Genomic DNA, 129878 nt, shown 5'->3' on the forward strand with positions numbered 1-129878 from the left:
GAACACATAGACCGGACAAGTAGTGTAAAGCGTTTTGCACACTTTTTTTCGGGAGTTATCTCCCAGACACTTCGTATTTGCTCGGCTCCTCACTTTTTGGGTTCGGGCTACGAAAAAATACGAAAGCACAATCATTTCGCTTCATGCGCTCGACCGAGATGGTCGACTGTTGAACAAAAGATCCCTCTGCGCTGAATGTTTCCCTTGCTCTCTCTCTCTCACGATGCTCTCTGCTCTCTCAAATATGTATATGTATGTATGCATGTGAGCACAAGCAGCGCTCACAAATTGAAATTTCTTCGCAGCGAGAGCCCATGCCTACCCTTATGTGTGAAGAGTATACCGAACTTTTCAAACCGTTTGCCATGCGTTTTCGTTATTATTTGTGGGAAGGGTATGAAAGCGTTGGTGCGCATAATGAAAATGTTTTCACGACGAGCATGCACACACACACTTACAGTATGCTACATGTACTATGAGCATTTGTATGCCTGTGTGCGAAGCTCTTGCTGCCTGTAGCATTTTAACTCCCAGCATTTGCATTTGGTCGATCTTATGAAGTGCTCACATACATATGTATGTATGTATGTATGTATGTATATACATTTGATTGTGTGTACGCATGGGAGGCGCTGCTCACAATTTTGGGATATAACTTGTAGAAGCATTTGTATGCCTGTGTGTGCCTTTACATGTGCGTGTGTATGCCTGGGAGATGAACATTGGCGTGTGCCTCCCTCAACTTAGAATGGTGTGAACGATTTTGGGTTTTATTTGAAGAGGCGCGCTTATGTTTAAGTACCTGATTTCACTGCCCACTGGGATTAATCAGGTACCACATTTTTAAAAAACATTCATTCTGATAGGCAAACCCACGATCATTGAGTGAAATCAGGTACTTAAACATAAGCGCGCCTCTTCAAATAAAACCCAAAATCGTTCACACCATTCTAAGTTGAGGGAGGCACACGCCAATGTTCATCTCCCAGGCATACACACGCACATGTAAAGGCACACACAGGCATACAAATGCTTCTACAAGTTATATCCCAAAATTGTGAGCAGCGCCTCCCATGCGTACACACAATCAAATGTATATACATACATACATACATACATACATATGTATGTGAGCACTTCATAAGATCGACCAAATGCAAATGCTGGGAGTTAAAATGCTACAGGCAGCAAGAGCTTCGCACACAGGCATACAAATGCTCATAGTACATGTAGCATACTGTAAGTGTGTGTGTGCATGCTCGTCGTGAAAACATTTTCATTATGCGCACCAACGCTTTCATACCCTTCCCACAAATAATAACGAAAACGCATGGCAAACGGTTTGAAAAGTTCGGTATACTCTTCACACATAAGGGTAGGCATGGGCTCTCGCTGCGAAGAAATTTCAATTTGTGAGCGCTGCTTGTGCTCACATGCATACATACATATACATATTTGAGAGAGCAGAGAGCATCGTGAGAGAGAGAGAGCAAGGGAAACATTCAGCGCAGAGGGATCTTTTGTTCAACAGTCGACCATCTCGGTCGAGCGCATGAAGCGAAATGATTGTGCTTTCGTATTTTTTCGTAGCCCGAACCCAAAAAGTGAGGAGCCGAGCAAATACGAAGTGTCTGGGAGATAACTCCCGAAAAAAAGTGTGCAAAACGCTTTACACTACTTGTCCGGTCTATGTGTTCTCTGGTTAGTGATACTACACCTCCCTTTTTTAAAAAAAAATAACATAATATAATGTAGTTATTTAAAATAAAAATTATTTTTAATTTTTTTTTTTTTATATATCTGCTATGTTGTATTCTTAAAACAAAATATTGTTTATTTTTTTTTTTAATTTTAATTTTTTTTTAATATATTTTTTTTTTTAATTTTCTTTTAACATAAATTTTTTTTTATTTTTTTTTTAGTAATTAAAAAGAATTTGTGTTTTTAATTCTTTTTGTTTCTTTTTTTTTTTTATAAAAAAAATACAATATATAAACATTTTTTTTTTTCTTATTGTTTTTTCTATATAACGTATAACCACATATAAAAAAAAATTCAATGCATTTAAAAAATAATTAACTCCATTGTTCAAGAAATGATGGCATTAGTAAAATGATAATTATTATGAATTTTGTTTTTTTTTCATTTTGATTACCTTAAATTGGTTGATCAGACCAATTTTATGTCTTAATTTATTTTTCGAAACTGTCTGGTGGTTTTGTGCAGTAGACGTCATATCGTCTATCTTTAAGTGCTCGCACAAGTCATATGTTGTTTTATACTCTGTTTCTGTGTCCATAATGAACGTCTTCATTGGACCATGTTTCAGAACAAAAGTTTTGAATATTGCTTGGCAACAGTTGTTGCACTTTTATTTGCAATTTTCGATAGTAGAATTATCATGTATTGTAAACAGTATCGCTTCTCGATCGTTATTAATTATTATTTGGGTCACCGGCTTGAGTAGCGCTACTCTGAAATATATTATTGCCCATATTATTAAAAGAATCTGTTGAAACTAGTTCAAAGATCTTTTGCACGGTGCCTCTTGTGTTGCTGATTATATATACACCGGCTTGTCATGCAAGCCTTTGGAAAATCTGACCTAAGTCGAGAATTCCATTGGAGTACAAAATCGCTAACATCAATTCTTGCTATAATTCCTTCATGTTTCTAAAAACATGTCGATTTGTTATATGCAAGGCCACTACTATTCATATTTCGTCATTAAAAATGACGTTGGGCTTAGAAGCGTTTGTTAAGAGATTGCACAAGCAAATCTTCTTGAACATGTCCTGCAGGATTTTTCTGTTTACTTGCCTGGTAGTGACTTCAGGACTTTTATAAAATTTTTTGTCTTTGCCAGTTGAGAATCTTAGTCGCCTTTTACGACAAGCGTCTCTCACTGTGGTTGTATTCTAAAGTCCCGCGACCACACGGGTGTGTCTAAGCAGGTTTTAGTTACATTTTAAATTATTAAAGATTTGTATGTTGGATGTTATATATCCATTATATGTTGCCAACACAAAACAGGTAATAAGTTCAAGGCTGAAATCGACAACAGGTAATAAATTCAAGGCTGAAATCGACAATATCGAGTCAGCAAGAACATAAAATTTCAAATGAAAAAGGGTCATAATGAAGTTGTGTAAATATAAATCAGATCAAATTTATAGTTTTTTTTTTTTTTGTAATTAAAAAAAATTAGTGTATACCCTTTCATTTCTTGAACAAATATAAAAAATTTATTTATATTTATATATTTATATATATATATATATATATATATATATATATATATATATATATATATATATATATATATATATATATATATATATATTTTTTTTTTTAAAGTTATTTTCTTGTTCCTACTCGACCAACGCAGTGGTCTTCCTGTCTAAAATTTGCATGGCTTTACGGGCCATGCGCTATACCGAGCAACGCAATCGTCGCTCAGTAGTACAATTTTACAATGTATAATTAAAATTAAATTTTATATCTTAATATATATTATTATAGCCTATAACGTTGCGCGCTCTAAGTAGCGCTGTCGGCTCACATCTTAATGTTGATTGGCCCAGCTTGACGCGCTGGGCGTGGCCGGTGCTGGTCTGCACAGGCTTCTATATACTCATTTTCAAACTGGTATATAGATATGTATTCTTTATGCAAGTGTAAAATTCTAATTGCGTTAATTCGAAAATTAGGATAGTTCTCGTAAATATAATCTATTCGATTGACATTCAAATGGTTTGCTCTACTTATATATCTCTTCTTTATGATCTTATTGTGTTTTATATATAGAGTCAATAAGAATTGACCAACTGAAGCAATTGTTAAGATCAGAAGTAGAATCCACATCGATGGGATGCACCTCTAACGCTTCTTGGAGTGTCGGTGCGTCCCTTTGCTCGATAGGAGCAGCTTCCTCCAGCGACGTAGATTCGGTGTTTGTCATTTATTGCTGCTGCTGAGTTTTTGGTTGGTAGCGGGTTTGCAGGGTGCGTTGTGTTACGTTTTCGGTTGAAGAATTAGTTTAAAACACACGTCCTGTCACGGTCGCCATGTAATAATCTCCTCTATTGACAGTCGCCATGTAATAAAATGAACCTCTATTATCTTTGAGTTCTGGACAGCGAATGCTCTCCGTATTTTATTCAAATAAAGTCTTAGCCTAAAGTACATAACGTTTACATAAAGAATTCTGTCGCTTATAGCAGCGGCAGAATGGGAGTATAGAACATGCTGTATGTGTGTGTATATATGTTTGTATGCATATGCAGAAGGCATATACATTTAGCGTTTAAGCTGCGGCGTGGACAAGAGCGTAACAATGCTTACGTTGCAGATCCCACGCTGCAGGCCAGTCTATACATAAGTGACCGATCATATTACGGCGCTTATGTATAGCTGTTATAATATAAGTAAAGCAACAAAGTGTTGCTATGTTGTGAGCATGATACTCTTACTTATATTTTGGGCATATGGCAACTTCATATATTGTATACACTACAATACTGTGAGCATATGCTTATATGACATACAACATACTACAGCACAATTTTTTTTGGTTATGATGCGAGAAAGAGAATAAACGAAAAAACGCTCTCATTTGCAAGCTCTGATATAAACACATTTATAAACATGATTAGCAATAATAATATATAAATGTACTTATGTACATACATATGTATGTTCATACATAGTACATCTGTGTAATGTGGTTATGACAGTCCGTAAGACCGACCAAATGCAAATGCTGGGCTTTAAAATGGCTACAAGCAGCAAGAGTAACGAACGCAGGTCACAAATGCTCATACATGTGGCAAGGGACTACAAGTGTGTGTGTGCATGCCCGTCGCGAAATCATATTCTTTATGCGTATCAACGCTTTCATACCCTTCCCACGAATAACCATCGAAACGCTTACATGTTGCTTGCATGAGCGTGACAAACGCTTTTATGATTTCGGTATACCCTTCACTCAAAAGGAAAGAGCTGGGATCGTCGCGAACAATTTTCAATTTCTGTGCGCTGCTGCTATTTGAGAGGCCATAGAGAGAGAGAGAGATAGAGTGAGAGAGAGAGTAGGACAAATAGCGCATAGCCGTGCTTCATATAAGAATGACACCATTTCGTTTGAGCGCTTGCAGCACACTGATTTTGTCGTGCAATATTTTCACTGCTTGAGCCTCAAGAGACTGAGCCGAGCAAATACGAAGTTGTGTAGTCTCCTCAGCGCATTTTTTCGTCGGTGAAAAAATTTGTTCTAGATGTCTAGTCTATGTGTTTTCTGGTTAGTGATAAAACGAAAACAAAAACCAATATTTGAAGCAAGTTAAAAATAGATTCATTCATAATTTTCACAGCAGTAATAGGTAAATATGTAATGGAATGTAATATTGTAAGAAATAAAAACAATATTCAAACTTAAAAGTATTTAAACAACTAAAACCGAAAATCTTCAACAAATATAATATTAATATTATTATTGCATTGATACTAAGTACTTCTGAGGGAAAAATCCAAAATGAAATAACTAAAATTAAAATTTATACAATTTACTTACGCGTTTGAGCTTTGAATTAGACTTGGCTAGCTCATGAGTGAGTGAGTTCACTGAACTGAGCCACTGAACTTGTTCTTTCAATATTACTCATTTTGGCACACTAGCTCGTATGGCTCATTTTGCGTTCTTCGGAAATGGCGTTCGCCAAATTAACGTTCACTTTTTTAATGTCAGACTATCGATAGACGAAAATAATATCGAGGTATCGCCGTTTTAGAAAACCATCGATAGTACCATCGATTGTTTTGCATCCCTCATCGTCTATACTATGCGTACAGACAGAAGCGCGCCTTTTCTCACATTCTCGAATAATTTTAAAAGTTTAAATTTTTTTTTCTTAAATAGACCTCAAATACATATACGCAAATACATATGTATATATGTAAGTATGTACGCATAGCATCAGGCATTCCAGCCTTATACACGCGCTCATTTGTATATGTGCATGTATGTACACATAAATGCGTACTCTAGCATATTGTAAGAATTTCGCTGCGATTGATTTGTCTTTGCATTGTTTTTGAATTTCCAGCCGCTACACTGACTTTTCTTTGCTATGTGGCGTCATAACAATAATGTGATTTTGTTTTAACTGCTGTTACTTGAAACGACGCGGTGGTGCTATAGGCAGAAGCGACGGCGACCTTTATTATAGATATTTTGACATGAACATGCTATTCGGCTTGGGTGCGAGGCTCGCACTGCGACCTCAATCCCGCGGAAAACTCGTTTTTGTAAATTGCAAATATTTTTGTTATTTTAGCTTTTTAAAGAGGCGTAGACATATAATTTTGTCATTAATCTTTATAGAATCATAACATTACCTTACGTGCATTCTATATTTCAGTATTCTAGCTGTAAAACTCTTGGAGATAGTTTTATCCGATTTGCCACTCCCCCAATGGGCGTAGTACATTCTAAATTTCAGCGTTCTAGCTCTTCAACTAATATGATTTCTGCCCTATCGGAAAATTTATTTACCGATTTGCACGGTCCTAGTGGGCGGATCGAGAAAATTTTAACGTTTTATAAATCAGAAATATACCCGAGTATGTGTTCCTAATTTCAAGTCTCTAGCTTCAATAGCGTCGAAAAAATTGCGTTCATACGGACAAGACGGACATTGCACAAAACCAATATACTAATTCACTTTCGTGAATTAAGAAAGCTCTAGTCGAGACTGCTCCACTACGAAATCCCTTAAACCCTTCGAAAAACTAATACTTCAATAATTGTTAGCTTCTTTTCTGCACATGTACACTCACACCCACGCATAAACACGCATTCGCTGCAGCGTGGGCTTACTAAGGGAACTTAATTGTTTGAAAACTGGATAGACTATCTTTATGAAACTTTTATATCGTGATTATAACATTGAAATGTATGCACTGCCAAAGCTCAAGTCTCTATTTGACATACTCCTTTAAAAAATTTATGGGAGAGGGGGTCGACATAAGGGTGAGGGAGGGTTTGTTGGTGTTCTGAATTATAGCAAAAATCTAAATTCTGTTAAGAACATATGAATTTACATTTAAAATGTTTCGACTCTATATCTTTATTAATGATTTTCTATGTTTTTATTCGATCAGAAAATAACGAGACAAGTTATCTATTTTGGAGAAAAGCTTGATATGCGCGTGATATACACGGACCTAGGAAAAAAAATACTTCGTATATCTTTCGAGATCGACACATTCAAACATACGGAAAGACGGACGGACGGACAGAGCTAAATAGACTCAGCTGATTAAGAATATATATACTTTATGATGTCTGCCACGCCCCCTTACATACATTTAACATAACCATTATACCTTGATTTTCCATTTTCAATGGATAAATTAAAAAAGATAAATATTGAAAAAGTCCGATTTGCTTTGATTTGTATATTCGATTTTTTACAATATATGTATTACAATAGTGTATTAAAAGAAATATAGATAAACCAATCAATAGTTAGATTAAAGATTAAAGATTTAAACAAATTGTCGGTTTTTCAAGAACTCCAGCATACCCTGAACATTTGCATTCACCTGTGTTTGAGATGTGGACTGCCCATTGATAATATTGCTGGTCATGCTCATACCAGGAATCACTTGTTGGGATTGATTGCTGAACACTCCTATACAACAAATAATTATAATAAAAGCTAAAAGATAATTACGCATCCTTATTTTACCTTGTCCATTTTGCTGTTGATTCTGAGCCAAATGTTGCAGAAATAGATCATGCTGAGGATGGTGAGGCATTTGAGCTTGATGGGGAAAGGATGAGTACTGTCTAAATGACAAAATAGCAGGGTCCATGGCAGTCCAGTCACTGCTACTATATCCTAGAAGGAAAAGATTTTAGGATTTCATTAATATTATTTATTTGAGTTCTTTTCATATTTTAATATCTTGTATCTGTATAAGGGAAAAACGTTAATTTTCAGTAAATTGTTAAAATGGGTCTTATGTTGTTAAAAACAAAATTTTCAAATAGCTTTCTATTTATTTAATAAATTTTTGTTTATTTACCCTTATTTTGGATGCTAGCTTGGGCAATTTGGTGCTGTAAATGGGAGTCATTTATCGGCGCTGCTTGGGGTTGTTGTAATGTTGCCAAATGCGAGCTCCAGTTTGTTGCCAGTGGATGTTGTTCGACTTGCGCAGTGCTATTTCCAACCGAGCTGCTTGACATATTAATAAAGGGAAAAATTTTACTCGAGTGTACTTTGTTTGCACCGTCAAATCCTAATGAATTCATATGATTAAATCCAGGTGGTGGCATTCGGGTGCGTTGCATGTTATCAAGAATTTGATGAGGAAGTTGTGTTTGCTGTTGTAACTTTGGTCCAATTCCATTAACATTCTGTTGAACTACTTCATTTTCCATAAGTTCAGCAAATCCCTTTTGTGTTTCAATAAACGGATCGAAACCTATAATATTAACACAAAAAATTATAAAAAATAAAAAAACTTCAGAGATATTTGTCGACGACATCGAAATCATACTTAGTCATATTTTTATATTTATACACGTATAGGAAAACTATTGACGCAATAATGTTTTGTTTAGCTTATTTGTGACTTAATTATTTGAATTAGATATTCTACTAATACTCTCTAATTTGTTAGTTTATCAACTCAGTACCAACTCAATTCCAAACAGACCTTTAATAAAAATATTTCGGTAAAATTTAGAACCAATATTCAAAAAATATTAAAGTAAAACATCTATTAAACACAAACAAAACTAAATGCACAATTCGGCGACTGTACTGCTAAGGATATTTTTATACAAAAGTTTTAATAAGCTTACACACTTACCCTACTATGGGAATATTTCTAAAGCAAACTCGCAAGGTATACAGGATGTACCAAAAAGAATCTATAGATCTTGTAGGTTCTGAGATCGACTCACACATACGGACAAAAGGACGAGCAGAGACCCGGACTGAGACTGAGCTCAGCGCCCCGAACCAAAATATGTATATTTGATGCCTTCAACTTATTACTTATACCATTACTTATATTAAGAAAAAATCAAGAGTTAAAGTCATAAAGAAGTGAAGAAAGTTAAATTTTTAGTAAACAATGATCACATTGTTTGTCTAATCACATTTAATATATACACTGCGGATCATCAGGTTAGCGCCGTTTACGTTTTTCTCTTCACCTATTGTACGCCCCGCTGCGGCTGGGGGGTGGTGTGGCATTGGTGTAGGTAGCAATATCTTACTACAGCACTTGCAAGTTTTCAATTTTTGACATCGCGCATGAGCGCATGGAACGCGCATGAACGTATAGGACTATAACACAGTGTTTAAAACTACTGTCCCGCATTTCTATAACCTGTCTGAAAACCGGCATTAGATTTTCCAGCATTATGATGCTCATCATCCAATTCAGACCGCCCGATCCGTAAATTCCTGGATTCAGGGACAAAAAATGTATCTCATGGAGTGGCCACCATACTCACTCGACCTTAATATCATTGAAAACATTTGGGGATGGTTGGTCAGGAAAGTATATGAGCCCAGAAAGCATTATAGTACAAAGACAGAGTTAATTCAAGGTATTGAACACGCTTGGTCAACCATATCCTTGAATTATATTGAACAACTTTATAATTCCATTCCTAATCGAATTTTTGAAGAAATTAAATAATAAAAAAACGGCACTACTAATATTAATTAAAAAAAAAAAAAAAAAAAAAAAAAACTATAATAACATAATATACAGGTTCTTTTATGGTATTTAATTTAAATAAGCGTTAACACCCCAGACAACTTTGTATTCGCTCGGCTCCTCACTTTTAAGTTTGGGTTACTAAAATATAAGAAAGCACAATCATTTCGTTTCATGCGCTCGACCGAGATAGTCAAATGTTGAACAAAAGATCCCTCTATGCTCAATGTTTTCCTTGCTCTCTCTCTCTCGATGCTCTCTGCTCTCTAAAATGTGTATACGTATGCGAGGCTCACATTGTGAGCACAAGCAGCAGGTCACGAAAATTGAAATTTGTTCGCAGCAAGAGCCCATGCCTTCCCTTCTGTGTAAAGGGTATTCCGAACTCTTTAAGCCGTTTGCCATGCGTTTTCGTTATTATTTGTCGGAAGAGTATGAAAGCGTTGGTGCGCATAATGAAAATGTTTTCGCGACGAGCATGCACACACACACTTACAGTATGCTACATGTATTATGAGCATTTGTATGCCTGTGTGCAGAGCCCTTGCTGGCTGTAGCAATTTGAAATCCTAGTATTTGAATTTGGTCGATCTTGTGAAGTGCTCACACTTACAGAAATATGTTTTGTGAGCTGCTGCTTATGCTCACAATGTGAGCCTCGCATGCATACATACATATACACATTTGAGAAAGCAGAGAGCATCGAGAGAGAGAGAGCAAGGAAAACATTGAGAATAGAGGGATCTTTTGTTCAACATTTGACCATCTCGGTCGAGCGCATGAAGCGAAATGATTGTGCTTTCGTATATTTTAGTAACCCGAACCTAAAAGTGAGGAGCCGAGCGAATACGAAGTTGTCTGGGGTGTTAACGCTCGAAAAAAAAGTGTGCAAAACGCTTTACACTACGTGTCCGGTCTATGTATTCTCTGGTTAGTGGTTGAGTGTAGAGGGGGTGCTAACCTGATAACGCGCAGTATCTATCTACATCTAATATCGAATATATATATAATTTTGTTTATATATATACTATCTAAATTCCGATAATTCTATAAACTGAAAATTATTTTTCGACAAATTATTGTCTGTATGTACGAAGTATTTTTGTAATAGTAAAGTATTGAATATATCTCTGAGTTTGTTTGTCAGATTTCGCAAATATATTAAAAACTATTCCTTTAAATTTCATATATATTATATTGGAAGTATTTACATATGGTAAAGACAAATGAGTATTCCATTCTCACTTAACATTTTATTGACAAATAATAAAAAATCGTTTAATAAGTATCGCTACCTTATTATATTTTCATGCATGTACAATATCGTTTTATGTGCATGAAATGTAAAGGAAATATAGTTAAAATGTTACCTAGGTCATCATCCACTAATGAGTTTTGTGAGAAACGATTTTGGGGTGAGTGCACGTTTTGAGGTTGGTTTGTCGAAGACTGGAAATAAAATATTATACTATAATTATTATTATATTTTAATATATTTTAGAATAATTAATATCAAAACAAACCAAAAATTTAGAAAGGCTTAGTCGAGACTTCTCGACTACGAGATTTCCCGAACCCTTCGAGACACTTATATTTCTTCGCTTCTTTTCTGGACCCATGAAACAGCATATGCATTTATGGGGGTGCATTTTAATTGTAGCCAGTAAGAGTGATATGGTCGAGACTGCTCCACTCGGAGATCCCTTAAACCCTTCATAGAACCCTTCATGATATCATACGTTTGTATCCGCGCAGTTAGCACCGACTGCGCTCGGGCTACAGCCCACTGCAATATGCTATTTTATGAGAATTTACTTAATGGTCTTACAAGCTCAGCGATAAAATAACAATATGCAGTAGACCAATGCTGAGACTTACAAACTCAGCAATAGACACACTAAATATAAGGTTTAAAATTATGCACGATTTTGGGTATCACAAGTAAGAAAGCTCTAGTCGAGACTGCTCGACTACGAGATCCCCTGAACCCTTGGAGTGTTAGCTATTTCAATCATTTTTCGCGTCTTTCAGCTTACACAAGAAACACGCACACACACACACACACGCACACACAGGCATACATACACACACACGCATACAGGCACAAACGCATACACACACTCACATACACACACATACACACACATACACAAACACATACGCACACAAGCACCCACGCATAAACACGCATGGGCTGCAGAGTGTAATTGCCAAAGCACAAGTCTCTAGTATTTGAAATACGCTTTTTACAAAAGTGAGAGTGAGGGGGTGAATTTAAAGGTGGGGGTAAATTTTAACAAAAACCGAAATTGCATATAAGCATATATAAAAAATTTGGAGACTCTAGCAACAAAGGTGTAGAAGATATAATTTTATAACTGGTTTTCGATAAGGTTTTTTATCGATAAAAAAAAATCGGGATGAAAAAAATTGAAGTCTCTAGCTCTTATATCTTTGGAAATCGACGCGTTCAAACATACGGACAGACGGACAGACAGACAGACGGACAGGGCCAAATCAACTCAGCTCGTCACCCTGATCAAGAATATATATACTTTGTGGGGTCTGCCACGCCTCCTTCTGCCTGTTACATACATTTCAACAAAACCATTATACCCTGATTTCCCATTTTCAATGGGTTCAGGGTATAAAAACGTGGGCTAAGAAGAATAAAGAAACTAAACACCATCATAGTAAAGTTTATTCGTTCAATTATTGTTTGAGTTTAAGAATTCTTTCAAAACGGAGCTGACACTGCACATGTTCATCATTTTATATGGCCACCGTGACAGGATCTTCCTTGATTAAAGACTTTACGTCAATCTTATTACCATCAGTTTGTGGAACCAATATGTTAAAAGCGAAAAAAGTGAAAGCTAAACCTGAACAGGCAGCAACCATTGTTGATACTAGAAAGGTGTGCGTGTGTCTCGTGTAAGCAGAAAGACTTGAAAAATGATTGAAATAGCTATTGCTCGAAGGGTTCAGGGGATCTCGTAATCGAGCAGTCTCGACTAGAGCTTCCTTATTTGTATTTATATGTAATATTATATATGTAGGAAATATATGCGAAAGCCTGTCTGCATTTTTAAATTAACGTTCGAGACCCAACTTGACACAGGAGCTAACAGTCCAGGCGTTCGTCGCTACAGCACTTATAGCTTCTGAGGTAAGACGGTCATGACCATATCAACTAATTTCAATGCATTTAGGGTATAAAAATCGAAATTCTGTAAAATATATATAATTGTATATTTCAAACTTTGAAACTTCAAGCCTCTAACTCTTGTAATTTCTGAAATCAACTCAAATCAGCTCAAATACCGTCAGATTAATCGACTCAGCTCGGCGCCCTGAACAAGAATATATACTGCCCCGCCCGTACATTCATAGATACAATTAATAAATCTATTATTCTTTAGGATTCCTCTCATTGGAAGGGTTCAGGGTATTTAAAAAAAAAAAAATACCCTGAACCAAAATAATAAAAATGCACATTTATGGTACGGCTAAGGTCTCAATTTCGTTGTATTTAAAGATATAAATGAAATAGAAAGACCATTTAATTAAATATGTAAATAATTTGAAACAATTAAACAAAACTAACATCAGTTGCGCGCGCGCGGGGTTCGAGCCCGAGACCTCCCGATCGAGCGTCACGCCGCTACACACTACGCCACCTCACTTTTCGAAGGTCCTTTAGCAAAACTGAAATAGGTTCACTGCTGCAGAGCCATCTAACAGATTCTCAGAATTTTCTAGAAGAGGTTTGAACGTATGTGTGCACACGTATACGACGACTGTTGTAGCTGCTGCACGTGCGTTTGTTAATCGGCCAAACATTTTATTATTTAACGTCGATTGACTTAACGGAATTTAATTAAACTTTCAGCCAATGATCTACATATTCTATTGAATATTTGACAAATTAAAAAAATGAAAAATCATTCAAAATTAGCTATACTGGCATCTGACTTGAACTTGAATGTTTTTAATCGATAAAAACATAACGCGATGATTTATCGAATTTTAAAAGCAGACTCGACATCCGCGCTATATATATGGTGTTAAAAAAAAAAATCAAGTCTCTACTCTAGGTCTTATATCTTCTGAAATTGACGCGTTCAAAAATACGGACAGACGGACAGACCGACAGCGCCAAATCAACTCAGCTCGTCACCCTGATAAGTACATTTCAATAAAACAATTATATCCTGATTTTCCATTTTCACTACCACAAAGTATGTATATTTTTGATCAGGGTGACTAGCTGAGTTAATTTAGCTCTGTGCGTCTGTCCGTCCCTCAGTATGTTCGAACGCGTCGATTTCAGAAGATATGAGAGCTAGAGACTTGAAATTCATTTTCCTAGGTCCGTGTATACCACGCGGATATCGAGTTTTGCTTCAAAAATCGAGAACTTGCAACGTTATTTTGTTATCGATTAAAAACACTAAAAGTGACAAGTGCACTTCCCAATACTCTGTGGCACTGTGGCCGGCGAGTAACTCATATACATACACGTATGTATGTGTGTGGTATAGTGACTGGCGGGTAACTCGCGCTTATCCTAAAGCACCTGATTTCAGAAAAATTCCTGCAGGATATGTTCAAGAAGATTTGCCTATGCAATCTCTTAACAAACGCTTCTAACCCAACATCATTTGTAAAGACGAAATATGAAAAGTAGTGGCTTTGCATATAACAAATCGACATGTTTTTAGAAACATGAAGAAATTTTAGCAAGAATTGATGTTAGCGATTTTGTACTCCAATGGAATTCTCGACTTAGGTCAGATTTTCCAAAGGCTTGCATGACAAGCCGGTGAGGCACCGTGAAAAAGACTAGTTTTAACAGACTTTTTTAATAATAAGGGCAATAACATATTTTAGAGTAGCGCTACTCAAGCCGGTGACCCTAATAATAGTTAATAACGATCGAGAAGCGATACTGTTTACATACAATGACAATTTTACTGTCTGAAATTGCAAATAAAAGTGCAACAACTGTTGCCAAAGCAATATTCAATTTTTTTTTCTGAAGTAAGGTCCAATGAAGACGTTCATTACGGATATGGAAACAGATGAAGACATAAAATTGGTCTGATTAACCAATTTAAAGATAATCAAAATGTATATATAATAAAAAAAAAATAATAATAATTTCATTTTACTAATACCATCATCTCTTGAACAATGGAATCAATTTATTAAAAAATATAATAAAATGAATAAATAAAAAAATTTAATACATTGTATTTTTTATTCAAAAAAGTGAGAAAACTCTAGTCGAGAGTGCTCGACTAGATACTACCCTGAACCCAATGCCCATTTAGTATGGCTAAAATTTCAATTTCGATATATTTAAATATATAAATGAAATACAAAACTCATTCAATAAAATAAAAAAATATTTTTAAACAATTAACAAAAATTAACATCAGCTGCATCGCTCGGGATTCGAACCGCGACTTCTCCAACGAGCGTCATGCCGCTAATCACTACGCCACCTCATTTTTGGAAGCTACGCTGGCAAAACTCAAATAGATTCACTGCTGCAGCGCCATCTACCAAAACTAAACGAAACTAACAGCTGATGTGATTCAACGAATGTTTCTAGAAGAAGTTTGAATGTATGTGTGCACGCGCATACGATGCTGTTGTAGCTGCTGCACGTGCGTTTGTTAATTAACCAAATATTTGATTATTTTTTATTAATTTTTGACTGAACGGAATTTAATGAAACTTTCAGCATATGATCTACATATTATACTGCATATTTGAGAAATTTAAGAAAATGAAAAATCATTCACAATTAGCTATGGTGGCATTTGACTTGAACTTGAATGTGTTTATTCGATAAAAACATAACGGGATGATTTATCGAATTTTAAAAGCAAACGCGACATCCGCGCTGTATATACGGTCATCATAAAAAAATTCAAGTTTCTAGCTCTTACGTCTTCGGAAATCGACGCGTTCAAACTTACGGACAGACGGGCAGAGCCAAATCGACTCAGCTCGTCGACTTATCAAGAATATATATATTTTATGGGGTCTGCCACGCCTCCTTCTGCCTGTTACATACATTTCAACAAAACCATTATACCCTGATTTCTCATTGAAAATGGGTTCAGGGTATAAAAAACTAAAAACAAAAACAATTTTTTAAATTCATTAAAAATTTAATACAAACAAAATATGTTTAAAAAACTATATAATATGTTGTTTTAAGAATACAACATAGCATATAAAGATATAAAAAAAAAAATTATTTTTATTTTAAATATTTAAAAATATAAACAAATAAAAAAAAAAAATTAAAAATATTTACATTACATTCGTATAAGCATATGGTCACATTATTGTAGTGTATACAATATATGAAGTAGACATATGCCCAACATAAGTAAGAGTATCATACTCACAACATAGCAACACTTTGTTGATTCGTTTATATTATAACAGCTATACTTAAGTGCCGTAATATGATCCGCCTGTAGCGTGGGATCTGCAACGTAAGCATTGTTACCTTCTTGTCTACGCCGTAGCTTAAACACTTAATTGTATGTATATGCTTTCTGTATGTACATACAAACATATATACACATACATACGGCATGCTATATACTCCCGTTCTACCGCTGCTTTTACCGACAGAACTCTTTATGTAAACGTTATATATTTAGGATAAGACGAAACCTTTTCGAATTCAATAAAGCATTCGTAATTTACGACTTGACTTGATCAGTCATATTATTTCTTTCACAATGACTTTAGAAACATTTTTAAATGTAAAATACTTATCGTCATTTTGAATGCTTTGTAGTTATACCCTGAACCCATAGAGAATGGGAAATCAGGGTGTAATGGTTTTGTTAAATGTATGTAACAAGCAGAAGGAATCATCGAAGACCCCATAAAGTATATATACTCTTGATCAGGGCGACGAGCTGAGTCGATATATCCTTGTCCGTCTGTCCATCTGTCCGTATGAGCAAGCCGATCTTTAGATGAAATTTGGCATGCTTACTCGTGTATACCATAGGCAGTACAAGTTTATCTTATTTTTTCGATAACTTATCCGATAACTTTTTTTTATCGAGAATACTCTAAAAATTGACTTTGTTTTTTTCAGCCAAATTTAGTCCTGGAGACTTGTAGAGACAAATATGCGTTGTATATTAAGTTAATGGATAAGAAGATTTTGTAATTTACAGATTTTGGATACAACGACCCCTTCGACCCAATTTGTAAAAAACGTATTTCAAGTACTAAAGACTTGTGCTTTAGAAATTGTATTGGAAATCTTATATTAACCATATGGTCATCCTCTGAATTTTCATAAAGATAGTCTATCTACAAAAGAAACTGCCCACACTGCAGCGCAGCCCAAGCGCTGTCGCTGCTAACTGCGTAATCCACAGAGCGCGTGAAAAATAAGTGCAGAATAAGTAAAGTACCAGCTTGGAGGGTTCATGGTATCTTCTTTTCTCGACTGTCTCGACTGGAGCCTTCTTACTTGTTTATTATAATATATGATAAAGGCTAGCCATATTAATTATCGTAAAGTATCAATAAGTAGAAACCAATATCATATGGGCGGTTAGGAAAGGTGTGGTCATATAGATCAGAAACTTAGATATATTTTTTTTTAATTTTAATTTTCGTCGAAAAATCGGCTCGCTGGCCCAATGTGCACTGTGCGACGGTTATCGGGAAAGAACGTCAAATCGCCCTTGCCCCAAGAAAGTTAATTGTATCTCGTGTGGAGTAAAAAAGCGTTCACTAATTGTACAAAAGAGCGCCCGAGGGAATCTTGTCGTTGTATGAATATTTTTGGTACAAATATTTTACTATATATGTATATCTACATGATAATATTGAAATTTAAACTTTGAACTGATTTTAATATAGTTCAGTGTTGACTATTTTTTTTTTTTCTCTCCTCTTTATTCTATGAAATGAAGTTTCAATTATTATGAAACAATTGGTGTGCCATGGATGCTATGGAAAAGGAAATCTGTGCAGTATTGGAAATCTTATGCGATTATGCAATTTATTTAACGGTAATTGAAAGGAGAAAAATTGTGGAAAAAAAAAATTGAACCGTTTTTGCGGATTTTGTCATCGCACGCAGCACAATTAAATTGTACGATCTCTTTTTTAGGAAACAAACCAAATACATTGATATACAATTGGATAAATTATATTTTAAAGATAAAATTCAGTGTAATAAGTGCATTGCAGCAAATGCTAAAGCCAACTGAACACAAAATATAAAATGTGTTTCCTGGTGTACGAAGATTTTTTCTGGCAAGTGTTGTTCTTCAATTTATGTAATTAAATATTTTCTGATTTCATACGCATGATATTTAGTACTCACTGTTTTTTCAAAATTTGCCATGAACCTCTGTTTCTGTAATTGCGCTTGTTGACTTAAAATACCTATAATTAAAAACGTAATTATTATATTTTCATACGTATATACAAAATAATATTTACCATTGTCAAAAACTGAAGGGTTTGGTCGGTTGTTTTCCAAAAATATAGCTAATCGATGAGAATCCATATTACTTATCTGAGATTGTCCATTAATGTATTGTTGGTGAATCTGTTGCTGACTTTTGTGAAAGTCGAAAAACTTTGACATATTTCCACCAAAAATGTTATTTACATTCAAGGAATTTTCATCGGGCTGCTGAGTGATATGCTGTGGATGTATGGATGCAAGTGTTTGCGTTCTATTTGCTTCAACATCATTAGCATAGTATTGTCTTGGGAAATCTGAGAAATAGAATACAATTATATTTTGTGATGTTATGAAATGTGAGTCATATTTCCATTCAATTTATAATTCTTTACTTATGTATGTACGTGATTCAATTCATATCCAGTAACATAAAAAATATTTTGGGTATAAAATAAAAGTGAGCGATAAACTCTCAACATAATACTGCCCTGAGTTAAAAGAGCTGATATTACAATAATTCTACCCTTATTGTATGCATTATTTTATACATACATCTACACGCACACATATACACTTGATCTGCTAATTCTGCACTTAGCAGCGACTGTCTTTGGGCTGCAGTTTGGGCTACATATATTACTAGAACTTATTTTTGGAATAAATTCTCTTGTGGGAAGACTATCATCATCTTCATAACAAGAACGATGTAATAACGTTGAAGGGTGTCCATTTGTTAGAGCATGAGTCTACCGTACTTTAAATTAATTTTTTATACATTTACGATTAGTCGAGACTAATCAACTGAGATGCCCTAAACCTTTCGAGAAACAGATATTTCAATAATTCTTCGCGTCTTTCTGCTTACATAAAAAATAGCAAATATATGCGCATATACACTTATGGACTAAGGCCACAGTGACTTATTAATTGTTTAATCTTCTCTTAAGGATTAACTTGCAGATCTTGATAATATTTGATTAAGGGCTTTGGCACAAGTCTCTAGTAATCGAAATATGCCTTTTATAAACTTATTTGTGAGAAGTTTGTAAGTTATAACAAAAACCGGAATTTTATAAAATAAATATGAATCTTCAATTAAAATTTAGATAGTTTAACTTTAAAGATGGGTTTTAGCCTATAAAGTGGCTATCGATTTTCAAGCCTCTGATATAATATATCTTCTGAGATAGACGCGTTTATAGATTGACAGACCTACCAGTTTGTGTAGTTTGTGGAATTCCATTATTTAATAAATTACTTCGCTTTTGTAACTCGTGAATACGTAGAAATTCTTCTTGCTGTTTTAGTACTTGTTGGTGATGATGTTGCTGTTGCATTTGAAGTTGTTGTTGCTGTAGGACTTGTTCTTCTACTTGTCGGTTGTTGCGCAGCATTAAGTTTTTAAAGGCTTCTTCCCATTCTGAAAACAGATAATTTATCCATAAACATTATATTTTTCAGAATCTTGAATCAACTCTAAAACGTAAGCGACGTTAAAACTTCATAAATAATCCTTCGACACTTTTTAGCCTTTATGTAGAGAGAAAATTCAAAAAACGAAAAATTTGAAAATCGGCAGACATTAAAGCATAATAATTGTTTCTACCTACACTCCATAAGATGTTTAAAAATACTTAATTCAATATATTGTTCGTCTGCTTATACTTCGCCAAATAAACTGGCCAAGCAGAACAAAGCGAAACGTACAAATGGGAAGTCCAAAAGTTAAGTTGTTCGATTTTGTAAGGCATTTTTGCAGTTGTAAATAGTACTTCCTGCTCATAGTCTGAAACTTTTAGATTATGATTATAACATGGAAATGCATGCATTTGCAAAGGCGCAAGTCTCTAGTATTTGAAATACGCTTTTTTCAAATATGTGGGTGAGGGGATGGAAATGGGAGTGGGGGCAGATTTTAATAAAAACCGAAATTGTACAAAATGCATATAAGTACACAGTAAAAGTTGGAGACTCCAGCTTTAAAGACGTAGAAGATATAATTTTATACTGATTCGATAAGATTTTTATCGATAAAAATATCGGCAGAAGTTATCGATTTTTGGTGATAAACTCGATATCCGCGCTGTATATACGGACATTTAAAACAATTTTTTTTTTTAAGTCTCTAGCTATTGTATCTTCTGAAATTGATGCGTTCAAACATACTGACAGACGGACGGATAGACAGACAGACGGACGGGGCCAAATCGACTCAGCTCGTCGCCCTGATCAAGAATATATACTTTGTGGGGTCTGCCACGCCTCCTTCTCCCTGTTACATACATTTCAACAAAAACATTATACCCTGATTTCCCATTGAAAATGGGTTCCGGGTATAAAAATTTGGTGGTCGGTATCCGAAATACAACAAAATACAAATTCAATAAAATGCTCAGGATCAATATTTAAAATTTTGAGATTCTAACTTTAGAGATGTCGGAATATAAATTTATAACTGAATTTCTAAAGCGTTTTGCACCCTTTTTTTCGAGAGTTATCTCCCAGACCACTTCATATGTGTTCAGCTCTTCATATTTAGGTTCGGGTTACGAAAATATACGAAAGCACAATCATTTCGCTTCATTCGCTCGACCGAGACGGTCAAATGTTGAACACTCTATGCTCAATTTTTTCTTGCTCTCTCTCTGCTCTCTACATATACGCATATATATACATATGTATATATGTAAGTATGTATATATAAGTCTGCACGCATATCATCAAGCATTCGAGCCTTATACACGCGCTCATTTGTGTGTGTGTATGTGTTCAGGCACGAACATAAGGATTGCAAGCATGATCATTTCGTCAAGAATACTAACAATTATTAAATTTCTATTTGTCCTGAATGTTATTTAGAAATCCACAGATAGCAGTTCTGGACATTACCCACTTTGGCCCCCCGCAGAATGTTCATGCACATGCATGAACATAAAAATATGATAAGTAGCTGAACGTACGCGCTATGCACTCGACAACTAGCATAAAATAAACGACACATGTTTCAAGTGTGAACTGTCAAACTGGGCACAAATTATGACCCTGACCCTTAGCGATTGGAATACGTAGGAGGCGAGCGCTGAGCATTACAAACTCAGCGATAGCATAATAATAGCTAATAAACCAATGCGGAGTCTTACAAACTACGCGATAAGTTAAGAATATGTAATAGACCAATGCTGAGCCTTACACACTCAGCAATAGAAGCACTAGATTTAATGGTTAAAATTATACATGAGTCTGGGTATAAAAACCCGGGCCCAACAGAATAAAGAATCAATACAAAACTAAACACCAACATAGTAAAGTGTATTCGTTCAGTATGTATGTAAATATAAATGCGTACTCCAGTATATTCCAAGAATGTCAGTTGCGATTGATTTGTCTTTGAAGCGCCTGCGATCTTTATATTAGTTATTTTGACAAAAATGCTATTCGGCTTGGGTGCGAGTTTAAATCCCGCGGAAAACTCATTTTTGTAAATTGCAAATTTTTGTTATTTTAGCTTCTTCATTTCAATCTTCAGGTCCGATTTGCCACGCCCCTAATAGGCGTAGATATATAATTTGCACCCATAATTATTGAATCGAAACATCAGCTCAAGTGCGAAATTTAGGACTTAAGGAGATACATGGCGGGTGGTCGACGCGGACCTACATACCAAATTTCAGCTTTCTTGCTCTTTAACTAACATGATTTCTGGTATATCGGAAAATGCCTTTTCCGATTTGCCACGCCCTAGTGGGCGGATCGGGAAAATTTTAGCACTGTATAAATCGGAGATATACACGAGTATGTGTTCCAAATCTAAGGTCTCCAACTTCAATAGCGCCGAAATAGACTGCGTTCATACGGACAGACGGAGAGCAAGACTGACATTGCACAAAACCAATATACTCATTTCACTTTCGACTCATTCAGAGTACTCACACACACAGGCTTTCGCTAAAGCACGCATGAAATGAAAATTCGAAATTCTATAAAGTACATATAAATCTACATATAAAATTTGGCTAGCTCTAAAGATGTAGCAGATATAATTAAATTACTTACTTTCGATAATGTTATTGTCGATATAAAAATAAAGGGATGATTAACCGACTTTTAGAGACAAACTCGATATCCGCGCTATATATACGGACGGTCAGACGAACAGGGCTAAATTGACTGATCAAGAATATATATACTTTATGTAACAGTCAGAAGGAGGCGTGGCAGATAAGGAGGCGTGGCAAAGCTCCCTTCTGACTGTTACATACATTTTAAGAAAACCATTATATCCTGATTTCCCATTTTCAATGAGTTCAAGGTATAAAAATTATAATTACCATTTGTGTTGACAGCATTTTGGTAACCATCAATACCTTATTGATTTAATATGCCAGGGAATTGATCGTAAAGTCCCAAGTGGAATATAGAAGAAATTGAAATCATAACATAAACATTTTTTTTTAAATATATAAATATACTATTATTTTACCATTGAGTAAGTCTGGCAAATGGGAATTTGTTACGCTGTTTTGCGACTGTCTTACATCCCCATCCTCTTTCTTCCTCAACAGCACCGATTGTTGCAATGTAGGAGAAGACGAGAAAAAGCTGTTGCTATCTTCAAACGTGTTAAGCTTAAACATGGCATCTGAAATAAAAAATAAAATTATGGAGTTAGACAGTTACAGCCCATTATTCAATTGAAAAATTATTGTCAACAGTGGCGTTTCAAACTCTTATTGATTTGTCCGTCTGTCCGTATGTTCGAACGCGTCGATCTCAGAAGATAAAAGAGCTAGAGACTTCAAATTTTCTTTCCTAGGTCCGTGTATAGCACGCGCATATCGAGTTTTGCTTTAAATATAGAAAACTTGTCCCGTTATTTTGTTATCGATTAAAAAACTTTTTGGAAAACCAGTAATAAATTATATCTCCTATATCTGTAAAGCTTGAGTCTCCAAATTTTAGATGTATACGTATATTGTAGTATGTTGTATGTCATATAAGCATATGCTCACAGTATTGCAGTGTATACAATATATGAAGTTGACATATGCCCAAAATATAAGTAAGAGTATCATGCTCACAACATAGCAACACTTTGTTGCTTTACTTATATTATAACAGCTATACATAAGCGCCGTAATATGATCGGTCACTTATGTATAGACTGGCCTGCAGCGTGGGATCTGCAACGTAAGCATTGTTACGCTCTTGTCCACGCCGCAGCTTAAACGCTAAATGTATATGCCTTCTGCATATGCATACAAACATATATACACACACATACAGCATGTTATATACTCCCATTCTGCCGCTGCTATAAGCGACAGAATTCTTTATGTAAACTTTATGTACTTTAGGCTAAGACTTTATTTGAATAAAATACGGAGAGATTCGCTGTCCAGAACTCAAAGATAATAGAGGTTCATTTTATTACAATATGCATTTTATACAATTTCGCTTTTTGTCAAAATTTACCCCCCTAATTCATCCTCTCACCATCACTTTTGTAAAAAGCGTATTTCAAATACTAGAGACATATGCATATCTATGTTATATTCATAATCTGAAAGTTTCATGACGAAAGTACATCCACAAGAACAATTAAGTTCCCATTGTAAGCAACCACTGCAGCCAATGCGTGTTTATTCGTGGGTACGTATGTCTGTGTGTGAGCGTGTATGAGTGCATATGTGAATAATTATTGAAATATCAGTTGCTCGAAGGGTTCAGGGGACCTCGCAGTCGGGCAGTCTCGACTAGAGCTTTCTTACTTTTTATACCCTGAACCCATTTTCAATGGGAAATCAGGGTATAATGGTTTTGTTAAAAGTATGTAACAGGCAGAAGGAGCCGTGGCAGACCCCACAAAGTATATATACTCTTGATCAGGGCGACGAGCTGAGCCCATTTGGCCCTGCCCGTCTGTCTGTCCGTCCTTCCGTCTATCCGTATGTATAGAACGCGTCGATCTCAGAAGATATGAGAGTTAGAGTCTCTAACTTAGAGACTTGAGACTAGGTCCGTGTATATCACGCGCATATCAAGTTTTTCTCTACATATCGATAACTACTCCCAATATTTTATTATCGATCAAAAACATTATCGAAAGCTAGTTATTTAATTATATCTCCTACATTTTTGGAGCTCGTCTCCAAATTTTAAATGTATAGTTATATGCATTTTATACAATTTCGGGTTTTGTAAAAATTTACCCCCACTCCTATATCCACCCCCTCACCATCACCTGTGTAAAAGGCGTATTTCAAGTACTAGAGACGTGTGCTTTGGAGTGTACATACATTTTCACCATACGATTACGCTCTGAAAGTTTCATAAAGATTATACGTCTAGAAATTAAATTATTCAACAAATAAATTCTTATAATATTGCCCACACTACAGCGCAGCCCAAGCGCAGTCGCTGCTTACTGCGCAGTTAGCAGAGCGTGTTCTAATACGTGCGTGTGTATGTATGTGTGTCGAAAAGAAGTGCAGACTGATTAGAATATCAGATTAGAGGGTTCAGGGTATATCCTAGTCGAGCAGTCTTCTTACTTGTTAATGTAGATTTATATGCAATTTATACAATTTCGTAAATTTATCCCCCCACCTCTATATCCACCCCCTCACCCTCACATTTGTAAAAAGCGTATTTCAAATACTAGAGACTTGTGCTTTGGCAAATGTTATAATCATAATCTAAAAGTTTCATGAAGATCGTATGTCCAAAAAAAATGTTATTAAACATTTAAGTTCTCATAGTAAGCGCACACTGCAGCCCATGCGTGTTTAGGCGTGGTAGGTGTGTATGTGTGTATGCGCGTGTGTGTGTGTGCATGTGGGTGTAAACCTGTGATAATTCAAATGTATTTACCAAAGCACAAGTCCCAAGTATGTGCAAATATTACATATAGTTATAATTCTTAAGAACGACAAGTAAAGAGAAGAACGGGAAAACCAACAGACAGATAGGGCTATATATATATATACCGTCCTGATTAACAATATATACACTGCGCGTCATCAGGTTAGCGCCCCCCTTTACACTCAACCTCAAAGCTAAATAAAATCTAAACTATCAGAGCTCCATCTTTGAAATTTTTTTACATTATACTCCATTTATTTATCTTTAAAATACAAAAAGAATGGCTACTGTAACAATAAGGATTATTTTTAAATAATTTTTTTTGTAAAATGTACAAAAAAACATGTAACAAAAATTTGGTCATCAGATTAGCGCCCCCTGCTCTAAATTCAATTTATTTAAGTTAATGACCAAAAATAACACCGTATTTTAAGCTATTATTATTTTTAAGTAATATTAGTAGTGCGTAGTGCCGCTTTTTGTTTGAAATTACTTCAAAAATTCGATTAGGAGTGGAATTATAAAGTTGTTCAATATTATTCAAGTATATGGTTGGCCAAGCGTGTTCAGTACCTTCGATTAACTCTGTCTTTGCACTATAATGCTTTCCGGACTCATATACTTCCTGACCAACCATCCCCAGACGTTTCCAATGATATTAAGGTCGAGTGAGTATGGTGGCCACTCCATGAGATCAATTTTTTGGCCCTGAATCCAGGACTTCAGGGATTTGGATTTGCATTTGGAGCATTATCATGCTGGGAAATCTAATGCCGGTTTTCAGACAGGTTATAGAAATGCGGAACAGCAGTTTTAAACACGGTGTTATAGTCCTATGCGTTCATGCGCGATGTCAAAAATTGAAGCTTACAAGCGCTGTAGTAAGATATTGCACCCTACATCAATGCCACACCACCCCCCCGCCGCAACGGCTTGGAAACCGTTCCAAATTATGTTCTTTTATGAGTAAGTCATGGATATAATAAATTTAGCCATCAGTTCCTTCCAAATTCAATTTTTCTCATCAGAAAAGCCAACATGCTGCCATTGGATAGACCACGTCATGTTCGCCCGGCCAAAATTAATGCGTATTTCTTTTCTCAGCATATCGACTGGTGTCTTTTTTTTTACATTCTGTTTCTTTAAGTAATTAACTTTCTTAATTGCTCTTTGGACCGTTGATAAGCTCGTCTTAACACCGATTTTATCCCTAATCTTGGTGGTCGATTCATGGGAATTCGAAGCTTCCCGAACTAATGCTCTTCTATTTCCTTCTGAAATCGCTTGATTATTGCCGCTTATATAGTTTTTTCCATAGTTTTCCCTATTTGTAAGAAAATTGCCACTTAGTTTTGTTTTTTCCTGTTTTTTCAGCAATTTTATGGTTGCATAGTCTAGATTCAAAGTATGCCTCAATCTTTGATTTTCAACCAAAGATAAAACTGTTTCTTTACCCATACTATAAATATATTGAATGCTTTGAGCTTCACAAAAAATTTGGTGAGTATAATTGCCAAAATAAGCAAGATAATTACAGTTGAATTTGGGGGCGCTAATCTGATGACGCAAAATAAGTGCACACATTTTTTGCGAAAATAGAAAAGAATAGAAAATAAAACATAACGGGTTTTCACTCGCGCTTTTTTTTTGGTATGAGAGACATCTCATATGATGATAATGAAATAAAAAAAAAACCAAGAAGTTGCGTGCAATAGGCAAAGAGAAAAACGTAAAAGAAAATGAGTGTAAGGGGGGGCGCTAACCTGATGACGCGAAGTGTATAATTTATGGGGTTTGCCATCGGTTTCTGCACGTTACATACATTTAACAAAACCGTTATACATCACTAAGGCTATAAACTCAAGCCATATGGCCTGTGTCGAGTCTACAGACACATAGACTGCATGACAGTCTGGCTGGTTTGTTTTATCAAATTTTAAAGCTTAAATCAAAAAGTGCGTAACGGTTCATCTCCTCATTCCATGGTCTCTTATCCATAATTAAGAAAAAAATGTCACGAATCTTTTGATTGCATTGTGGCTAAAAGGGAAAATAAAAAGCTAAAATAATGATTTATATTTACATTTCTGATTTAAACAAGTTGTGTTTATATTGATATTGCATTATCCATCACATAATCAAAGACAATAACAAGTAAGAAGTCGAGACTGCTCGACTAGCAGATACCCTAAACCTTCCAAGCTAATTTCGAAACATTCTGCACTTCTTTTATACACACATACATACACTTGCATCCATACGCACGTATAATCACGCGCTTTGCTGACTGCGCAGTTAGCAGCGACTGCGCCTAGGCTGCGCTACAATGTGGGCACTATTATGAGAATTTATTATTTGAATAATTTCTCTCGTAGTAGAATTATCTTTATGAAGAAGGGGCAAAGGGGGTGTGGTATCCAAAATATGTAAATTACAAAATCTTTGTATTCATAAAATGTATATACACAGTAAATCTGAAGTATCCAATGTAAAAGTGTTCAAATTAGTTTGAAAAAACAAAATCAATTTTTTTGATTATTCTCGATAAAAAAGTTATCGGCAGAGTTATGGAAAAAATATGATAAATTGGACTGTGTATGGTATACACGAGTATGCATACAAAATTTCAGCTCGTATAACTTCCGATATCTAGGCGTTCATACGGACGGACGTACGGGGCTATATCGATTCAGGTCGTCGCCCAGATCAAGAATTTATATACTTTATGGAGTTCTGGAGTTTCTTCTGTCTGTTACATACTTTTCACAAAAACATTATATCCTGAATTCCCAATTTCAATCGGTTCAGGGTATAAAAAAACATTCCACCCTACAAAAGTATAAACAATTTAGTTAATAAAAATAACATACCCGAATCTTCCTTTGTGAAGTCAATTCCTCCTATATTTAATGTTCCTATATCATCTTGGATTTCTGATTGAGTTATTTCATCTCTTTTTTTAGTATTTGGTTCGCACGTTTTATGTACGTTTGCTGTTTTCGTTGTTGCCAAAATATCAGAATTTTCCAATTCTATATTACTATTAATCATATCTGTATGGGTTGCGTTACTATTACATCGCACATTCTTTACATTGCCAGGTGAACTTTGTTCACTTGTACTGCTTTCAGACAAGTGATCATCACTATTTCCACTGCTAGAACTAAGCGACCGATGTACATTAGACGCTGGCCGACTTGAGAGTGAGAATATATTGCTTTCATTGCGATTAGTTACTTCTTTGCTGGAATCCGGCCCTTCGTCATAATGATCCAACTGTTGATTTACTTCAGCCGAAGTCTTTTGGATTTCTTCTTTCATTTCTTTATGCTCTTTTGAAAGTGAGGCACGATTAATTGATCCTTTTTCCTTGTTACGTTCAGATTTTTGTCGATTCCTAACAGAATCTAATTCTATTTTTGTAGAAGTACTGACTAATTCCTCAGCTGGAGCTGTTATAGTTATAGAGCTGGAATCACCCCTGGTATCAGGTATAAAGTTCTCTTTGTTAGATGTATTAGCATTAGGGAACACATGACTTTTGTTTTTAGTTTTATTTTTATCATGACGGCCTTTGTCGTTCCGTGACTTTTCCTTTCTACTTTTTCCGTTCATATTAGAGGTTGTTCCTAAGGTTTCTTTGTTATTAATTGGAGAAACTGATAAACTTGGCCAAGCTTCTTTCTGCTGTGCATTTCCTAAAGTTGAACTATTTGCAACAGACGATGTCGAAGATGATAATGATGACATCGTACCCGAAGCTGTATAGAAACATTGTTACTCTATTTTTGATGTACTTTATATATTTATAAAAAAAAGTTTTACCGTTTACTTTTGAGGTACCGCTACCAACTACACTTGAACCATTACCGGTCCCTCCAATTCCAGATATATTATTCACCCCAGAAGTGGCAATTAAAACATCATGCAGTCGTTTTTCATACTCTTGATGTTTTCCTTGATGCATTTCCTTAAAATTTGAATAATGATGTAATATATAATACATTTTATATACGATATTTTACCTCCTTAGTAAAACTAGCTTCTGAGTCACCCAACTCATGTAAATACATACAATCGCATTTGGGACATTGTTGGTTCTTCATAAAATGGCTGCAATATTTTGTTGTTCCAAGACTGGTTTTTATTAGACGCCCATCTATCATAATATTGTTTACACTTTGTATAGCTCGCAATGCATCTGCATTGTGTACATATGTGACATAAGCCGACGCTGACGGACCCTTTAAATTTTACGATTAGCTAAATATTTTTAAAATAGCGAATATTTACCTGTACTCCAGCGTAAGTTGTACTTGGGTTTATAACAACTTTATGAATTTTTCCATATTTTCCAAAATATTCGTGCTTTTTCAAAATCTGTTACATAAAATCATACATTGAAAGAAAATGTATATAAATCGCTTACTTATACACTTACGTCAGCGTCAGCTAGTCGAGGCGGCAACCCAACAACAAATACCAAATTTTTTTGAACCACACGAACATTAGCTAGGTGTTTCCGGTTTTCAGTTATTTTTTGTTTTCGTTGTTGATCTCTTTGACGCTTTTGAGATTTGAATGCAATCATCTAACATTATTAAGGAAAATTGTATTAATATATATTAAAAGAAGTTATTTCATTTCCTTTGAATGTACGAAATAAACCAACTGAATTCATCAGCAGCACATTGGTATCTTACAGCATGCAATACAGTAGTATCCATATAAATACTAATTAATAAATGACACTGAGTATTAAAACTTATTCAACCTAATAAAATCAGCAAATACACTATTATTTATGGTGTTAGCTATAGACTTTATTTTTAACAAATATACTCGTATAAACTATTAATTATTAAATATATCTATGCTTATCGAACATGAGGTTCTGTCAAGTATACGAAAAAAATCGGTATATTCTTTTCTAAAAATTATGTACTAGTGACTCAAATTGGATATATGTATATTTTCATGAAGATACGTATAGAAAAATTAATGAAGTATATTTATGACCGTAAAAATCGGAAAAAAGTACGAAAAAAAAGAAAATGATGTTACTCTTCTTGTAATAACTTCTATAACCGTGTTGAGGCCGTAAAGTAAAAAATATACAGTCAATAGTAATATCGGTTTTGTTATAATATACTTACTTCCTCTTGAGTAAGCGGTTTAAAATCCGCAGGATTTTCTGGGTATTCTTTTCGACATGCTGGACACAGTTTGTTTTCGTCTGTACGAATTCTGTGCCAACAGAATCTACAAATCTGTAAATTATATAAGACATATACTTGCAATAAAATTTCTATCTCCGTTAAACTTACTTGGTATCCACACGTGCATGGGAAAAAAGTCAAATCATCAACCTCTAGCGGTTCCATACACAATGGGCACTCAATAGTGTCGTCATTACTGTTTGCTAAGCCGTTCATCATTTTATCAAATATGTTCTATAAGTTGTACTGGTGTCGCAACAAAATGATATCCTATTCCTGTATGGAAATATTAATGTTTCGTTAAGTATACAAATTTGATTCAGTCAAGGAAGAAATTCAACATACACCACCAATTTTTGGATATTTCGGGTTTTGCAGCATGAAAACAAGTAAGAACGTTGCAGTCGGGCGTTACCGACTGTGGAGTACTCAATTTAGTAGCTAAGTTTCGCAATTTTGGTTAGTTCTTAGAACTAACTGCAAAATTTCAGCATTCTAGCTCTTCAACTAATATGATTTCTGGCATATCGCAAAATGCATTTTTCGATTTGCCAGGCCCCTAGTGGGCGGATCGGAATAATTTGAACACTATAAATCAGAGATATACACGAGTATGTGTTACAAATTTCAAGTCTCAATCTTCAATAGCGCCGAAATAAATTCCGTTCATACGAACAGACAGACGGACGAAAAAGCTTCAGAAGCACGCAATAAAATTTACAAAAAAAGGCAGATTGTCACATTCACGAAAAAATAGTCGGATCAATACTATGGCTGGTATATTATACAGAGCTATGGATTCATCGGATCCACTATTATAAAGTGTTTGCTTAAAGGAAGGAGAAAGAAAAAATACAAAAAAAAAAAAAAACATTTTCACAAGAGGTGCTAAATCTTTTAGAGCTTCCGTGTACAGCTGACAACGAACTGGAGGGTGATTCTGATGATAATGAGGATAATAATTATTATAATATTGAATTAGATGAAGAAAATGAAATATAAATAAGTAACTAAATAGATCAACAACAACAACAAGTAAGAAAGCTCTTTGAGTAATAGCTATTTCAATAATTTTTCGCGTCTTTCAGCTTACACAAGAAACACGCACACACACACACATGCACGTACGCACACACAGGCATACATACACACACATGCATACAGGCACAAACGCATACACACACTCACATACACACACATACACAAACACTTACATACACATACGCAAACACATACACACACATACAAAAACACATACACACACAAGCACCCACGCATAAACACGCATGGGCTGCAGTGTGCGCTTACTATGGGAACTTAATTTTTTAATAACTTTCTTTTTGGGTCAGATCTTCAGATTATGATTATAACATGAATATGCATGTAATTGCCAAAGCACAAGTCTCTAGTATTTGAAATACGCTTTTTACAAAAGTGAGGGTGAGGGGGTGAATTTAGAGGTGGGGGTACATTTTAACAAAAACGCCATCCGTTTGGAAATGTGTTTTATATTAATATATGGTACTTTTCTTGAACGGAAAGTGTTCAAATCGAGATGTCTTAAATATTTCCGTACTGTTTGGTCCATTGTTGACATGTTTAGGTCCTTTTTCAGTTGAGTAGCCGACCTAAAAGGACCCTTTTACTCTCGTAAATGAGTCGAGTGACATGATTTTGGGTCAGAACTCAACGCAATCCGCGCTTTTCATCAATTTCTTTAATGTATTAAAGCATTGTGGATCATTTTATTTGAACAACCCATCAAATGACCAACTTTCCTGTGAGAATTTCGAGCCAAAATCAACTTTTTGAAGAGACTGGGTTGTTCGGTGGTGTAATGCTTTTCACGACCCATTTTTTGCAAATTTTTACAAATTCTCAAAATTTGTTAATCAAAATAGATATATAAACAACAAATCTCATCAATTAGTGCTTTTGAAGATATTCAAATCTGCGAAAAATACAGATTTTCACTCGAAAAGGGTTAGTGGTGCTATTATTTTTTTCGGCATTTTTTCGACTTTTTTGAGACTTTTTTTAATTATATAAAAACGATTAATATTTTTGGGATAATTCTTGCTTATTGCGATTATTAATTAATAGATCAATACATTGATAAATGCACCTAGGAGAACTTCTTAAACTTTGAACTTTATTTTTCGTAGCTGTATATCGAATATATATCGAATATAACGAATATAACGAGATTTTATAAAAATTGGAATATATACATATTTTATATTTGAAGACTCTAGCTTTAATTTTATAGCTGATTTTCGATTAGGTTTTTAATCGATAAACAAGTAAGAAGGCTCCAGTCAAGACTGCTCGACTAAGAGATACCGTGAAGCCTCTAAGCTGATATTCTATTCATTCTGCACTTATTTTATGCACAAATGCATACACACGTATTCACACGCCCGTATAATCACGCGCTTTGCTGACTGCGCAGTTAGCAGCGACTACGTTTTGGCTGCGCTGCAGTGTGGGCAATATAATGAGAATTTATTATACCCTGAACCCATTTTCAATGGGAAATCAGGGTATAATGGTTTTGTTCAAATGTATGTAACAGGCAGAAGGAGGCATGGCAGACCACAAAGTATTCTTGATCAGGGCGACGAGCTGAGTCGATTTGGCCCTGTCCGTCTGTCTGTCTGTCCGTCTGTCCGTATGTTTGAACGCGTCGATTTCAGAAGATATAAGATCTAGAGACTTGAATTTTTTTTTTTAAATGACCGTATATACAGCGCGGACGTCGAGTTTGCTTTTAAAATTCGATAAATCATCCCGTTATGTTTTTATCGAGTAAAAACATTCAAGTTCAAATCAGATGCCACTATATCTAATTGTGAATGATTTTTCTTTTTTTTAATTTCTCAAATATTCAATATAATATGTAGATCATATGCTGAAAGTTTCATTAAATTCCGTTCAGTCAAAAATTAATAAAAAATAATCAAATATTTGGTTAATTAACAAACGCACGTGCAGCAGCTACAACAGCATCGTATGCGCGTGCACACATACATTCAAACTTCTTCTAGAAACATTCGTTGAATCACATCAGCTGTTAGTTTCGTTTAGTTTCGGTAGATGGCGCTGCAGCAGTGAATCTATTTGAGTTTTGCCAGCGCCACTAGCAGGAGTGAGGTGGCCTAGTGTGTTAGCTGCATGACGCTCGATCGAGAAGTTTTGGTTCGAACCCCGATCGGTGCAACTGATGTTAACTTTTTTAATTGTTTCAAAATATTTTTATATTTTATTAAATGAGTTTGGTATTTTATTTATATTTTTAAATACATCGAAATAGAAATTTCAGCCATACTAAATGGGCATTTTTATTTGTTGGGTACAGGGTAGTATCTAGTAGCCGAGCACTCTCGATTAGAGTTTTCTTACTTGTTTTTTGAATAATTTTTTTTGTAGGTGGACTTTATGAAACTTTCAGGGCGTGATCATATGGTAAAAGGTAGTGTACATTCCATTCCTCTTTTAAAACATCTATAAGCTTGGGTTTTGGCGAAATAGGACGCATACTCATATTGTTTTCCAACATATGCCAACAACTCTCTATTGGATTTAGATCAGGATTTTGAGAAGGTGTTGGAAATAAGAAGACCTCGAGAACCCACATAACCCCATAAAGTATATATATTCTTGATCAGGGCGACGAGCTAAGTCGATTACGCTCTGTCCGTCTGTCCGTATGCTTGATCTCAGAAGACATAAGAGCTAGAGACTTGAAATTTTTTTTCCTAGGTCCGTTTATATCACGCGAATATCGAGTTTTGCTTTAAATATCGATAAATTGCCCCGTTATTTTGTTATCGATTAAAAATTATCGAAAACCAGTAATAAATTTATATCTCCTACATCTTTAAAGCTAAAGTCTTCAAATTTTTGAATTATACTTATATGCATTTTATACAATTTCGGTTTGTCAAAGTTTACCCCCACTTCTAATTCCCCCCTCACCTACACATTTGTAAACGGTGTATTTCAAATACTAGGGACTTGTACTTTGGCAAATACATGCATATCCATGTCAGAATCACAATCTAAAAGTTTCATGAAGATCGTATGTCCACAAAAAAAGTTATTAAACAATTAATTAGTAAGCGCGCACTGCGCCCATGCGTGTTTATGCGTGCGTGCTTGTGTGTGTATGTGTTTGTGTATGTGTGTGTAAATGTCTGTGTATGTGTGTGTGTGTGTATGTGTGTGTGTGTATGTGTGTGTGTGTGTGTGTGTATGTGTGTGTATGTATGCCTATGTGTGCGTGCGTGTGTGCGTGTTTCTTGTGTAAGCTGAAAAATGATTGAAATAGCTAATGCTCCAAGGGTTCAGGGGATCTCGTAGTCGAGCAGTCTAGACTATAGCTCTCTTACTTGTTGATGTTTTTAATCGATAACAAAATAACGAGGAGTTACCGATTTTAAAGCAAAACTTGATATCCGCGTGGTATACACGGACCTAGGAAGTCCGTCTTATATCTTCTGAAATAGACGCGTTCAAACATACTGACAGGCGAACAGACGGACAAGGCTAAATCAACTCAGCTCGTCGCCCTGATCAAGAATATATATACTTTGTGGGGTTTGACACGCCTCCTTCTGCCTATTACATACATTTCAACAAAACCATTATACCTTGATTTCCCATTGAAAACGGGTTCAAGGTATAAAAAAAGAAACGAGATAAAACCCGTTGTTTTATTTTTTATTCTTTATTTTCGCAAAAAATGCGTGCACCTATATTGCAGATTAGCGCCCCCAAAGGAAATTGTAATTATCTTGCTTATTTTGGCATTTACACTCACCACATTTCTTGTGAAGGTCAAAGTACTCAATATATTTAAAAATTGAAAAGGCAGTAAAAAACAGAAAACCAATAGGCAATAGGGATAAAATCGGTGTTAAGACGACCTTATCAACAGTCCAAAGAGTAATTAATAAAGTTAATTACTTAAAGAGACAGAATTAAAGAAAAGACACCAGTCAATATGCTAAGAAAAGAAATACGCATTAATTTTGCCCGGGCGAACATGATGTAGTCTACCCAATGGCAGCACGTTGTCTTTTCGGATAGAGCAAGGCCTTATTGATTAGCTGTCCGTTGACGCGCTCTTCCCGCTTGTACTTGGGCTTAAGGTCGCGTCGCGTACGCTTGGGGAACATTTGTCACATGAGCGAGAAGTCGGAGACTGCGATAAAAGCGAATGGTGTCATCCGGTGTCCATGTGGGCGTCCGCTTGTACCGCTTGTAGAATCCATTGTCCATGAGAACCTTGCGCGCTTCCACCTCTGCGGTAATCTCAATCTCCAGAGTTTTCTCGTCGATTATCATTTCCCCATTGGCGTCGTTTCAATTGCGGCACAGGCATGGCTGCTGTTGTGGCAGCCGGTTCCGTCTTGGCCTCCACCAGCTCATTCGAGGTAGGTTTCGACTCGTCCACACTGCCGATGCTGCTGCCATTCGCCTCCGCCTTAATGGTAGTCACCAGAGGGTTTTGCTCCATGGGATTGCTCTCGAGATTGTAAATTATCATGTCAAACTTTTTAAACGTGACATATCCGGGATGTCTTTGTTGGATCGCGTCTCAAAATCTCGCTTTACATTGATGCGCTGCTGTGCCTGGGTCAGCGCCTTGTCGCTCTTTCCGTTTCGCTGCTTGCTATCCGAGTAAGCCGAGCAACTGGATTCTGTGGAATTGGTGGAGGTAGCAATATCTTAATACGGCACATGCAAGCTTCAATTTTTGACATCGCGCATGAACGCATAGAATTATAACACCGTGCTTAAAACTACTGTTCCGCATTTCTAAAACCTGTCTAAAAACAGGCATGAGCTTTTCTATCAAGGTAATGCTCCAATTCAGACCGCTCCGTGAAGTCTTGGATTCAGGGCCAAAAAGTTGATCTCATGGAGTGGTCACCATACTCACTCGACCTTAATATCATTGAAAACGTCTGCGGATGGTTGGTCAGGAAAGTGTATTAGTCCGGAAAGCAGTATAGTACAAAGAGAGTTAATCGAAGGTATTGAACACGCATGGTCAACCATATCCTTAATTTTATATTGAACAACTTTATAATTCCATTTCTAATCGAATTTTTGAAGTGATTTTAAAGAAAGGCGGCAGTACGCACTAACAATATTATTTAAAAATAATAATAACTTAATATACAGGTTTTATTTTTAGTCATCAACATAAATAAATTGAATTTATCGCAGGTAGCGATAATATGACCTGATTTTTTTTTTTTTTTTTTTTTTTTTTTTTTTTTTTTTTTTTTTAGAGAAATATATGTAGTACAATATAAAATATATATATATAAAGATAGAGCTCTGATGGTTTAGATTTTATTTAGCATTGAGATTGAGTGTAAAGGGAGTGCTAATCTGATGTGCAGTGAATTTAGATTTAATAAATATATTTATGTAACAGGCAGAAGGGGGCGTGACAGACCCCACAAAGTATATATATTCTTGATCAGGGCGACGAGCTATTTCGATTTGGCCCTGTCCGTCTGCCTGTCCGTCCGTCCGTATGTATGAACGCGTCGATCTCAGAAGATATAAGAGCTAGAGACTTGAAATTTGTTTTTCCTAGGTCCGTGTATATCACGCGCATATCAAGTTTTTCTTTATATATCGATTTTATTATCGATCAAGAACCTTATCGAAAGCTAGTTATTTAATTATATCTCCTACACCTTTAGAGCTAGAGCTTGCAAGTTTTAAATGTAGACTTTTATATATTTTATAAAATTTCGGTTTTTGTTTTAATTTACCCCTCACCCCTATATCCACCTCCTCACCATCACCTGTGTAAAAGGCGTATTTCAAGTACTAGAGACGTGATGACTAGAGTACGCGAAAATTTGTTCAAAAATAATTACATACATGCATAGGAATGTATGTACGTACTCCTACTACTGCTTCTATCTCTTACATTTATGTTAACAAAACCATTATATACTGATCACCCATTTTTATACCCTGAACCCATTGAAAATAGGAAATCAGGGTATAATGGTTTTGTTAAAAGTATGTAACAGGCAGAAGAAGGCGTGGCAGACCCCATAAAGTATATATAGTCTTGATCAGGGCGACGAGCTATTTCGATTTGGCCCTGTCCGTCTGCCTGTCCGTCCGTCCGTATGTATGAACGCGTCGATCTCAGAAGATATAAGAGCTAGAGACTTGAAATTTGTTTTTCCTAGGTCCGTGTATATCACGCGCATATCAAGTTTTTCTTTATATATCGATTTTATTATCGATCAAGAACCTTATCGAAAGCTAGTTATTTAATTATATCTCCTACACCTTTAGAGCTAGAGCTTGCAAGTTTTAAATGTAGACTTTTATATATTTTATAAAATTTCGGTTTTTGTTGTAATTTACCCCTCACCCCTATATCCACCTCCTCACCATCACCTGTGTAAAAGGCGTATTTCAAGTACTAGAGACGTGTGCTTTGGAATGTACATACATTCATTCATTTCACCATATAATTAAGATTGTACGTCTAGAAATTAAAGTATTCAACAAATAAATTCTTATAATGGTGCCAACCTACAGCGCAGCCCAAGCGCAGTCGCTGCTTACTGCGCAGTTAGCAGAGCACGTTCTAATACGTGCGTGTGAACGTATGTATGTGTGCCGAAAAGAAGTGCAGAGTGAATATCAGATTAGAGGGTTCAGGGTATCTCCTAGTCGAGCAGTCTCGACTAGAGTCTTCTTACTTGTTTTAAATTGTGATTAATACTAATAATTATATAATTTAATATTAATATTTAATAAACCAATTTTGCTCCAAGACTAAACAGTATTTTGCTTACTGCTTACTTTATTTATATAGAAATAACTAATACATTTTTAGTGACCTACTACTAAGCAATTGATTGGCCCTGAAGTGTTGCCACCTTTTCAATATTTCAGTAAATTTTGCAAATGTATTATAAACATCATTTAAAAGGGAAACTTTCGCAATTGCATTATTTTGTATTATATTAAAATAATCGCGACTTATATATACATTTATAAGTATATATATATATTACAAAAATTTCAAGGCACAATTTTTTTTAAGTCACCCAAATACATATACATCCACACATACTCTTTAACTTGAATTTGATTTACATACATACATATGTATGTACATATGTAGTTATGCACAGTAAGTACGTATGCGATTGTAGTACTCGAATTTTTGACAGTACAAAATTAAAAACGTTTATACATGTAAGGTGGCACAATTTAATGGCATATGTACATAAAGGCGTACACAGAAAATAATAAAATATATATATATATTTATAAGATATGTTTTATACATACACAAATATTATAGTACTTTGAACACGTATATATGTACAAAGGTATGTGTAGGTCGCAGTCGTAATGTGTTCAGCTAGATAAAACCATATTGTACTTATGATACCGTTTTTACTTTAATGAATACTAGTCTGAGTACTAGCCGAAAGAAACGAATAGACAAAAGCAGACTGATAATGAATAAAAGGAAATGGTAAATATATAACAAAAATATCGAGTACATCTATCGATAGCTTTTCAGCTAAAGCGATGTATCCACAGTCGAATTTGTAACATGTTCGCGTTGGCCGAGTTCAGTGTTACAAAATCAGCTTTTACCCGGTCAAATGTGTTTTTTTTTTTTTTAATTCAATTGCAGCGAAAATTCCAAAACAGTGGGCAGCTGTAATTGGATTTTTTTTTTAAATAATTTGCTTTATTATTTACAGAGTAAATTTTCTGCTGCTATTTGAGAGACCATACAGAAAGAGCATAAACAGATAAACAGAGCGCATAACCGTACTTCATCTGCGAACGAATGCATTTCGTGGCAGCGGTCGCGGTGCACTGATTTTATCGTGCCTTATTTTCACTGCTTGAGTTGTCTGGTCTCTTTAGGGCATTTTTTCGTCGTTGAAAAAAATTGCACTACATGTCTAGTTTATGTGCTCTCTGGTTAGAGCAAGTACAAAGAAGATATTGCACACATGTTTGAAGAATTTCCAATATATTTCAGAAGAACTTTGGCGCCAGATTTTCTTAAGCGCAAATACGGAAATATATTTAGTTTTTTAGTTATAATATTAGACTAAAATAAAATATTGCTCCTTTTTAAATATTATTACGTTTTTACAACATAATTTGATCACCCTTCATTAAAATCTTTATGTTTTATTGAAATTTGACGAAGTTACAGCGTGTTTCTTGATAGTTTATCAGGGGTAGGGTAACTTTAGTTGCACAGTGTGTGCACAATGTAAATGTATGTACATTGTATCACTAACCAGAGAACACATAGACTAGACATCTAGAACAAATTTTTTTCACCGACGAAAAAATGCGCTGAGGAGACTACACAACTTCGTATTTGCTCGGCTCAGTCTCTTGAGGCTCAAGCAGTGAAAATATTGCACGACAAAATCAGTGTGCTGCAAGCGCTCAAACGAAATGGTGCCATTCTTATCACGGCTATGCGCTATTTGTCCTACTATCTCTCTCTCTCTATGGCCTCTCAAATAGCAGCAGCGCACAGAAATTGAAAAATTGTTGTTGTCGGTCTTGGGAAGTGCTCACATACATACATATGTACATACATATATACATTTGATTGTGTGTATGTGCATGTGTGTATGCATGGGACATGAGCATTGGCGTGGGCCTACCTAAACTTAGAATTGTGTAAACGATTTTAGATTCGAATTGCAGAGGTGCGCTTATACAATATTTAAGTACCTTAGTTTGTAGCAATAATCGTGTGCTTGCCTACCGAAGTCATCAATTCATAGAAACAATTGGTTTAGATAACAATCTGTTTAATAAAATTTCATAAATTTAATAAATAGAAAACATAAAATTCAATATATGTATTAAAAACAAAACAATAAAAACAAAGATATTTCAATAATAACAGTATAAATGTAATTTTATAAAAGTGAATTTATATGTTTGTACCAGAGCTTGCAAATGAGAGTTGAGCGTTTTTTCGATTATTCTCTTCCTCGCATCGTAACCAAAAAAAATTGTGCAGACACGTCTCACTCTGAGCGTCACTCTCTGTTTTCTTTAGCATCTGTTTCGCTCAGACGCAATGCGATGACTCATTCATGTGACGCTCTCACATGAGTGTCGCGTAAAACTAACATGAGTTTCCCTCACACAAAGCCTCTCAGCAAAAAGCACTTTGACTAAAAAACTCAGCAGAAAATGTTTTTGCCTTCGTGTGCATGTAAATACACGCATACATACATACAAAAAGAACGCAGCAATCGCGCATGATTACCCATACAAACGCAACTTACCGTTTGCTTCATTTAACTCAAGCAAACGATCAGTGTTTGACTTAAGGAAACGAAAACAGAAACAACTATCTCCCTCAGAGCGCGGGAGAGCTAAGCCAGACGCGACAAAAACAGTTTCTGTCTGAGTTTTTTTGACTGTGTCAGTGAAAGACACTTTTTTGCAGACAATGAAAAAGTGTTAACAGTTATTTGCGAGCTATGGTTTATACATATGTTTGCACTCTCAAACCAGTTGCGTACAAAAATTGAAGTTGGAGACTAACCCATTTTCCTTCATTGCCCTTCTCATTGAAGAATATGCCAGATGTTGAAAGAGCTCAGAATGATAATGTATAATTTTTAGATTATTGTTATTATCTGCATAAAGGGTATAAATAAGTATGTTTTTACTTACATGTAAATATATCCAATTACATATGTATGTATGTTTATAATACTTGAACAAGGCTTGTGCCTGCCAAGTGCTTTTAATTGTGCGAACGAGGGAGTGTTAACGACCTTTCATTTTCACTTCACTGTTTTCTACTGCTAAGAATTGTGCCAAAATAAATATCAAATCAAGCTACCTATTGATTCATTATTTTTAATTTCCTTTTATTTAAAATATTGGTTTTACCAATAATCTTCTCACTTTGCCATTTACAATTTTTTCTAATTAGAATTAAAACAAACTGATTAATAATAAATTTTCGATGCTGGCAGCAAGGATGGGTGGGGGAAAACCATTCCTTATCTAAAGATGATTTTGCTGTAGCGTGCATGCAGTACAGAACAATTTTCTCTTTAATGCGAGCGATGTATGGTTTCTTCTCGAAAATTGTCCTAAATGTTTCGAAATGCAGCTTTATCAAATTGTAAAAATGGTCAGAAGGGGGCTTCAATTTAAGATATCTATTTATATAATGAACATTTTTATTGAGTATCAAATACTCAGAAGAACACTGCATTTCATCCGATGACTTTAAAAGATTTGAACAAATTTCGCAATCAGTTTTTTGTAGTAATTTGTAGACAAGATACCCAGCAAAATATCGTAATGCATTTTCATTAAAAACATTTTCAATATTTGCAATGGTTGCATCTAATGATAATTCAACCTCAATATTTGGATCTAAAGGTTCTTGATCTACTGATGAATTCGTGGCACACTGCTCATGAAATACGGATAGGTTAGATCCGCTATCCTTTATTATATTAGCTAACATGAGATCCTCATCTGGAAATTGTATTTCCAGATATAGAAGCAGATGTCAAAATTTTCATTGAAAGCATTTTAGATATTATAGAATTAAATTCAAAAACTGTTGGGTTAGTATTGGTTGCTCCTCGACTTCTAATTAAATAAAATAAATTTTCTAAAGGGTCTTGGTTTAGTTTGGATGTGGCAACAAAGAAAGTATCACTGCTGTCATTCCAAATATTGTCCGCTAAAGCAATTATAGATGAGATTGTAATAATCATCCCATCAATACAATATACATTTTGTGGATATTTCAGGTCATGAAAATAATCTCTCATTTCCTGAAGATACTCATGGACATTATTGTTTTTCCTAAGTGCGCATCTATACGGATTACTATCAAACAGTACATGACTGTTTAAACAATGGAAAAGATTATTAATTTTGTCAATAAATAAAGCTGTTGCAAGAGCACTATCTTTACAATCAGTAAACCCGCCTGAATCCACAACTGTGCGTATCGCAGCAGCTACACTGTGGCTAAAAACTTGTGTGGCAAATTTGACTTTCATTTTCTCAAAACAATTTGGACTGACATGTTTTGGAGTCAATTTCGGACATAAGCGCATCAAATTTTTAGTTTCAATTTCATATAATTTTCTTATTATACTCCATGAAACTGTGCCCTGAGGTGTGGAAATATTATGCTTTAAGAGAATATTTCTTAGCGATTTAACAAGATGTGGTACATCGAATATCGCAAATATTTCTTTATCGTTAACAGAAAAACTAGGATTGTTGATGCCTATGCCCCATCTATCAAAAACAGCCCTATTATTGGAACCCTGATCGCAAACAATGGCTTTGACAAGCCCCAATGCTTGCGATAGTCCAATATTCTCTTCCACTTTATTTTTAAGGTCAGTATGTTTTATGCCACGAGCTGAAACCGTATAGCTTAAAACGTACTTCCAATTCTCAAAGAGACCCCTAACAAGAAAAACACAGACTTTCTGTCCTAAAAACTTAGTCCTTTTTATACCATCGTTTTCAAATCCCTGTATCTCGTCAAGAGATGAATTATACTGAAGACCTCTTTTTTTTACTTTTAGCTCATCGCAAACTAATACGGCATATTTTCCCTTGGCGCTCATTTTTTCAACAATTCCCTGTAGATTTTCTAATAATTCTGGATTAAATCCAGGAACTAAATTTTTTAAAATGCCCATCGATTTAATGATTTCTTACATGGGAGTCTTAAATTAAGAACATCCCTAAGATAATCATATGTCCTAGCTGAATAAAAATTAATATTTTGGGAAATTGCCCTTTCAGCACTATTATAAACATGATTATTTTTTAAAAGCTTTTTACAAAGCACTTTTGACTGTTCAGAAACATAAGGTAAATTGTTTATTGTTTTGAAGACATTAACATGCTTTTTATCTTTCTAATTCTATAAGAAAATTTTCTATATCTAGAAGATTTTTTTTAAAGCTAAATATCTTTTCTTTAAATTAAGCAATTCTTTCTGTGCTTTTTTAAGGTCTACTCCCATATCATAATATTTTTTCCTATAATATACCTCATTTTGCTCTCTTTTTAAGCAATTTGAACAGAAAGAAGGCCCACCAAGGCTTAAATCTTGCCACAATTGATTTTTATATTGCTATCAAAGCTCAAAAGATTTTCCAAATCTACTTCCTCGTCACTTTCATTCTGAGCGATTTTATTCTGCTGTTCAGTGGCACATGAGTTAACGAAATCATCTAAATTATTATTATTATTCTTTTCTTTCTCTAAATTATTCTTTTGGTAACTATAAAGAGTAATTTCCTCTTCCTGAAAGTCTAATGAATAAATATCATCATTGAAGTCACTAACACTGTTTGAAAGAAAAGTTGGGTCGCACAAATGTAAGGTTGGGACTGCATTGAGTCTTAAATTACGTTTACCAATATATTTACGTTCGAAGTGCTTACTACATATTTTACCCTTTTTTCGGTCGAAATTATTCGGTAAATTGCATGCTTCGATCCACTTATTTGCATAAACTTCATTTGACGGAAACGAAAATAATCTAACCGGGAAGTTAATTGAACTTTTTCTATAACTCGCACCACACGTTTCAATTATATATTTCGCGCCATTTCCTTGTGAATATTTTTTACTTCTATTTTTCACACCAACAGTTGATTTCTTAACACTTGTTTGATCCATAGTTTTAAAAAAAACTTACATAAATTTTGGTACAATTTTTAACAATACAGTAGTGATGTGATAATAAAAGGTCGTTAACACTCCCTCTGCAAATTTAATCCAAAATCGATCGCACAATTAAGAGCTCGTGGCAAGCACAAGCCAATGTTCACGTATTATGCACATACATGCGCACATACAAGAATCCACAGGCAGCAAGAGCTTCGCATACAGGCACATACATACATACATACATGTGCACGGGACTTTAACGGACGATTAACGAAATGATAGAAACGATACAATAGAGGCACACAAACGCACAAATATGTATGTATGTATGTGTGTGTGCATGCTCGTCGCCAAATTATATTCTCAATGGGCATCAATACTTTCAAACCCTGCCGCAGGTAGCAAGAATAGAGTTGCGTACACAAGCACACAAATGATAGCGAGGGACTGACAATGTGTGTGTGCATGGTCGTCGCCTAAGCATTTTTTATGTGTGCATGCCCGTCGCAAAATCATATTTTTATGCGTCTCACGCTTTCATACCCTTCCTAGAAATAATCATGAAAACGCGAACATTTTGTATGAACGTGGCGAACGGTTTACAAATTTCGGTATACCCTTCACTCAAAAGGAACGAGCTCAGATCGTCGCGGACAATTTTCAATTTTTGTGCGCTGCTGCCATTCGAGAGACCATAGAGAGAGAGCATAAAGAGAGGGAGAGAGTGAGCAAGGGAAAAAGAGCGCATAGCCGTGCTTCATTTGGTAATGCGTGCATTTCGTCGCAGCGCTCGCAGCACACTGATTTTGTCGTGCCTTATTTTCAATGCTTGAGCCTCAAGAGACTGAGCCGAGCAAATACGAAGTTGTGTAGTCTCCTCAGCGCATTTTTTCGTCGGTGAAAAAATTTGTTCTAGATGTCTAGTCTATGTGTTCTCTGGTTAGTGGTAATAGTCAATCTGCATCTGTTCTAAACAAGGGTTAATTGCATACTAATTTCAATGTACTCGAGCCGGCTGACTAAGCTGAGCCGCTGCGTGGGAGAAAGAGACAACGCAAAAGGGAGCGCGTGATCTCATTTACAAATTCTCTTAAATGCTAACATATTCTATGAACTGCCGCTCTTAATTACAATGAAACGATGATTGCTGAGCCCAACATCTACATTAAAATTTTGTTGACTTTAGCTTTAAAGATGTAGGAGATATAAATTGACTACTGGTTTTCGATAATGTGTTTAATCGATAACAAAATAACGGTACAAGTTATCGATATTTAAAGCGTTAAAGTGGCGTACTCCGACCAGATTTGACTTGGCCTTCCTCTAGTGCATATAAAACGTTGAAGTGCATGCAAAAATGCCGTGGTAGTTAAATCCTTGACTAACTCCAACGAGATAGCCTTCGTAGCAAAACAAATAAACACACAAACGTAACATTTCATACGCGCCTCAGGTTTATAAAAGGGTCCGCAAAAGTCGCCTCCAGTCACTCCAAAGACCCGATAGATGTCGACTCGATCCTTGAATAGATCTGCCATTATGTGCTCAACGAGTCGAGGCCTTGCGCGAAAGCAAATTACTCATCTTTGAATTACACTGGCTACAGTTTTTCTACCTCCAATTGGCCAATATTGGCAACGAACCAACGCTAGCACTGCTCGGGGACCACCGTGAAAGTTTCGCTGATAAAAATGCATTATGATAACTCTAGTTACTGAATGAACTTTGGGCAAAATAATTGGATGGCGACTATCGAAGTTTAAAGTTGAGTTTTTGAAACGACCATCGACACGTAGCAGCCCAATTTCATCAAAGAAAGGGGACAGCGAGGCTAGACTGCTGGATGACGGAACCATTCCTTTATTTCGAAACGCCGTTATGTCGTCCGAGAGATATGTTCGTTGAATCATTCTCAACAGTATATGCATGCCGTTCCGAATGTCTGCTAACGTTACTCCTGGACCATGACTTTTTATACCCTGAACCCATTAGATCCATAGCACGCGCATATCGATTTTTGCTTTAAATATCTGCAAATTTTATATGTATACTTATATGCATTTTATACAATTTCGGTTTTTGTCAAAATTTACCCCCACCCCTAGCTCACCCCCTCACCCTCCCATTTTTAAAAGGCGTATTTCAAATACTAGAGACTTGTACTTTGGCAAATACATACATATCCATGATATATTCATAATCTGAATGTCTCATGAAGAAACTACATCCACAAGAAAAATTATTGAACAATTAAGTTCCCTTAGTAAGCCTCCACTGCAGCCAATGCGTGTGTGTGTGTGTGCGTGTGTATATCTTGTGTAAGCAGAAAGACACGAAAAATGATTGAAACGGCTATATTATAATAATTATTCGCATATGCATACATACACGCACACACACAGACATACGTACGTAGGTATATAGTGCCATTCCATTGCTGATGTGAGATCTTGTATCGTGACGATTTGATCCAAGAAAGCTCTACAGTAGAATCAGAGTCTGATTATCAGACCAACAATGAAACTCGCCTGCGAAAATGCCTAAGCGAGTCACTCCATCCATTAGACGCGCAAGGAACTCTGCCCTGCATAGTTCCAGGCTGGAACTTCCATCTTGGGAACCGTGAGTGTGTTCAGAGGCGCAACTCGAGACTTGGAACAATGTAACCAACATCATCCGTTGCTGTTCTCTGGATACACTATAAATGAGGGGATCGTAAAACCGAGCAATAGACGAGAGAGCGGAGCGCCTAGAGTGCTTAGAGACTGAATTCAGAGCTAGATATGAGAAAAGAAGTTGATCAGATGCTGGATCCTATGCAAGCCCAAGTGTCTTTGTAATGTCGATCGATTCCTTGTCGCAGTCTGTTACGCCGTCCAGTACCATGGAATGGGTTGAACACCACTTTCTCAATTTAAACTTCCCACATACCAAGATTCCAGCTGTCTCTTGCATAACAATTCTTGCTTCTTCGACTGAATTTCCTCCACTAATCAAATCGACAACATAGAAATCGCGAAGCAGTACGTCGGACCCGACTGGGAATGCGTTCCTTTCATCTACGGCAAGCTGATGCAATGCGTGCACAGACAAGAATGACGCTGGTTTTGTTCCATATGTGACCGTATCACGCCTGAACACTCTAACTCATCATCTGCCGAATTCCTCCATAAAATGCATTGCAGATTGCTGTCCGGCTCAGGTACCTTCACGCAATGATACATTTTGCAAATATCGCTGGTGAGTGCAACTGGATAAGATCAGAAGCGCAGTAATATGTCGACCAATTTCGGCTGAATGACAGGACCTGACATTAGAATGTCATTCAACGAATGCCCAGTTGTGGTAGATGCAGATCCATCAATGACGACGTGAAGCTTGGTGGTTGTGCTATCTTTCTTCAGAACGCATTGATGAGGAAGAAAATATCTGCATAGATGAAATGAATTTGGAGGATCGCATGACATTTGACCAAGTCCAAGATACTCTTTCAGAAATGCTGAGTATTGAGACTATATGCGGCAAACGAATCAATTTCCTCTCCAAATTGAGAAACCGATGACGCGCTAGCTCATAAGAATCTCCAAGAAGCTCGCAACTAAGCTTAACTGGCAGGCGTACTGTATGTTGGCCACTAGCCAATCGATTGTAATGCCTCGCAAAATGCGCTTCGCAGTCTGAGTCTTCCATGCTGATCTTTACAATGGAATCGCTGCAGCGCTCAACTTCCCAAAAGCGACGAACGAGACTGTCCAATTTGATATCAGCACAGGAGTCTGTAATCGGATCCGAAGGCGAGAAGGCGCATCTTTGCGAGCCTCGCCACCTGATAGAACCCAACCAAGACGAGTCTTCTATAACAATGAAACAAGTCCAGGCGTCAACGTGATTTGTCCCACACAGAGCAAATCATAAAACAGGCTAGCTCCGATAAGTTGTAGGAGATTCGCAAATCTGGCTGTAATGATATGTAGCTGAGAGCGTGAACAAGTTCGTAGAACCGATTCCTGGTCAGAACCACTGCGGTAGCCAGGAGCACAACATCGCTGTGCCGATCCTTGGATAAGAGAGTAGTGGCTGGTGCTGAGGGGCTGAGGGATGATCTGTACTCTTGATGTTGCTGGAGTGGCCGAGATGAAGAAGCGTATGATGCTTGACTCCACAGACCCGACAACTGCGCGAGCCACATTGTCGCGACTGATGACCTCCCTTGAGACAATTCAAACATAAGCCAGCCTTTCGGACCTCATTCAGGCGAAGACTAGGAGACAAGTTTGCGAATCTTGGGCATTTTTAGATTGTGTGCTCAAGATCATTACAAAAACTGCAACTGTGCGTACTGTGGCCGGTTACGAGAAATGCTGATCTGCTGGTAGCAACCTTACTGCAAGAATTCATCGGCTTACTTGACGAATAGTTTGTTAGAGCAAATTTCATTGATTCCAAAGTACGGCAACGTACTTGATTCCAAAGCTCAAGAAACGAGGAGACTTCTTCATATCTGGGTATCTGAAGAGCCATCTCTGCGTTGTCCAATTTCATTTCCCATTTAGCTTGTGAGGCCTCATCAAGCTTCTGTAGCAGTATCTGAGCAATCATGGCACTGGCTATCGGCTCTGTTGTCCCCAGACTACTAAGCGCACGCATATGGACATTGAAGCTATCGGACAGCTCACGCAGCTTGGTTATGAATCCATTTTCTACCCTTTTGAGACTTAACATCTTCACGATGTGAGCCTGGAAGATGAAACGTCGGTTATCATATCTCTGCTTCAATAAATTTATGGCAATTGTATAATTATCATTAGAAATTTCCAAAGAGCAAACCGTATCCAACGCTGCGCTATCGAGGCAGTACCGGACGTGCTGAAGTCTTTCCATATTGCTGATTTCTGGCCGGCTTTCAATGATTGTAGAATACATTGAGTAGAAATCAGCCCAATTAGCATATCCACCGCTAAACGTAATGGCGGCAACGCAGGTGCGGACTGCATTCTGGGAGCGGTAGAACTATGATGTACTGGAGCAGTAGGACTTTGAACTTCGGACATTATTGTTGACTGCATCATTATTAAATAATCACAGTCAGTGCGCAAATTGCTGGACATCTCAGTAAAGTCGAGCTCCTCTAGATTTTCATGGGCCTTGCTAAAGGAGTGGCTTAGCTTGTCGATATGCTCCAGTAGAACATTTAAAGTGCTGTCACTGTGATTTGTAAGAGCATCTGAATCAACCTTGGCTTGAAGTTTTTTTACGCGCTCAAACACGGAATGTACCTTGAGTTTATAAAACCGCACGCGATCTTCGGAAGCAAGTGCACTAGCATCTAAATTCGCCATGAGGAGTACAGCACAAGAGTAACACGATAGAGTTCAAAGTTGTTGGTGCGAGCGCGATTGCAAGAGTAAAGTGAATGTATGCTCTAGCGCAGACACAAAACCTGGAATAAGTCTTATTTGTTGAGCAGAGCACTTGCAACTTTAATAAACTGTCACAGAATTATATTATGGTAGTCAAATAATGCACGCGTATGAATTGTTGCACGCCGGTACGATTATTATGGACGCGCTCGTATCGCAGCCGAGGCGAAAGAGTGCAATGGCAACGAAGAATAACGGCAAGCATGTAATTACACTGTGCATACGCAAACTTAATCACTTATAGATTGAAGCCATAGAACGCACAGTCACTAACCATAGACACAGTTCAGAAATTAGCTGATTATTAGATTGTCACTTGCAGAAGTTTTCACGCAGGCACTACTTGTGTGTATTGCAGACCGTAACAAAAGTGTGTCTGGCGAATTTGCAAAGTAACGGCACGCAAATAATTACTGCTTATGTTAACGGGTGTATGTATGCATGTATTTGATGCTGTCAATATATACATATATACAAATATGTAGAAAGAAAACGAAAGAGATCACGTCTGGGACACCAAATGTTAAGCTACCGAGATTTTTCGAATAGCTTTAAAGTATTAAACGATTGAATTTACTTAACGATTAGTTTATTAGTGATGATTAGAGTTTACGTCGTGCTGTCCGCTACTATGTATGTAATAGTCAATATAACTGTGTGGCAGAAAGAGACAACGCAAAAGGGAGAGCGTGATTTCCTTTGCAAATTCTCTTAAATGCTAACATATTGTATGAACTGCCGCTCTTAATTACAATTTGATAAATTTTGTACTATATCGTACCATTAACCACAGAACACATAGACCCGACAAGTAGTGTACAACGTTTTGCACGTTTTTAGGTTCGGGCTACGAAAATATAGGAACGCAAAATCATCTCTCTTAATGCGCTCGGCCGAGATATTTCCCATGTTATCTCTCTCCAGTGCTGCCAACTTTTTACCAGAAAAAAAAAGCTGTTTTTAGATGGAAGAAACGGAAAAAAGCTGAAAATTTTTACAAAAAAGCCTTTAAAAAAGCGGTTTTTATGGTTTGATTATTTTCATGTTTTTTTTAATATTTTTAATTTAAGTTACAAGATTTTCAACATGCTATCTAATTCGTCGCGACTAGCATCGCTTTCAGAATCGTACGACCTATTAGTATCTATCATGCGAAGATAATTTGGAGGAACTTTGTATTCATAGCAGCATTTGTCCAGTCATAAAAAAGTAATATAAGTTAAGACTTTCGACAATCTAAGGAGGCTGGAGAATCCAGTCAGACATTCAAGGGGAGAACCTAACCAGTTGAACAGATTTAGTTCAGTTTATATTCGGACCAGACACAGTTCAGACCTATTGTTCCAAATTATATCAAATATATTATTTCATCGAACACCAAGTTGTTATATATTCACAAGAACCCAACACAGCGTCCCCAATCACTAGTACTCTAGTGTGGGTGCGCTTAACTTATATAAATCGGTATCATCTTTTCACTCTTAATAAAATATTACCTTGTGCTAAGAATACTGTTTATTGTATTTAGGCTCATTGAGTTCCTTAACTTGGACTTTACCAAGTTAAGCTGGCTAAATACGCGTTCCACCTCCGCGTTGGACCATGGTAATGAAAACATTTGCAGGGCAACAGCTGCCAAGTCAAGGAATCTGAGGTTGCCGCCAGAATCCTTGTAATTAGAGACTTCATTCCAAAATTTGGAGCTGTCATTGACGTTCTACCACTTAACTAGATTAATATCATAGTACTGCCGCTCAATGTCGGCTATTCTGTCTACTTGGAGGTGTTCTAACAATTCTGTGATTCCTTTTTTTTTAGTTGACAGAATTTTGTCAACGGAAAAAGCGTCAATGTTTTTTAAAATTTTTAAATTGTCGGGGAGCCTGCAGATAAAATCAAAATTATTTAATGGTCGGTAGAAGAATCAGACAAATTGGTTACCTCTGCTTTAGCTGCTTGATAAGTTCAATCACAAAATAAGAGCAGCGAGCACGAATTTCTTGTTCGAGGCTTGCATCGATATTCAAAGATTTGATTTTCTTTTCAAAATCATACCCTTTGTACATATCGGATTCTACATGCCGAAAAAATCCCACTTATTGTTAGTGATGTGAAAAAACATCGATGCATCGACAATCGATGTTTTTTGGCGATGTTTACCGATGTTTTCCGATGTTTTTATTGATACCGATGTTAAGCAATGCACCGATGTTTTTAAGCGATGCATCGATGTTTTCCAAAACGTCGCTGGTTTGATTTTATACATATTTTGCGTATATTGTCGTCTGTTGCCTGAAAGTGCAGTTATACAAACTTAAGCAGCAAATATTGCAATGCCGAAGTAAGTAAATATAGTAACATTACTTATATGTATTTATTTATGTATGTACATATGTACATATATTTATACGACAAAATCAATTGTTTTAGAATAACAACAAAGACGAGTTTTTGCTGGAAGCATTTCGCCAAAATTAATGGCAATAGTGCGAAATGTAATATTTGCGGCAAAACCATCAAAACTGCAGGGAACACTACGAATATGAAAGATCATCTACGCAATGTGCATAAAATAAGGGAAGAAGACCAGACACCTGTGTCTAACAGTGGGACGCCACGACAAGCTTCAATAGCTGCAAGCTTCCAAAATATCACGGATTTTGGAGGAGAAGGACAAAAAACAAAAAAAAATAAATGATGCAATTGTTTACATGATCGCAAAGGACATTCAGCCGTTTTCAATTGTTGAAAATGCTGGATTCATTTATTTGATGAATACTGTCGCACCTCGTTATGAAATTCCTTCGCGTTATAAAGTAACCAAATGGCTCGATGAGAAGTACAGTCAAATGAAAGATCTGTGGAGAACAAGGCTGACTGGAAAGAGCATATCCTTAACAATGGACATATGGAGTGACCAAATGTCAATGCGCAGCTATTTAGGGATCACTGCTCATTTTCTCTTGGAGCAGGAAATGTCTTCATTGACAATTGGAGCTATGCAGTTAAGCGAGCGTCACACAGGACCATATCTGAGCGAAATGCTGGAAATCTGTTGCTCAGATTGGAACATTGACAAAAAGCAAGTAACAGCTATTGTCACAGACAATGGTACAAATATTAAAAAAGCTGCTGAGATAACGTTTGGGTCCAAAATTCACCTGCCCTGCTTTGCGCACACGATTAATCTTATTGCTCGCTCGGCCATCCAAAGGGAATCCGTAAATGGATGTATTGCCAAAACTAAATCAATCGTTGCTTTTTTTAACCATAGTGGTGTGGCCAGCGACCATTTAAGGAAAGCAACAGATAAAGTACTTATTCAGGATGTTCCAACGAGATGGAACAGTACATATTATATGATAGAGCGCTTTTTGGAGGGCAAAACGCAAGTGAACGACATTTTACTGAGTATTCCAAATGACCAAATGTTGCTTACCGGAAAGGAATTTGAGCTGTTAAACAATGTGCTTACAATGCTACGCCCCCTTGAGGAAGCAACGAAAATTGTCAGCGGAGACAAATATTGTACGGCCAGTACGGTCATACCCATTGTCAGCATCATCAAAGACAAATTAGAAAAAATAAGTGACAACACACAAGAAGCGAAGGATATGAAGGAGTTCCTGCTTCTCGAAATAGAAAGGCGAATGGGATCGATTGAGCAGGTATATTTCAAATACTCTTAATTGGTAGTTTCGTTAAATATATATTTGTAATGTACTGTTTTAGGTATCGATTCTAGCAATGGCCACGTTGCTTGATACTAGATTTAAAAAATTACATTTTAAAGATCCAGTTGCATGTGCCAATGCACTGATGAAAATTAAATCTATGTTTAAAGAAAATGAAAGCAAAGAGGTCATACCACCGACAACAGGGAACTCGGATTCTTTTTGGAACCACCATCACGAGCTCGCGCAGTGTCACAACCCGAATGTGGATATGGACGTAGAAATAAGCTCTTATCTACGAATACCGCTTACTTCCTTCGAAAGTAATCAAATAACTGTTTGGGAAAGCATGAAATGTACATATCCGAATTTGTACAAAATTGCTATGCAATTTTTGCCGGTGATGGGATCATCCGTTCCCTCTGAACGGGTTTTCTCAGCGGCTTCAAATATTTTGTGCCGTAAAAGAAACAGAATGACACCTGAGCGACTAAGTCGTATTTTGTTTCTGCAAAGCATTGACAAAAAATATTTTTTTTAATTGTTTCTTTTTAATATGTAGTTTATAAGTAACATTGAAAGATAAAAAACTGCTATGAAAGCATACGTTTTTTTTTTTTTTTTTTGTTTGTTTAATAATTTTTATTTAACTGCTATGAAAGCATACGTATTTTTTTTTTTGTTTTTTTTTTTTTGTTTGTTGTTTAATAATTTTTAAGATAAGATAAGTCTCATGAATATGAAAAGATTGCTATAAGTTTTTCATTTTTAAGTTAAAAATAATTTAAGTGAAATAATAACGCTATGAAAGCACCTATGAAGAAGCTTTAAAACCCGAAAAAAAACGTTTCTTAATAGAATGGGAAAATACATCGATGCATCGAAGTTTTGACCCGATGTATAAACCAAACATCGATGCTTGACAACGAAAACATCGATGGGCATCGACATCGATGTTTTTACTCAAATTTACATCACTACTTATTGTGATCACAGTTTGTATAAAGTAGTGGTGGTGATATTGACGAATATCGATATAAACGTATGATAAGGCTGCAACTCTTTGACACATTTGGTATATTTTTACCAAACTTCTTCACAGGTTTATCGAAAATGGAAGATTTTAATACCAAACTTTTTTTTTACAAGTGGCAACCGCGCTGCTACATTTTTTTATTGGTAGCAGTATTAAAAAAAAACGAAAATAAGCCTAATTCATTTTTTAAAAAAGCCAGAATCGGGAAATTTCCAAATATTTCCCGCAATTGGTCTTCGGAAACAGCCAGATTTGACGGGAAAAAAGCTAAATTGGCAGCAGTGCATCCCATGCGTACACACAATCAAATGTATATACATACATACATACATATGTATGTATGTGAGCACTTCATAAGATTGACCAAATGCAAATGCTGGGCTTCAAAATTGCTACAGGCAGCCGGAGCACACACAGGCATACAAATATTCATAGTACATGTAGCAAGGGACAGTGTGTATGTGCATGCTCGTTGCGAAACAATTTTCATTATGCGCACCAACGCTTTCATACCCTTCCGACAAATAATAACGAAAGGGAAAACATTTCGCATGGGCATGGCAAACGATTTGTAAAGTTAGGTATACTCTTCAATGAGTAGGGAAGAAACGGGAGTCTAACGCGACGAAATTTCAATTTTCGTGAACTGCTGTTTGTGCTCATATGCATACATACATATACATATTTGAGAGAACAGAGAGAGAGAGAGAGAGAGCAAGAAAAAATTGAGCATAGTGGCTCCTTTTGTTCAATATTTGACCATCTCGGTCGAGCGCATGAAGCGAAATGATTGTGCTTTCGTATATTTTCCTAGCTCGAACCTAAGAGTGAAGAGCCGAGCAATTACGAAGTGGTGCGGGAGATAACTCCTGAAAAAAAGTGTGCAAAACGCTTTAAAAAAGCAAATTATAAAAGCGACAATGGTGGAAATGACGAGTTGGTGGTCATGGATGAGATATTATCAGAATTAAATTAATAAAGTTGACTTTTTATGAAAAAAAAAAAACAGCGCTGTTTTATTTTTTGCTACTTTTTCAGCTATTTTAGAAGAAAGTTTGCTACTTCCAGCTTTCGGCTTTGCTACTTTTACTGAAGAAGTTTCGGCAACACTGATGCTAGACATTTAATACAATCACTAACCAGAGAACACATAGACTAGACATCTAGAACAAATTTTTTCACCGACAAAAAAATGCGCTGAGGAGACTACACAACTTCGTATTTGCTCGGCTCAGTCTCTTGAGGCTCAAGCAGTGAAAATATTGCACGACAGAATCAGTGTGCTGCAAGCGGTCAAACGAAATGGTGCCATTCTTATATGAAGCACGGCTATGCGCTATTTGTCCTACTCTCTCTCTCACTCCATCTCTCTCTCTATGACCTCTCAAATAGCAGCAGCGCACAAAAATTGAAATTTGTTGGCGACGATCCCAGCTCTTTCCTTTTGAACGAAGGGTATACCTAAATCATAAAAGCGTTTGTCAGGCTCATGCAGACAAAATGTAGCGTTTCGATGGATATTCGTGGGAAGGGTATGAAAACGTTGATACGCATAAAGAATATGAATTCGCGACGGGCAATCACACACGCACTTGCAGTCTCTGGAAACATGTGTGAGCATTTGTGGCCTGCGTGCGTAACACTTGCTGCCTGAGCAAATTGTAATGCCCAAAATTTTTGTGCGCTGCTGAGTTCGGTGATTTGAGCGAACATAGAGAGAGATAGAGAGAGAGAGAGAGAGAGAGAGTAGGACAAAAGCGCATAGCTGTGCTTCATATAAGAATGGGACCATGGCTTTCTTAGTATTGATATATCGAAAAAATGGTTATTCTTGGCGTTGGTTTTAGCTGTGTAAGAAGCGCATTTATTTAATTTTGATAAATTGTATACAAATTGATTGATTTAATTTAATTGCAATAGAAAGAAAAAAAAAATGGATCAGTTTTTGGGAAGAAAACGTAAGTACAATTGATATATCCTATTGGAAAAGCTTGGAATCATAGCTTGTGTATTTTAGGCGCGGCGAGGGTGGACTCCGATGAAGAAAATAAGACCGTGGGAGCCCCAAAAAAATGCGAAGTGTGGAAATATTTTGAAAAAGGAAAAGATGGTTGTGCGGTGTGCAGAAATTGCTTTAAGGTCTGCAAAACAAGTGGAAATACCACAAGCCTTAACACGTAAGAAAGCTCCAGTCGAGACTGCTCGACTAGGAGATACCCTGAACCCTCCAAGCTGATATTTTAATCATTCTGCACTTATTTTATGCACACATACATACACATGCATCCACACGCACGCATAAGCCTGCGCTAACTGCGCAGTAAGCAGCGACTGCGCTTGGGCTGCGTTGCAATGTGGGCAATATTATGAGAATTTATTTGTTGAATAATTTTTTGTAGACCTACAATCTTAATGAAACTTTCAGAACGTAATCATAATGTTCAAATGTATGTACATTCCAAAGCACAAGTCTCTAGTACTTGAAATGCGTTTTTTACAAATTGGGGAGAAGGGGGCGTGGTATCCAAAATCTGTAAATTACAGAATCTTTGTATCGATTAACTTTATATACAACGCAAATTTGAAGACTCCAGGTCTACAAATGTTCAAATTAGGCTAAAAAAACAAAATCAATTTTTCGATTATTCTCGATAAAAAAGCTATCGAACGATTTATCGAACAAATAAAGCAAACTCGTACTGCGTATGGTACTCACGAGTATGCAAATTTCAGCTCTCTAGCTCTTATAACTTCTGAGATCGACGCACTCATACGGACGGACGGACGGACAGACGGACAGGGCTATATCGACTCAGCTCGTCGCGCTGATCAAGAATATATATACTTTGTGGGGTCTGCCACGCCTCCTTCTGTCCGTTACATACTTTTTCACAAAACCATTATACCCTGATTTCCCATTTTCAATGGGTTCAGGGTATAAAAATCACTTAACACGCATGCATCCATCGCTGCAAGAGAGTGAATTGGCACGCAAGTCCGGTAGCATTTTGCACTTCGTAAATAAAAAATATGAGGCAACGTCCTCTGAGAGCGAAAGGATGTTTAGCAAAGCTGGAATGATTGCTAATTCCAGAAGGGCGTCATTAAAACCGGAAACAGTAAACAAACTATTTTTTTAAAATAAAAACCAATGGGTTTTGTCTTAATTTCTTTTTTTTTTCAAACTGCCATGGAGGCAATTGTTTTTGTTATTATTATAATATAATTTTAAGGAGCATAGTGAATTTGAGCTTTAATGAATTGCTGTTTTAGGTTTAAGCACTGACCAGAGAACACATAGATTAGACATGTAGTACGAAGTTTTTCAACACCGAAAAATCTGACTCCTAGGGCCTATCAATTTCGTATTTGCTCGGCTCTTCACTTTTTAGGTTCGGGCTACGAAAATATGCGAAGGTACAATCATTCCGCTTCATGCGCTCGACCGAGATGGTCAAATGTTGAATAAAAGATGCCTCTATGCTCAATTTTTGTTCTTGCTCTCTCGCTGTCTCTGCTCTCTGCTCTCTCAATATGTATATGTATGTATGCATGTGAGCACAAGCAGCAGCTCACGAAAATTGAAATTTCTTCGCGTTAGACTGCCGTTTCTTCCCTTACGTGAAGTGTATTCCGAACTCTTCAAGCCGTTTGCCATGCGTTTTCGTTATTATTTGTGGGAAGGGTATGAAAGCGTTGGTGCGCATAATGAAAATGTTTTCGCGATTAGCATGCATACACACTCTCGCTTGCTACATGTACTATGAGCATTTGTATGCCTGTGTGCGAAGCTCTGGCTGCCTGTAGCAATTTTGAAGCCCAGCATTTGCATTTGTCGATCTTGTGAAGTGCTCACATACATATGTATGTATGTATGTATATAAATTTGACTGTGTGTACGCATGGGACATGAACATTGGCGCGTGCCTACCTCAACTTTTAATGGTGTGAACGATTTTGGGTTTTAATTGAAGAGGCGCGCTTATATTTAAATAGCGGACTAACTAAAGTGACAGGTGCACTTCCCATTACATTTGATACGTTTTTTTACTTGCATGCACCTGTATATGTATGTACATATATGAACGGGTGCAGGGGATCGAAAATTTATTGAATTATAAATTTATTGAATTATCTTGTTAATTTTATTAAATTATCCTTGTTTTTATTGATTTCTTTATATTAAACTAGCTGGCCCGGCAAGCGTTGCATTGCCCTCTATATTATTTCTAGGTAAAAAATTGTTGAAAGCTATGTTGTTCAGGCTGGGATACACTGATAAATTTATTAATCGGATTTTCATTCAAGCACCTTGTTGTAAACGACATTCTTCGTTTTTTGGTCGGGTGCAAGAACAAATAATGCGGATCGTTTGCCAACACGTGAGCATGCCACGTACAATTGACCATGAGAAAAACACGCATTTTCTAGATTGAGGCCACAAATAGTCAAAGATTGGCCCTGTGACTTGTTGATCGTCATGGCGAAGGCAAGACGAAGCGGGAATTGAATTCGTTTAAATTCAAAGGGCATATCTGTTGAGCTCATCGGAATCCTAGGAATAAGAACTTCCTCATCTTTAAATTTTCCTTTGAGTATCAACGCGTGAATCACATTGCTCATCAGTTTTCTTATCACCAAACGCGTTCCATTGCACAGTTTTGGTTGGTTTAAATTTCTAAGCATGCAAATCATGGAGAATTGCTCTTTTCATAGCTGTGTTCATTTCTTGACGCCGGTCAAGTTGTTCTTCCATATTGCCCATGAAGTATATTTGCAAGAATTTTTGCTGTGCATCTTCAATAGGTTGCAATGATCCAATGCGATGGCAAATCTGGCCTTGAATCTTTAAATTCAAAGCCATAGTTATTATAGTTATATTTACAAACACTATTTACAGAAATCTAACAAACTACATTATTCAAAATTTTTTTTTGGCAGTCATAGAAAATAAAATTTTTAACGTAAATTACCTTAAATATCCGTCTCCAATATTTTCCGCCCCAAATTATGTCATTTGGAAACAGGCATTGTATTTTTGAGTGTTCGCTAGAAAATGTCGTGATTCTAGTGTTTCGCCATAAAGCAGGGAACGCAATGGCTATGGTGACCGCTAATGGCAATGTCACTTTACCACTAAGGCAGCACAAACCGGGCGTTTCACCAGCAAACTTCAATGCGCCACAATGCTAGCAAACAACGTCCATTGGACCAATGCAAACTAAACGATTCAAGCTGTAATCAATGGTGCAATCATATCGAAACGCTGCTCGATTCAAATCAATCCTTGAACCATTTCTTATTACCGTTTCACGGGCTGCCTTTCTTTGAGAGGCACGAATTAAGGCCCTTCTTTGCTGGGTACGCAATGCCCTCGCACAAAACCACATAAAACAATCGAGAAATATAAATATAAATAATTTACACAAATTTATGTTTGAGACAAACAAATACCTGAACTTTCGAGATATTTAGCTTTTGTAAAAGTCCAAAAATACAATTTTTAATAATTAACTTTTTTTTTTTAATTTCGAATTTTGAATTTTTTATTTATTTTTTGAACAGTCAGGTTTTAATCTTTTGATTTTTTGCAGATTTTTGATTTGAAATATTTTTCCTTTTCATTTCGTTTTGTACAAGTTTTCACTCAATTCAATGATGACTTTGTACAGTTGAATGTGCTTTTTTTGGCATTCATGCAGACGTCTATTTGATAGTCACCCTACGATTCAAATCATACAAAATTTACAAACTACTAAATCCAGAGACAATTAGCTTGCCATCCCATACAAGCATACACATACACATGTATGTATGTATGCAGACCAACGGTAAATTTTGGGCTGATGCTAGACGAAAATACTGAGAAAGAATTGAGTTTCGCGACGCACGCACACAAAAGCACATACACGTAGCAAGGATGTAAATGTGTGTGTGCATGCTCGTCGCGAAAATGTATTCTTTCTGTGCAGAACAGGCTGTGCAAATTGTAAAGCCCAAAATTTGCCGTTGGTCTGCCTTGTGAAGTGAGCACATGCATACATACATTTGTGTATGTGTATGCTTGTATGGGATGGCAAGCTAATTGTCTCTGGATTTAGTAGTTTGTAAATTTTGTATGATTTGAATCGTAGGGTGACTACCAAATAGGCTATTATGACTTAATTAGAAATTTTTGACAATAATGAGTAAAGCTTTAGTGTAATATGACATATGTATTTCATATATTGCATAGCATTTAATAATGTTAGTAGTGTTTTACGATAATTTTTTCGGTTGAAAATGTGTATAAAATAATTTTAATTATATATAATTATTTACGGATATAAACACATTTATAAACATGATTAGCAATAATAATACATAAATGTACTTATGTACATACATATGTATGTTTTCACATAGTAAATCTGTGTAAAGTGGTTATGACAGTCCGTAAGACCGACCAAATGCAAATGCTGGGCTTTAAAATTGCTACAAGCAGCAAGAGTAACGCACGCAGGTCACAAATGCTCATACATGTGGCAAGGGACTACAAGTGTGTGTGTGCATGCCCGTCGCGAAATCATATTCTTTATGCGTATCAACGCATTCATACCCTTGCCATAAATATATATCGAAACGCTAACATTTTGTTTGCATGAATGTCGCAAACGATTTTAAGATTTCGGTATACTCTTTACTCAAAAGGAAAGAGCTGGGACCGTCGTGAAGAAATTTCAATTTTTGTGCGCTGCTGAGCTTCATGATTTGAGAGCCCACAGAGAGAGAGAGAGTTAGAGAGCGAGAGGGAGAGTAAGACAAAAAACGCAAAGCGCATGCATAACCATTTCGTTTGCGGGCTTAGAGCGCACTGATTTCGTCGTGCTATCTTTCATTACCCGAGCCAGCCAATACCAAGCCGAGCGAATACGAAGTTGGCCGGGACCTGCCACACAGATTTTGCGGCGTGGAAAAACGTTGCTCTACATGTCTAGTCTATGTGTTGTTTGGTCAGTGATTCTAAGCAAGAAAATTAACATTTAAAAGAAGTGTTCGATATATCGTTTTTATCGATATTTTTCTCTGAAAATATCGTGAATATCGATATTACGGAATATCGATTCTTTTGCAGCACTAGTATCAACTTATATGTGGCTTGGCGCACTAACCATATGATTAGTGTTTGGCGTCTGTAGCGATCTATCGACATCGAGAAAATTCCATCGATCTATCTTATAACAGAAACTCCATCGATACTATAGATATTTCCATCGATAGTTTTGCATCACTACTTCATACACATGTTCGTGTAACAAATTCGGCTGTGGATACACCGCTTTAAAGTTTATGTAAAGGATTGCGGAAATCCCATATTTAATAATATTATTTGAGTGCTATTACCTTTCTTTAGATTCTCATTACTTTCAAATACTTTTACTCTAGTCATAAATACTACTCATCTCTATCTTTTTTATGAAAATAATTTTACTGAAATGGTTCGGAATTGATTTTAATGTAAATAAAGCACATCATATATAGAATGTTTCGCACATTTAAGAAACTAAGTACATTGGAGTGCTTATCAATGCAAATACTACCAATGAAAATCAACTTGATTCAGGTTAGTTACATTTGTATGCATTAGTTATGCAATCTGCATGTATATATGTATGTATATTCATATATTTTTAGTTTTCAACCATAGCAAGCACAAAGTCAATCAATTCAAAGCTTCATATGATAAAAGACGTGCCACTATCTGACGGGCCAAATCAATCTCGCATATGGAATGAACAAGAAAAAACTAAATTTAAAGCGTCCTGGGTCCCAAGTCCTTATCCAAATACGGGCAGCATATTAAATAAATATAAAAAACTTTCGAAGTTTCGTCTCACGTGTAAGTAGACCAAAAACTTGTAGAAAAAGATTAATGATCAGCTCTCCTTAACAGCGTTAGTGGTAATAACAACAATGGGTGGCTATGCTATGGCTCCTGCTAGTTTTGATGCAACCTCATTTATTATGTGCACAATAGGAACTGGTTTGGTTTCAGCAGCGGCGAATGCTGTCAATCAATATCACGAAGTTCCATTTGATTCTCAAATGTCGAGAACGAAAAACCGTGTACTTGTTACTGGTCAAATAACCCCACTTAATGCCCTCGGTTTCGCAGTAATATCAGCGACAACTGGATTATGTTTGTTATATTTCGGAGTTAATAGTCTTACAGCTGCATTGGGTGCTGGAAACCTCTTTCTTTACACATCTATCTATACTCCAATGAAGCGCATTAGTATTGCCAATACATGGGTAGGCTCAATCGTCGGGGCAATCCCTCCTCTGATGGGATGGTCAGGTTGTACAGGGACTCTCGATACAGGCGCTATGATCCTTGCAGGAGTTCTGTACGCTTGGCAGTTTCCGCATTTTAATGCTCTTTCATGGAACCTACGTCCGGATTATTCACGAGCCGGTTATCGTATGATGGCTGTCATCGATCCAGCTCTATGCCGTCGCACTGCATTGCGGCATTCTTTAGTTATTTGTGGGATGAGTTTGGCAGCTCCATTTTTTAACATTACTAATTATTGGTTTGTTTTGGAATCATTGCCATTAAACATATACTTATGTTATCTTGGTAAGTAACTCATTTAATGCTAAGCATTACCAGAGTACTAACCAAGTAAAATTGCTGTAGTCGAGACTTTTCGAGTGGAAGAAATTCGGAACACTTGTTTCTTTAATATCCTGAACAAAATGATAATGGGAAATCAGGGTATAATGGCTTTGGTAATGTGACAGACAAATGGAGACGTGGCATGACGTATAAATATTCTTGATCAGGGCGACAAGATGAATCGTCCGTCTATGACCGTCCGTTCGGCCTTAAAATTTTGCATCAAAAAATATGTTAAAGTCGTACTTCATAGGGAATACACGAGTATGCAGGCAAAATTTCAGCACTCTAGCTCTTACGTCTTCTGAGATAGACGGATAGGGCTGTATTGACTCCGCTCATCGCCCTGATTAAGAATATGTATAGTTTATGGGGTCTGTGATGATTCCTTCTGCGTGTTACATACAAACCATTGTCCCCGGATTTCGCATTTTCAGGGTATAATAATCGAAACATTGATTGTAATATCCAGATTACGGTTACCATGCCTCAAAATTAAAAAAAAAAAAAAAAAACCTATGTCAAGTGGTGGCAATTACACCCCATTGCTCTAAGAGTTTGATTTAGGTAGTTCTACTACAAGATAATTTATTTAATATTTTTTAAAGGGTTCAGCTTATCTTCTAGTGGAGCAGCCTCGACTAGAGCATTTTTACTTGTTTTGCTTAATGTTATCGACTTAAGCCCTTACATTAACCGTTATGTTTATTTGCAGCTTATAAATTTTATCAAAAATCTGATAGTGGAAGTTCTCGGAGGCTATTTCGATTTTCATTGATTCATCTTCCAGCTCTTATGCTATTGTTCTTGGCGAATAAAAAAAAATGGTATTTTAATAATACTATAGACGATAATCTTGTGAACAATGAGGAGACTTATGTACCCCTCATTCCCAAAACGCAATCAATCTCAGTGAAAAACGTAATATCAGCCCCGGTTACAGTTAGTGGAAGTTAATCTAGAAGCTAACTTATTAATATAGTATAATATTGCAATTCCTTACGAAGTAAGTAGAATATATGTATATAAATTTAAAATCAATTGTGTTAAAGAAACTTCAATTACTAATCTTTATAATTCGGCATTCACTCTTTTAATTCTAGCGTAATAAAAGATATTCGTTGTTTCGTTGTAATGAAACATATACAGTGAACCAAAAAAGTATTGGCACACATGGAAAATGAAACTTTTAAGTCCTGGACCTTATTTGAACACAGCTATAAATAAAGTAATAACTGTGTTTATTAAAACCATATATTCAAACATATTTACGAAAAAAAAAAAAAAAAAAAAAATATGATATAAGTTAAGACTTTCGACAATCTAAGGAGGCTGGAGAGTCCAGTCAGACATTCAAGGGGAAAACCTAACCAGTTAAACAGATTTAGTTCAGCTTATATTCGAACTAGAGAGAGTTTAGACCTATAGTTCCAAATTATATAAAATTTATTAGACCTATTGTTCCAAATTATATAAAATATATTATACTTGAAAACGCGGTTTTTTCCCTAAAGATTCAAATTTCCATTGATACTCAGTAGGCTTGATAACAGTGACAGTTTTCGGTCCTGCTCTCATATTATATAATAGTATAGAAGTAAATAAACAAATGTAGTCAGTCAGTCTACGGCACAGCCTCAGGCGAACCTGACTATTCATAAAGAAAAGCACATTTTATAAAAATAATACGCGTGTGTACAGAAGCTAAATATCTCGAAAGTTCAGGTATTTGTTTGTCTCAAACATAAATTTGTGTAAATTATTTATATTTATATTTCTCGATTGTTTTATGTGGTTTTGTGCGAGGGCATTGCGTACCCAGCAAAGAAGGGCCTTAATTCGTGCCTCTCAAAGAAAGGCAGCCCGTGAAACGGTAATAAGAAATGGTTTAAGGATTGATTTGAATCGAGCAGCGTTTCGATATGATTGCACCATTGACTACAGCTTGAATCGTTTAGTTTGCATTGGTCCAATGGACGTTGTTTGCCAGCATAGAAGTTTGCTGGTGAAACGCCCGGTTTATGCTGCCTTAGTGGTAAAGTGACATTGCCATTAGTGGTCCCGCCACCAGAGCCATTGCGTTCCCTGCTTTATGGCGAAACACTAGAATCACGACATTTTCTAGCGAACACTCAAAAATACAATGCCTGTATCCAAATAACTTCATTTGGGACGGAAATCATTGGAGACGGATGTAATCCGACATTTAAGGTAATTTACGTTGAACATTTTATTTTCTATGATTGTAAAAAAAAAAAAAAAAATTGTAATAATGTAGTTTGTTAGATTTCTGTAAAAAGTGCTTGTAAATCTAAGTATAACTATGGCTTTGAATTTAAAGATTCAAGGCCAGATTTGCCATCGCATTGGATCATTGCAACCTATTGAAGATGCACATCACAAATTCTTGCAAATATACTTAATGGGCAATATGGAAGAACTTGACCAGCGTCAAGAAATCAACACAGCTTTGAAAACAGCAATTCTCCAAGATTTGCAGCAAATGCTTCACGAACATCATGCATTGGTCAAGCTGTTCAAGACTGCTTTAGAGCGCATGCCAAGAGATGACTATAAAGTAGTAATCAGAGCAGATAAAAGACCAGCTGGGACACATTAACGAAGAGATATTTAGCTTCTGTTCTTACGCGTATTATTTTTATCAAATGTGCTTTTCTTTATGAATAGACAGGTTCGCCTGGGGCTGTGCCGTAGACTGGCTGACTACATTTGTTTATTTACTTCTATACTATTGTATAATATAAGAGCAGGATCGAAAACTGTTACTGTTATCAAGCCTACTGAGTATCAATGGAAAAAACCGCGTTTTCAAGTATTCGTCAAATTTGTTCAGTATTTTTCAGATCTGCCATCCTACTCGTGGCGGAGACAAATCCAACAAATCAAAAACCATGAAAATGAGTCCAGCACATATCAAGTTATAAAATAAAATCGTTCAAATCTATCGACTGTGTAACAAACGAAGAAGAAGCCACTAATTATCCAACTAAATTTTTGAACTTTGAACTCCTTGGATGTGCCTGGTTTACCACCGCACAATGTACAACTGAAGGCTGGCTCGGTAGTTATCATGCTTAGAAATTTAAAGCAACCAAATCTGTGCAATGGAACGCGTTTGGTGATAAGAAAACTGATGAGCATTGTGATTCACGCGTCGATACTCAAAGAAAAATTTAAAGATTAAGTTCTTATTCCTAGGATTCCGATGATCCCAACAGATATGCCCTTTGAGTTTAAACGAATTCAATTCCCGATTCGTCTTGCCTTCGCCATAACGATTAACAAATCACAGGGCCAATCTTTGACTATTTGTAGCCTCAATCTAAAAAAGCGTATTTTTCTCATGGTCAATTGTAAGTAAGGCATGCTCACGTGTTAGCAAACCATCCGCAATTTTTGTTCTTGCACCTAACCAAAAAACAAAGAATTTCGTTTACCACAAGGTGCTTGAATGAAAATCCGATTAATAAATTAATCAGAGTGTATCCCAACCTGAACAACATAGCTTTCAACAATTTTTTACCTAGAAATAATAGATAGGGCAATGCAACGTTTGCCGGGCCAGCTAGTATATATATATATATATTATCATTGACGTTTCATAAGTATGATTTTGGCCGATCCAGCGCGTAAGGCATCTTTTAGAGAACCCTTTGAGGTTTTTCCATGATGTATCTTTCTTCCAATAAGTGCTACACGTTCGATGGAATTATATTGGGTGATTGGGTGTGTTTTGAACTGTTTGCAATGGTAAATGAGCCACTCCTGCTCAAGATAAGACGTATGTTTTGGGTTATTATTATCACGCCCTGATCAAGAATATATATGCTTTGTGGGGTCTGCCACGCCTCCTTCTGCCTGTTACACATTTCAACAAAATCATTGTAACCTGATTTCCCATTGAAAATGCGTTCAGGGTATAAAAACGATAATTAACAATAAGGGAATGAGTGCGTAATAGATGAAAAATGTCTTGAGTGACTTTACATTGGAGCGAGCTCAAGGCGTCATAGCTTACGGGATTCAATAAAATGAACGAGAATAATTGAAGCCTTAAAATGGAATGAAAGGGATGCCAACTCGTAAAGGCGTGCATTTTCTTTTTCGTATTTGCTCGCCTTGACAAACATACATGAACACATTGTCATATGCGCAATTTTTGCGTTACTCTTTCTCATTTACTATTTCTGTTTCCCAATGATTTCTCCCTCTATGTGCGCACAAGCAATTGCGCAGAAAAATTGAAATCTGTTCGCGGCAACCACTACAGTCCCGTGCTACATGTATGATCATTTTTGTGTCTGTATGAGAACTTAACTCACGTACTCACTCCTTAAATTCTTTCTTGCTTGGCTGAATATTCTGTCTTGACTTACTTATTATTCGTTTTTGGCTTAGCTTCTATGTCACTCAACATACATACATACATATGTATGTATACTGCGAGCTGTTAATTCGAACACTGGTTTTCTTGAATTCATGCAGCACTCTAGTACATACCACTGACCAAAGAACACATTGATGAGACAAGTAGAACAAACTTTTCCAACGCAGAAAAAATGTGCATAAGGGACTACTCAACTTCGTATTTGCTCGGCTCAGTCTCTTGAGGCTCGAGCAATGAAAATACAGCACGACAAATCCAGTTCGTTGCGAGCGCTTTCACAAAATGGTCCCGTTTGTATATGAAGCGCAGCTGTGCGCTATTTGTCTTACTCTTTCTCACTCTACTTCGCTCTTCCCTCTCCTCTCTATGGTCACTCAAATTATCCAACTCAGCAGCGCACAAAAACTGAAATTAGTTCGCGACGCTCCCAGCTCTTTCCTTTTGCCATATTCATACAAAATGTTAGTTTTTTCATGATTATTTCTAGGAAGGGTATGAAAATGTTTTTTCGACGAGCGTGCACACACACACTTGCAGTCTATGAAAACACTGAGCATTTGTGGTTGTTGTGTTACATACTATTATATCTAATCATGTTTATAAATGCGTGTATTGTAACGATCCAATTTTCAGCTGGGGCAGCGTCAGTCTGCCCAGGGTGGATGCCACAAGAAAATTTATTAATTGCGGTGACCGGACTTCAGAGAGGGGGGGTATAGGGAACAATGGGGGACAATGCCGAGGGTTTTGCCTCTCAGCGAACGGGCATGGCCGCGTTCTCTACATTGACATTAACTACTTTTACAGTCGGGCGTTGCCGCGACAGATTTTCTAATAAAACGCAACAAACAAGGGGGGGGGGGGGGGGGGAGTAGGGATTCACTATCGTGTGTTAATATTCAACTGATTTAAATCACAATATATAAAAGACACTCCAAGTTAAACTTTCAATTCATATTTCATTTATTTATCACATTTCATTTAAAAATAGCTATTCATTAACTATTCGCATGCTCTTATTTTAATTTGCTTTCGTTTTATTTCTATCACTTCGCTTAAAACTCTAATCAGCTAATTACGCTCACCCGCTTCTATTCGCCGTTCGCTAACTAATAATCATCTTGTTCTCGGCCGAACGCCTCTAAGCCTCCGCCGCGATCCGCCTCGGCGTCGGCAACGCAACTCACCACGGCGTCGGCCCTTCGAACTTTCGCCGCAAAGGGCAGAGCTGCATTGCCGATCGCCGCGACTTGCGCGCGTTCTTGACCCATTTGAATTTCGGAAGTTATGTGAGGCGGTTCGGCGAGCCGCCTTACACCCCCCCCTTACTTTGCAGAGCGATGGTCACGCTTCCCGAAGGCGCGACTGTCACATTTACAGCGACCCCCTCGATCCAGATGCGGAAACGCGTCCTCCTGTGTGGCAGCCTCCGCCTCTGCAACTCCCGTTGCACCGCCTCGATCGTGAGCTCGTCCAGCGTCGCGCCTGCTGGACGGATCCGCCAGCCGTCCGGGATGGTAGGTGTTGGCTCGCATGGGATGGAGCCCTCCCCCATGAGGATTTCGAACAGGTTTGGCTCCCACCCGTCCAAAATGTCGGCCATGTCGGCCAGCAGTCTTCCTCCGGCTCTGGCACTGCGCTCGGCTCTTCTGGTGGGTCGTGCCCGCCTTGTTCCGGACCCCGGGCTCGTTCCCCTTCTTCCGGGATACTTTGATCCGGCTCAAAGGGGGTTGTGTTGCGATTGCCTCCCGTCTGGCGTAACTTCGCCGCCACTTCCGCCAAATCGACCCTCGGAACCTTTCTGGCCGGGCTCTCCGACGGACTTCGCCGGCACCGGCGTCGGAGTGGGGGGCTCGACTCGTTCTCCTCGTCGCTGCATTCCGATTCGAACGGTACGGCTCGTGCCTCCCTCCTCTCGCCTCGCCGCGTCCACAATGACGGGGATCGTCGCCCTTCGTCCCACGCTGCAGTCTCCGAGTCGAGGTGTGCGACGAAAGGACTGTGCTCCCGGCGGCTATCCTGTCCCCGGGACGGGGATCGGTCTTCGGATGACTCCGCTTCCCACTGTCTCCTTTCTTCCTCCGGCGACTGGACCTCCCGCATCTCCTCTTCCTCGCTTTCGCTCTGGGGGGCGGCACGTTCCTCCGGCCCTGATATCGCTGGCGGCGGCGGGAGGGATTGTGGCTCCTCCACGTATGGCGGTGCCCCTCGCGACTCGGGTATCTCCACGTAGATAGTGGTGAACTCTACCTTCATCAACATGACACATCCATCGAGCCCCTCGGCGATGTTGATCGAGGATCGATGGACCGTGTGTTTGCATTTAGGTGGGGGTCGCTCCTCACGGGGCCTATAATATTCCCGGCCCATCCTCGGATCGCCCCGCCTTTGGTACTCCGTACCCGGGAATGGTTCGGTGTCAGCATCGCTGACATCTTCGACGCGGGCCGCCTCTTCTTCCTCCCACTCGTCCTCGCTGCTGATAATGATAGTCTCGTCCTCCATCGTTGTTGTATTTGAAAGCTGAAGCATTAAGTCATACGCTTTTAGGATATTGCTTCCCAAAACTACGGGTTAATATCACAACTTTTACGAGATACTACGGGGGGAATTGAACAACACGTTTGAGGTGAGGAAAAGGCGTGGTTAGACTGAGGTATGTTGCCGTCAGTGATCAGGGACGTCGATGGTCCCTCGGCTTTCATCCTGCTCTTCTTCGCTCTCGTCGCCGTCGTGATGGAAGGGCTTGAGCTGGGAGACATTAGCTACCCTTCTTTTTCGTTCGCCGCGTTTGGCGAGGCGCACGATGTTGGGAGAGACAAACCCAACGATCCTGAACGGCCCGTCATACTTCGGCGCCAGTTTTGCTGCGAAGCCATCCGCCGCGTTAGACAACTGATGCTGCCTCAACAGCACTAATGAACCTAGCTTCGGCCTCCATTCGCGTCTACGCAGGTTATAATAGCGCCCTTGGTCGCTCGAGGCCCTCTGCAGGTTGTTGCGAGCGATTGCGAACACTTCTCTCATCTTGTCTCTTTTAGCATCTGGGTGAAGCCCCTCTGTCGCCGATCCGGGTGTTACCTCGTCGTATAGGGCAGCTGGCAGGCGTGGCTCTCGCCCTAACATTAGGAACGCCGGGCTGAACCCCGTAGAATCCGCCACACTGGAGTTGATAGCCAGCGTTATTTCTGGCAGTAACTCATCCCATGAGCTCTGGTGACCCTGGACGTATTGCGCGATCATCGTTTTAATCGTACGGTTAGCCCTCTCCGTCGGATTCTCCTGTGGCGAGTACGGCGCTGTATGTTGGAGTGTCACCCCCAGGGACTCCATGAACGTCTTGAAGCTCCTACTCGTAAATTGAACGCCATTGTCGCAGACGAATATCCTAGGCACTCCAAATCTGCCGAGTATTCGTTCCCGGAACGCCGACTGCAGATGTGCGGTAGTGGCCTTTCTCAACGGCACCAGCTCCACCCATTTAGCGAAAGCGTCGTGGAACACCAATAGCATTGTGTTCCCATGCTTGGATCGAGGCAAAGGTCCCACGAAGTCCGCGCACAGGACCGCCATCGGCTCCGCTACCTGTCTGGTCAGCATCTGTCCGGCCGGCTTTTGTTGTACGCCCTTGAATTTCTGGCACGTGACGCAACGCTTCACGTAACGAGCGGCATCTCGGGACATACCTGGCCAATAGTATCGCTGTGCTAATCTTGTCGCCGTTTTTCTCACACCTTGGTGTCCCGCCGTGGGGGCGTCGTGGCACTCCTGGAGTACCCGGTTCCTTTGGCCTTCCGGGACGCATAGCTTCCAGGGGATGTAATCCTCGTCGTCCGTCCGATGCCCCAGGTTGCGGTACAAGTGTCCATTCTCCTCCACGTAATCTCTAAACTTCTCGGGGTTGTTAGCGATGTTCTCACGCATCCTTGCCAACCATTTACAAGGGTAGTGAGCCTCCACCGCTTGTTGGCACCTCTCCAAGGGCTGGCGAGACAATGCATCGGCCACCACGTTTAGGCTTCCCCGGCGATAACGGACGTCGAACTGGAACTGCTGTAGTTCCAACGCCCATCGGGCGATCCTGCCCGTGGGGCTCTCTATCGAGTTCAGCCATTTCAACGCCAGGTGGTCTGTTACCACGTCGAACCTGTAGCCTTCTAGATAGCAGCGCATCTTCCTGATTGCCCAAACGATCGCGAGGCACTCTTTCTCCGTGACCGAATAGTTCGCCTCAGTTTTCGTCAGTCTTCGGCTGGCGTAGGCTATGACTCGTTCTCGACTCTCGATTTCTTGAGTTAGTACTGCGCCCAGCCCACAGTCGCTGGCGTCGGTTTGCAGCACGAATTTTTCTGAGAAGTCGGGGCATGCCAAGACTGGCGCTGTCGTCAGGCTCTCCTTCAACTTCTGCAGCGCATCTTCTTGCTCCTTGGTCCAGACCCATTTCTGCCCTTTCTTGAGCAGCTTGGTCATTGGTTGGACCAATGAAGCGAAGCTCGGCACAAATCGCCTGTACCAAGAGGCCATTCCCAGGCATTGTCGTAGCTCTTTCAGGTTCTTCGGCGTTGGGAATTCTCGAATTGCTTCGACTTTCGCGGGGTCGGTGCAGATTCCTTCACCACTAATGACGTGGCCTAGATACGCCAACTTTTCCTGGAAAAAACTGCATTTTTTCCTATTTACCTTGAGGTTGGCTGCTCTTAGTCGCCGGAAAACCTCCCTCAAATTGGCCGTATGTTCTTCTTTCGAGGCTCCGATCACCACTATATCGTCCAGGTATGCGAACGCGTGGGGCTCCATCTCGGGTTCGATCACCGTATCCAATGCTCTCTGGAAGGTTGCCCCCGCCGAATGCAGTCCGAAGGGCATTACCCGCCACTGGAACAACCCTCTTCCCGGGACCGTGAAGGCCGTGTATTCCCTGCTGTCCGCCGCCATCGGGATCTGCCAATAACCGCTTTTGAGATCGAGTGTAGATATGAACCGGGCTTGCCGCAATCTCTCCAGGATGTGATTAATCCTAGGAACAGGATAGGCGTCCGGAATCGAGTGAGCGTTGAGCTGCCGGTAATCCACACACATGCGCCATTCTCCAGTCTTCTTCTTGACCAAAACTATGGGCGCACTGTGCGGACTCCTCGAAGGCTCGATAGCTCCAACCCTGAGCAGTTCGTCAACCTGCTCGTTGATTATTCTCTGCATTGCTGGATTCTTTGGGTAGTATCTCTGTTTGAGAGGTTTATCGTCCCGCATCCTAATGCTGTGTTCCGCTATGTGGGACACTCCTTCGAGCTTCTCGAAGAGTGCCAGCTCGGCTTCAAGGAACTCCTTTAGGCTAGGCTCCAGATCTTCCGGCCATACCACGGCTTCGAGGGCCGGCCTTGCGTCGCGTTCTTCTTCCGAATCTGTCGCATCTTGTATCGCGGGGTGCTCTCCTAGCCTCCGTTCGAGCCACTCGTTTCCCTTCCTGTCGGCCCTCGCGCAAATGTCCGGTGCCCTCTGCGGTTCCGTATACGCTCGAGCTTTCCGTTTCTTAGACGGCGGAGTCCAGCTTGGCGCCTCAGGGTCCAAACATGACGCATTAGCATAGCTCGAGCGTTGAGCGAGCGACTTCCCGTTTTCAGCGTGACTGTCCTCTTTGGGCGTTTCTTCCATCATCATCGTCAGTTCCGTTTCGCCACAGCGCAGCGTTGCCCCCACCGCACGCAGGAAATCCATCCCTAAAATGATGTGATCCAACATAGTCGGCATGATGAGCATCGTCATTTGCACTACTTTTTCCGCGAGGGCTACGACCACCTTCATTGTTCGCGTTACGTCCAGCGACGACCCGTCGGCTAACCGTATTCGCGACCGTATTTCCTGTGACTCTCCTTGAACTGCCTGCTGGCGCACGCATTCTTCACTCATGAAGCTGCGGGTGGCCCCGGTGTCGATCGTAGCGGTCATGATCCGGCCCCCGATCTTCACCGTCGCGACGATCCTTCCTTCTTTTACCCTTAACGGGTATTCTCCTCTCTCTCTTGGTGTTAATCGGCGCCACCCCGCTTCGTAGGACGGCGCCCCTATTCGTTTCCCGCTTCCGTCTGAAGACAACACTCCTGTGTACTCTTCCCCTTTCTGCCGCATCGTCGGCAAAACAGCACCTGTGCGCCGCGACATTCTCTGGCGAAATGTCCCACTTGCGCACACCGATAGCAGACCCGCCGCGGGTCGAAATCGAAGCCGGCATCCTGTGCTATCATGCGATGCGCTGCCTCCGTTGGTGCCGTTGCTGTTGCCGCAGTGTGGCCTGAGCCTCGCTGCTCGGTTCGTTGCTCCGACGCTTGCGCACGGAACGGATTTCCAGGCCGATTGTCCGTCTGCATCGCCCAAGGTGCCCTCGAGTGGCTCGCCACGGGCTTCCTCTCCCAAATCCTTCTTTGGCCCTGGACATTTTCGTATTCCGTCGCCCTCTGGGTTAGCTGTGTCAGCGTTGTGAAATCGTGGCGTCTTACGTATAACAGATACTCAGGCGCGGCGTTCTCGTACACCCTGTGTAGCTCTTGCGCCGCGCTGTATCTGGCCTGACGTATCAGCAACCTCAGTTCGAGTAGGTAATCCTTAAAGCTTTCGCCCTGTCGCTGATGACGCGCCCGGATCTGGTCCTCCAGGCGCTCGAAATATTGCGGTGGCAGGAAAAAGTACAGAAACTCTCTCTTGAACTCGGTCCAGGTCGCGTCTCTCAACCCGCTGGTTAAAAGCCACTTCGCCGCCTTGTCGCTGAACATCTCGCTCATCGCTCTCGGCATCCGGTCCAACTCTATGCCGTATGTTATGGCCCGCTCTTCTACCACCTCTACGAATCCTAACGGGTCCGCCTGGCCGTCATACCTCATACCCCACTTCCTCACCTGTTCAGCCACGCACCAAGGCGGGTGTCTCTCCGGTGGTAATTGGGGCATGTGGTCGCGCAAAGGGGTTCTTGGCGTAGGTGGCGCCACTCTCGCCTCGTCGACGACAGGCACTTTTAGCCTCAAGTTTTCCACCGGTGCCGACTCCAACTCTTGCAACTTGCGGAGGTCAGGTTCCGATTTCTGATAGGCGCGTCCCCCCATGCCTTCCGCTGCTGATCCCGGAAGCGTATCCGTCACTTTAGGGAAACGGGCCTCTATTTCGCCTAGGCGCATCCTCATTCCCGCAGAGTGTTTACCGCTTTGTATATATGCCGACAGCCTTTTACGTAGGTCGTCCACCTGACCGTCGCATTCCAGTCCGAGCTCTCGAGTTATTGCCACCAACTCCTCTTTGTTGCGGTAGTATACCCAGCGCACGCTGAGTCCCGAGCTTTGTCCTGCTCCTCCTTCCATCTTTATCTGAGTTTTTATATTTTCTTCTTCTCTTTTTTTTTTTTTTTTTTTTTTTTTTTTTTTTTTTTGACTTTATTCTAGGTTATTTTATTTTACTCTATTTATTTATTTCTTTATTATTATTATTACTAGCAGTCCCAGCAAGCGTTGCATTGCCCTACCCTTATTTCTAGGTAAAAAATGATTAAAAGGTATGTTGTTCAGGTTGGGATACACTCTAATTAATTTATTAATCAGATTTTCATTCAAGCACCTTGTGGTAAACGACATTCTTCGTTTTTTGGTCAGGTGCAAGAACAAATAATGCGGATGGTTTGCTAACACGTGAGCATGCCACGTACAATTGACCATGAGAAAAACACGCATTTTCTAGATTGAGGCCACAAATAGTCAAAGATTGGCCCTGTGATTTGTTGATCGTCATGGCGAAGGCAAGACGAATCGGGAATTGAATTCGTTTAAACTCAAAGGGCATATCTGTTGGGATCATCGGAATCCTTGGAATAAGAACTTCCTCATCTTTAAATTTTCCTTTGAGTATCGACGCGTGAATAACATTGCTCAACAGTTTTCTTATTACTAAACGCGTTCCATTGCACAGTTTTGGTTGGTTTAAATTTCTAAGCATGATAACTACCGAGCCAACCTTCAGTTGTAAATTGTGCGGTGGTAAACCAGGCACATCCAAGGAGTTCAAAAATTCAGTTGGATAATTAGTGGCTTCATCTTCGTTTGTTACACAGTCGATAGATTTAAATGAATACAGAGTACCAACGATTTTATTTTGAATTATAAAATTAAGGTCATCCACATCTTTATTTTTAGCTGCCAAAATTGCTCGCTCACTTAACCATTTAGTATTTTTGTGGATTGTTGGAGCATTAAATGTGCGTTCATGTGTTCCAGCTGGTCTTTTATCTGCTCTGATTACTATTTTATAGTCATCTCTTGGCATGCGCTCTAAAGCGGTCTTGAACAACTTGACCAATGCATGATGTTCATGAAGCATTTGCTGCAAATCTTGGAGAATTGCTCTTTTCATCGCAGTGTTGATTTCTTGGCGCCGATCAAGTTGCTCTTCCATATTGCCCATGAAGTATATTTGCAAGAATTTGTGCTGTTCATCTTCAATAGGTTGCAATGATCCAATGCGATGGCAAATCTGGCCTTGAATCTTTACATTCAAAGCCATAGTTATAGTTAGATTTACAAACACTTTTTACAGAAATCTAACCAACTACATTATCCCAAATAAGAAAATAAAATTTTTAACGTAAATTACCTTAAATGTCGGATTATATCCGTGTTCTTCAATAATTTCCGCCCCAAATGAAGTCATTTGGAAACAGGCATTGTATTTTTGAGTGTTCGCTAGAAAATGTCGTGATTCTAGTGTTTCGCCATAAAGCAGGGAACGCAATGGCTCTGGTGGCGAGACCACTAATGGCAATGTCACTTTACCACTAAGGCAGCACAAACCGGGCGTTTCACCAGCAAACTTCAATGCGCCACAATGCTAGCAAACAACGTCCATTGGACCAATGCAAACTAAACGATTCAAGCTGTAATCAATGGTGCAATCATATCGAAACGCTGCTCGATTCAAATCAATCCTTGAACCATTTCTTATTGCCATTTCACGGGCTGCCTCTCTTTGAGAAGCACGAATTAAGGCCCTTCTTCCCTGGGTACTAACGCGGAGCCTTTCTCGGGCGATTTCTCGCTCTTCGTCAGATAATTGACTCGCGCTATTCCGTTGCCTAATTGCATTATGGGTCCGCCGGGAAAGATTAGATCTTCTAGGACGCGGCATTTTTAGACTCATTCACGAATGTGAAATGAGTATATTGGTTTTGTGCAATGTCCGTCTTGCTGTCCGTCCGTCTGTCCGTCTGTCCGTCCGTCCGTCTGTCCGTATGAACGCAATCTATTTCGGCGCTATTGAAGCTAGAGACTTGAAATTTGGAACACATACTCGTGTGTATCTCCGATTTATAAAGTGTTAAAATTTTCCCGATCCGCCCACTAGGGGCGTGGAAAATCGGAAAATGCATTTTCCGATATACCAGAAATCATGTTTGTTGATGAGCTAGAAAGCTGAAATTTTGAATGTAGGTCCGCGCCGATCACCCAAGATCACAAGCTATGGCGGATATATCTCCGCCCATTAGGGGCGTGGCAAATCGGATAAAACTGTATCTCCTAAAGTTATAAACCTAGAATGCTGAAATTTTGCATGTAAGCTGATGTTTTAATTATATGAAGATAGGTGAAAAAATTATATATCGACGCCTACTAGGGGCGTGGCAAATTGGCAAATGAAGATATAGTGATTTTTCGAATTCTGCTATATTTTAGGCACTATTGATGCTAGAGACCTGAAATTTAGTATATATATGCGGGTTGACCACCCACGTCCAACGAGCTATGGTAGATATATGTCCGCCTATAGGGGGCGTGGAAAACCGCAAAATTTTATATCTCCTACAGTTTAAGAGCTAGAAGCTTCAAATTTAGATAGTTAAGTTACTGGTGGCCTCCTCTATCGATGCCCCAAAAATAATTTTTAAGCCTCTTTAGGGGCGTGGCATATCGAAAAATATCCTGTAATTTTCACATTCTTTGAGCGTAAGAATTCAAATTTTGCATTTAGGTAACCGGTTGCTCGTTCTAAAAACTGGCTAAAATTGAGGAGTCTACGGCCACTAGGGGCGTGGCAATCGGCATTTACAGTGCCCGAGTTGCGACATTTATATGCGTAAGCCATCTATTTATGTATATGTACACATAAGTAGGCTTAATAGGCATTGATAGCACGGAAGGAAACATTTTTATAAAATTAATAAAATATAAAAAAGCTGAAATAACAAAAATTTGCAATTTACAAAAAAGTGTTTTCAGCGGGATTTGAACTCGCACCCAACCCAAACAGCATGTTTATCAAAATAGCTAAAATAAAGATCGTCGGCGCCTCAGCTTACAGCACCACCGCGTCGTTTCAATCAAGAGTAGTTAAAACGAAATCACATTATTGTTATGACGCCGCATAGCAAAGAAAAGCCAGTGTAGCGGCTGGAAATTCAAAAACAATGCAAAGACAAATCAATCGCAACGGGATTCTTAGAATATGCTAGAGCACGCATTTATGTGTACATACATACACACATACAAATGAGCGCGTGTATAAGGCTGGAATGCTTGATGCTATGCGTGCAGGCTTACATATATAATTATATATACATATGTATGTATTTGCGTATATGTATTTGAGGGCTATTTAAGAAGAAACAAATTTCAGTCAAAACAAATTCAGTCAAGCTCGCACCTTCCCAATAAAATATCTATTTTATAAAAAACGAAATATGTATGAAAAAATAAAACAATATAACACTTTACTGTGGTTCGAACCTCTGTACCCTAACATTACTTGCGTCGCCCTTAGCACCCGCGCCACAGCTTTGCTCGAGCAATCAGTTGCTAAAATAGAATAGCTTAATAAGAGAGCGTCATCAGACAAAACTACAGTAACGGCTAGAAAGTCCAGAAATCAATCGAAATTCTAAGAATGTGAGAAAAGGCGCGCTTCTGTCTGTACGCATAGAATAGACGATGAGTGTGTGCACAAGCATAGGAAAATCGCGATGATCTGCTGTTAGATTGAAGCCGGTATCCAATGTTTGGATATAAATATATAATAAAAATCAAAATTGTATAAATTATATATGTATGTAATTTGAATGCATTAGCTATCGATGATTTTCCAATTTTAATGGCATCATGCCGAGTTTTTTGCTGCGCACTAGACTTGAAAATTGCACTATATACTCTGGTTGACAGCGTTTGGGCTGTGAATGAGTCTTCTGCTATCGGTATCGCCCGATTGCAACGTTCTTACTTGTTATTAATAGTAATACTGCCCTCGCACAAAACCATATAAAACAATCGAGAAATATAAATATAAATAATTTACACAAATTTATGTTTGAGACAAACAAATACCTGAACTTTCGAGATATTTAGCTTTTGTAAAAGTCCAAAAATACAATTTTTAATAATTAACTTTTTTTTTTTAATTTCGAATTTTGAATTTTGAATTTTTTATTTATTTTTGATTGTTAGGTTTTAATCTTTTGATTTTTTTTTTAATTTTTGCAGATTTTTGATTTGAAATATTTATAAAGTTTAAAAGTCCGAAAATATAAAAAGCCAAAAATACACTTTTTAATAATTACCTTTTTTTTTTTTTTAATTTCGAATTTTTAATTTTTTATTTATTTTTTGAACAGTCAGGTTTTAATCTTTTGATTTTTTGCAGATTTTTGATTTGAAATATTTTTCCTTTTGATTTGAAAATTTTTTTTTTTTTTTTTTTTTTTTTTTTTTTTTTTTTTTTTGAATAGTCAGGTCTGCTCGAGGTCAGGAGACCGTAGACTGACTGACTACATTTGTTTATTTACTTCTACACTATTGTCAAAACTGTCACTGTTACCAAGCCTACTGGGTATAAAAAAAATTTGAACATTTGGGGAAAAAACCGCGTTTTTCAAGTATTCGGCAAATTTTTTCAGTATTTTTAAGACCCTATACTAAACTCGTTGCGGAGACAAATCCAACAAATCAAAAACCATGAAAATTGGTTCAGCCACTAACCAGAGAACACATAGACTAGACAACTAGTGGAAAGCTTTTTGCACGCTTTTTTTGAGGCTTTAGCACCCCAGACAGCTTTGGACTCGCTCGGCTCCTTACTTTTAGGCTCGAGCTACGAAAAAATACGAACGCACAATCATTTCGCTTCATGCGCTCGACCGAGATGGTCAACTTTTGAACAAAAGATCCCTCTATGCTCAATGTTTCCCTTGCTCTCTCTCTCTCTCGATGCTCTCTGCTCTCTCGAATGTGTATATGTATGTATACATGTGAGGCTCACATTGTGAGCACAAGCAGCAGCTCACGAAAATTGAAATTTCTTCGCAGCAAGAACCCATGTCTTCCCTTCTGTGAAGAGTATACCGAACTTTTCAAACCGTTTGCCAAGCGTTTTCGTTATTATTTGTGGGAAGAGTATGAAAGCGTTGGTGCGCATAATGAAAATGTTTTCGCGACGAACATGCACACACACACTTACAGTATGCTACATGTACTATGAGCATTTGTATGCCTGTGTGCAAAGCCCTTGCTGGCTATAGCAATTTGAAATCTTAGCATTTGCATTTGGTCGATCTTGTGAAGTGCTCACACTTACATAAATATGTTTGATTGTGTGTACGCAGGGGCCGCGATGCTCACAAATGATGGGGTAATCATTGTAGAAGCAGTTCAGTGCCTTTATATGTATGTGCGTGAGTGTATGCTTATATGTGTATGCATGCGACATGAGCATTGACGTGTGCCTACGACAACTTAGAATTGTGTGAACGATTTTGGGTTTTATTTGAAGAGACGCGCTTACATTTAAGTAGATGATTTTATTTCAATGGTCGTGGGTTTGCCTATCAGAATGATTTTTGCTAATCCCTGTGGCCAAATTGGAATGCGATTTTCGATCCCTTGTACCTGCACATATACAGGTGAAATTTACCTTTTTAATAAGAAGCATATGTATGTACATACATACATATACTGGCTAAATGGACCCATTTTAAAGAGTGCATCTGTTAGATGTCATAAAAATCATGCAATAATGCAAAAGTAATAGGAAGTGCACTTGTTACTTTAGTTAATCATCTACTTAAATGTAAGCGCGTCTCTTCAAATAAAACCCAAAATCGTTCACACAATTCTAAGTTGTCGTAGGCACACGTCAATGCTCATGTCGCATGCATACACATATAAGCATACACTCACGCACATACATATAAAGGCACTGAACTGCTTCTACAATGATTACCCCATCATTTGTGAGCATCGCGGCCCCTGCGTACACACAATCAAACATATTTATGTAAGTGTGAGCACTTCACAAGATCGACCAAATGCAAATGCTAAGATTTCAAATTGCTATAGCCAGCAAGGGCTTTGCACACAGGCATACAAATGCTCATAGTACATGTAGCATACTGTAAGTGTGTGTGTGCATGTTCGTCGCGAAAACATTTTCATTATGCGCACCAACGCTTTCATACTCTTCCCACAAATAATAACGAAAACGCTTGGCAAACGGTTTGAAAAGTTCGGTATACTCTTCACAGAAGGGAAGACATGGGTTCTTGCTGCGAAGAAATTTCAATTTTCGTGAGCTGCTGCTTGTGCTCACAATGTGAGCCTCACATGTATACATACATATACACATTCGAGAGAGCAGAGAGCATCGAGAGAGAGAGAGAGCAAGGGAAACATTGAGCATAGAGGGATCTTTTGTTCAAAAGTTGACCATCTCGGTCGAGCGCATGAAGCGAAATGATTGTGCGTTCGTATTTTTTCGTAGCTCGAGCCTAAAAGTAAGGAGCCGACCGAGTCCAAAGCTGTCTGGGGTGCTAAAGCCTCAAAAAAAGCGTGCAAAAAGCTTTCCACTAGTTGTCTAGTCTATGTGTTCTCTGGTTAGTGGTTCAGCCCAAATCAAGTTATAAGCAGTCTTCACTTTTACACAACTTTCTTTTATATATATAGATTATTATTATTATTTTTTTTTCTTTATTTATTTATTTTTTTTTTCTTTTCTTTTCTCTTCCCTTCCCTTCTCTTCGCTTCTCTTTTCTCCTCTTACTTTACTTTATTTTATTTTACTGTATTTTACTTCGATTTAATTCAATTCAGTTTTATTTTATTTTATTTTAATTTCATTAAATTTAGTTTTATTTTATTTAATTTAATCTTAATTCTGTTTTATTCTATTTTATTTTAATCAAATTTAGCTCTATTTTATTTAATTTAATTTAATTTTGTTTTATTTTATTTTAATTTATTTCATTTTATTTTACTTTAATTTGATTTAATTTAATTTAATTTAATTTTGTTTTATTTAATTTAATTTGATCCGCTATTGTTTCATCCTTGTCCCACTGTTCGCTTTATGGCCTCATGCCCTGGAGTTTATTACATTGAGCTATGGGGTATGCCTGCTCATGATTCCGCGCGCACCAAGAATAAAGTTTTTATTTTATTTATCTTATATTATTTTATTTTATTTTTATTTTATTTTATTTTGCTTTACTTTTATTTTATTTTGTTTTTTATTTTATTTTATTTTATTTTTGTTTTATTCTATTTTATTTTATTTTAATTTTTTTTATTTTATGTTTATTTTATTTTTATTTTATTTTATTTTAATCTATTCTGTCGCGTTGAGCTGTGGGGTATATTCGCTCACGAGCCCGCGCGCACCCAGAACAACAAAAAAAAATTTTGTTTTTATTTTATTCTATTTTATTTTATGTTTATTTTCTTTTATGTTTATTTTATTTTATATTATTTATTTTACTTTATTTTATATTATTTTATTTTATTTTATTTTATTTTATTTTATTTTATCTTCGGCCCACTGTGCGCCCCGCTTTTATGGCCCAGTGACCGCTAATCTATTCTGTTGCATTGAGCTGTGGGGTATATTCACTCACGAGCCCGCGCGCACCCAGAAATAAATAAAAAAAAAAATTCCGTTTTATTTTATTTCATTTTATTCTATTTTATTTTATATTTATTTTATTTTATATTATTTATTCTATTTTATTTTATGTTTATTTTATTATTTATTTTATTTTATTTTATTTTATTTTATCTCATTTTATATTATTTTATTTTATTTTATTTTATCTTCGGCCCACTGTGCGCCCCGCTTTTATGGCCCAGTGACCGCTAATCTACTCTGTTGCGTTGAGTCGTGGGGTATATTCGCTCACGAGCTCGCGCGCACCCAGAATAAAAGAAAATTTTGCTTTATTTTATTATTACCGTTGTTATTATTATTACTACTTATATATATATAAGTGTACATGTGTGTGTTTTTCCTTTCTTCTTCTTCTTCCTTCCTTCTATCTTTCCTTTATATTTTCTTGTTTCATGCAGTTTTACTGTAACTTGTTTTGTCTAAGTTTTTTTCTTATCCTCGACCCAATGTGCGCAACACTTTTATGAGGCCGCACACATTCATTAACATTTGTATATGAAAAAGAATTTTGTATATATTTGTATATATAAAAATATGTATATATAAAAAGAATGCGTGTATATATATATATATATATATATATATATATATATATATATATATATATATAGATATATATATAGATATATATATATATATATATATATATATATATATATATATATATATATATATATATATATACATATATATACGTATATATATATATATGTATATATATATGCTTGTTTATTTATTTGTTTATTGTGTAGATATATCTATCTATGCATATACATATACGTACATGTCCCTTCCGTTATATATATGCGTATATATGCATATATGTGCATACAAATATATAAGTTTTCATCACACTTTTGACGCGCCTTCGGTGCAATGCCCTTTAGCGCCGTTGCGCTCACGCTGTTATTCGCCGCCGCTAGTGCTATTCTTTCGTTGTTTTCGTTGCGCAGGTCGGGTACCTGTGGGTATGCTCGACCGCGCGCTTCCACGCACCTTCTCTTTTCTCTTTTCTCTTTTTTTTTTTTTTTTTTTTTATCCACTAATCAATATACATATATATATACAACATACACACACACACACACACATGCACATACATATGTATATATGTATATATGTATATTCGTATATATGTATACATGTATATATGTATATATGTATATATGCGTATATGTATATATGTATATATATGTACGTGCGTATATTCACACGTAGATATGTGCATCTATGCGTATATGCATATAATGTGCATATCCACTTATATGCCTACATATACACGCAAACCTACACCTTGTTATCACTGTTTTTTTTTTTTCTCTTGTCGGGTACACGCGGGTATGCTCGACTACGCACTTGCGAACCAATATTTTTTTTTCTGCGAACGTTTCTGCTGTCCGGCTCACTATATTCGGGCAAGTTTACGGGTCTTTATGCCGCTAGCTTACCACACTCTCCTCAGTCATGTGTCCCTGCTCGGGCGCCACTTGTAACGATCCAATTTTCAGCTGGGGCAGCGTCAGTCTGCCCAGGGTGGATGCCACAAGAAAATTTATTAATTGCGGTGACCGGACTTCAGAGAGGGGGGGGTATAGGGAACAATGGGGGACAATGCCGAGGGTTTTGCCTCTCAGCGAACGGGCATGGCCGCGTTCTCTACATTGACATTAACTACTTTTACAGTCGGGCGTTGCCGCGACAGATTTTCTAATAAAACGCAACAAACAAGGGGGGGGGGGGGGGGGGGGGGGGGGGAGTAGGGATTCACTATCGTGTGTTAATATTCAACTGATTTAAATCACAATATATAAAAGACACTCCAAGTTAAACTTTCAATTCATATTTAATTTATTTATCACATTTCATTTAAAAATAGCTATTCATTAACTATTCGCATGCTCTTATTTTAATTTGCTTTCGTTTTATTTCTATCACTTCGCTTAAAACTCTAATCAGCTAATTACGCTCACCCGCTTCTATTCGCCGTTCGCTAACTAATAATCATCTTGTTCTCGGCCGAACGCCTCTAAACCTCCGCCGCGATCCGCCTCGGCGTCGGCAACGCAACTCACCACGGCGTCGGCCCTTCGAACTTTCGCCGCAAAGGGCAGAGCTGCATTGCCGATCGCCGCGACTTGCGCGCGTTCTTGACCCATTTGAATTTCGGAAGTTATGTGAGGCGGTTCGGCGAGCCGCCTTACAGTATTGATAAATAATATTATTGTATATAATTATAATTAGATAACTTAATCCAATTTCAACCGAAAAAATTATCTACACTAATAAATTTATTAAATGCTTTGCAATATATAGGCTAGTGGGAACATTAAATACACATGTCAAGATGATCCTTATTGCCAAAATTACTGATTAAGTCATAAAGGTTCATTTTTATACCCTGAACCCATTTTCAATGGGAAATCAGGGTATAATGGTTTTGTTGAAATGTATGTAACAGGGAGGAGGAGGCGTGGCAGACCCCACAAAGTATATATATTCTTGATCAGGGTGACGAGCTGAGTTGATTTGGCCCTGTCCGTCTGTCTGTCCGTCTGTCCGTCCGTCCGTCCGTCCGTCTGTCCGTCTGTCCGTCTGTCCGTATGTATGAACGCGTCGATTTCAGAAGATATAAGAGCTAGAGACTTCAATTTTTTTTTAAATGTCCGTAATTACAGCGCGCATATCAAGTTTATCATTAAAAATCGATAACTCATCCCGATCTTTTTTTATCGATACAAAACCTTATCGAAGACCAGTTATAAAATTATATCTTCTACACCTTTATTGCTAGTCTCCAAATTTTTAATGTATGCTTATATGCAATTTATACAATTTCGGTTTTTGTCAAAATTTACCCCCCACCCTTAAATTCACCCCCTCACCCTCACTTTTGTAAAAAGCGTATTTCAAATACTAGAGACTTGTGCTTTGGCAATTACATGCGTATCCATGTTATAATCATAATTCTGAAAGTTTCTTGAATGATCGTACGTCCACAAAAAAAGTTATTAAGCAATTAAGTTCTCAGAGTAAGCGCTCACTGCCGCCCATGCGTGTTTATGCTTGTGTGTGTATATGTATGTAAATGTTTGTGTATGTGTGTATGATTTGTGTATGTGTGTATGTATGTGTGTGTGTGTATGCGTGTGTGTGTATGCGTGTGTGTGTCTGTATGTGTGTCTGTATGCTTGTGTGTGTATGTATGCCTGTGTGTTTTTTTTTAATATTCGTTTATTGACAATCTTAATACAAGTTGCAAGTTGCGTGGTGGCTAGGATAGTGCGCTATGCTTGCGGGACGGCCGTAAAGCATTGCTTCGCAAGCACTGTGCGCTACCTTAGCCTGGGACAGCTCGTCTTCTCATTCGCTCGACTCTGCGGAGTTCCATCATCACTGTGGCCGCGAAGGTGCCGTGTTAGTTCCCAAGCTTCCTCCGATTCCAGCATGGGGTTGACTATGTTGTCCGCTCTGATGGAGCGGCCCACTGCCTCTTCCAGACGACGATTCTCCTCCAGGAACAGTCCACATTCGGTTGGCGTCTTCCACGTGCCCTCGCTCGCACCAGGGGCACTCGTCAGATTCCTCGTGGCCAAAGCGCTTCAAAAAGCTCCGAAAGCATCCATGTCCAGAGAGGATCTGCGTAAGGTAGAAGTTTACCTCGCCGTGTTTACGGTTGACCCATGGTTCAAGCTCCGGGATGAGCTTGTGCGTCCACCGCCCTTTAGCTGAGCTATTCCACTTCCTTTGCCATCGTGCAATGCTGTTCGCCCTGATAGCGTTGAGTCGCGTAGGCCCGTGCGAATTCCGCTCCACGGCTTCGGCGACCAAATACTCCAGTGGTAACATACCAGCTATGACGAGCGCCGCGTCATCGGAGATAGTCCTGAAAGCGCAGCTGACTCTGATTGCGCTCAGTCTGTAGATCGCGCAAATGCCCCGGCTGTAGCTCGGCGTTGCCATCGCTCTTGCCCATATTGGCGCAGCATATAAGGATGACGGACCTAATGACGCTCATTAGAAGGAGACGTCGTTGCTGTTTAGGTCCCCGCGTGTTAAGCATAATTCTCGAGAGAGCTCTATAAGAATCAGCTGCCTTTTTATGCACATACTCTAAGTGCTCGCGGAAAGTTAATCTTGTGTCTATCATGACACCAAGATACTTTATCGCCCTCTTTGACGCGATGGTGACGCTGCCGTTCTTTATATTGGCAGTTTCCACTCTTTTGCGACTGCTGACTAGTACAACTTCGGTCTTGTGTGCCGCTACCTCGAGCCCAGCTCCAGTCAACCAGCTTCGTATGCGATTGATACTTTCGCTGCACATATCCTCTGTGTTGGAGTGGTGGCGTCGCCGATAAGCAAAAAGACCGGGTTGTAATTTCCTCGTCTTTATTTCTTAGATTAAAGCTGTGTTGCTCGTATAGCATTAGTAATAAGATGTATGTCTCGTCAGTACCAGGAGAAGCAAGTGAGGCAAGTGGGCGAAGTCCCCAGCGGGGCGCTAAGTACCGCGAACCAGTAGGAGAACTGGGTGATGTTATTAACAGAATGCTGTTAACAACATAACATTGTGTGGTGCGGAAGGAGCAATTCTTGTTAATGGGATCTGGCATTAGCATACTCCCCCCCCTTGCTAGGATTGCAAATTAAGACGTCGTGTCCAAGCTGGAGACCTCTTGCTGTGCGGATCAAGGTCGTCAGCGGAGCTGTCACCGCCTGTTTAGGAGTCGAGACGGAGAGATGTGCTGATCCCTGGAGATGCAGGAGCGTGTGGTGATTCTGGCCACACGTTTTGCAACGTCCCTTGCTTCGGCAGGATTGCCCGGAGTGCTCGTGAGCCAAGCAGTTCGTACAGTACTTATGTGTAAGTACCGCACGCATCCGCCTTTCCCCTGAAAGGCCCAGAAAACGCTGGCAATTCCGGAGACCGTGGGCTCCTGGGCACACGCGGCACTGGAAGGAATTGGTACCGCGTGGCTTGCTGCTTTCTGATGACGGCGTCTTTATCTGGAAGATCGAATGAGTTGGAGGTAGAATTACTTGCTCGTTAGAACACAACATGGAGGTTAGTTTGACAGCACAAGGAGGACGAGGATCGGGTTGAAATGATGGGCCTGAATGAAGAATAGTATTCAGGCTGTCATTCAGTGCTGGACGAAGAACATTGAAACCAACCCTCACTTTCGGAGTGGTGCTGTTTGGAGCTCGGAATGGAAGAGCTTCGTCAGATGATACGGTTGGCGGAGACTCAAGTTTCGCCTCTTTCGAAACAGAAACCTGAGTTGTGAAGGAGGAGACCGTTCCTGGTATCATCTGTGAAAGTGGGCCTGTCAGTACCCAACCGAAAACAGTCTCCAGACCTATAAGAGGCCCACAAATATTAGGGTGATAACCTCCCTGAATGATAGTCGGAAGGATATCCGCGCCTATCAGGACATCAATTTCCGCACTCTTGTAGAACTCGGGGTCAGCTAGCTGAATTTTCGGAAGTTTGTTTAACAAGAGTTGCGGAACTGGGGACGAAGGGATGTTACCAGCCAGATTTGGAACGACGAGAGCAGAAGCCTTGATTCGCATTCTCGGCTTCAACGGAGAGCCAATATCAAAGTTGCATACCTTGTGTGCCTCAGCTGTCACTGCTTGATTCAGGCCGGAGACCAGAGTATGCACGGACTTGAATGGCAACTTGATTTTTCGGAACAGTCGCTCAGAAATTAAAGTCGCTTCGGACCCTGAGTCGACTAAAGCACGGGCGGGATAAGTTGCGCCGAAATGGCATATATTAATCACCGCCGTGCCGAGGAGGACACCTCGTGTGTTGGCAGCCAGATACGTTTGGACGTTGGACATAACTGGAGTATGAGTCGGAGTTATAGCTGTTGCTGATGCAGCAGCGGTCCGAAGAGTATTATCCCTATGGAGTAGGGTGTTATGTCGACCATTGCACGTGAAACAGTTGTAAACACTGATACACTCTCGTACCTGGTGACCTTTAGCGAAACAGTTTAGGCAAAGTTTCTTTGATTTTATGTAAGTCTCTCGTTCATGAATGGATAGTTGAAGAAATTGAGGGCAGAATCGGATTGGATGATTCTCTCTTGAACACAGATCGCACTTTGTGCCGATTGTGTCCACTTGCGTTCTGAACGAGTTCAGTCGTTTGGGAAAGGCAGGGTTCGCAGATCTCGGAGTTGAGTTTGGAACTTTTGGAACCGAACGGTCACCTTCCATAGCCTCAAGAGCACGAGCGCGCTCGCTAAGAAAGTGACTAACGTCCTGCCAGGCTGGGATTTCCGCTTTTCGTGTCAATGAATGCTCCCAGAGAGATCGAGTTTGTTCCGCAAATTTGAAGTGCACAGGAACACAAGAATGCAATCCCAATTCTCAGTGGATATCTGAGCATGCTCGATTGCCGTGACACATCTGTGCATAGTGCTATGCAACTCTCTGAGAGCCGAGCCTGACTCCTTGGTGATCTTGGAAAGGTTGAGAAGAGTTTTAAGCTGGCTATTGACTAACAGCCGCTTATTCTCAAACCGATCACACAAAGAGACCCAAGCCGATGCAAAGCCGTCGTTTGTGAGAGGATACTCTGCGACTAGCGCGTTTGCATCGCCTGCTGTTTTCGAATTAAGGTGGAATAGCTTTTCCACCGGAGTTAAACACGGATTGTTTATGTAGATCGCAGTAAAAAGATCGCGGAATGTTGGCCAGCGCAAGTAGTCGCCGTGGAACATTTCCATGTCAACGGGTGGAAGGCGACAGCCTTCAGACGTGGCGAAAGGAGCGGACATAGGAGCGGGCGGTGTACTCGATGCGGAAAGTGCGTCGATCTGTACACCCAGATGGGTCGTACACCGCTCGTAGACAGTGTAGCAGTTGTCGAATTTGGCCTCCGTGGCTTCAACTTCGCCACTGCTCGCCCCTTGGCTCAATGCTCTGGCACAGACCTTATATTGCTGCTCAGCATCATCCCACAATGCCTTGACCCGATCTCGACGGATCTCGAAGGCCCGGAGCTGAGCCGCCTGGGTGGCATTAGAGTCTCCGGACCGTCAATGCGCGACTCAAACTTGATGAGCCTATCCGCAGCCGAGATGAAGTCAGACAACGACATTTTAGACGGACTTGCGGGCTTTATACTGGATCGGGTGACGACCGGACTACGCTTGAAAGTGCTGCTTGTCTGCGGTTTCCCGGACGGAATGGGTGATGCAGAGGCACTGCGCTTGATCAGACGCGAAGCTGGTACACTAAGTTGCGCTCGACCCGAACGATCAGACATGGATGCTAACTAGAAGTTAGCTGCTGGAAATTTCTGATATGGAGACAGAAATTCACTCAAAGAGCAAAGTAATTCAGTTGACAAGAGCAAGAAAGTTGTCAACTGAACGTAGAGCAAAATGGAAAAGAATTATTGCCTAGTTAAGCAAGTAAAGCGAAAACAAAGAAGAAGAAGAGGCAAAAAAGTTTAATTTATTTAATTAGGATAAATTACATAACCAAATTCTTAATGTGAAATTCGACTTTGTAATTAATTATTGTAATTAGGATAACTTTAATAATTAAAAGGGTGGCTTTATATTTTGCTTTACAATGGCTCTTTGAAATACGATAAATACTGATCGTGACACAACTATCGTCAGAAATTGTGGCGGCCGGTGATAGTTATTGAAAATGTTATCGATACTAGTGACGATCTTAGCTGCTTGGACACAAAACAAAACCAGTGTTGCCGAATCAGCTATTTTGTAGCTAGATCTGGCTACTTTTTAAAGCCGATTGCTACACAAATTTTCAAACAGCTATTAGCTACAAATCTGGCTATTTTCAAATATTACATTTAGCAAAAATGCATGCGAACTTATAACACAATTGGATTCGATACTTTGTAAATGTAAATGATTTAAATGTACTGAGTTTTGTGTAGAATTAATACTATAACTGAAGAATAGGTAAACTTTCTAATATGTTATGCAAAATTAATTTCTTATCAGTTAATCAGAAAATGGGAAATCAGGGTATAATTGGATACCACGCCCCCTTCGCCACCATTTGTAAAAAACGCATTTCAAGTACTAGAGACTTATGCTTTGGAATGTACACACATTTTAACCATATGATCACGTTTTGAAAGTTTAATTAAGATGTATGTCTACAACAGATATGGATTACGCCGACATGGCAAATGTTGCTATGAGTATAGCGCTCCACCCGACTACCTTAAAAAGGCAAATTATAAAAGCGACAGTGGTGAAAATGACGAGTTGTTGGTCATAGATGAGATATTATCAGAATTAAATTAATAAAGTTGACTTTTTATGAAAAAAAAATCAGCACTGTTTTCTTTTTTGCTACTTTTTCAGCTATTTTAGAAGAAAGTTGGCTACTTCTAGCTACTTTCAGCCCTCGGTTTTGCTACTTTTACTGAAAAAGTTTCGGCAACACTGAACAAAACAACCAATTTAACAATTTAAGTTTATTATTTTGTAAATGTGTCGTGTATATGTATGTGGAAGTTGCAATTGTGAATTTACATATATGTTAATTGTGTTGTTGGGCTATTTGTACGCCATATGTCATATGTGCATACATGGATGTATATGTATGTATGAGCGTATGTTCGTACAAACAGAAGAAAGCGGACACACAATTAGCAAATAGATAAATAAAACAAGTAGAAATAATTATGCTTGGAGGATTAATTATTAAATTGCAAAATAAAACTATTAAAAATAACAAAGGATATTGTGTTTTATTTAATAGTTAAGCGAGGAGCATGTATATATGTATGTATACATATATACATATGTCTCTCTGCAGCCGGCGACTAGTTATGTACTGTATGAGTACGTATGTATATGCGGATGGATGAAAAGGCAGAATATGGAAATAAATTTATTAAACGATCAACATAGGATATTGTTCTTTTCGTGTTAATAAATATTAATCGGATTTAAACACAGCTTAATACATATCTCTATATATATAAGCATATATACATATAGGCATGTAGTCAAAATATTGCTAATTGAGTACATACATACATATGTACATATATACAAGAGAAGGCGGATGAGAAGTGCCAGTGTATTTATGCATATATATATGTATGTACTACTCTAGACAAGAATGGGGTACTTATCTCGACGGCCGATGGTATGCTGGTGTGAAGGTGGATGAATACTCCGGCTCGAAGGACCAAATGTTGGAGTGGTGGCGTCGCCGATAAGCAAAAAGACCGGGTTGTAATTTCCTCGTCTTTATTTCTTAGATTAAAGCTGTGTTGCTCGTATGGCATTAGTAATAAGATGTATGTCTCGTCAGTACCAGGAGAAGCAAGTGAGGCAAGTGGGCGAAGTCCCCAGCGGGGCGCTAAGTACCGCGAACCAGTAGGAGAACTGGGTGATGTTATTAACAGAATGCTGTTAACAACATAACATTGTGTGGTGCGGAAGGAGCAATTCTTGTTAATGGGATCTGGCATTAACACTCTGTATCTTCCTATGGCTACGACAGCTACATCATCAGCAAAGCCAATGGTGTGCGCACCTGCTGGTAGTTCCAAGAGCAGTACGCCGTCGTACATGATATTCCATAGGAGAGGCCCCAGCACAGAGCCTTGGGGTACTCCAGCTGACACTGTATGAGTTTGGGGACCCTCACTCGTATTGTATACCAGTGTTCTTCCTCTGAAGTAATTCTTTATTGTTTCTTTAAGATATTTAGGGATATTATATTGTGACAGCGCATTCAGTATCATATCCCAACTAGCTGTATTGAAGGCATTCTTTACGTCCACGCAATAATGCAGTACTGCTTCGTCCCATGCTTCCATCTTGTGCCATGGATGGCGGAAGTGGCCAGACCAACAACTTTGTTTAGCGCATCCGTTGTTGACCGGGCCTTCCGGAATCCAAATTGATTTGGTGACAGGCCTCCGGCGCTAGTAATCGCAGTCTCCAGTCTAGAGCAGATCAATTTCTCAAACACCTTGCCCATGGTGTCTAAGAGACAGATCGGTCTGTATGAAGATGGCTCATCCGGTGGTTTGCCAGCCTTGGGTAGCAACACCAGGTTCTGGGCTTTCCATTTTGCCGGGAACGTCTCTTGAATTAGACATTCGTTGAATAATTCAGCGAACGTACTAGGGTGCAAGGCGATGGCTAGCTTTAGCGCACGATTTGGGATCCCGTCCGGCCCTGGAGCAGTGTTGGTTCTAAGACCCCGGAGAGTTGCTATGATTTCTTCCTCTGTGACTAAAACAATTTCAGTGTGTGTTGAGCCCTGATCAGCAGACTCGGACCCAGGGGCGTGAATGGAGCTTAAACGTTCTGGAAAGAGCGTTTCCACAATCGATTTAAGCTCCAGACGATCCGTAGGCTGCACCTGCCTACCTGCGTAAAGTCTTTTAACTTCTATATTATATGCCCTGCCCCAAGGGTCATATTCGGCTGAGTCGCACAACTCTAAAAAGCATTCTCTTTTGCTTGCCCGAATGGCCTTCTTCAGCTGTCTTCTAGCTGCCTGGTAAGCTAATTGTTTCTCAAAAACGTAGACCTACCGCGAGCCCGTTGGTAGCTTCTTCTCGCCTGGATGCATTTGCGAAGAATGCCACCTATTTGTGCATTCCACCAATACGTAGGCTCTTGTTGACGCGTGAACTGCTTGCGGTGTAACATGCTGCTATTGCAGGCACTCTGAATTTGGGCTACCGTTTGGCATGCTCTGGCCTCAGCATTACCAATTGTGCCCAGAGACTGAATGGCCTCTGAAAAGGCCTCGGGATCAAAAGTATCTAGCCGATACGACTCCCTCCACAAGGTGGACGCCCTGGCAGGTGGCTCACCTATTGTGGATAGAAGTGCCGTATGATCGCTGCCCGTATAGCTATCGCAATGGCTCCATGTTGCTCCCCGAAAGAGGGATGAAGTGAAAAAAGTAATGTCGATAACAGATCCGTATCCCGCCCGACTGAAGGTGTACTCGTGGCCAGTGTTGAGCAGTGCAACATCTAGTGTCGCGAAGATCTCCAGTAGGATACAACCTCTGGCGTTTGTTGTGAGGCTACCCCATTCTAACGGCCAGGAGTTAAAATCTCCAGCTATAATGGCCTTCCGACCCCTAGCATCCTCGGCAAGCTCGTCGAGCACCGTCGTGAATTCACTGAGCTGCATGCTGGGGGCCAGATAGCAACTGTAAAGCCATAAGTTACCATATCGGTCGCGTACGAACCCAATGAATGACTTAACATTCGAGTTGAGTTGCCGCATACCCACAACGTAGCTTTGCCATGAACGTCTGTTGACCATGTCCTAGGGCAGCTGGTTATACAGTGGTGGGGCTCACTGAGAAAAGCTACGTCTATACATTTTTCCCTAATGGTCTGCTCTAGAAGATCTTGGGCAGCAATACAATGATTTAAGTTAAGCTGCAAAAACCTTAACATTTCATTTTACGAGCAGCTTCACGGTAGGATGGGCACTTGAAGCTGCCTGCTGAATGGTCCGTCTGCTTTTCACCTTTCCGGATGCAGAGGCTACATTTTGGTGGCTTGGTGCATGCTTTGGCACTGTGACCCATCTCTCCACACCTGAAACAGGCGCCCTTTAGGTCACAGTCACTGCGACAGTTTGCTGACCATATGACCGTAATCGAGGCACTTGAAACAGCGTTTAGGCTGTTCCACAGCTCGGTTACGGCATACTACCCATCCTATTCTAATTTTGGACAGCTCGAGCAGGGTTTTAGCTTTCACAATTGGAAGAGCAACCGTAGCTCTTTGCTGTCCACCAAAAGCTGGCCGAAGCGATTTGATAGCCTCAATGGGGAGTGAGCTATCCTTCAACTCCACCTTAATTGCCTCCAAGATCTCCTCTTTGCTTGTTACCTCATCTAGGTCCCGAATCTCAATTTGAGTCGATTCGGTAAGTGTTTTAACTACCGCTCGGTCACCCAAGGCTTTGCCTACAGCTTCGTGCAGAGCCTCAGCGCTATGCTCCGGCTTCCTACTAAGTTGCAACAAGAGGTCCCCCCTAGCTGTCTTCCTAATACCTTGGACGTCTCCGCTCAGATGCTTTAAATTTGGGTCGGTCTTCACTACGCGAAGCATGTCCGCATAGCTGAAACCGCGATGGCGTCACTTCTGGAACGTTTTTGCAGCGGCTTGCGTCCCTTAACAACCGTCCAGCTGTTCGAACTCGTCTGCCGACCTGCCTGGTTGGTATTATCGGCTGCAGCCCGTAGAGCCATTGGCTCTATTGGGTTTGCTGCGCTTTTATTGTGCCTCGGCTTTTTCGAGGGAGTTTTCCTCTGCTCAGTGGCAACTTCCCTCGACCGCTTGGGCGTATTACTACCTGCTGTAGCACTAACGCTCGCTGTTTTAGCCTTCTCAGCTACTTCTGCACCTCGCAGTCCTTGACCGGTCGGTTGCAGAACGCTTCGGCCGTCTTGTGGAGACTGACCAGCCTAGCCAGCTCCTCTCTCATTAGTGCATTTATATGCCGCTGCCCCCCAAATAGGGCAGACAAACCCTCTAGCGTAACTCCTATTTGAGCTAACGCTTCTTTTAAAGACTTGGGTGCCTGGCACTCAGCCGCTGGAGACTGATTACAAGTCGACGGCTGCGGCAACGCCCTCTGTTGCTGCTGCGGCGATCGCTGCAGCGAGGAACGGCGCGCGAAAGCTTGCAGCTCCTCCTCCATCATGGCCTCCATATTGCTCCGACGCTTTTATTGTGCCTCGGCTTTTTCGAGGGAGTTTTCCTCTGCTCAGTGGCAACTACCCTCGACCGCTTGGGCGTATTACTACCTGCTGTAGCACTAACGCTCGCTGTTTTAGCCTTCTCAGCTACTTCTGCTCCTCGCAGTCTTTGACCGGTCGGTTGCAGTGTCGAGAAATTATTAGTCGAATTGTTTTGTTTGATGAAAGCATTTATTTATGATGGCACGTCCGTGCCTTCTTAGACTTCGTTTTATAATGAATTTACAGAATGTATATTATATTCTTATAGCTAGAGCCGCATAGCTGTGCTGCCGGTTACGCCAGCAGCAGAGCGGCTTCGTTCATATACATATATGCTTAGGTATAAGTGTTTATATATTAGCTTAATGGTCTGGCGAGAGTCGCAGACGGAGAGGGGGTAATGTGTCCACTTGTTTACGAAACAGTCGCGCATGCAAAATATGCCGACTCAGCGGAGTTAGTGCACTGTTGAGGCCAATGCACTTGAGAGTGATCATATTACTTCTTATTTATGTATGTTTAATTGTAACAATGTATTTGTGACATTCTTTGTGTATGTAAATATATATATGTCTTGAATACAGTGAACATTTAATAAAGTGGACATACTACATCTCCCTCCTTTTGAAAAATAACGTAATTTTAATGGAGTTATTTTCTTAGTTATATTACTTATCCAAATATATTTTTTTTGTGTTTTGTTTCAAGCAGGTTGATCATTCCTGTTCTTGATTTTTTTTTTTTTTTTTACCAGTTTAATTATTTATATTTTTATTTTTGTTCCCTTTTTTTTTTTGCAATTAATCGATTATGAATTAAACATTTTTAATCTATCTTTATGTACTACTTGTTTTTTATTTTTATTATTTGAAATTGTTATATTATCGTTTTTTCCTATGCTTTCTACTTTGTATGGTCCTGTATATTTGAAATCTAACTTATGACCTGTTTCGTTATTTAGTAGAACTCTATCGCCTATTTTTAATTCAAAATCTAAATTATTGCTATCGTAATAAATTTTTGGTTTTTTCTTATTTGTTTCTAGCATTAGCCTAGCTCTCTTATATGCCTGTTCTAGTCTGAATTTTGATTCCTTAGCATAGTCTTCTACATTATATAGTGGCTTAATTCTATCTATGCTATTAAAATCTTTTGGCAAGTTTGACGTTTTGCCGAACACGAGCTCATATGGACAATAGTCATGTGCCATAGAGGGTGTTGTGTTAAAACAATATACGAAGTATCTTAACCATACGTCCCAATCTGTCTTATCGACTGATATATAAGATCGTATGAATTCGTTAAGTGTTCTGTGGCTTCGTTCCACGGTACCTACTGTCTGGTGATGGTGTGCGGTTGAAGTTATGTTTTTAATTTTAAGATTTTTACATAAGTCTTCAATTATTGAATTTTTATATTCTGTACCCATGTCCGTAATGAACGTCTTCATTGGACCGTATACCAGAATAAAATTTTCAAATATAGCTTTTGCTACTGTTTTCGCACTTTTGTCTTTAATTGGGATTGCTACAAGGTATTTTGTTAGATCGCAGATTAAAGTTACTGCATATTCGTTTCTGTATTCTGATTTGGGTAAAGGACCGATCGTGTCTACAATTACCCTGTCGAAAGCTCTCTGTGGAGTTTCGGTAATAGTTAATGGAGTCTTTGTGTGTTTAGTCGTTTTAGACTTTTGACACTTCTCACATTTTTTTATATAATTCGATATATCTTTTGTCATTTTATTCCAGTGATAATGCCTTTTTATTTTGGCTATCGTTCTGGCTATTCCAGTATGACCTCCTTGTATTGGGTCGTCATGGAACGTAAACAGTATTGCTTCTTTTTCTTGATTATTATCGTTTGATAATAGGGTCACCGGCTTGAGTAGCGCTACTCTTAAAGATTTTAAATATTTATTGCCCATTAATTTAAAAGATTCTATTGAGATAATCTCAAGGATCTTTTCGCTCGGTGCCACTTTGAGTTTGCTAATATTAAGTATACCGGCTTCTGATTCAAGCCTTTGAAAGAACTGACCTAAGTCAAAAGTTTCATTGGTGTACATATTGCTAACATCAATTCTTGCGATAACACTCTTTCCTTGTTTTAATAAACATAAAGAATTTGTTATTCGCAAGGTCACTACTTTTCGTACTTCGTCATTTACAATGACTTCGTATACGTTGGGCTTAGAAGCATTTGGAGTCTGCTTTTGCAAGACCTCCTTTTCTTTTTCTTTTCCTGCGCAGGAATTTAACTGTTTACTTTGATTTCTGGTAGTGACTTTCAGAATTTTATTATTTGTCTGTATATTTTTCAAATCTGTTATTGTTATTCTAGATAGCGTATCGGCTACGTAGTTGTCTTTTCCCTTTAGAAATTCTACCGTAAAATTATATTCCTCTAGTGCAAGTCTTATTCTGGTGAGTTTGGAGCTCGGATTTATCATTGAAAATAGATATGTGAGTGGCCTGTGATCTGTTTTGACAGTGAAGTGTCTACCATAAATGTATGGCCTGAAGTACGTTATTGCCCAATGTATGGCTGTTAGTTCCTGTTCTGTTGTGCTTTTATTACTTTCTCCTTTAGTAAAAGATCTTGATGCGTATGCTACCGGGAGTTGAAGTCCATCTTTGTTTTGTGTCAGGACTGCTCCACAAGCTTGCTTACTAGCATCCGTTATAATGCAAAATTCTTTGCTGAAGTCTGGGTATTGGAGGAGTGTTGGATTCATTAATGCCGATTTTAGATGTTCGAAGGCGTTTTGGCAATCCGCCGTCCATTCGAATTTGACATCCTTTTTGCATAGCTTTGTTATGTGACGAGAATAGTCGGCGAAGTTTTTAATGAATCGTCTGTAGTAATTACAAAAAGCTATAAATCGTCTAGCGCTGTCCGCATCATGTGGGACTGGGTAATTTTGAATGACGTCGTATTTTTTGTCGTCGGGTAAGATTCCTTTATCTGTGCATTTATGTCCTAAGAAAGTGACTTCATGCATGAAAAATGAACATTTTTCTGGATGTAACTTTAGGTTGTGCTGCCTACATTTCTCATAAACATCAGTTAAGTTTTTGAGCATATGTTTTTCGGAGCAACCAATGACTATTAAGTCATCCATATAAAGGAATGCTTGAGAGGGTTCAAGTCCAGAGAATGCTACAGTCATCATTCTCTGAAACGAATTTGGCGCTATTTTTAAACCGAATGGTAACCGCGTGAAGCGATATGAACCGTTGGTTGTTGAAAATGAAGTAATATCTCTTGATCTTTCTTCGAGTTCTATTTGGTGAAAACCTGACATTAAATCTAGGCATGAAAAGAATTTCGCTCTACCTAGTTGATCTAAAATATCATCAATTCTAGGGAGTGGAAATTTATCGGACAACAATTTTTTATTTATTTGGCGATAGTCAATTACTAATCGCCATTTTTTTTCTTCAGTGCCCGGAAGGGCCTTTTTGGGAACTAATAAAAGTGGGCTATTATAGGGAGATACGGACGGTTCGACTATTTTGTCGTCAATTAGTTTTTTGACTTGTTTCTGAATTTCTTCTTTTTGGCTGTGAGGATTTCTATAATTTTTTATATATATCGGTTCATCATCTTTCAATCTCAGTTTTTGCTTATAGAAATTATTTGTGGTCATTGGTTCGGTTTCTAAACCAAACACATCACTATATTGTACGCACAGTGACGTTAGCTGTTTATGGAATAATGGCGGAAAATTTTTTGATAGCTGGCTTAGTACAATTTTTTCTCTTTTTTCTGGAGTTGTTGTAACTACTTCGTAGTTTGAAAGTGGTTCATGTTTTAAACTATTTATGCTAATTAATTGGTCTTCGTTAGTTGTATTTAGTATTCTTAAGAATGCGTTTTGAGAATTTACTATGGTATTTGCTATGTAAACACCATGCTGAATTTCTTGGTTTGGAATAAGTATACTTTCTTCTTCTGAGTTTATTTTAATGTTTCTGATTACTTGAGATCTTGCTGGCAGAATTAAGGAGTTGTTGCCAGAACTGTATGTTATTTGAACATAAATGGGATATTTTAAATTGTTTGGTCTAATTATTAGCCAGTCTTCAGTTGGATTGAAATCCAATACGCAGTTATATTTCTTTATGAAATCTATTCCTAGTATTCCATCACATGGAATAGCGAAGTTTGTATTCACGATGTGAAAATCGTGTGGAATTATATATTTTGAAGTTTGTATTTCTATAGACGTAAATCCTTTGGATTTAGTAACTTCCTTACTTATTCCTTGTATGTTAATTATATTGTTTGTTTGGATGTTTTGATAAACATCCGAATTTTCTTTTAATATTGAGATGTCTGCGCCGGTGTCGACTAAAAAGACTAATTCATTTCCTGTACTAGCGTTTGTGAATTTTACATATATATTTTTGCTGAGATTGATAGTGTGAATTTCCGATATCTTTACTGCTGATTTTCTAAAGGGTTTTGTGAGTTTCCCGATGTGTTTTGGGCCACCCTAACATTGTTGTTATTATTGTTGTTATTGTATCGGTTATAACCGCTGTTCTGCTGGTTATTTCCTCTACTGTTTCCTCTATTACTTCTATTATTATAATTTCCTCTATTGTTTCCTCTATAGTTATTTTGATTGGTGTTTTGGTAGCTGTAGCGATCATTATTATTATTATAATAACCGCGGCCATTGCCTCTACCACGACCTCTGTTATTGAAATTACCTCGACCCCTTTGGGTGTAGAACACCGTGTTGGGATTTCCGGTCATTTCTGTACTACATTGTACATATTTGGCTATGGCATCGTTCATTGTTTTGAAGTTGCCAGCCTCAAGGATTGTTTTTAATTTACTCTGTTCGCAATTTTTAATCATTGCGTCAATGGCTTCCTTGGTACTGAATTTATCAGCATGTTCTACTGGTAAACCTTCATCAATATACGAAGCCTCAAGAAGCCTTCGTAAATTGTCTATTTCGGTCGTGAATTTTTCGGCCGTTTTTCCTTTTTGTATAGTTTTAGATAGTTTGGCCTTTACTACGTCGGATGTTTCACCAACTATAGTATCTTGAAGTTTCTTTATTATAGCCTTTATAGTTGTTTCGTCTTGGACTTTATATAGTGTTGAGCCAACAATTTTTGATTTTATTACTTCAACAGCTATATCTTCAAATGTGCCTTTTGTAAGATCTACTAACTTCAAAGCTCTTATGAATCTTTGAAGATGTATTCTTTGTCCGTTGAATTCCGGAATGGCATTTGAAATGTCCTTTATATAGGCTCTTTGTTCGTTTATATTTGCCATTATGTTTATTTTTCTATCTACTATACTTGTATTAGAATCTATGTCTGAATATTCTTCTATTTCATTATCGGGTTCCGATAATGTAAATAGGGCTGGTATTGTTAGATCGTTTAGATCTTTTTCTTTTATCTGAGTTTCGGACTCAGAATCGGAATTTTCGTCAGCTGATTCTATGTTAGTGAATATAGCTAGAGGTGTGTTCAATACGGTTGGTATGAATATATCTAACTTATATTTTTCTTTTACGTTTATAAGGTTCGAACGTAGTTTGATCAATAGTTTTGAAATCTTTGTCCAATTTGATTTGTCTATTATTTCTCTATTGTCATTTACTAACGTTCGTGCGTCGTTGAATGAATCAACGAGAATTTTCGCATGCTTATATAATGTTTCTTTTTGTATTGTCCTATTCTGTGTTACACATTTATAAGACTTGCTAAATTTTTCTTTTATTTCGCGTATATGGAGGCTGAGTTGTTCCCAATTCATTCTTAGGATTTAAAAGCTTTTAGCGATGCAATCGCACCATAACTTTATTGGATTGTCCTAGAATGGGGTTATATTCAGTTACAATTTTAGCCTGTAAATAAGGAATTGTTGTCGCTAAGACAAGACCTTGCTCGATTTGGGTCAGACCATATAATGGACATGTAACACCACCGAACATTTCCATATATTCTCCTGAGAATTCATATACGCTTATAATTTTTTGTGCTTTTGAAACACATTTAATGATCTCACTAGGTATTCTGGCTCTCGGCTGAGGACTTGCTGACATAGGTCTCTAATACGTGCGTTTGACATTTTAGTTGTTTCCTATATATTAGACAAATATTTGTGTTTTGAGTGTGTTTTTATTATTAGACATATATAAAAGTTTTCTCTCTTTTTTTTTTTTTTTTTAAATTTATTCCTGTTTAGACCGTCTGTGCATTTATTTAGATCTTGTCTAGATCATTAGCTTGGCTTAAGGCCCTCTTTGTAATGCATTTGTTATGCAGCAAATATGCTTTATAAATTACATATGCACTCATAATAATGACGATTATAAACAGCAATATATTTGTTATTTTAGAGTCCATATTATTTGACTCAATTTTGTTTATTACGTTAGCAGTGGAATCCACTACCTTTGTGTCTACGAGTCCCATTTTGGGTGCTACTCCTAATTCGACTAATTTTTCTGATATCTCTTCAAATTTACTTATGCTATTACTTCGCATAGAAGTATGAAACGATAATATAATGTAGTATGTTGTATGTCATATAAGCATATGCTCACAGTATTGTAGTGTATACAATATATGAAGTTGACATATGCCCAAAATATAAGTAAGAGTATCATGCTCACAACATAGCAACACTTTGTTGCTTTACTTATATTATAACAGCTATACATAAGCGCCGTAATATGATCGGTCACTTATGTATAGACTGGCCTGCAGCGTGGGATCTGCAACGTAAGCATTGTTACGCTCTTGTCCACGCCGCAGCTTAAACGCTAAATGTATATGCCTTCTGCATATGCATACAAACATATATACACACACATACAGCATGTTATATACTCCCATTCTGCCGCTGCTATAAGCGACAGAATTCTTTATGTAAACTTTATGTACTTTAGGCTAAGACTTTATTTGAATAAAATACGGAGAGCATTCGCTGTCCAGAACTCAAAGATAATAGAGGTTCATTTTATTACATGGCGACCGTGACAGTTGTTACTGTCTGGCGTCACTTTCATATTTCGTGTCAAAAACTTAAGACTTAAATAAGTGTTACGTGGCTGCCAAATTGTTATGCTGATCTGGAAAAAAAAATCCTCAGCCTTGTGGGTATAAAAGCCGACTCCAAGCGTCTGACCCATGCCATCAACAAAAACAACAAAATGCAACAAAAACAACAACAGCAGCAACAGCAGCGTAATAGTGACACCAAAAACAACAAAACTGCAACAAAAACAACAACAGCAGCAACAGCAGCGTAATAGTGACACCAAAAACAACAAACCTGCAACAAAACAACAACAGCAGCAACAGCAGCGCGCCAAGCTCGGCCCCCGAACCAAATGACAACAACAACAATGAGCCGCAGCAACAACGGACATAATCAACTATAAATATAAAAAAAAAGCCTGTGCGAAGACCAGCACCGGCCACGCCCAGCGCGCCAAGCTGGGCCAATTTAATGCAGAAAAAGCCTGTGCAAGGACCTGCACCGGCCACGCCCAGCCCTACAACAGGATCATGTGAACCGACAGCGCTACTCAGAGCGCGCAACGTTATAGACTATAATAATATATATTAAGATATAAAATTTAGTTTTAATTATAAATTGTAAAATTGTACTACTGAGCGACGATTGCGTTGCTCGGTATAGCGCATGGCCCGTAAAGCCATGCAAATTTTAGACAGGAAGACCACTGCGTTGGTCGAGTAGGAACAAGAAAATAACTAAAAAAAAAAAAAAAAAAAAAAAAAAAAAAAAAAAATATATATATATATATATATATATATATATATATATATATATATATATATATATATATATATATATATATACTAGCTGGCCCGGCAAACGTTGCATTGCCCTCTATATTATTTCTAGGTAAAAAATTGTTGAAAGCTATGTTGTTCAGGCTGGGATACACTGATAAATTTATTAATCGGATTTTCATTCAAGCACCTTGTTGTAAACGACATTCTTCGTTTTTTGGTCGGGTGCAAGAACAAATAATGCGGATCGTTTGCCAACACGTGAGCATGCCACGTACAATTGACCATGAGAAAAACACGCATTTTCTAGATTGAGGCCACAAATAGTCAAAGATTGGCCCTGTGACTTGTTGATCGTCATGGCGAAGGCAAGACGAAGCGGGAATTGAATTCGTTTAAATTCAAAGGGCATATCTGTTGAGCTCATCGGAATCCTAGGAATAAGAACTTCCTCATCTTTAAATTTTCCTTTGAGTATCAACGCGTGAATCACATTGCTCATCAGTTTTCTTATCACCAAACGCGTTCCATTGCACAGTTTTGGTTGGTTTAAATTTCTAAGCATGCAAATCATGGAGAATTGCTCTTTTCATAGCTGTGTTCATTTCTTGACGCCGGTCAAGTTGTTCTTCCATATTGCCCATGAAGTATATTTGCAAGAATTTTTGCTGTGCATCTTCAATAGGTTGCAATGATCCAATGCGATGGCAAATCTGGCCTTGAATCTTTAAATTCAAAGCCATAGTTATAGTTATATTTACAAACACTATTTACAGAAATCTAACAAACTACATTATTCAAAATTTTTTTTTGGCAGTCATAGAAAATAAAATTTTTAACGTAAATTACCTTAAATATCCGTCTCCAATATTTTCCGCCCCAAATTATGTCATTTGGAAACAGGCATTGTATTTTTGAGTGTTCGCTAGAAAATGTCGTGATTCTAGTGTTTCGCCATAAAGCAGGGAACGCAATGGCTATGGTGACCGCTAATGGCAATGTCACTTTACCACTAAGGCAGCACAAACCGGGCGTTTCACCAGCAAACTTCAATGCGCCACAATGCTAGCAAACAACGTCCATTGGACCAATGCAAACTAAACGATTCAAGCTGTAATCAATGGTGCAATCATATCGAAACGCTGCTCGATTCAAATCAATCCTTGAACCATTTCTTATTGCCATTTCACGGGCTGCCTCTCTTTGAGAAGCACGAATTAAGGCCCTTCTTCCCTGGGTACTAACGCGGAGCCTTTCTCGGGCGATTTCTCGCTCTTCGTCAGATAATTGACTCGCGCTATTCCGTTGCCTAATTGCATTATGGGTCCGCCGGGAAAGATTAGATCTTCTAGGACGCGGCATTTTTATTAATAGTAATACTGCCCTCGCACAAAACCATATAAAACAATCGAGAAATATAAATATAAATAATTTACACAAATTTATGTTTGAGACAAACAAATACCTGAACTTTCGAGATATTTAGCTTTTGTAAAAGTCCAAAAATACAATTTTTAATAATTAACTTTTTTTTTTTAATTTCGAATTTTGAATTTTTTATTTATTTTTGATTGTTAGGTTTTAATCTTTTGATTTTTTTTTTAATTTTTGCAGATTTTTGATTTGAAATATTTATAAAGTTTAAAAGTCCGAAAATATAAAAAGCCAAAAATACACTTTTTAATAATTACCTTTTTTTTTTTTTAATTTCGAATTTTTAATTTTTTATTTATTTTTTGAACAGTCAGGTTTTAATCTTTTGATTTTTTGCAGATTTTTGATTTGAAATATTTTTCCTTTTGATTTGAAATTTTTTTTTTTTTTTTTTTTTTTTTTTTTTTTTTTTTTTTTTTTTTGAATAGTCAGGTCTGCTCGAGGTCAGGAGACCGTAGACTGACTGACTACATTTGTTTATTTACTTCTACACTATTGTCAAAACTGTCACTGTTACCAAGCCTACTGGGTATAAAAAAATTTGAACATTTGGGGAAAAAACCGCGTTTTTCAAGTATTCGGCAAATTTTTTCAGTATTTTTAAGACCCTATACTAAACTCGTTGCGGAGACAAATCCAACAAATCAAAAACCATGAAAATTGGTTCAGCCCAAATCAAGTTATAAGCAGTCTTCACTTTTACACAACTTTCTTTATATATATAGATATATATATATATATATATATATATATATATATATATATATATATATATATATATATATATATATATATATATATATATATATATATATATATATGTATATATATATATATATATACATATATATAAATAATATAAATAATAATTTTTTATGTTTGTTCAAGAAATGAAAGGGTATACACTAATTTTTTTTTTTAATTACAAAAAAAAAAAAAAAAAACTATAAATTTGATCTGATTTATATTTACACAACTTCATTATGACCCTTTTTCATTTGAAATTTTATGTTCTTGCTGACTCCATATTGTCGATTTCAGCCTTGAACTTATCACCTGTTGTCGATTTCAGCCTTGAACTTATTACCTGTTTTGTGTTGGCAACATATAATGGATATATAACATCCAACATACAAATCTTTAATAATTTAAAATGTAACTAAAACCTGCTTAGACACACCCGTGTGGTCGCGGGACTTTAGAATACAACCACAGTGAGAGACGCTTGTCGTAAAAGGCGACTAAGATTCTCAACTGGCAAAGACAAAAAATTTTATAAAAGTCCTGAAGTCACTACCAGGCAAGTAAACATAAAAATCCTGCAGGACATGTTCAAGAAGATTTGCTTGTGCAATCTCTTAACAAACGCTTCTAAGCCCAACGTCATTTTTAATGACGAAATATGAATAGTAGTGGCCTTGCATATAACAAATCGACATGTTTTTAGAAACATGAAGGAATTATAGCAAGAATTGATGTTAGCGATTTTGTACTCCAATGGAATTCTCGACTTAGGTCAGATTTTCCAAAGGCTTGCATGACAAGCCGGTGTATATATAATCAGCAACACAAGAGGCACCGTGCAAAAGATCTTTGAACTAGTTTCAACAGATTCTTTTAATAATATGGGCAATAATATATTTCAGAGTAGCGCTACTCAAGCCGGTGACCCAAATAATAATTAATAACGATCGAGAAGCGATACTGTTTACAATACATGATAATTCTACTATCGAAAATTGCAAATAAAAGTGCAACAACTGTTGCCAAGCAATATTCAAGACTTTTGTTCTGAAACATTGTCCAATGAAGACGTTCATTATGGACACAGAAACAGAGTATAAAACAACATATGACTTGTGCGAATACTTAAAGATAGACGATATGACGTCTACTGCACAAAACCACCAGACAGTTTCGAAAAATAAATTAAGACATAAAATTGGTCTGATCAACCAATTTAAGGTAATCAAAATGAAAAAAAAACAAAATTCATAATAATTATCATTTTACTAATGCCATCATTTCTTGAACAATGGAGTCAATTTTTTTAAAATGCATTGAATTTTTTTTTATATGTGGTTATACGTTATATAGAAAAAACAATAAGAAAAAAAAAATTTTTATATATTGTATTTTTTTTATAAAAAAAAAAAAAGAAACAAAAAGAATTAAAAACAAAAATTCTTTTTAATTGCTAAAAAAATAAAAAAAAAATTTATGTTAAAAGAAAATTAAAAAAAAAAATATATTAAAAAAAAATTAAAATAAAAAAAATATACAATATTTTGTTTTAAGAATACAACATAGCACATATATAAAAAAAAATTAAAAATAATTTTTATTTTAAATAACTACATTATATTACGTTATTTTTTAAAAAAAAAGGGAGGTGTAGTATGTTGTATGTCATATAAGCATATGCTCACAGTATTGTAGTGTATACAATATATGAAGTTGACATATGCCCAAAATATAAGTAAGAGTATCATGCTCACAACATAGCAACACTTTGTTGCTTTACTTATATTATAACAGCTATACATAAGCGCCGTAATATGATCGGTCACTTATGTATAGACTGGCCTGCAGCGTGGGATCTGCAACGTAAGCATTGTTACGCTCTTGTCCACGCCGCAGCTTAAACGCTAAATGTATATGCCTTCTGCATATGCATACAAACATATATACACACACATACAGCATGTTATATACTCCCATTCTGCCGCTGCTATAAGCGACAGAATTCTTTATGTAAACTTTATGTACTTTAGGCTAAGACTTTATTTGAATAAAATACGGAGAGCATTCGCTGTCCAGAACTCAAAGATAATAGAGGTTCATTTTATTACAATAATAATTCTCGATAAATTTCTTATATATTTATTATATATATATATATATATTTTTTTTTAATTCATAATCAACTTAAATTTTTTTATAATATAAAATAAATTTTTTTCACTTCGTCATATTTTCATTCTAATATAGTTTCCCTATTCGATCAGCGCAGTGATCTCCTGTCTAATGTTTCGTATGGCTGTCAGGCCACACTCTATTACGAGCAACGCAATTATCGCTCAGTATTACAAACATATCTTTACATTTCATGACTTAATTTAATTCTTAGTTTAACAATTTTTCTTTTAAATTTAAATTTATTTTTATATATATATAGAAATATGTTGCGCGCTCTATGTAGCGCTGCCGGCCCTATAGTACTTGGTCTGTTGGGGCGCCGGTGCTGGTTCCGCACAGGCTGTTGGGGCGCCGGTGCTGGTCCTTCTCATGCATGTATATACGCAGTGAGGGCTCTCTAGTGGTCCAGCGCAGTCAGCAGGGCATGTCTCTTCCGGTTTTGTTTTTAGTTGCTTTTTTTGTGGTACATCTTGAAATTTAATTTCATTAATAACTTTTATTTTCTTGGTTTTATTTTCGTTTGTAGAGGTTGAGCTTTTATGTTTTTGCTGAATCGACTCGATATTGTCGATTTCAGCTTGTATGTTATTGCCTCTTTCCCAATTTATTTTCGTGTTGGTGGCAAATAACAGCTTTAGGAGTTCGGCTTTTTTATTCTTAAGCCTTCTTTTAACTCCACTGCGCCTATTTTTAGGCATAGCTCAGAGCCTCTACTCACTCAGTTGATGCGGCTGTTGGCATTCTTGGCCTTCTCGCTGTAGTCCTCCTCGCTGGATGTGCGCGGCTACTTGTCGTCCTTGTCGACGTTGCTGCTGTACTTCTGGGCCTGCTGCTGCTGTTGTTGCTGATCCGGTTAGTCCTTAAAAGGTCCTGTCACGGTCGCCATGTCGAGAAATTATTAGTCGAATTGTTTTGTTTGATGAAAGCATTTATTTATGATGGCACGTCCGTGCCTTCTTAGACTTCGTTTTATAATGAATTTACAGAATGTATATTATATTCTTATAGCTAGAGCCGCATAGCTGTGCTGCCGGTTACGCCAGCAGCAGAGCGGCTTCGTTCATATACATATATGCTTAGGTATAAGTGTTTATATATTAGCTTAATGGTCTGGCGAGAGTCGCAGACGGAGAGGGGGTAATGTGTCCACTTGTTTACGAAACAGTCGCGCATGCAAAATATGCCGACTCAGCGGAGTTAGTGCACTGTTGAGGCCAATGCACTTGAGAGTGATCATATTACTTCTTATTTATGTATGTTTAATTGTAACAATGTATTTGTGACATTCTTTGTGTATGTAAATATATATATGTCTTGAATACAGTGAACATTTAATAAAGTGGACATACTACAGCAGAACGCTTCGGCCGTCTTGTGGAGACTGACCAGCCTAGCCAGCTCCTCTCTCATTAGTGCATTTATATGCCGCTGCCCCCCAAATAGGGCAGACAAACCCTCTAGCGTAACTCCTATTTGAGCTAACGCTTCTTTTAAAGACTTGGGTGCCTGGCACTCAGCCGCTGGAGACTGATTACAAGTCGACGGCTGCGGCAACGCCCTCTGTTGCTGCTGCGACGATCGCTGCAACGAGGAACGGCGCGCGAAAGCTTGCAGCTCCTCCTCCATCATGGCCTCCATATTGCTCCGACTACCACGGCGTGAAGCCGCAGTAACTTAAACTCAACTTAACTACAGCGAGAGCCCGAAAGTATGCACTACTTTTAAAACCTGCTACCTCACACCAGCAGTTAGGTTGCTGTCTTTGCTGAGACTTAGCAACTCACCGAAGTTAGTGAGCAGCTGATTGTCCGCTGCAATTTCCAGCACTACTAACAGCTGTTAGAGTGAATGCACCTGATTTTTTATTGTTTGCACAAATGTGACGCCTAATGTGACAAATCTTTTCGCGCTTAAAAAAGAAAGGGAAAGAAGAAAGCCCTGACGCCAAAAACAGTGACGCTATTGCCCCCTCTCTTGCACCACTGGATTGTACCACTGGGGTACTCCGCGAGACCGCCGCGAAGTAAGTCTTTGATAGATTTTTTGCCGTCTTAAAGCTGTATTTCTTAAAGCTATTGACAAAAACGAGAGTCAATTTAAATTTAAAACAAGTAACACACACAGGCATACATACACCCACACGCATACAGACACACATTCAAACACACACACGCATACACACACAAACGCATACACACACACACACACATACACAAACACATACACACATACACAAACACATACACACACAAGCACCCACGCATAAACACGCATGGGCTGCAGTGTGCGCTTACTATGAGAGCTTAATTGTTTAATAACTTTTTTTGTAGACATACGATCTCCATGAAACTTTCAGATTATGATTATAACATGGATATGCATGTATTTGCCAAGCAGCAGCACAAGTCTCTAGTATTTTAAATACGCTTTTTACAATAGCGAGGGTGAGGGGCTGGATATAGGGGTGGGGGTAAATTTTAACAAAAACCGAAATATAAAAAAAATATAATTTTATAACTGGTTTTCGATAAGGTTTCTTACCGATAAAAAGATATCGGGATGAGTTATCGATTTTTAGTGATAAGCTCGTGCTGTAAATACGGACACTTAAAAAAAATTTTAAGCTCCTATATCAGACAGACGGACGGACGGACAGACGGATGGACAGGGCCAAATCGACTCAGCTCGTCACCCTGATCAAGAATATAAATACTTTGTGGGGTCTGCCACGCCTTCTTCTGTCTGTTACATACATTTCAACAAAACCATTATACCCTGATTTCCCATTGAAAATGGGTTCAGGGTATAATTAGTAATGATTCCTTCCGACGCATCTTTTCAGTCAAAGATGTAGGTGTGTTCTTTGACTGCAAACTTAACTTCAATCTTCATATTTTGTAAAGTTAGAATTTTCCAGCCGGGGTCAGAGCTTCAGTCTGCCCAGGGCCACAACTTACAAGACATTTGTAAATTACTACGGGACTACGAGTTAGAGAAATGGGAGAGGATGGGGGAGTTATTACGTATTAAATGGCCACGCAGCCCGAACTCGCCGACCACGCCCCCACACGTTTGCACGTGGGATGGCTGCAGCGATCGAGTGGCGCGGCTAAACGCACTCCAGATTGCTGGGGTCGGGGCTACAAAGGCGTATTGCGGGATGTTAGTGGGTCTATTCTACTACAAATGGTGGACCGCAGATCGAGGAACGCCCAGCGTTGACGCCGGCGTTCACTCCAGACCACGCGGTTTTGTGTGCCAGAGTTTTGGCCGTCTGGCGCACAGGATTGCCCTCGTGCTAACCACCGGTTAGTAATGTTAAGATTATTAGTGGGTTATTATTACCAAATCAACTACGAATGAGAACACAATCATTTCCAAATACGTTAACATTTTTATTCCATATTACCTTGTGTTTCCTACCCCTCGCCTATCCGTTTATTATTTTCTTTAACATCGACCGTTCGCGTTGAGCGCTCAAAACCAATTAACCACTGCACCCAGCTTTCAAGCCTCTTCTGCCGCTGTGCAGATTTTACCACGCGACCAGCAATGCAATTCACCACCGCGAGCTTTCGAGCTGCACGGTTGCATTGCTGATCGCGTGCCCGCCTACTAATTTGAATTTTGCCTACTATCTAAAGCTAACGACTATGACACCTATATCTACTTAACTATCTAACACTTAGCATACTTACTATCTACCAAAATAATCAATGACTCCAGAATGTAAACTTAATGGCTACAAAACTACAGATATAAACTTAATGACTATAATCCAATTCATTTCCTTTCACTATCTTACATGCTACGAATATAACTCACTAACCAACTTACTTACTACAAATATAACTTACTACTAACTTACTCACTACAAATATAACCTACTACTAACTTACTCACTACAAACTCCAGTAAACTCGACAGCTAGAATGCAATATGTAAGGTGGGCAAAAAGGCCACCTTACACCCCCCCCCTTACTTCGACAGAGCGACTGTGACGCCCCCCGACGAATTGATGGCGCGGTTGTCAAACTCTCCTTAAGCTTCTGCAACGCTTCCTCCCGCTCCTCGCTCCACTTCTGGCCCTTCTTTAGCAGCTTCGTCATCGGTTGTACCAGTGACGCGAAGTTTGGTACAAAGCGTCGATACCACGATGCCATCCCTAGGCACTGCCGCAGCTCCTTGAGATTTGAAGGTGATGGGAGGCTCTGGATCGCCTCGACCTTCGCGGGATCAGTACAAATCCCCTCTCCGCTTATCACGTGGCCAAGGTATGCCAACTTCTCCCGAAAGAAACTACATTTCTTTCTGTTGAGATTGGCCTTTAGCAACCGCCGGAAAACTTCCTTCAGGTTGGCCACGTGTTGCTCCTTCGTCTCTCCGATGACCACTATGTCGTCTAGATACGCAAACGCGTGAGGCTCCATGTCGGGCCCGATGACCGTATCCAATGCCCTCTGGAATGTCGCCCCCGCCGAATGCAAACCGAATGGCATCACTCGCCATTGGAACAATCCTCTGCCTGGTACGGTGAACGCCGTGTATTCCCTGCTATCCGCCGCCATTGGGATCTGCCAGTAACCGCTCTTTAGATCCAGCGTGGATATGAATCGTGCGTGTCTTAACTTCTCCAAAATGTGAAGAATCCGCGGAACAGGGTACGCATCCGGGACTGAGTGAGCGTTGAGCTGTCGATAATCTACGCACATGCGCCAATCCCCAGTCTTTTTCTTGACCAAGACTATGGGTGCGCTGTGTGGGCTCTTCGACGGTTCAATCGCTCCAGCTTGAAGCAGCTCGTCCACCTGTTCGTCGATCACCTTTTGCATAGCCGGATTTTTAGGGTAGTACCTTTGCTTCAAAGGCTTGTCGTCCTTCATCCGGATGCTATGCTCAGCGACGTGCGTCACGCCTCTGAGGTCCTCGAACAATGCCAGCTTTGCTTCTAGAAACTCCTGCAGTTCCTCCTCCAACTCCTCCGGCCACTCCTTGCTACTGTACCCGGATCGTTCATTTCCTTCATCCTCGCTTTCTGATTCCTCTCTTGTCGGTGGGCCGTCTCCGGGCTCACCTTCCTTCTCCAACTTGACTGACCTGAACTCCGGCGGCCGCTCCTCGGGTCCGCTCCTCAAGTCCTCGCTCTGCTTCACAACTCTCGCGGGAGGCCCAGCTCCCCTTTTGTCCTCCATTATCTCGCTTCTGTCCTTTTTATCTCTCCTTGTCGCTGGGAGACTCCCTCTAAGTCTCTCCTCCGGCATTCCCTTTTCCATTCTTTTCCTCTTGTCTCTGCTTTTCTTCCTCTGTTTCCTCTCACCTCTTTTCCTGTCGGGCGGCCCGCCTTGGCTCGACGCCTGCTGAACGCCGACTGTCGACACCGTGATTGCCGACCTCGGATCCTCCTTCGACGTCGCGGCCTCGCGTGACATCTCTGGGCCCGACTCCTTCACATGTCCTTTAGCGAGCTGGCCTTGCTCCCTAAAACCGCTGCTGCCTTTTCCTCCTCTTCGTTCACTCGGTGGCGACGCTCCTTCTCCCACGTCATCCACCAACCTCATTTCCAACTCCGCGTTGCCACAACGCACCGTAGCGCCGATGGCGCATAGAAAATCCATGCCGAGGATGACGTGGTGTAGCATGGTCGGCATTATTAGCAGGTTCGCTTCCGCCGTCTTTCCAGCCAGACTTACGTCAGTTTTCACCATTCTCGTCACGTCCAGCGCTGATCCATCGGCCAGCCTGATTCGCGACTCCACCTGGCATCGCTCGCCTCGTATCGTCCGTTGGCGCACGCAATCCTCGCTGACAAAACTGCGCGTGGCCCCAGTGTCGATCGTGGCGGACAATGTCGACAAAACAACACCTGTGCGTTATGACACTCTCGCGCGAAATGTCCGGGTTGTGCACATCGATAACAAACTCGGCTTGGCCTAGGTCCAGCGTCCTGGGCCATCATCCGGCTAGTTGCCTCCACCGACTGTGTCGCCGCCGGTGTCTCTGCCCGCCCCTCGGCTTGTCCTCCAGATCGGGGATCAGATGTCTTTGCGCGGAAGGGATTACTCTGCCGCACCTCCACTGGCTTGGGCCAGCTGGTCTCCACCGTAGCCGCCCTTCCTTGTTCTCTTTGTTGACTCCTCACGTTCTCGAACTCCGCGGCCATTTGGGTCAGCTGTGTTAGAGATGAGAAATCGTGCCTCCGTACGTACAATCTGTATTCCGGGGATGCGTTTTCGTAGGCCCTATTCAACTCTTGGGCCGGGCTGTATCTAGCCTGACGCATCAATAAACGCAACTCGATCAAGTAGTCCTTGAAGGGTTCGCCTTCCCGCTGCCGGCGCGCCCGGATCTGGTCCTCCAGACGCTCGAGGTATTGGGGAGGTAAGAAGAAATCCAAGAACTCCTTCTTAAATTCCAACCAGGGCACATCTCTTAGCCCGCTAGTCAGGAACCACTTGGCCGCCTTGTCTACCAACACCTCGCTCAGCACCCTCGGCATCCTGTCCAGTTCGATCCCATAAGTTATGGCTCGCTCCTCCAAGATTTCGATGAAGCCGAGGGGATCCGACCGACCGTCGTACTTCATTCCCCACTTCCTGACTTGCTCGGCGATATTCCAAGGTGGGTGCCTCTCCGGCGGCAACGAGGGTGCTGGAGCCTGTCGCTCAATCCTCGTTTCGCCACCACTGCTGGATTCCCTCGGCCTCTCGTCCCTCCGGCTCCCAGCCACGCTGCTCGCCGTCGGTACGCTAAGCCTCAGCGGCGCCGTCGAAATAGAACCACTCTCCTGGATCTTCCGCAAATCGGGCTCTGATTTCTGGTACGCGCGGCCGACCATACTCGACGCCGCGCCTCCCGAAGAGAAACGTGTCTCCCATTCGGCCAGTCTTCCTTTGATTTCCACGGAATAGTTGCCGCCCTGGATGAATGACGATAACCTCTTTCTGAGATCCTCCACGCGGCCTTCATCTTCAAGGCCGAGATCCCGTGCCACCGCTATCAACTCCTCTTTACAGCGCTGGTAGACCCAGCCGACGCTTAGCCCCGAAGTATGGGGTGTTCCTCCTTCCATCCTTGATGCCTGGGCGCTCTGTGTTACTTCGGTTACTTATACTAACGATCTCCAGTCGTTTAGCTCTTCTTTTCTTTTCTCTCTTCTTTTTTTTTCTCTTCCGTTTTTTTTCCTTTATTCTTTCTTTTCTTCTTTTATTATTATTATTATCATTATTATTATTATTATTATTATTATTTTTTTTTTTTTTTTAATTTTTTTTTTCTCTTTCTCTTTTTTTTTTATTTATTTATTTTTTTTTTTTTTTATTTTTTTTTTTTTTTTTAATCTATTTATTTATTATTATATATATTTTCCCCCAAATTTTCTTATCTTATACAATTCTGTTTGCTTTTACTGTCTTAATCTATCTTATATTACACTTATTCTAGTTTCGGTTTACTTTTCTTTATTCGTCTTAATCTATTTTATTCTCTTTTATCTTCTTCTTCTTAATGCACTTTCTTTTATTTCTTTTCCTTTATTTTTCTCAATTTACTTTACTTCTCTTTCTTTGCCCTTCTTGGTTTACTTTATTTTTATTTCGCTTTCTTTATTTTTCTTAATCTATTTTGTTTTATTTCTTTCCTTCGTTTTTTCTTAATCTATTTTGTTTTATTTTTTTTTTTTTCTCTTTCAATTTTACTTCTCAATTGATCTTGTTCCCCTTCCCTTTTTTTCACTTTCCGTTCGCTCATCCCACTCAACTTTATCCCTTTATCCTAGTTTGTTCGCTTCAACTTGCTTTGCTTTCACTACCGTTTTACTTGGCTTACTCCTCTTCTCTTTACTCTGGTTACTTTACTCGACTTTCCTGTCTCTACTTATTCCGCCTTATTTTATCTCCCTTTACTCTTATCTTTATTACTCCGCTTCACTTTACTTGGCTTCGCTTTGTCTTCTTAACCTTGCTGTGTTCCGCTTCGCTCCGTTCCAGTGCGTTTTTATTTTATTTTATTTTATTTCATTTTATTTTATTTTATTTTATTTCATTTTATTTTATTTTATTTTATTTTATTTTATTTTATTTTATTTTATTTCATTTTATTTTATTTTATTTTATTTCATTTTATTTTATTTTATTTTATTTTATTTTCACTGGTCTCGGCCCACTGTCCACTCTCACGATCAAAATCGCCTCATGTCATATGCGCATCAAAAATCGCCTAGTGTCACATGCGCATCAACAAAATCGCCTCATGTCATATGCGCATTAGCAAAATCGCCCACGCTTGACCAATTACTCTCTCTCTCTCTTGATCTATTCTCGCATACATATATATGCATTCGCGCTCGCCTTCTCACTTGCACCTATGCATATATACATGCGCTTGCCCTTTTTCCTATGCACAAAACTCTTCACTCTCTCGCCAAGTACCCTTCACTCTCTCATGCCAGTATATATATATGTATATATGTATATGCCTACATGCATGTGCGCATTCATCTATGCGCGCATCATGGAATATTTATTTACTATTTACTCTTCACTAATTATATATATATGTATATATATATGCACACATATACACATACATATGCACATACACACATATATACATATACGTACATCTATATATATAAAAGAAAGTTGTGTAAAAGTGAAGACTGCTTATAACTTGATTTGGGCTGAACCAATTTTCATGGTTTTTGATTTGTTGGATTTGTCTCCGCAACGAGTTTAGTATAGGGTCTTAAAAATACTGAAAAAAATTGCCGAATACTTGAAAAACGCGGTTTTTTCCCCAAATGTTCAAATTTTTTTTATACCCAGTAGGCTTGGTAACAGTGACAGTTTTGACAATAGTGTAGAAGTAAATAAACAAATGTAGTCAGTCAGTCTACGGTCTCCTGACCTCGAGCAGACCTGACTATTCAAAAAAAAAAAAAAAAAAAAAAAAAATTTTCAAATCAAAAGGAAAAATATTTCAAATCAAAAATCTGCAAAAAATCAAAAGATTAAAACCTGACTGTTCAAAAAATAAATAAAAAATTAAAAATTCGAAATTAAAAAAAAAAAAAGGTAATTATTAAAAAGTGTATTTTTGGCTTTTTATATTTTCGGACTTTTAAACTTTATAAATATTTCAAATCAAAAATCTGCAAAAATTAAAAAAAAAATCAAAAGATTAAAACCTAACAATCAAAAATAAATACAAAATTCAAAATTCAAAATTCGAAATTAAAAAAAAAAAAGTTAATTATTAAAAATTGTATTTTTGGACTTTTACAAAAGCTAAATATCTCGAAAGTTCAGGTATTTGTTTGTCTCAAACATAAATTTGTGTAAATTATTTATATTTATATTTCTCGATTGTTTTATATGGTTTTGTGCGAGGGCAGTATTACTATTAATAAAAATGCCGCGTCCTAGAAGATCTAATCTTTCCCGGCGGACCCATAATGCAATTAGGCAACGGAATAGCGCGAGTCAATTATCTGACGAAGAGCGAGAAATCGCCCGAGAAAGGCTCCGCGTTAGTACCCAGGGAAGAAGGGCCTTAATTCGTGCTTCTCAAAGAGAGGCAGCCCGTGAAATGGCAATAAGAAATGGTTCAAGGATTGATTTGAATCGAGCAGCGTTTCGGTATGATTGCACCATTGATTACAGCTTGAATCGTTTAGTTTGCATTGGTCCAATGGACGTTGTTTGCTAGCATTGTGGCGCATTGAAGTTTGCTGGTGAAACGCCCGGTTTGTGCTGCCTTAGTGGTAAAGTGACATTGCCATTAGCGGTCACCATAGCCATTGCGTTCCCTGCTTTATGGCGAAACACTAGAATCACGACATTTTCTAGCGAACACTCAAAAATACAATGCCTGTTTCCAAATGACATAATTTGGGGCGGAAAATATTGGAGACGGATATTTAAGGTAATTTACGTTAAAAATTTTATTTTCTATGACTGCCAAAAAAAAATTTTGAATAATGTAGTTTGTTAGATTTCTGTAAATAGTGTTTGTAAATATAACTATAACTATGGCTTTGAATTTAAAGATTCAAGGCCAGATTTGCCATCGCATTGGATCATTGCAACCTATTGAAGATGCACAGCAAAAATTCTTGCAAATATACTTCATGGGCAATATGGAAGAACAACTTGACCGGCGTCAAGAAATGAACACAGCTATGAAAAGAGCAATTCTCCATGATTTGCATGCTTAGAAATTTAAACCAACCAAAACTGTGCAATGGAACGCGTTTGGTGATAAGAAAACTGATGAGCAATGTGATTCACGCGTTGATACTCAAAGGAAAATTTAAAGATGAGGAAGTTCTTATTCCTAGGATTCCGATGAGCTCAACAGATATGCCCTTTGAATTTAAACGAATTCAATTCCCGCTTCGTCTTGCCTTCGCCATGACGATCAACAAGTCACAGGGCCAATCTTTGACTATTTGTGGCCTCAATCTAGAAAATGCGTGTTTTTCTCATGGTCAATTGTACGTGGCATGCTCACGTGTTGGCAAACGATCCGCATTATTTGTTCTTGCACCCGACCAAAAAACGAAGAATGTCGTTTACAACAAGGTGCTTGAATGAAAATCCGATTAATAAATTTATCAGTGTATCCCAGCCTGAACAACATAGCTTTCAACAATTTTTTACCTAGAAATAATATAGAGGGCAATGCAACGTTTGCCGGGCCAGCTAGTACATATATATATGCACTCTTTATCGAACACTTTACTATTCACTCTTTCTATGTCAATTTTCATATGCCTGTATATATACATATGCATACATACATACATACATACATACACGCATCTATGCACGCTTACATATGCGTGCGCTAATACCCTTCACAATTTAACTTCTCTGTCACCAGGTATATTCGCTCACAAACACTTTTACATTCAATTATTAACTTCTTGCTGCAATCACACTGTCTCTTAATGATGATTCATTTCGCTCACTTTTACCACTTTCCAATTCAGCTCCTGGCTTCTTGCTGCACTCATGATACCCTTCTTTCTCTCTTTCTTTTTTTTTTGTTACTTACTCTCGGTGTGGGCGCATATACCCGTTTTATATCCTTACCACCTCTGTTCGCTGGATTTCGGCGACGTTCGCTATGCTGCCCCCGCGCGTGCATATGCTTGTGCATATGCGTCTTCGGCTTACGCTTCTGCGTAATATTTTCGCGCGCACTGTACTTTTTCGGCGCCGCAACGGTTTTCTAATCCCGTTTTTTTTTTCTCTCGACGCTTCTCGAAGTTTTTACCCCCGACCCCGTGGCCGTCGTAGGGTATATTCGATTTTAAATTTACGACACTTTTCGCGAATGTACTTAGTTTTTCTTAATTTTTCTTCACTTTTCTCATGCCCACTACTCTGTCCACATTAAACGCCACCAACAATTTTACCATAACCTCTATTTGGGTATGCCGGCGGGATTTTACGCCGCCCGTATACCACACTCTCTCTAGCCCCGCAGGTCCCTGCTCGGGCGCCACTTGTAAAGTTAGAATTTTCCAGCCGGGGTCAGAGCTTCAGTCTGCCCAGGGCCACAACTTACAAGACATTTGTAAATTACTACGGGACTACGAGTTAGAGAAATGGGAGAGGATGGGGGAGTTATTACGTATTAAATGGCCACGCAGCCCGAACTCGCCGACCACGCCCCCACACGTTTGCACGTGGGATGGCTGCAGCGATCGATTGGCGCGGCTAAACGCACTCCAGATTGCTGGGGTCGGGGCTACAAAGGCGTATTGCGGGATGTTAGTGGGGCTATTCTACTACAAATGGTGGACCGCAGATCGAGGAACGCCCAGCGTTGACGCCGGCGTTCACTCCAGACCACGCGGTTTTGTGTGCCAGAGTTTTGGCCGTCTGGCGCACAGGATTGCCCTCGTGCTAACCACCGGTTAGTAATGTTAAGATTATTAGTGGGTTATTATTACCAAATCAACTACGAATGAGAACACAATCATTTCCAAATACGTTAACATTTTTATTCCATATTACCTTGTGTTTCCTACCCCTCGCCTATCCGTTTATTATTTTCTTTAACATCGACCGTTCGCGTTGAGCGCTCAAAACCAATTAACCACTGCACCCAGCTTTCAAGCCTCTTCTGCCGCTGTGCAGATTTTACCACGCGACCAGCAATGCAATTCACCACCGCGAGCTTTCGAGATGCACGGTTGCATTGCTGATCGCGTGCCCGCCTACTAATTTGAATTTTGCCTACTATCTAAAGCTAACGACTATGACACCTATATCTACTTAACTATCTAACACTTAGCCTACTTACTATCTACCAAAATAATCAATGACTCCAGAATGTAAACTTAATGGCTACAAAACTACAGATATAAACTTAATGACTATAATCCAATTCATTTCCTTTCACTATCTTACATGCTACGAATATAACTCACTAACCAACTTACTTACTACAAATATAACTTACTACTAACTTACTCACTACAAATATAACCTACTACTAACTTACTCACTACAAACTCCAGTAAACTCGACAGCTAGAATGCAATATGTAAGGTGGGCAAAAAGGCCACCTTACACCATCATTAATGAAGCCAAAAGTGTGCTTAGCTTTATTAAACGTTGGTCTAAGGAATTTAAAGATCCTTTTACTACCAAGCGCTTATTCATTTCGCTTGTGCGTCCTATCTTAGAGTATTGCTCTGTTGTATGGTCTCCGCAGCATAAACTGAATCAGGATCGTATCGAATCGTTCCGAAAACAATTTCTTCTTTTTGCCTTAAGAGATCTTAGATGGGACAGTATTTTACGATTACCGTCTTATCATAGTAGGCTCCAGCTTATTGATCTTCCATCGGTAACCAATCGCAGAACAATTTTAGAAATTGTTTTTCTGCATAAAATGATTAGTGGTGATATTGATTCGTCCTCTTTGTTGGGTTGTCTAAATTTTTCGGTTCCGTCCCGAGCAACTAGATATTATCGTCCGCTTCAATTACCTGTGTGCACTAGGGATTATTCTTTGCACAGTACGTTTCATGTTCTTTGTGTTAATTTTAATAAATATTATCACGTTTTTTCCTTATAGCTCTCTCTTTCTAAAATAAAAAGTTTACTTCTAGCTTATCTTAGGGAAATCACTCACAATGCCCAGGCATAAGCATTGGTAAGCATTCGTTGTAGTGATTTCTCAATTCTATCCTATATTCTAAGTTGCAAGTTGATAGCGCGCGATGCTTGCGGTACGACCGTAAAGCATTGCTTTGCAAGCACTATGCGCTACCTTAGCCTGGTACAGCTCGTCTTCTTATTCGCTCGACTCTGCGGAGCTCCATCATCACTGTGGCCGCGAAGGTGCTTGTTAGTTTCAAAGCTTCCTCCGATTCCAGCATGGCGTTGACTATGTTGTCCGCTCTGATGGAGTGGCCCAGTGTCTCTTCTAGACGACGCCTCTCCTCCAGGAACCGTCCACATACGAAAAGGATGTGGTTGGCGTCTCCCACATGCCTTCGCCCGCACCAGGGGCACTCGTCAGTTTCCTCGTGACCAAAGCGCTTCAAATAGCTTCAAATAGAAGTTGTGTTGCCACATAACCACAACACCGCTTTGCCATTAGCATCTGTTGCCCATGTCCTAGGGCAGATGGTTTTACAGTGGTGAGGCTCACTGAGAAATGCTACGTCTATACATTTTTCCCTTATGGTCTGCCCTAGAATATCTTGGGCAGCAACACAATGATTTAAGTTAAGCTGAAGGAACCTTAACATTTCATTTTACGAGCAGCCTCGCGGTAGGATGGGCACTTGAAGCTGCCTGCTGAGTGGTCAGTCTGCTTTTCACCTTTCCGGATGCAGAGGCTACATTTTGGTGGCTTAGTGCATGCTTTTGCACTGTGACCCATCTCTCTACACCTGAAACAGACGCCCTTTAGGTCGTCTGCCGCAGTTTGCGGCAGTCGCTGCCGCAGTTTGCTGCCATATGACCGTAATCAAGGCACTTGAAACAGAGTTTAGGCTGATCCACGGCGCAGATACGGCATACAACCCATCCAATTCTGATTTTGGACAGCTCGAGCAGAGTTTTGGCTTTTCCAATTGGAAGAGCAACTGTAGCTCTTTGCTGTCCACCAAAAGCCGGTCGAAGCGATTTGATAGCCTCAAAGGGGAGTGAGCTATCCTTCAACTCCGCCCTAATTGAGGCCACGAATCTCAGTTTGAGCCGATTCGGTAAGTGTTTTAACTACCGCTGGTTCACCCAAGGCCTTGCCTACGGTTTCGTGAAGGGCCTTAGCGCTATGCTCGGGCTTTCTGCCCAGTTGCAACAAAAGGTCCCCCTTAGCTGTGTTCCTAATGCCTTGAACGTCTCCGCTCAGATGCTTTAGATTTGGGTCGGTCTTGACTACACGAAGCATGTCCGCATAGCTGCAACCACCCACGCCTGAAATCGCGATTGCGTCACTTCTGGGTCGTTTTTGCATGGGCTTGCGTCCTTTAACGACTGTCCAGCTGTTCGGGTTTGTCTGTCGACCTGCCTGATTTGGATTTTCAGCTGTAGCCCGTAGAGCCATTGGTTCTTTTGGGTTCGCTGCGCCTTTATTGGGCCTTGGCTTTTTTGACGGTGTTTTCCTCTGATCGGTGGCAACTTCCCTCGACCGCTTGGGCGAATTGCTACCTGAGATCGCGCTAGTACTCGCTTTCTCCACTACTTTCTGGAGCGGCATGGTCTGCACCTCGCAGTTTTTAACCAGTCGGTTGCAGAGCTTTTCGGCCGTTTTATATAGATCGACTAGCCAGCCATTAATATGCCGCTGACCCCCAAATAAGGCAGTCAAGCCCTCTAGCGTAACTCCTATTTGGGCTAACGCTTCTTTTAGTGAGTTGGGTGCCTGGCACTCAGCCTATGGGGACTGATTAAAGGTCGACGGCTGCGGCAGCGCCCTCTGTTGTTGCTGCGGTGATCGCTGCAACGAGGAACGACGCGCGAAAGCTTGCAGCTCGTCTTCCATCCTCGCATCCATTTTCTGCTCCGACTACAACGACGTGAAGCCTGTAGTGGGCAATGGCTACTAATATAATATACTAATATATACTTAATAATATACTTTTTGCGCTTGAAAACAAAAGGAAAGAGAAAAGTCCTGACGCCAAAACAATGAAGCTATTGCCCTCCTCTCTTGCACCACTGGATTCTACCACCGGGGTATTCCATGAGCCGCCGCGCAGTAAGTCTCTGGTAGCTTTCGAAGTCGCTGAGTACGTTGCGCCCACAGCATACACGTTTTCTTAAGATATTTCCACTTTCGCATGGAAAAACTCGGAACAAGCTATAGTCAACGACGGATCACAATAACATCGACCGCACTCCACGAAGACGCAACTCGAACTCCTGTACGCCTGTGTGTGCGTGCGTGTGTGTGTGTGTGTGTGTGTGTGTGTGTGTGTGCGTGTTTCTTGTGTAAGCTGAAAGACGCGAAAAATTATTGAAATAGCCATTACTCCAAGGGTTCAGGGGATCTCGTAGTCGAGCAGTCTCGACTATCAGGTATAATGGATTTGTTAAAAGTATGTAACAGGCAGAAGGAGGCGTGGCAGACCCCACAAAGAGCTGAGTCGATTTGGCCTTCTCCGTCTGTCTGTCCGTCCGTCCGGTCGTATGTATGAACGCGTCGATCTCAGAAGATATAAGAGCTAGAGACTTGAAATTTTTTTTCCTAGGTCCGTGTATATTACGCGCATATCGAGCTTTTCTTTATACATCGATAACTACTCCCGATATTTTATTATCGATCAAAAACCTAGCTAAGCTAGTTAATTAATTATATCTCCTACACCTTTAGAGCTAGAGCTTGCAAATTTTAAATGTAGACCTATATGTATTTTATATAATTTCGATTTTCGTTGTAATTTACCCCTCACCATATCCACCATCCAGAGCGCGTTCTAATACGTGCGTGTGTATGTATGTGTGTCGAAAATAAGTGCAGACTGATTAGAATATCAGATTAGAGGATTCAGCGTGTCTCCTAGTCGAATAGTCTCGACTAGAGTCTTGTTACTTGTTTATATAAGGGAATAATGAAAGATTCTTTCCAAATTGAAGGGAACACAGAAGTATCCAAGGACAAGTTAAACAATTTTAGTAATTGTGACTGAAGAGAAACACTGCACTCTTTAATCACACAACTATGAATATTATCAGTCACTATACAATTCAAACCACACAAAATTCTCAAACTATTGAATTGCCAGACAATTATCATCTCATCTCATGTGTATGTGTACACATATGCAAATATATGTGCTCACTTCCGACCATCGGTAAATTTTGGGCTTTACAATTTGCCCAGGCAACCAAGGGACTGTAAGTGTGTGTGTAAATGCCCGTCGCGAAATCATTCTTTATGCGCCTCATCGCTTTCATACCCTTCCTAGAAATAATCACGAAAACGCTGGGATCGTGAACAATTTTCAATTTTTGTGCGCTGCTGCTATTTGAGAGACCATAGAGAGAGACCATAAAGAGAGAGTGAATAAGGGAAAAAAAAGCGCATAACCGTACTTCATTTGGGCCTCAAAAAACCGAGCCGAGCAAATACGAAGTTTTCTGGTCTCTTCAGCGCATTTTGTCGTCGTTGAAAAAATTTTTTCTAGATATCTAGTCTATATGTTCTCTGGTTAGTGCCACTGACCAGAGAACACATAGTGGCACTAACCAGAGAACACATAAACTAGACAAATAGTACAAAGTTTTTCAACACCGAAAAATGTGTCTCCTAGGGCCTATCAATTTCGTATTTGCTCGGCTCATTACTTTTAGGTTCGGGCTACGGGAATATACGAAAGCACAGTCATTTCGCTTCATGTGCTCGACCGAGATGGTCAAATGTGGAATAAAAGATGCCTCTATGCTCTATTTTTGTTCTTGCTCTCTCGCTCTCTCGGCTCTCTGCAGTCAAATATGTATATATATGCATGTGAACACAAGCAGCAGCTCAGGAAAATTAATTTCTTCGCGTTAGACTCCCGTTTCTTCCCTTCTGTGTGAATAGCATACCGAACTCTTCAAATCGTTTACCAAGCTCGTGCAAAATATTTACGTTTTCGTTATTTATAAAAGTTTTTTTTACAGCCCAGCATTTGCATTTGGTCGATCTTGTGAAGTGCTCACATACATACATATGTATGTATGTATGCATATAAATTTGATTGTGTACGCATGGGATGCGATTCTCACAATTATGGGATATAACTTTACATGTGCGTGTGTGTATGTGTTTGTTTGTATCACTAACCAGAGAACACATAGACTAGACAACTAGTGGAAAGCTTTTTGCACGCTCACATGCAGTACATAGTACATGTAGCATACTGTAAGTGTGTGTGTGCATGCTCGTCGCGAAAACATTTTCTTTATGCGCATCCTTTGTTGTCGGTAACTCCTTCTGTAATAGTACCGTCACCTAATTCGCTTGCTCCTCCCTCACCTTGCGCTTCTGTTTTGTCGTCGGCTCCCAATTCTCTAGATCCTCCTTCACCTTGTCCCATATCTGTTTCTCCTATTGAGGCTTCTATTGAAACTCAAGCCCCTGTCCCAAATTTGGATGTTACTTCTATTGTTGCTCAAACAAAGAATGACAATAAGTCAGCCTCTCAGAGCGTTACCTTATCTGTTGTCTCTCCTAGAAAGCAAGTTTTCTTATCTAGGCTTTCATCTGACACTACCATTGAGGCAGTATCGGCTTTTATCTCAAATAAGATTCCGGCTAATGTTTTTATATCGAAGTTTAGTTTTGCGACACCGCGTGAAATTGCTTCGTTCAAAATCAATGTGCCTGTAGAATACTTTAAAACCCTTTGTGATCCTAATTTCTGGCCACCTCATGTAGTTGTTCATGAATTTAAACCCAAAAATCGCAACAGATCGATGCCCATTTCAGTAAATTTACCTTCGGTGCAGTCTTCTTCAAACGTTGTACCAAAAAACTAAATTACTTACAAACCTCTTCTCAGCTGTCCCTGATTTATCAAAATGTACGTGGCTTAAACTCAAAACTTAAAAGTCTTTTCTTGCATAGTTTCAGTGTACAATATGATATTATCGCTTTCACTGAAACATGGTTAAGTAGTAATATTCATAATAGTGAAATTCTTTCAAGTAATTTCACTATTTATCGACTCGACCGTTCGTCGCGCAGAGGTGGTGGGGTGTTAATTGCGGTTAAGTCCATTATCCACTCTGAATTGTTTACCTTTTCGTCCCTTCATGATGTGGAGATTATAGCGGTTAAATTAACTCTCCCATCGTGCTCATTATACATCACATGTTCTTATATCCCTCCCTCTTCTGATGTACAAGTTTATGCTCACCACATAAATTGTATTAAACAAGTTAATGAACATGTAAATGATAGAGATTGTCTTCTTGTGTTGGGTGATTTTAATATTCCGAACACTTCTTGGTCTTCAACTTGTAATGCAAATTACTTTATTCCGACAATTGATCACTATCTTTTTGATGAATTGTTTAACCTGTCTATGTTTCAGATGAACTCTATTTCAAACCATCTTAATCGCACGCTTGATCTTGTGTTTGTTAAACATGATTCGCTCATTAATGTCGCGAGATCAACTCCTTTCTCCTTACCTGAGGATATATATCACCCCACTTTAGAGGTTTTATTAACTATCGATAATCCTCCCTCTACTACACCAATGCCTTCTAAACTTAGTCGCTGTTATCGTAAATGCAATTTCGTTTTGCTTAACGAACTAATTAATTCAACAGACTGGTCTATTTTATATGAATCGGTTGATATTAATTTAGCAGCATCGTTTTTTTATTCTACCTTAAACTCTATTCTGGATGTTTGTGTCCCTCTCCGCCGTGTTTCGCCAGTTTCAAATAAGCCACCTTGGTTCACCAAAACTCTGTCGAACTTGAGAAACATTAAAACTAAATGTTTTAAAAATTACAAAAAGTCTGGTTCAAGTATTGACTGGTCCAAATATTCCATTGCCAAGTCAAACTTCAATCTTTTAAATTCTAGCTGTTATGAGAATTATCTTACACGTTGCAAACGTCAGTTTACTCGAGATCCCAAACAATTTTTCTCATTTGTAAACTCGAAGCGTAAATCCTCTGGTTTGCCGTCCTCATTTGTTCTTGGAGGTGAAAAAACATGCAATGATCAGGATTCCTCTGATCTATTTGCTGATTTTTTTCAATCCACTTATTCTTCTCCTGATCTCTACAGCAACTCATATCCTTATTCTCTTCCTGAATATGGATCTATAAATACTCCCAAAGTTACTGCATCCTCTCTGGCTGCAGCCATTAGGACATTGAAATCATCTTTCTCTCCTGGTGCTGATAATATTCCTAGTTGTGTGATTAAAGAGTGCAGTGTTTCTCTTCAGTCACAATTACTAAAATTGTTTAACTTGTCCTTGGATACTTCTGTGTTCCCTTCAATTTGGAAAGAATCTTTTATCATTCCCTTATATAAAAAAGGTGGAAGATCTGATATTTCCAATTATAGAGGCATCGCGAAATTATCTGCTATTCCGAAGTTATTTGAGAAAATCATAACATCGGCCTTGCAGCATTTTTGCAAATCGATTATTCAACCATCTCAACATGGTTTTGTTCAAAATCGATCTACGTCCTCTAATTTACTTGAGTTCACTTCGCTTGTTAATGACAGCTTTACCAAAAAAATGCAAACCGATGTTATTTATACGGACTTCAGTAAAGCATTTGACTCAGTACATCGTCACATACTAATTCTTAAGCTTGAACGCTTAGGATTTTCACCCAGTCTTGTCTCTTGGATTTCATCCTATTTAACGGGTAGAACCCAAAGAGTCTTGCTGAGAACAGCTATGTCTAAACTTATCTTTGTTTCGTCTGGTGTACCTCAGGGTAGCCATTTGGGCCCATTGCTCTTTTCCCTTTTTATAAACGACCTTCCTAGTTGTATCTCGTACTCCACTATATTTATGTATGCTGATGATGTAAAACTTTGCCTTCCATACTCCAGGGCAAATGGACATCTTCACCTTCAAGATGACCTAAATGCATTTCAACTTTGGTGTGTGGCAAACCAGCTTGACCTAAATTGCTCAAAGTGTATGACAATGACCTTCAGTCGTACCGTTCCTCTAATTGTTGATTATAAAATTAGCAATATTTCCTTACGACGCATCTTTACAGTCAAAGATCTTGGTGAGGTCTTTGACTGTAAACTTAACTTTAATCTTCATATTTCTACCATCATTAATGAAGCCAAAAGTGTGCTTGGCTTTATTAAACGTTGGTCTAAGGAATTTAAAGATCCTTTTACTACCAAGCGCTTATTTACTTCGCTTGTGCGTCCTATTCTAGAGTATTGCTCTGTCGTATGGTCTCCGCAACATAAACTGTATCAGGATCGTATCGAATCGGTCCAAAAACAGTTTCTTCTCTTTGCCTTACGAGACCTTAGATGGGACAGTAATTTACGATTACCGTCTTATCATAGTAGGCTCCAGCTAATTGATCTTCCATCGCTAACCAATCGCAGAACAATGTTAGGAATTGTTTTTCTGCATAAATTGATTAGTGGTGATATTGATTCGTCCTCTTTGTTGGGTCGTCTAAATTTTTTGGTTCCGTCCCGAGCAACTAGACACTATCGTCCGCTTCATTTACCTGTGTGCACTAGGGATTATTCTTTGCACAGTGCGTTTCATGTTCTTTGTGTTAATTTTAATAAATATTATCACGTTTTTTCCTTAGAGCTCTCTCCTTCTAAAATAAAAAGTGTACTATCAGCTTATCTTAGGGAAATCTCTCACAATGCCCAGGCATAAGCATTGGCATACGTTTTTGCTGCTAATGTTGTGTTAGTGATTTCTCAATTCTATTCTTATACTCTATTTTTGGCTCTTCCCTTTCTCTTTTCTTTTTATTATTTCTTATTCTTTTTATTAACTTTTCTTGCAACTTCTTTTATTACCGTCCTTTTTCTTTTTCTATACTTTATCTCTTCTTATTTTCTTTTTTTTATTATTGTTTTTTTAACTTTTATTTATTTATTTTTTTTTTTTTTATATTATTATTATTATTTTTTTATTTTTATTATTATTTTAAGAATTATTTTAATTATGCTAGATATTGTTAATAACCAACATTTTAATATTTTGTTTTTTTAAGTTTCTTACTAACACTTTCTTTTCATAGCTTCAATAGTATCACTGACCATATTTGGCTGTGAGACGTGGGCATAGCCGGCCGGACTGGCAAATAAAATACCCCCATCGGGTTGGTGTTACTATTTGAAATTATATCGTGTACTTTGTATAGGCTTTTTTAAATTAAAATTGACTCTCGTTTTTGTCAATAGCTTTAAGAAATAAATAAATAAATAAAAATAAACGCTTTCATACCCTTCCCACAAATAATAACGCAAACGCATGGCAAACGGTTTGAAAAGTTCGGTATACTCTTCACACAGAAGGGAAGGCATGGGTTCTTGCTGCGAAGAAATTTCAATTTTCGTGAGCTGCTGCTTGTGCTCACAATGTGAGCCTCACATGTATACATACATATACACATTCGAGAGAGCAGAGAGCATCGAGAGAGAGAGAGAGAGAGAGCAAGGGAAACATTGAGCACAGAGGGATCTTTTGTTCAAAAGTTGACCATCTCGGTCGAGCGCATGAAGCGAAATGATTGTGCGTTTGTATTTTTTCGTAGCTCGAACCTAAAAGTAAGGAGCCGAGCGAGTCCAAAGCTGTCTGGGGTGTTAAAGCCTCAAAAAAAGCGTGCAAAAAGCTTTCCACTAGTTGTCTAGTCTATGTGTTCTCTGGTTAGTGATTGTATGCAGGGGAGATGAACATTGGCGTGTGCAGAATCGCGTTTATATTTAAGTAGCTGATTTTATTTCAATGATCGTGGGTTTGCCTATCAGAATGATTTTTGTTAAAATGTAGTACCTGATTAATCCTAGTGGGAAAATTGGACTGCGATCTTCGATCCCTTGCACCTGCGCATACACAGATAAAATTTACTTTTTTAATAAGAGGCATATGTACATATTTACATACATATGTACTAGAGGCCTGAATGGGTATACTCGCACGCTGGTCGTCTTCCAAATATACTGATATTTGCAAGTGTTTGAGCATCGCAAGCATTGCTGCAAAACGAAACGAATGGTACTCGAAGTCGCCAAGTATTCTGTTTTACTTTACTTCATACGCTTTTAGCTAAGTAAAACAAAAACCCAGAAAAACGAAACGAAAGAAAAAGCGAGTAGCGTCAAAAAAAATTATACGGTACTTTTCTCGCGCGTTGAGCACCGTTGCTGAGAAAAAATCAGGCGAATACCGAGTATTCAAATGTATTCGTGCAGGCCTCTAGTACTTACTTACATACATACATACATATACTAGCCAAATGGACCACCATGTATATACATACATACATACATATGTATGTATATGAGCACTTCACAAGATCAACAAATGCAAATGCTGGACTGTAAAATTTCCACAGGCAGCAAGAGCTTCGCACACAGGCATAAAAATGCTCATAGTACATATAGCAAGGAAGAGTGTGTGTGCATGCTCATCGCGAAAACATTTTCTTTATGCGCACCATAACCTTTCCACAAATAATGAAAACGCAAATACGCAAAGTACGAGCTTGGTAAACGGTTTGAAGAGTTCGGTATACTCTTCACACAGAAGGGACGAAACATCAGTCTAATGCGAAGAAATTTTAATTTTCCTGAGCTGCTGCTACATATGTACATAT

The 129878-nt window shown here is 38.7% G+C and overlaps 3 protein-coding genes and 4 long non-coding RNA genes across 12 annotated transcripts; 3 read left to right on the plus strand and 4 right to left on the minus strand.

The window, feature by feature from the left end:
• Positions 1-7438: 7438 nt before the first annotated feature.
• On the minus strand, positions 7439-38831 carry Cnot4 (CCR4-NOT transcription complex subunit 4). The gene is made up of 17 exons (XM_089464757.1): positions 38647-38831; positions 30406-30573; positions 30235-30348; positions 29520-29669; positions 29372-29458; positions 29104-29322; positions 28904-29048; positions 27949-28839; positions 22698-22856; positions 22546-22581; positions 19434-19637; positions 18250-18531; positions 18131-18192; positions 11115-11193; positions 8092-8493; positions 7752-7904; positions 7439-7694 (listed from the first exon to the last, which is right to left on the minus strand). Exons 2-17 carry the CDS (start codon positions 30514-30516, stop codon positions 7549-7551), a joined length of 3240 nt encoding a protein of 1079 aa, XP_089320883.1. The 5' UTR covers positions 30517-30573; positions 38647-38831; the 3' UTR covers positions 7439-7548.
• Positions 38832-50468: 11637 nt separating this feature from the next.
• On the plus strand, positions 50469-55167 carry LOC149270127 (E3 SUMO-protein ligase ZBED1-like). Its single transcript, XM_089464759.1, has 4 exons — positions 50469-50915; positions 51650-51792; positions 51882-53119; positions 53184-55167. The coding sequence occupies exons 3-4, from the start codon at positions 52163-52165 to the stop codon at positions 53664-53666; spliced, it is 1440 nt and encodes a 479-aa protein (XP_089320885.1). The 5' UTR covers positions 50469-50915; positions 51650-51792; positions 51882-52162; the 3' UTR covers positions 53667-55167.
• Positions 50472-51682, minus strand: LOC149270128 (uncharacterized). The gene is made up of 2 exons (XR_016269272.1): positions 51393-51682; positions 50472-51334 (listed from the first exon to the last, which is right to left on the minus strand). It is a non-coding gene; the product is annotated as an uncharacterized LOC149270128 (long non-coding RNA).
• A 3246-nt stretch (positions 55168-58413) lies between the features above and the next one.
• Positions 58414-59995, minus strand: LOC149270129 (uncharacterized). The gene is made up of 2 exons (XR_016269275.1): positions 59135-59995; positions 58414-59007 (listed from the first exon to the last, which is right to left on the minus strand). It is a non-coding gene; the product is annotated as an uncharacterized LOC149270129 (long non-coding RNA).
• Positions 59996-61452: 1457 nt separating this feature from the next.
• Cox10 (Cytochrome c oxidase assembly factor 10) lies at positions 61453-66345 on the plus strand. 4 transcript variants are annotated; one of them, XR_016269270.1, is made up of 6 exons: positions 61453-61764; positions 61836-62040; positions 62095-62781; positions 63536-63826; positions 63924-64048; positions 65675-66345. XR_016269270.1 is itself a non-coding variant. In XM_089464762.1 (6 exons), the coding sequence occupies exons 2-5, from the start codon at positions 61684-61686 to the stop codon at positions 63775-63777; spliced, it is 1215 nt and encodes a 404-aa protein (XP_089320888.1). In that variant the 5' UTR covers positions 61474-61492; positions 61587-61683; the 3' UTR covers positions 63778-63826; positions 63924-64664. The 4 variants fall into 4 exon arrangements, 2 of the variants coding, with proteins under 2 accessions (XP_089320889.1, XP_089320888.1); XR_016269271.1 differs by having other exon boundaries at positions 65685-66345; XM_089464762.1 differs by lacking the exon at positions 65675-66345 and having other exon boundaries at positions 61474-61492; positions 61587-61764; positions 63924-64664.
• An 8299-nt stretch (positions 66346-74644) lies between these two features.
• On the plus strand, positions 74645-75371 carry LOC149270130 (uncharacterized). Its single transcript, XR_016269278.1, has 2 exons — positions 74645-74765; positions 74825-75371. It is a non-coding gene; the product is annotated as an uncharacterized LOC149270130 (long non-coding RNA).
• A 27483-nt stretch (positions 75372-102854) lies between these two features.
• On the minus strand, positions 102855-104882 carry LOC149270131 (uncharacterized). 3 transcript variants are annotated; one of them, XR_016269556.1, is made up of 3 exons: positions 104189-104882; positions 103573-104102; positions 102855-103448 (listed from the first exon to the last, which is right to left on the minus strand). It is a non-coding gene; the product is annotated as an uncharacterized LOC149270131 (long non-coding RNA). The 3 variants fall into 3 exon arrangements; XR_016269558.1 differs by having other exon boundaries at positions 102855-103503; XR_016269557.1 differs by having other exon boundaries at positions 102855-103511.
• Between the last annotated feature and the right edge of the window lie 24996 nt (positions 104883-129878).

The sequence above is a fragment of the Drosophila arizonae genome, chromosome 3 (genome assembly GCF_054131065.1).
Source record: "Drosophila arizonae isolate 15081-1271.41 chromosome 3, UAZ_ARI_1.0, whole genome shotgun sequence".
Taxonomy (NCBI): domain Eukaryota; kingdom Metazoa; phylum Arthropoda; class Insecta; order Diptera; family Drosophilidae; genus Drosophila; species Drosophila arizonae.

What these genes read in the sequence shown, in the direction of transcription:
- Cox10 (XM_089464762.1), top strand. Translation starts at nt 61,684, where the DNA reads ATGTTTCGCACATTTAAGAAACTAAGTACATTGGAGTGCTTATCAATG. An exon ending in TGAAAATCAACTTGATTCAG is followed by an intron (nt 61,765 to 61,835) that starts GTTAGTTACATT and finishes ATATATTTTTAG; the next exon opens with TTTTCAACCATAGCAAGCAC. An exon ending in CATATACTTATGTTATCTTG is followed by an intron (nt 62,782 to 63,535) that starts GTAAGTAACTCA and finishes GTTTATTTGCAG; the next exon opens with CTTATAAATTTTATCAAAAA.
- Cnot4 (XM_089464757.1), bottom strand. Translation starts at nt 30,516, where the DNA reads ATGATGAACGGCTTAGCAAACAGTAATGACGACACTATTGAGTGCCCA. An exon ending in CATGCACGTGTGGATACCAA is followed by an intron (nt 30,349 to 30,405) that starts GTAAGTTTAACG and finishes TATAATTTACAG; the next exon opens with ATTTGTAGATTCTGTTGGCA. An exon ending in TTTGCCAGACTTACTCAATG is followed by an intron (nt 22,582 to 22,697) that starts GTAAAATAATAG and finishes TAAATCAATAAG; the next exon opens with GTATTGATGGTTACCAAAAT.
- LOC149270127 (XM_089464759.1), top strand. Translation starts at nt 52,163, where the DNA reads ATGATCGCAAAGGACATTCAGCCGTTTTCAATTGTTGAAAATGCTGGA. An exon ending in GAATGGGATCGATTGAGCAG is followed by an intron (nt 53,120 to 53,183) that starts GTATATTTCAAA and finishes GTACTGTTTTAG; the next exon opens with GTATCGATTCTAGCAATGGC.